Source organism: Manis pentadactyla, chromosome 12, assembly GCF_030020395.1.
Source record: "Manis pentadactyla isolate mManPen7 chromosome 12, mManPen7.hap1, whole genome shotgun sequence".
Classification (NCBI taxonomy): domain Eukaryota; kingdom Metazoa; phylum Chordata; class Mammalia; order Pholidota; family Manidae; genus Manis; species Manis pentadactyla.
In genome coordinates, this window is record NC_080030.1 from 42,584,676 (window position 1) to 42,728,854 (window position 144,179).

The window sequence follows — 144,179 nt, forward strand, 5'->3', positions numbered from 1 at the left end:
AAAAGACCTAATAAACTTCACACCATCCCCAAGTCCTGGCCACCTTAGCAAAAACCTGTCATCACTTAAAAGCTAGTGATCTACATCTCTGTTTTCTCATATGTTAAAAATAGAGCCCAGATCATTTTCCTAACTCCAGTGATATAGGCTGGAGATGGTAAGGAATTTGGTGGTGAGAAGAAATTTGTATTTGCACAAGAATTGTCCCAGAGTAACCAGCAGACCCATTTCCAGAAACACAATAGCAATAGTCACATAGACTTGAAGTTATTGGTTGTGTGTTCAGGTTCCAACTTTTTACTACCTGGGAATCCTGGATTGTGTCCATTTCCTTTTTGTAGATGTTGGACAAGGAGTTTTAACTCTGGTTCTAGTTATTGGTTGGGATTTCAGAGGTCTGCACGACTACCCAAAAAGTGTACATAAAAATCTGTTTGGGGACGTTGGATGCTAGCCAGAGGTTTAATGACATCCTAATTAAAGGGGCCCCTGAAGCCAAAGGTTAAGAATCACTGAAAGAGGTTTTTGTGCATTCACACATAATCCTACATACATTCCAAACTCCCATGATGCTCTGCAGATAGTGTCACAAAGGATGGCTGAGTAGTTAAAAGCAGAAGTTAAATGTGTGATGAGTATCAAAACAGTAGAGAGAAAAGCAATAGAAGTGAATTAAGGTGCAATTACAGAAAGAAAATCCATGGCATTTAGATAGGTTGCATTTTATTTAGATAAATGAAAATTTGCCCCCAAACAAACTGGGAATCCAATATTGTCTCAGATTAATAAGAAACTGCTACTTGAACCTGACACTGAAAGCTAAAACTTCCAGCCCTTGACTATCTGTAGCTGCAAACATCAAAGGAAAATACTGCAACCAAGTATTATCGATGAACAGAGAGAGGTAATTCCTGTACCATTAGCAGGATAACCTGAGGGGAACAGTTTGTATTCCTCAGTCACAGTAAGTGTTGAGAGTTTACAAGATTTGCATTGCTTCCTAATGTACATGGCTCCGCAGTAATGCCAAAAATAGCAAAATTTAGGCACTTGCTCCAACTTCTGCAGTTTACATTTGATTAACAAATTAACAGCAGCTTTAGAATTAAGACACAGAACTATATTTCATGCTACTGTTAATACAGTATTTCTCTTTAATAAAACTATGATGCTTAACAGACATAGACATAGACCTTATATAGAAGGACTCCAAGGCATTTCCAGGTATTAGGACCAAAAGCAGAGCCATGGAGTAACTACCACTGGAAAACCGCATGAACGACCTGGCCACGTGTGGTAAGAGAAGACCAGACACAAATGCAATGCAGTGGCAGGACAGACATCAGACCAACAAAATCTGTTTTGTACTAACGACACAAACCTTTAATGTTGCAGACAGTACATTTCCTTCCTGCCATAGAGAGGCAGTCAGTCAATATTCACAACTATCAGCAACTCCTGACAAGTTGCTGTCACCTCCAATATTGTTTGGTTAATCTTCAGAAACTGACGCCAGCACTTGGATTTTTAAGTCTCAAGTTGGCAGAAGAAAGATATTTGGGTCAGAGGGTTTTTCTTTTAATTTGCAGATTTTAAAGTTTAATAATTAAGCACAGGTGGCTATTTTATCTGAGTATAACTCCTAAAAGGATATCAAATGTTTCCCGACTACAAGGTCAAGCTCATTGTGTTGAGTATCTTTCTAATATAGCTGATTTCATATTGTAGTCAGGTCTGTTTCTATAAGAGAAACTACTTTCCAGTTTCAACAGCTCATTTTCTTTCGGTTAAAAGTAGTCTTTCTAGAATGTTACGCTTTAAAATCATTAACTGGTAGTCAAAACTTAAGTTCTCAAACTGGAGCACTGAATTTGAATGAAATTCAAGCAGTATATATGCCAGGACAGTTCTACATATGAAGAAATGGAATTTTAGGGTACACAGGTGGCTTTTCTTTGCGTGGCAATTGTGTGATAAAGTCCTTTACATATTGGAATGAATCAGCTAGCATTCCGACATTTAAGAGAAACCTCCATGACCATCTGTTAGGCAAGGCATTTTTGCTTTTAAGTCTTAACATTTCTTTCTACAGCTGTTTGTCATTGTTTAAAACCAGAAATACTAACACCGAAAATTGACCTTTTCAGGAAGACACCACAAGATGGTAGCATTGTATCAGGACCGTCAGGTGGAAAAAGCTCCAGGTTTATTTCCGCAGAAGCCTCTGCTGGGACTTCCTCTAACATCAACTCAAAACCATAACCAGGGGAAAGTGGTGACATCCTATAGTATCTACATTAGAAAGCGCTAGCTTATCTGCTTTTAGGACTCAGTAAACATGTCCCAGGCTTCCTAGTATCTAATAAAACCAGCAAATCTAAGTGAAGCAAATATTTTATTTAAATCAGTTGTCAAATCACAGTTTTATCCAAATGAACATAATGCAACATTGTTCTTTAAAGAGCGGGCACAAATACGGCACAGGCACAGGCCAGTAGCTATCAAAATACCTTTTGTAAAGAACCTACTTTTCTCATGCTGTATGTGGATGTGGTCCTGCATATTAAGAGTAGAATCAAAAACTTAAAACAGTCTTTTCTTTTCTCGGTAAGATGAAAAACATTTCACTACTTTGCCTCAGGATTTAAGCACACTCATCTCCAAGCATACCAATTCCGGGGGAAAGACTTCAAGTGAATCAGTTACTGAAAAAAACTTCCTTCCAACCTCCACTGGGCTAGAAAGAAAAATTTCACAGTAAAAATGGAACATTCTGTATGTTTCCCTCCCCACAAAAAAAAAGTTTTTTATTTTTAGCACACGGTGTGTAATAGGGAAGTGAGCAATTTCAAACTAATAGTAAACACAGACCTAATCCTCAGTGAATTTTAAATTAAGAATTGTAGCTTCTGATCAGGAATGTTATTTCTAGGAAGCTGATTTCACAGGTTTTAACTGAGGTGTAAAGCTTCCTGCCCCAGGCTTGGCCATGGCTGCATGCCCCGGTCACAGAGTATGGGATACAAGAGGAGTGGACTACACTTCACATGTCTTTAAACATTAAGAAAAAATATACAATAGATACAGGAGGGTTACTTAAAACATACATATAAATACATAAAGAATGATACTCCAGTTTGAGAAGTAGAACCAGCAAATTGCCAACTCCAGTTCCAGATTAAAACTTTTAAGTATCTCCAATCAGAAACATTACGTGGAACAAGGGAAAATGATAGGGTGGCCACGAAAGGAGGCCACATTAGCTGTAGCTCCTGATGACGCCTCAGGATTGTCAGGGGGTCACTAGAGATGACACCAGCTCATGGGCCTGTTCCTTTCGAGTCTGAAAACCGGGCTGTGCCTCCGCAGCTGTCTGTTCCTTCCACTCCTTGTCTTCACATTCTGGTCTGGCAAATATATAGGTTTAGCTGTAGGAGAAGAAAGAACCAAAAGTAAACAAAATCTCCTGTCCTCCCTCATTTATGTAACAAGAGAGGTTGGTTAAAGTGAGTGGGAGCAACTGATAACCCTGATGCCACAGCTGAACTCTGTCAGAAAGACGGGGAGGGTCTGCGACTGGTCTGCTGTGCCGCCCAGGGCAGTGGCTGCGGGTCCCTTACCCTTGCTCCTCAGGCTCACCATGTGCACTGGGAAATTTTTAAATGCTTGCTACTGATGCTGGGAAATATCTTTTTTTTTTTCTCCCTAGAGAGCTATAAACTACATTTCAAACATCAGCATACACTTTAGACTTCACGTTACAAAAAAAAAAAATTCAGTAAACTAGTTGGTATGGTACTAAGAGAAACATATTTCTTACACCTTTGGACCAAACACGCAAATGTACATTTGTGCACACACACACAGACACACATGCCCCTTTATTTTCTTCAAAAAACAGTCACACTGGAGTAAAATGAAATCATTATTTTCACACCAATAAGACTGAAAGGTATTTCAATATGAGGGGGTTGAAAAATCAAACTAACCTAGCCCTCCTAGTCGGTAATTATTTCCCCAACTGAAAGCTCTGCGTAAAATCCTATTTGAATGCCTGCTTCCCTTATAAAGAATCCGTCACCAAATGGCCTAACAGAGGAAGAAAGTATTTCAGAAGAAGAGCAGGCTCACTTACCAGATGCTTTAGGGCTCTCCAAGGGCCGATGTTGCCGCTTCCCTCTCCGGTTTCTGCGTCTCCTCCTGTGTCTGGGTTGTGAGCTCTTTTCCTGACTCATGATGCACTTTCCCTTCCTGAAGTTCTCCTTCCTGGCCGTCCTCCTCTTTCAGTTTTGGTCCATTTGCATCCAGGGACTCTTTGGTCAGGCCTCCCGAGGCCTCTGCATCTTCCAGGGCTGTGCTGTGGCCCCCGGGGGCATCCAGAGCATCACTTCTCTCACCTTCTGGGGACGCCTCTATTCTTTCTCCTAACCCGGCACCTTTGTTGGCTTCCAGCACACGCTCTGTTCCAGTTGCCTCTTTCTTTGCCTCCAGTGGGAGAACTACCTCTTCAAGCTGCTGGTCATACACACTGGGACTTTCTACCTTCTGGGTCGTGGTCTCTTCTGAAGCATCACCCGCACCTTTGGAAACCTCAGTTGCTTGTTTTGGAGGGGTCGGTACTGACTCCTCTTCGGCTGTGGGGGTCTGTTCTTCGCCCTGGGCAGAGGCTGGAAGTTCACGTTCTTCAATTTTCTGTCCAGCTTCCTGGTGATCAACTTTTATCAGCTGAGCCTGTGTCTGGAAATCAGGGGCTGCTTCTTCTGTACTTTCTAGCTGGTCAACAACTGTCTGAATTACATTTTGTACGAGTTTACTGCTCTCAGTCTCAAGATTCAAAATCTCACTTTCTGCCTTTATATCTTCCTTTCCCGTTTTGCTCACTTTGCCTTCCTGACCACAAGCCTGTGCATCATCTCCACCTGACCTCCAGTTCTGCAACGTGCTTTTCTCTCCTTCCAGGTCGGCACTCACGCCTTTTCCAGGTGGAGCGGGTACTGCTACTGGTGTCGATTCTGCCTGAGATTCAGCCCCTGTGGGCACTGCATCTTCTCCTGTTGGAGCAGAAGTGCCTTCATCTTTTTCAGATTTTTCTTCCAATACTAAGTGTGCATCTTCAGACTCCAAAGGTTCAGCTGTTTCTACAATCTTGACGGTTTCGCTGAAGACCTCCTTCTCCACTGCGACAGCTGTTAGCGTTAGTGATGCCTCAGAGCTTTGAACATGAGTTTCTGTGCATACCACTTCCTCTTCCACTGACCAAGAAGGAGAACCTTCTTCAAAACTGATAACCTCCTTTTCCCCGTCTATGACAGTCACACTGACTGTCTGTACCAGTTGCTTACTGAGCTCCTCAGATACAGTAACAGCCGGTTTTTGCTCCAGTTTCTCTTCACTCATTTGGGTTGGCTTTGCTTCCATTTCTCCCCTTACTACTTGAACTACCCTCTCTCCCTCCACTGGGGTTGGAAGGGATTGAGCATGACTCTGGAGTTCAATATTATCATTCTTTGGAAATTGAGCTTCCTCAGTAATGTCATCTTTAAGGGCAACTTCAGGTGTCTTTTTCTGACTGACTGTTGTTTCTCTGTCCACAGACACCTCCAGGCCTCCATCGAGCACCACATCTTTGGTCTCCTTATCAGCAAATTGGACCATTTCTTGAGTCTTTGAAAGAATGGGTACAGCTTCCACTGATACCTCTGTATCTGTATGATCTGGAACCTCTTCCATTTTTGAATGTTCTTCACTTTCTTCCTGGGATTCAAAGCTGGAAGGTGTTGGAGGCATCTCTTTTGTTATGGGAACTACCTGTGCTTCTGGGACCTGAGGCTGTGTACCAGAGGTGACCTCATTATCTTCATAGATTTCCATGCTCTTGTCTTGCTGTGTTATATTTAGAGCTTCATGGTCAGCTACTGGGGTGCTTCCATTGGTCTCACTGTCTGTAGAGGTTTCAGCACTGTCAGGAGCAGCAGCCTGTTCCAGTATAATCTCTGATTTTACCTCAACCAAGGTTTCAGCTTGACAGGTGGTTCTAAGTTCACTGGACTCTACAGTCTCTGCACCTTGAGGACCTTTCACAATGCTTTCTGGGGTGGCCTGTACAAGCACCTTCTCTCGTATCAAAGTCTCAGTTTTAGTTTCTTGCCCATGGACTTTCAACACTACATCCACCTCTTTCTTCCCATCTAGCATTTGAGAATCCTGTGGTTCCTCCACCTCGACTGGCATTTCTGGCCCTTCCTCCTGCATGGTTTGAATTGTGTCTCCTGGCCCTCTGGTGTCAGGCAGCTGTGATTCTCCTCTGACCTTTTCTGCAACCGCCTCCAGGACCTCTTGGGTTCGTCTCTCTTGGTCTTCTATGTCTGGCACACCGCCTTCTACCTCCTGAACCGGGGTGGCTTCCTCGGTGGTGTCTGGGGAGTCAGTTAACTGGGAAACAGCTGAAACCATGTCGGCGGTCTCTTCAGCAGCAGATGCCTCGGTGGCGTCTGCAGCTGTCACGGCTTCAGAAGTGAGTTCCACCTCACTGACGAGTGTGTCATCACTGGCTTCGTGGTGCTCCAGCAGAGCTTTGGTCACCACAGGGGCTTCATCTGCCAGGACTTCTCTTTCTATTCCCTCCCCAGTGAGCGGTTTGGCTTCATCTTCTACTTGTTCGAGAGGTCCCGTCACTGAAGCCGAGATCCAAGAAGGTGACCGTTCTTCGATACTGGTGACTGCCCTCGTCCCGTCAACGAGGGCCACGGTCACCGCGTGAACCAGACTCTTATTGAGCTCTTCGGACACCTGGACAGCGACTGAGGGCTCAGTCTTCTCCTCACTCTTCTGGGCTTGCTGTGCTTCGATCTTCTCCCTTTCTACGGCATCATACTCAGACAGAGGCACCACAGCTGGGACATCGGAGTCCTCTTCATGGCCTTCCGCTGGTCCTGTATCTTCAGCAGTGGCTTGTTCTTGTTTCCCATCTGACCTTTTCTTTCTTCGACCAGGAATAAATTTCTTAATCGAAACCCAAGACTCTTCTTTCCCGGGCTCAGCATCAGAAGCCGAGTGTTCGACGCCAGGTCCAGTTACAGAGTCTTCGTTTTTCTCTTCCAGTTTTGACTTGGACTTTTTTCTTGCAGTGACTAATCTTTTAAACGACTCCCAGGTGGAGACACCCTCTCCCTCAGAGGGGCTTCCAGCTTGCTCGGGGGAGGAGCTCCCTGGCCCCAGATCCTGCTCTTGGGAGCAGGCAGGGACAGCCTCTGGTCCCGTTTCTTTGTCTTTTCCCACTTCCTCTGGTCTGGGACTGTCTCCTCCCACTGTTTTCAGTCCGCCTTCCTCGTCGGAAGACGACCCTTTCCTGGCTCTCTTCTTGGATGAGCCCACACAGATCAGAGCTTCCCACGAGACAGAGGTGTCAACCTTGCGCTTCGGTTCCTCTGGCTTCTGCTCCTCCCCGTTTCCTTTCACGTCCTCCTGCATTTCAGAGGCCGCACTCTCCGTGGAGGACATGGTGGCACTCTTTACCTTTTCCAACTCGTCTTCTTTGTCACTTTCAGAAAGCCTCCTAACACGTTTCTTGGGCGTCACCATCTTTTTGAAAGATGCCCAGGGAGTGACACCTTCCCTCTTTTTCTCCCCGTCAGAAGTGGTTCCTTCTTCACCCTCCCCATCCTGCTGCGCCTCGGCTGTGCCCTTCTCCAGACACACCGTGTCCTCGGGCTCCTCGGGAGACGAGGCAGAGCTCTCGCCCTTCTGCTCATCTGCGCTATCTGGAGATTCTGCCACAGCCGGCTGCTCCCCCGACTCTTCATCGCCTCCTCCTCCTCTTTTCCCTTTCTGTTTCTTTCCAGAAAGCTTTTTTAAGCCAGTGCTGGTAAAAAGTTTCTTCAAAGGGCTTCCCTGCACCTTAATTCGCTCTTGTGAGGACAGCATTTCCACCTCACTGACCACGCCTTCAGGAAGCGCACACGGGGCCTTCTCGCTGGGACACGGGTCCGCCGGCTCGGTGTGGTCCTCCCCGGGGGCACGCATGGCTGTGGCCTTCACCAGCTCCTCAGCAGCGTCAGCTTTCTGGAGATCGGCGCTGGTTTCTACTGGTTTCTCAGGCGGCGAGGCCTCTACTACTTCTCCCTCGGCCTTCTGCTCCTCTGTTTCCTTCTCTACGGGGCTAACGTGAACTTCTGCAACAATCTCTACTTTCTCATCAAATACTTCTGTGGCTAAAGGGGCAGTTTTCTCTTCAGGAGATCCCTGCCCTTGGTCTTCAGAGGGCAGCTCCACTTTCTCATATTCGGCAGATAATCGAGCATCGCTGGCGCTCTCGGTGACCTGCAGGTGTGGTTGTTCGGGAGCAGCCAGTTTCTCAGAGGCCTCTTCTGGCTTTTCATTTTCTTCCATGTCTACTTTTTCCGGCTCTTGTTCTTTCTTCTTCTCCGAAGCCTCCAGCTCATCCTCCTTGGGCTTCCTGAAACTGGTCTTCTTCCGCCAGCCAGCCCAACCTTGGGTGAAGAATTTTTTGAAGGGTGACGCTGTTTCACTGGCCACTGGACTGGCTGGAGAGTCTGGAGCTTTGGTTGGTTCTTTTTCCTGTGTTTCTTCCCCTTCTTCTTTACCTTCCTCTGTTGTTTGACTGCACTCAGCTTGAAGAGAAATGTCTGCGTTGCACTGCTCAAGTTTCAAAGTCTCTTCAGGTTTCTCTGTAGACTGTTTAAATTCACTCTCTTTAGGTGCCACTTCTTCACTCTCCCGGCTGGGCTCCTGGTGGTCACCAGCCCCATCAGACCCTCCTGCTCCTTCACCTTCATCTTTTTTGACAGTGAGCAACTGGACGGCATCAGACTTCTCGGTCTTATCCTTTTTCACAGTGAATTTAAAGCCAACAAACTTGAACACCTTCTTAAATCCAACATCATTAGTCTGGGACTCAGTAGGCTGTGTAAGCTCCTCTATGTTGCTTCCTGAACACGGAATCTGTTCAATTATTTCAGGCATTTCGTCCTGCCCGTCCTTCATGATGTCTTGAACAAGCGCTGAGTTAGCAGCCATTTCTTTATCTGAGTCTCTTTCATTCACATCGTCAGACTCTCTTTGTCCAACTATTAGCAGAAACACAGGAATGGGAGAGGGGAAGAAAGAAGATGATTACAAATCAAGAAAATCAATTATTTTAAAAACATGACCCATTAATCTTTTCCATGTCAGGCAATTCCAGGATAGTGTAAGGATCTTATCAGTATTTGTAAATCCTCATAGATTAGGCAGCATCTACTTCTTTTAAATGACCTTTAAAAAGTCAGGTTCAAAGGTACTGCTCTGATAGTTCTATTCCCTGTAAAGGGAAAGTTAACAAACTCATCAAAAAATTAGTTATAGATAACTTGCTATAGCATCACTAAGAGTGAGTCGACCAGATGGTGTATGTTCTAAGGCAATACAAAATGGAATCACACATCACACCCATTATCTAGGATCCATCAAGTTATGGATGTAACTTCCACTTTTTAGGAAATACAGGGTTAGATAAATTTGCTGAGTAACAACACACAAATAAGTACCTAGACAAATCTAATGAAGGGGCTTTCTGTGTGATAATGTCTCTTCAACAAGTCCCATAAAGGGATCAGAGCTCCTTGGGGAAATTCCATGCTATGTCAGGGAAAGTACAGGAACATGTCATCACGACAGAAAGGAGGTGCTCACAAGCAGAAGGGACATATCAAAAGGACACAAGGGCCAGCTTGAGGGGCTCCCACTGGTCAAAGTTAGAATCATAAAAAAAAACAATACTGACAGTGAATGGTTACAAGACGCTGAATAAAAAAAGAATCCATGAATCAAGAGTAATACTGAAAAAATAAGTGTACTTCTTTATGAAGAACATGCCAATCAATAAATTTAGATAAAAATTCCACTTTGATCCTTAGAGTCATTCTCTTTAGAATTTTAGAATTCTACTCCATCAAGATTTACATATTGCTGTAAGACTGTATATCAATGATCCATCAACAACAACAAAAAGATTCACATTATTACTTACTAAGGACAAGAGTTAATAAACATCATTGTCTCCTATAGGCAATTATCTAAGCTCTTTCCAGACCTTGGTAAGCGGCTGTTCAGCCTTGAAAATGTCTCTAACATGAATTTGTGTCCTTCATTGAGTACAATTCATGTAAATGAAAAAATACAGTAGACTTTCTTTTGCAGTTATTTGGGGAGGGGAATGCCATGTTTTAGTTAATTCGGCTTCCTTGGCAAAGCCTAGCTGGCTGTTTGTCATCACATTCAGAAAATCACTCTATTTTACAAACACCATTGTGGTAACTCATTCAAAGATCAGGAAATGCTAAAACCACTGGATGAAAGTAAGGTCGTAAGGAAACCTAGTTTTAGAGTATCAACACACAGACTACTTCATTTCAAAAGGAAAAACTCTCTTTACCATGGAGAAATCTGGCCAGCAGTGCCTTCACCAACGATCAAACTGAACATGCCCAATAATGGAATAAGATTTTCATCAAGCCTCCTGATGTGAGGCACTGAGGCCAATGAATCACCTCAACAGTATTCCAGTAAAAAATGTGGACCAGAATGTAATTGCGAGGAAACAATCAGACAAGTCCACACTGAAGGCCATTCTGTGAAGCAACTAGCCTAGCCTGGCCTGAAATGTCAATGTCACAAAGGACAGAAATCAAACAAAAACACAAGTGAGTTGTCCGCAAGTAATTCCCAAACAGTTTAAGGAGACAGACGGAGGGAGTGAGGGGCGGAAGAGAAAGGGGAGGGGTGGCGGGAGGAAGTGGTAAAATAGCAGTAAGTGGTGAATTAGGTCAAGTGTGTATGTTCATTTATTATATTTTCTGTAGTTTTGAAACTTTAAAAATCCTTGGGGTTTTAAAAAGCAAGCCCATGTGATTTAATACTGGGATGGGTACTTTGCTAAATTAAGAAACTTAAGAAATATAAACCACTAGAGATGCCAGGCAAGGTCCTGGATTGGATAACTCATTAGGGCAAACCAGCTAAAGGAAGTTTTTGGCTCTTCTTGAGAAAATGTGACTATGATTTGGGATTAGGCGAGATGAATTTTTACCAAAAGGAAAGGGTAAAAAATTTGACTGTTACCAAATGGTATATATAGTATAATCTCATTATGGTTTTGAAACATCTCTCTCATACACACACTCCCCCACATATGGTATATGGGGGGATGGAAATGTGTTATATTTTAGTTTTGCCCGTCTAAATTTTCTGATTTTCCATATTGGCCATGGATTGCTTTCTCTAATAAATAAAAAAGGTCAATTAAAATAGAGACAAAAATGTTCTTAATAAAATTGGAATATGCTTAATGCCCACAGCATAAACTGAAGCTTAAAATTATACCAATATTTAGAACATAGCAATAAACATTTGAAATAACAGAAATGTTTGGAAAAACAGAAAACGCTTCCCCAAATCTGTCAATTCCTTCAATGTACATAACTTTATTTGCTCATGAAAATTATTTTATTCTTTATGTGAAATATTACAAATCTTATTTCTACAAATTGCCATTGTACTTACCTATCGGGTTTTATTTTGAAACTGAAGAAAGTTTACTGAAAAAGCGACCACAGTGCTACCAAGTGATGACTGTGTGTGAAGCACTGCTGCCCTGTGCTATGCTATAAATTACACCTGAACTCCATTTTTTCCCTTGCTTTTTCTTTTCAAACATTACCAGATTTTTGGGTATTTGTAACTGAAGCCTGTGGATTATCTGGGCTTCTTACTGTGGAGAGTAAGTAGGAGGAGGAGGCATTCGAATCCCACACACATGCCACAGTGTGGACAGGGCCTCTGCTTGGTGACAGTGCCGTACCTGTCCCAGCCCTTCTCTGTAAGAGCTTTGGGAACCAGCCAATTCTCATTTATTCTGATATCAGCACTAAGGCAGCATTAAAGAAAACAAAGAAACTGAAAACCTGAACATTTTAGAGGAGTTGTGAAAAACCAAGAATTATCTCATTTTTTGATCTGAAGAGTACTTCCTAAAGGATTTTCCTTTCCTTTAAAAAAAAAAAACAAACTATGAAATACACTGTTGTGCCCCGTTTCCTTGAGTCCCCCGTGTGGAGCCAGTCACCAGCCTCAGTCGCGAGATGTAAGAGCAAAACAGGTCTTTATTGCTAGTTCGAACTAGGGTCTCAGTGGCCCGTCAGAACACAGGACTCCGTCTGAGACCCTGAACAAAGTTCCCTTCTTGCTTTTATACTTTTGGAACAGTTAGGGGTTTTTCAAGGGGGGTGGTTTATTGTGACCTTAGCTGATTGTTTAACCTAAACAGGGTCAGGGTCTTTTATACTTTTGGAACAGTTAGGGGTTTTTCAAGGGGGGGTGGTTTATTGTGACCTTAGCTGATTGTTTAACCTAAACAGGGTCAGGGTCTTGTTGCACAGGTTGCTGGGCATGGTTTCTGGAATGGGCATGGCTTGAGCGGGAACTTCTTACTCAAGATGGAGGACACAGAACAAAATGGAGGCAGGGGTCCCACAACACATGTGACCAACTTTAGACTTTTATCAATAATAAAAAAATAATCACCACCCACGTTAAACATGGAGGCAAACATTGCAAGGGAAAGAAAAATTCAGATATACATGATCAGACTGTCCAGAGTATTGTACCCTGACATCGCAAGTCAGGAGAGAGGATACTCTCCCAGAAATCTTCTGAGGTTGCTCTTTTAGTTTTTTAGAGCATGTGTATACCTCCTGAAATGAGAAGAAAATGGTAGAGGTTTCCATTTGTACTGATTATAATCTGCCTATGTTTTAACCTAAGGATTTCCTTACATTAAGTGCATCCCCATTAAATGAGTTTCTTCTTAAAAATTTCTCCAATTATAAAACTATACTCACAAGAGAACTTTCTGCCAACACACTTATAACGCAACACGAGAGGTGACTTTTTAAAAAGGTGGCTATCATTGGAAATACCCACCCCAAGGGGAAATACAAACCCCCAAAATGAACTCCATTAGTTTTACTAGTAATAAACACAACAGAAATTAAATTTCCTGCCAACAAGCATGAGGTAAAAACACTCATGAACCTTTCTAGAATTTATTACAAAATATAGACTTTCTGCTAATATAGTGAGAGAAAATGAGTATTATACACATCACTTCCCATCCTATTTTCCATTCATGATCCTAAATGTTTCAACTTGAAACACTTTTTCTTAAATTCTGGGATGATTGGGATGTTTACAGTCAAAACTAGAGAGATAAAGATGAACATCTGCAAACTGGCAAAACAAAAGAGCAATGGATGGTTCTGGTATAGTTTAGCAATGCTCCGATGTTTTCTTATGTAGACTGGCATGTGAGACAGGAACCGTGGGCTTAAGACAGAGTAGGGCGAGGGCCTTTGGAAAAAAACGAAGCAAGATAATCAATCCATGGTGGGATTTGCTTCGGCCTGCTTGCGGGGCCCAGCTTGTTTTTCTGACTTTACCCAGGTGCTGCTTTTCTTCCTCCAGCCCTAAACAAATGTTGCAACCTGGGCAAGGTAACAAGCAAGTCCAAAACAACATAGTAAAAACAGGAAGGATCCATCTTGAAAATAGGATTACACTTAAAAACAAAACAAAACCAAGTTTGTTAAAAAGTAACTTTCTTAACATACTCTTTCACAAACAGACAATAACTCGGCCCACCTTGGGAGCAAAGCAGGCAGTCTTAAGTGATATGCCCCCAGACCAGGAAGGAAGCTGCTGCCCTGGGAGGAAATCAGAGCAGTCAATTTCTTGTAAATCACCAGGAAGACTAATAAGAAACTTAATGTCTCTTAAAAGATAAACATTTTGGGACCACTTAGCAGGTGTACATCACTAGCCCATTGTCTCTCAACCACCTATAAAACACCTAGACAACAAACACACCACCCTGGGGCTTCTCTTGTTCCCCTCCTGGCCTGAGCCAGGAGCTCTGTTCTCTCGGTTTATCTCTAATCTTGAGTGTTTGTGAACTTCATTCTTCAACTCTGTGAACAAGAACCCCAGCATCATAGGGGCTGAACATATGGTTTTAAGTATATAGGATCCCAGGAAAATTTTAAGCCCTCACTTGTTAACAGGTTTGTAGTCTCTTTTAACGTAAGTAATTCTAGGAGATTGTCAGAACAATCCCTGTTGGTCCAAATGATGCCTTTGTGCTTTGTGCAAATCTGGACAACTGACCTCAGCCCTGATTACTGCTTCAGTTGCCTTTGGCACCTTGCCCGACCTGTACAAACCTTACACGGAGGTCCTAATTCCTAAAATACAGCTTTGATCACATCACCAACCTGTCAAATATCCCTAATGGCTGCAAGAGCTGAAGAATAGTCTTTTCTAAACTACCCCAGCAGGCAGCGAAGACTGGGGACAACATAAAAGCTAACTTCGACTGTACCTTTGCACACTATAGGTAGGTATCCTGCCCCAAACAACACGCGATCAAGCAGCTATCCACTCAGAGGCTTGGAAACATGTTGAAACCTCGATCCTATTTTTCTGCCTCATTTCTTATTACTCGTTGCCACCCAACAAGCAAGGCTGGCTCCATCCTGAACCACATGGCCATACTGCTCACCTCCAGGGTAACTTTCTGGCCTATGCTAAATACAAGTATCTGAGGCCTGTATCATTGTCTATCCTCCTCCCGCCCACCTCCTAGGCAAAGGCCTTGCCAGCTGACTCCAGCCTGCAAAATCTCGATTCTGACCTTTCAAGGTATTGTCTTCCAGGCCGTGTCCTTTTCGAAGCAGCACCGTGCATCCCGGGGCATCCCCAGCACTGGGGGTGTTTTCAAATCCCTCGGTTACACCACAGCTTTTAGAGCAGAGGGTCTGGGCACATGCCCCATAGGCTCCAGGTGCTGCGGGGGCTCCAATCTGAGCCGGGCCGGGTCACACCTCTCCGCGTGCTTGCACGTTAGCAGCTTGGTCAGAGCCGAGGCAAGCAGGCAGGATGGAAGCCCACACACCCACGCCCGAACGAACGTCCTAATGGAAAGGCCTGCCAGCGCCTCTCACAGCAAAGGCTGCTCCACCAGGGTGTGGCGCGGCAGGGGCAGCCCTACAGAAGCCCCAGAGGCCCAGGCTTCTGCTCCCAGGAGCCCCATCGCTGAATGGCGACTGGCGGCCGGCAGCCCGTAGCGCCGCTGATGAGGGCGCCCCCTGGGTACCAGCGCGCGAGTCACAGTGTCTACAGCCTCCTCGTCGGATGGCGATCGGAGTACTTTGGCCCGACAAGCCTGTGAGGAAAGCCCCCAGAGGACCCTCAGCCGTCACTCCAACGGGGTCTCTCTTCAAACCCAAGCACACTCGAGCCCGAGAACCAGTCTGGCGAACTGCCTGCCAAACTGCTGCTGAGCCTCCCTGCTGCTGGGTTCTGGTACTGCTCCCCTCTTACCTGCACCGTTAAGCGGTCAACCCCAAACCCACACTCCACTGCAATGGCCGAAGGCATAGGAGGAACCTGCACAGGGGTTCGTTTGGTTATAAGAGCTTTAATTTCTTCCCATTAGAACAAGAACTGGAAACCTCACACATAAAGTTGTTATATCAGGCAGTTGTGCTCCTTGGTATTTAACTGAACAACTTGAAAACATGCCCACCGAAAAACCTGCACATGGCTGTTGATGGAAGCTTTACTCATAACTGTGAAGACCTGGGAGTAACTGAGATGTTCTTCATCTCATGAACAAATCAATAAGCCGTATACTTCTAGAAGATGAAATATTATTCAGCGCTAAAAATAAATGAGTTGGGAAGCCATGAAAAGACTTGGAGGAACATTACGTGCACACCACTGAGTCAAAGAAGCCCATCTGACAAGGATACATACTGTCTGACTCCAACTATCCGACATTCTGGAAAAGGCAAAACTGCTGACAGTAAAAGGATCAGTGCTGCCAGCAGTGGTGGGGGAGGGAAGCATGAAGAGGCAGGGCACAGAGGAGTTTTAGGGTAGAAAAACTATTCTGTATGAGGCTATAATGGTGGATACACATCATTACACATTTGCTCAAACCCATGGACTGTGTAATTTACACTGGGGACTTTGGGTGACAATAATGTGTCAATGTAGTTCCATCGATTGTGTTAAGTGTACCACTCTGGGGTGTGAGATGTTGACAGTGGGAGAATCTATGCATGTGTAGGCCAGGCAGCCTATAGGAACTCTCTGTACTTTCCACTCATTTTTGCTGTGAATGTAAAACTGCTCCAAAAAATAAAGTCTGTTTTTAAAAACTGGTCATGACTTGGGCAGTGTCATACAGATATGTGGCATCTCTGGTGGCCAAAGGCTGGCGGGGCAGCACTCACAGACAATGCATTCAATAGGTGCAAAATACAAATGCCCACTTAAAAAAAATTCCATCTACCTTTAAAGTTTTATTTTCCATAAATCATTATTTTTCATTTTCCATAAATGCTTATTTTTATTAAAATTATTATTTTCCATAAATCATTATTAACTTTTTTAACTTTTAAATGCCACTTATGAAAAGAAAAAGTATTTAGGCATGTCGACTCCTGCACTTAGATGGAAAAATTGCTGTCTGATATGGGTAGCAATTTAAATTCTATTTCAGTGTACAGAAGCACTTTTTTGTGGTTATAGTCATGTTTTTTAAGAAAAGAAAGAACACATATATCCTACCCACCCACTCACAGATAGTGATTCAAAAGATCACCTGACCATCACTTTACAACCATCAAGGTAAAGACTGGCTAAAGCCAACAACAAATGGATGCTAAATGGGGATGTCAGGAGGACTAAGAGGCAGGAAATTTGCAGACTTAATAGCTGAAATGGTGGGGAAAACCTCATCATACAGTGGAGAAATTGGGCAAGAATTTAACATCAACCCATTAGGGACAGATAGACGCTGAGAAGGACACGGTATCATGTATGGCTAAGAATGCACAACCTAAACTGAATTAAGAGAACACAAACACAAAATAAGGAATGTGGTGGAAATGGGGAGAGGAGAACTACATGCTTCAAACATGTCAACATCTTACAAGACACAGGCTGCAGAAATGTTCCAGATTAAAATAAACTAAAGAATATGGCATGTGGTGCCTGACCCATGGATGGATCTTGTAATGCAAGGCAGAAGTGCTTTAAAAAAAAAAAAGAGGCATTATCAGATTAACTGACAAAACAAACAAGGATGGGAGCTTATATAAAGAATATTCTAATAGTATAAATATATGACATTGATAAACTATACTCTGGTTATGAAAGGGAATATCTCTACTCTTAGAAAATGCACACTGAATGACACTCATGAGAGAAATTAAAAGACATGAATAAATGGAAATCTTTCCCATGCTCATGGATAGGAAGAATGAATACTGTCAAAATGCCATCCCATCCAAAGCAATGTATGGATTCAGTTCAATCCCTATCAAAATATGAATGGCATTTTTCAATAGGAACTTGTATTCTGGCATTTTGTGGAACCACAAAAGACCCCAAAGCAATTCTGAGAAAGAACAACAAAGCTGGGGGAACTATGCTCCGTGACTTCAACCTGTATTACAAAGCTACAGTAATCAAAACAGTATGGTATTGACACAAGAACAGAGCCATAGATCAATGGAACAGCATGGAAAATAAGCCCATGCACATATGGTCCATTAATGTACACTAAAGGAGCCATGAATATACAGTGGGGAAAAGAAAAGACAGCTTCAATAACTCAATAATTGGTGTTGGGAAAACTGGACAGCTACATGTAAGAAAATGAAACTGTATTACTAACTCCATACACCAAAGTACACTCAAAATGGACCCAAGACCTACACGTAAGACACGAAACCATAATGCTCTTAGAAGAAAACATAGGCAAAAATCTCTCGAACACAGCATTAACTATTTTTTCCTGGACACATCTCCTCAGGTAAGGGAAACAAAATAAAAAATAAAAAAGCTTTTGTACAGCAAAGGACACCATCAGCAGACTAAAAAGGCAACCTATACAGACTATATTTGTAAATGATTTATCTGATGAGGGGTTAACATCCAAAATATGTAAAGAGTTCATACACCTCAACAACAACAAAAAAACAAATAACCCCATTAAAAATGGACAGAGGACCTGAACAGATGTTTCTCCAAAGAAATACAGATGGCCACAGACACGTGAAAGGATGCTCCACATCACTGATCATCAGGGAAATGCGTATCAAAACCACAAGGAGATATCACCTCATACCAGTTAGAACTGCAGTTACCCAAAAGACAAAAAATAACAAGTGTTAGACGAGGATGTGGAGAAAAGGAAATCCTCCTACACAGTTGATGGGAATGGCAATTGGTGCAGCCACTGCAGAAAGCAGTATGGAGATTCCTCAAAAAGCTAAAAATAAAAATACCATTTGACCCAGTAATGCCATTTCTAGGAATGTACCCGAAGAAAACAATCCCTGATTAGAAAAGATACGTGCACTCCTGGGTTCATTGCTGCATTATTTACAACAGCCAAGATATGGAAGCAACCAAAATGTCTACCAGCAGTTCAATGGATAAAGAAGATGTGGTACATATACACAATGGATTATTCAGCCATAAAAAAGAAAGAAATCCTGTCATTTGCAACATCATGGATGGGCCTAGAAGGTATTTTTTTCTATTTGTGCCTTTTTTTTTAACTAAGGTATCATAGATACACAATCTTTACGAAGGTTTTTACACCACTTACCCATATTATCGAGTTGCCCCCCACACCCCATTGAGTCACTGTCCATCAGCATAGTAAGATGCTATAGAGTTACTTCTTGTCTTCAGAGGGCATTATTCTAAGTGAAATATAAAAACAAAGCAATACAAAATGAACAAAATAGCAGTAGACTCATAGATACTGAGAAGTGACTGGTGGTTACCATCTGGGAGAGGTTGGGGTGGGTGGCTGGGGAGGGTGAGGGGGATAAAAGGGCACAAAAATTCTCAATCATAAATTGGTCACAGGGATGGTAGTGCACGGAGAATATAGCTAATGATTCTGTAACAGCTTCCTGTGTTTATAGATAGTAACTGCACTAGGGGGGGGATGAGGGTTTAATATAGGGGTAACATTTGAGCCACTGTGTTGTATACTTGAAGCCAATATAAGATTGTATATCAATGATACTTCAATAAAAAATAAAGAAAGAAAATACACACTTAAGTATTTAGAGTTAAAGTACCGTGATGTATCTAACCTACCCTCAAACGGTTCCTAAAATGTCGTATCTCATGCCTATGGAAAAAATAATAGGAACTTGTATGCTGGATTTTGTTTTTGTTTTCCAACATAGAGAGACAGCAAAAGAATAAATAATGAAGTAAAATGTTAACAACGAGTGAATCTGGGTAAAGGGTATGTGGATGTTCCCTGTACTATATTTTAAGTTCAAAGTTATTTTAAAACATTACCCAGAAAATAAACAAGTGCAATAACTAATAGAACTATAGAAAACAACAAAAAATGGAGAGGGTGATGATCCACCCTACCTACCTGACTTTAGGGGACACTGGAGCTTTCCCCCACATCACACCATAAATGTTACCAATTATTAAATAATAGAAACACTACTCTTTCCCTACCCCACAAAGGGAGAGAATTCATTGACGAGTTAAAGAGAAGTTCTGGAGACAAAACAAGTGTCTGTAAAATTCAGCTGCACCCCTTCCTGACATCCTGGGCACAGGCATCCTGATGTTTCTGTTCTAAGTGTCCTTCCCTGTCACATGGGTGACCTTCAGTACTTCCTGCAAAGGCTAGTTAGGAGGATGAAGTATCAGCTGATCATCAGTAATAATAAAATAAAAACTCTAAACTGTTTTTTTGCTTGTTTTCTTCAAAACAGAACAACTTCTTGGTGTTTTTAACCACTTTTAACCAATTCCAAAAGCAATCCATCTATATAAATTGTAGAAGATTCTGTATCTTAAAATATGGGAAATTGGGAAAGACATCCATAAAGACAACGTCCAGATTTACTCAATAGTCTTCAACACTATGACACAATGGCTACACCATTTATTTTTATGTCCCCCTACTGTTATAGACAATTCGTGTGGGTCCAGTTTGTCACTATCACACTATGTTAACACACGACGTATGTCAAATCATCGTTGAAGCCTCTGAACAAGTTTTTGAACTGAAGAGGGCAGTGTTGAACAGTTTTCTGCTCTCTGGAACTGGAAGCCTAGCTAACTTTCCTAGATCTTCAGGACCACAAGATGCTGTGGAAATTCCCTAATACATAAAAGTTTAGGTACCCATTCAAATTCCATGAAGTTGAATGCCCCTTACTGGCACCTATTTTTGCCTCCTTGCCTTCCAAAATAATCAGTTCAAGGGGGCACAGACATCCTGCATTAGTTGCCTCTCTTCTTCCTTGTACCATGTAGCACTGCAGACCATTCTGGACTAAGTGCGGGTCAAACGTGGCTGCTGGCCCTTCTGTCTGTTGAACTGCCTTGTTCACTTTCCCTGCTCCACACAGTACAGCAAAATCACCCCAAACTTCCCAAGTTCGGGATGAGAGGATAGATGCTCTGTCAAGCCCATCATCATTACCATCCACGTTCTACTTCCCAGCTAGCAGAATCCCTTTTTAAAAGGTATTTTTATGTGCTGTCTGAATGCTGGTCTGAATGAGTTAAAAAGATGATAGCTTGGTAAGCCAACAGAGAGGCTGTTACATTATTAACAGAACAGCCTGAAAGTGGGGTGGCAGGGAGCAGAGGACCACCCCAGCAGTGAAGGGAGCAGGTGAGTGACAGGAGACTGGTAATAATATATTCCCAGGCAAAAAATAGACCCATGTTCCCCTGTTTAGACTTAGCAGAGTAGAATCCATTCACGACCACATCATAAGCATTGTAGTGGCTTCAAAATTTCCTCTGCCATAATTTTCAACATCAGCTCCCTACAAGATTGTTATTTGCCTTAGATTTGTCAGACTGGATAGGAAGAGAGACATCAAAAGGCTTGATCATCTAAACATTGCTGATTTGGGGATACACTTTCATGACACCCAAAAAGTCCTTCCCTAGAAACATCTGGTTTTAGAGTGGGCCTCCGAATTAACCAGGCATTTTCAAGAACACTGAAAATTATTCAGCAAGTCTCTCTGATGCTTCTAAAGTCCAAATGGTACTCTTTGTTCACTGATGTCCTGATTCTGCTAGAAAGCCCATATTCTCGCCAGGCATCAAAGATGGCAAAACAATTTGTAAGGAAGCTGGCCAGTGTATCAACTGTAAAAACTTCTAGAAGTCAAGTTGGCAGAAACTTCCACCTAATTTATACCATCCTGCTAGTCCCTGGGCCTCTCCCCATCCCACAGCCACTTAGAAGGGCTGGAGAAGGCTACAGTCCTTGCACAGATCCACAAGCCCACTGGTACCACGCCCAACACAGTCCTGCCCGGTGCGTGATCTGGTCAGCATGTATTCCCCACTGGCCGGTAGAGAAAGCAGTATGGCACAAGTCTTGCTTCTCTAATGAACATTACCATATAATTCAATTCCCTTTTGCTGGGAGAAGACTGTAATCATATGTCTGTGTGAGAGTGTCAATGTACTGAAAACAGTACTTGGAAACTAAAATGATTTTTAAAATGAACTTACAAGGCTCTTTCACTTAATTTTCTGAATATGCCCTGGAAAGAGGATCCTTAGGGTGAATGTATAGCATGTAAGATGAAGTATATAAAGGCTAGACACAGATGAAACTAACTAGTACAGCTTCTGGAAGCTGTTTTACAAAAGAACACAGCAAAGACTTTGGGTAAGCTCTGTCTTTAAGTTTTTCTAACATAAACGAAAAGTATCCTTAAAAAGTATGGAAAGTGAAATGGAGAAGAAAAATGACACTCAGTGGTATGTATTTCCTGGAGTGAACACCTGTAACTGTATTTTGACTTTAAGTATAAGCTACCCTCATAACTATATTATAGAAAAAATTATAACATATTTCATAATAATCTCCTATGTGTTTTTAAATATTTTAACAGCTTTGTCATAACAAGGCCTTCGAGGGTTAAAACACACCAACCACCTACAGACTGGAATTATTACTAAAGTCCAAAAAATGTGAAAACGTGATATATTGTGTCTTTAATGGTGTCTCAAGAAACTGAAAGTTGCGGTCATTTCATGTGTGGAAATCCCACTTTGGCAGAGACTTGGGAAAGCTCTCCCCATTTAGCTGTTATTTTCCATGAAACTACATTTACCTCTAAATAAATGTCTATGAAATTTATCAGCAAAGATCTAGAACGTGTTGAAGCAAATACGCATTTTCCCTGTAAAAATATCATACTCCCCCCACCTCCCAAGTTTCAAAGCATCCATGATCCCAGAAAGACTAAAAGCTACTGTTGGGGACCCTGCTCCCCCCACCAGAAACCCAGCTGCCAAGCTCTGTGTGCAGTGATGACCTGTTATGGGTCCAAAAGCTGAAGGGGTGCCTTTCTTTTCTCACTCTTCCAGATTCTTAAGAAATTAAGAGATAAAAGCGTAACTTGTTTTCTTTCCTTTCAGAGGTTTAAAAGAAAAAAAGACTTTTAAGGACTATGTCACATTATATAGTACAAAATGTTGATGTTTTTACCCAAACTTAGCTAAGACACAATGGCTATCATTTATGTAAGAGAAAAAGGGCTAGACTGCAAAAGATTCAACACCGACAGCCTAAGTGTACTCTACCCGGTGCTCTCCATTCCCCAGGCATGTCAGGACTGCTGGCTGCAGCAGCTGGAGCTGGTTAACTTTCCCCCATGATTTGCAGCCTTGTCCTGGAATTTCTCCAGGAATTCTCTGCATTCTAAATCCATCCTTATATTCCACACACCCAACTCCCCTTGTTCAAAGGCTTATTAACCACAAAACCTCCAAGGGGAGATGTTTAGCTGGGATTACACCTCAGAAACAGGAGTATACAGGTGATGGTCATCAGTGGCTCTGACCTTGAGAATCATGTTCAGCGGTCCCTTATACATCTGGGAATGTATACAGTATTGGCACCTTAAACCAATATTAACCTCCTTTACACAATGGGGAAGTGGTCCTTTACAAGGTCCTCTACACCTGTGCTTCTCAAGTAGCTGTGCAACACCAACAGAAACTGAGTTTTCCTGATTAAAGGCGGGTAAACAGCCACCGTATGCTGGGTTATTGTAGGGAATAATGCTAATGACCACACAGAGTAGGCACTCAAAGTGGTAGGTTTTGCTCTAGCAGTTGTGAGGGTATGAATTTCACATCTCTCAAGTCTCTTGACAACTAACCTGCCTCCATGGAAGATAGAAGCAGCCATGCGGAGGGTATTTTTTTTTTTAATCTTGCAAAATGATTTGCATAAAGTGTGTTACAAATGATCTAGAACTTGCATGAACATTGAAGGAGTCTTTGGTCCCTAGTCTATCTACTTCAGAGATCAAGAGTGATGTTGCCTAATTCCTCATGATAATCCAGTTTATCAATATAATATGTGAGAAATGGAGAAAATGGAAAAGGTATTTTCCCACTTGAAGAATTATTTTTTCTTCCTGGCACACCAATGACATGGGGTGGGGAAGAGGCCACCTTTCATCACCATTGTGTCAAATCACATACTTTGTAATTTTTTTGGTTTTTTCCCGTTTTTTTTTTTTGTATCAGTATACAACCACATGAGCAACATTGTGGTTTCTAGGATTCCCCTGATTATCAAGTCCCCCCGCCACATACCCCATTACAGTCACTGTCCATCAGCGTGGTAAGATGCTACAGAGTCACTACTTGTCTTCTCTGTGTTGTACTGCCTTCCCTGTGCCCCCCCCCATGTAATGTGTGCTAATCGTAATGCCCCCTTTTTCCTCCTTATCCCTCCCTTCCCACCCACCCTCCCCAGTCCCTTTCCCTTTGGCAACTGTTACTCCATTCTTGGATTCTGTGAGTCTGCTGTTGTTTTGTTCCTTCAGTTTTTTTTATTATCATACATTTTTTTTGGTATCATTAATCTACAATTACATGAGGAACATTATGTTTACTAGACACCCCCATCACCAATCCCCCCCGACATACCCCATTACAGTCTCTGTCCATCAGCGTAGTAAGATGCTATAGAGTCACTACTTGTCTTCTCTGTGTTGTACAGCCCTCCCCATCCCCCCATTATACATGCTAATCATAATGCCCTCTTTCTTTTTTCCCCCCCCTTATCCCTCCCTTCCCACCCATCCTCCCCAGTCCCTTTCTCTTTGGTAACTGTTAGTCTGTTCTTGGGTTCTGTGTGTCTGCTGCTGTTTTGTTCCTTCAGTTTTTTCTTTGTTCTTATACTCCACATATGAGTGAAACCATTTGATACTTGTCTTTCTCTGCCTGCCTTATTTCACTGGGCAGAATACCCTCTAGCTCCATCCATGTTGTTGCAAACGGTAGGATGTTTTCTTTTTGCGGCTGAATATTATTCCATTTGTGTTTATGTACCACCTCTTCTTTATCCATTCATCTACTGATGGGCACTTAGGTTGCTTCCATTTCTTGGCTATTGTAAATAGTGCTGTGATAAACATAGGGGTACATATGTCTTTTTGAAACTGGGCTCCTGCATTCTTAGGGTAAATTCCTAGGAGTGGAATTCCTGGGTTAAATGGAATTTCTATTTTTTGTTTTTTGAGGAACCTCCATACTGCTTTCCACAATGGTTTAACTTTTACTTTCCCAACAGCACTGTAGGAGGATTCCCCTTTCTCCACATCCTTGCCAGCACTTGTTCCTAGTCTTTTCTAAATTGGCCATCCTAACTGGTGTGAGGTGACATCTCATTGTGGTTTTAATTTGCATTTCCCTAATAATTAGCGATGTGGAGCATCTTTTCATGTGCCTGTTGGCCATCTGAATTTCTTCTTTGGAGAAGTGTCTGTTCACATCTTCTGCCCATTTTTTAATCAGGTTATTTGCTTTTTGGGTGTTGAGGCATGTGAGTTCTTTATATATTTTGAAAGTTAACCCCTTGTCAGATATGTCATTTACAAATATATTCTCCCATATACTTCCTAGTTTTTAAGCCAAGTCATTGCCCATGTGATGTGAGGGAAAAACTTCAAGAACGACAACAGTATGTGAATAATCATTTCATGATTCACCTTCATTTCAGGCGTTTGCGTATACAGGGTCAGGGGAAATGAGAGTTCTGTGATGGCTCGTCCCCCTACTTTCAGAAAGGAAAGCTCACTGCTGAGTAATTCCACAAAAATGTCATCAGTCCCATTCCCTTCCTGTAACTGTGAACTTTAAATGCTCCTTGCATCACTAGTACTACAGAGAACTAGAATAATTCTTTCACATAATTAATATGATTAATCTAATATTTAATTAATCCTTGATGCCAATTTTAAAAGGCTTCATTGCTGTACAAGATTCTGACCAACTATTTAAAGACTATAGCTTTGTAAATCTTCTCTATCACGATAACTTGCAAAGGAAACAAAAATGGCAAACTCCCTTTTACCTTTCACTTCCTCCCCTACAAAATGTTTTATTTCCTGTTCAGTTTTTGGAGTTAAGATTTTTCTGTGTGGTTTCTTATTACCAGGAAAAAGTAGCACATTTTACCACATTCTCATGTGCACAGTGTAACAAAACTCAGAATGCAACAAATCCAACTACTTAAGTTGCTTTAAAAATCAGTCTTTCCAACTGTTTGCGTTCATTCCATTGGGATTATCTGAACCAATTTTTAAAAGCCCTCAAGTACCCCAGGTTTGTTAGGACCACCTTCCTTTCCCATAAGAAACAGAGCATGCAGTAAACTAATCAAATAGTAAACATAAGGTTTTACTATAACAAAAAGCACCCAAAAAAAAACCCTTATGGTCAGAGAACTCCCACCCCAGCCACGACACCCCATGACCCACATTCCCAGGTGGCCTCTCTCAAGGTTGGGCATTTGTTACATTTCACTCAGAAAAACTAGTGACCTGGAAAAAATGGAGAATTTTGTGTTAAGTTTTTAATTTCATACAGTCTATTTAGTAATAGTTCCTAGGTCTCGTGTAAATTTTCATGCAAGGTAAATGGTAGAAAGGCCAGTGAGTTAACTTGGGGAAGGAATTTTAAGGAAATCTCGAAGTAAACAAGCTAATCTATAGGAAGTAAGCAATATTTTTAGCTTTGCTACACTTTGGCACTGATTTAAAATTCTAAAGGAGGACAAGGCTTTGCAGAAGCAATTGTATCAAGAAAAAAATTTTAAGTTCTAGAAATTCTATACTTTGTTTTTAAGAAAAACGTAGATTTGGCAAGCAATGGTCTCCAATATTTAGAGAAGAGCTAGTCTTATAAATCTAAATTAGCAATGGAATTTTACTACTTTCTTGAGGAGGGCAGGCAGAGAGATGGAGAAAATAGGTTTCCTACAGAGCTAGGCTATAGTACAATTGCATGCAATGATCCGATACCAAGTGAGAACTATAAATGCATTCTACAAATTTGATATATATATCTTATTTGCCAGCGGTATTAAATATAATTTATACTCAGTCAGATTTTTAGAAAGGAATCTCAGGAAACACGTTTTTACTACCCATTTTGCCTAAATGCTGCTGCCTGCTACCCGATCTCATAGTACTATGGCTTTATTAAAAACCACCACTTAAACCAGACCTAACCTTGTAGCGCCCCTGTCAAGTGTACCTTCATTGAAAGTTCCTGATAAACAAGTCAAAATGCTGAATACTGCAATTTCTCAAAAACAGGCATATAGTTTTTTAGGACTACAGGGAGTGATTAAGTTAAGCTTTCCCAGCCTGTTTTCAAGTTCACCCCAATCTAACATGTTATCTATTCAGTTGGTGCTGTCGTTCCTCTGTCCCCAGGGGGGAAAAGGGTACCGGTACCACCCCTAACAAAATATATTCAAGGCCTCCCCCTGAGCACAGTCAGGAAGATTCCTGCACAGGCAAAAGTTTGCTCATCATACTGAGCCAGAGAGAACGCTGTTCTGATCAAAGCGTCAGCACACTGAGAGCAATAAACGCCAGTCTCCAGCCACTGACCCGGAGGGCTCCCCCGCAAACGCCTGTCGGAGGGAAGAAAGCATTTGCTCCACCTGCCACCGAGGGAGAGCCCCGAGACTTGGCTTCTGCCTTACCTGTGATGGTAACGATCCCCAGCATATTTTAGTAGCGCGCCTCCGGAACAGAAGAGCAGGGGGTTTCCTGCCCTCCTTTGGCAGTTGGCTGAAGCAGCAGAGGGTCTTGCCAACCCCGTGCCTTCCTGCTGTGATCAGAAAGAACTAAGCGCCAAGCCGCCCTTAGAGGACGAGGGAAAACTAAAACTTGCCTTGCAAGCTGCAAGCAAAAAGCGGGGAGAGGATGCATTTCGGCAGCTAATTATAGGAGGACCTCCCCTACGCCCCCATCCGGGCAGGCGAGCTGGGGGTCTGGTCCCGCCCCCGACGCGCTCAGGGACTTGGCACCGCGCTCCGGTCATGTGTTTCATTTTGCAGGAGAGGAGCCCTCCCTGTAGCTGGTCTCTGTTAGTGGTCAGTAAAGCTCTGGAGAGAGACCCAGGGAGGGTTTAAAAGTTGCTGAGATAAATAAGACCCAGAGCCAGCAGCATTTTATCTAAACGGTTACTTCATTCCTGGCACCGATTTACTTCTATCTCAGTTTTTAATACTCCTTAAAGCAAATCACCGAAGAGATATTAAATTCTACTGCCATTTTTTAACGCTGTATTCTCTATCTTTACGTAGGCTTAAAGGCTGATGAGGTGCAAAAGACTGTTCCCTTTTTAGCACCTATAGTATTTTATATATTAACCCTCTGCTTCTGACACACACACAGGAGTAGCACTGATCTGAGGATTAGCAACTCTTAGTCCTGTTAAACACCTGAACACTTTGAGAAGGGCTGTTCCGGGGCAGCCTTTGTGTCATCAATACTTGATCAAGGCAACTTTTTTAAAAGCCCAAATACTTGAGCATTAGATCTGTATTTTTTTAGTGGTTGAAATTAAGCTACATTTTTTTTATCAAACCATGCCACATTCCAATATATAAAAACTATCGCAGCTCTAATAGACAAGCACATGACATGGAAATCATTAGGAGTCTATGTTAAAAACTCACAAAATTTCAGGCAGCCCTAAATTTTTAAAACCTTTTTCCCCGTAACTTCAGAATTGTTCTATGTAAGGGCAGAAGAAGGTGATAAATGAGTCTTTCGGTTTTGACACACTCCTTTGTATCTCAACAGGTCCTCTAGGCCCCCTGGGGTTTGTTTCCTTTCCATCCTTCCCCCTATTTATCACTTCCTGTCTTGCCTCTCTGATCCCAATTAGCCGAGACTCTTTCCCTAAGCAAATAAAAGTAAGGTTTTACTATTGTTCCTCTCGTAACACCGTGAAGACCAGATCTTGTTCATTACTGCCTAGGAGGCAGGGAGGGCCCGGGGTGGACCACAGTGGCCAGAGTAAGGAGAAGGGCTGAGGGTATCAGAAAAAGGAGCACAAATACGAGTCCTGCTGGCTGGCAAGGCTCGGAGTTGTTCCTCCTGGCCACCAGGGGGCGCTGGGGACCATACTGAAGCCCAGACTGAGCGAAGTTAAGGCGGCATCGTTGCAGCAATCCAACCTTGTCACAATAATCAGCCTCATCCTCTCCACAGACCGGATTTCCCTCATACTCAGGCAAACACCCAGCCTAGTCTGGTCCTAAGTCCACGCGGGAATACGGAATGATGCACCTTGTCCTGATGCCTGCGAGCTGACTCCCAGAGCAAGCCACTTGGCTTCCTAACCTTTTATCTTCCCTGGAGAAGTCTTAACTTTGGTTCACAAATTGCTTCAGTTGTAATGAGCGCCTGGTGTGCATGCAATGCTGCTGATGTAATGATCCTGCTGCAGTCCACACAGCTAAGGGGTTGGGGCAGCTCTGCATTCCTCTCCTGCCCTGAACCTGGGCCCCCAGCCCCAGCCCTGGTTGTGCAGATGATGATCAGAGACTCTGGAGGCAGCACCGGTGGTCTATGTGAAATGAGTGACCTATAGCTTTCCCAAATGGGTGTATCAGCACAGACACTGTGTCCCTAGGCAGCGCTCGCGCTCTTGCGGAGTTGTCCCAGGAGCATAGGCGACCTCGGGATTCTGAGGTGTCAACTGGGCATCGTTTCTCAGCACCAGCTGTTGGAAACAGCACACGGCTATCACCTGGTTCTGCCTCTGCAATATACATGCTCCACTCACTCATGGGTGCATCCGCTGATTCTGACCTTGCTTAGCTACGCTGCCAGCTCCTCTACTTCCTCTAAGTCCAAATTCTAACAGGACAAGCAACAGCTGCTCCACTGAGCTGGACAGGAAGAAACTTCACTAGTTAGTTACAAATTTAAAGCCTAAAGCAATATTTTAAAAGGTAAATATATTACTGTTCAGTTTTGTCCCTTAAACTTCTTTCTTCCTTTCTATGACACTGGTAAAGAACACTAACATGTCTGATTTGATGTTCTTAAAGAGGCAGTTCAAACCACAAGGCAGAACAAGAGATCAGGTGGCAAGTTGTTGATTCTTAGCAGACAGTTCTCCTTTGATCTCCACCTCTAAGAGGAATCAAGGGCAGGGGATGTGGCGCAGCTGCCTGGTAGGCCTCTGTATGTCTGGGTTTACAAAGAGAAGTCATCAATCAGTGTAAGAGCAGGACTAAAGATCAGACCGAAGGTCAGTGCACAATGCAGGGAATTTTCTTTTGTTACTATTTCTATTCCCCTTTTGTTTTTGTTAAATCATAATTTTAGAGATCATCACCCAAAGCAAAAACAATGGCAAATGTTTGCCTTATCATAAATAAGTGGATGACAGAAAAAGTGTTTCCCCAACCTTAATAGTTCATGCAACAAATATTTACCAAGTTTGTGCTCTGATAACTGTGCTAAGCACCCAGGGATACAATTAGATACTGTCCTTGGTCTCAGGGAGCTGTATTGGATGGCAAGACACACCTGGAGACGGAGGCAGGCACACTCCAGTTTAGCTCACTTCAGATGATACCTGAGCTAGCCTCAGGAAGGACAGGGTGTGTGAAGGGGCAGCCCTATCTGGGGCGCAGAGGAAGGCAGCCCCTGCGGAGGGAGCAATGTGGGCAAAGGGCAAGAAGACCAAGACATTTAGGGAATCATGACACTTCCCTAATAGTTCTTGGCAACTAAAACCTCACAGTCTACTTGAGAAAACCAGGGGAGGGGAAGGAAGGGACGGAGATGATTACTGACATCAAGCCAGAAACACTATGTTTGAGGCCAGATTACAAAAAGTTATGGATGACATCTTAAGAACTTTCTAACAAACTACACAATTTAAAAATAGGCAAAGGATTTGAGTAGGCATTTCTCTAAAGTAAATACACAAATGGCCAATGAGTACAAAGAGATACTGAACATTACTAGCCACTAGGAAAATACAAATCAAAATTACAATGAGGTGCCAATTCACACTCACTAGGATGGCTATAATCAAGAAGACAAACAGTAACAAGGAATGGAGAGATCAGAACCTTCGTATGTTGTTAGTGGGAACGTAAAATGGTGCAGCTGCTCTGTGAAGCAATCTGGCAGTTCTTCCAAATGCTAAACATGGATTTACATATGACCCAGTAATTCTACTACTAGATATATACCAAGAGAAATGAAAACCTACAACCACACAGAAACTTGTGTGGGAATATAGATAGCATCATTATTCTTAATAACCAAAAAGTAGGGGCAACCCACATGTCCATCAACCAATGCATGGATAAATAAAATTTGGTGTATCTGTACAATAGAATGTTATTCGGTAATAAAAAGGAATGATTTATACATGCTGTAACATGGATGAACACTGAAAAAAATCTACCAAGTGAAAGAAGCTGGGCACAAAAGAGCACATACTGACATATTGTTTAATTCCACCTACATGAAATGTCTGGAATATGCAAATCTATACAGACATAGAGTAGACTAGTGGTGACCTAGAACCAGAATGCTGGGGAGAGGGGGAGGGACCTCTAATAGGTATGGAGCTTCTTTCTAAGGGATGAAAAGGTTCTAAACTGACTGTGGTGACTGATGGCTGTACAAATCTGCAAATATACCAAAAACAATGGGAACGTATACTTCAAATGGATCAATTGCATGGTATGTGAATTTTATCACCTTAAAACTTTTTTTTTTTTTAATAATTTTTGTATTAGTTCTGAAGGCTTCAAGGAATCATTGGAGGTTTTGGAGCAGACTGACACACAATGTGAACCGTAATTTAGAAAAGGTAACTGGGCAGTCATAACATGGAGGAAGAAACTCTAGAAATGGAACAGATGGAAACCGTGGTGACCAGGGTGAGGAAGGAGTCCAAAGTCATATCATGCGCCTACTGCAAGATGCCCGAGGCACAAAGAGAAGGCAGCGGAAGCCTGGCAAATCTCTTGAGATCATCCAAATCAAAGGATGTGACATCAGAAAGGTCTGGAACTCTAAGGAAGAGGAATCTGGAAAAGCACCCTGAGAACGGACAGAGATCAGAGGCAATCGAGGAGAAAGTGCATTCAGAAACCAAATGTGGACAGGATGGAAAGATGGAAATAGCGGTCAACGGTGTGACACGTCACAAACCGGTGACACAGGACGAGAACTGAAGCAGCCTCACAGTCCGAGAGACCAAGACCAACAGGCAAATAAGTACAATAAAGGAATTATTTATTCTCTGTGCTGAAAGGGGTCAATACACCAGAACGGGCATCCATCCTAGGCTCATTAATTTCTTCCAGGGAAGCTTGAGTATTAACCCCAAATAAGAGCATCAGAGAACTGGAGAAATGGGCTCACACACCCAAGCGAGCCCTCGCCATCTCCTCGGATTCCTTTTCAACCTGGCATTTCACTTGGAGGAAAATAAACCAAAATCCAGTAAGGTCTGTAACCTCTGGCTGGAAATGGTCAGGTGAAATCTAAGGGGGCACCGTAATGCCACTGTTACTCCTTTAAAATGGCGCAAGATCATCTTTTTACAGCATCCTGGATAACCATGAAAGAGAAGATTAATGTATAGACACTGAATCTAAATAACATAATCAAGTTACATACAAGATGGGCAGGTTTTCCTGGGATCAGCATGTTTTCAGGTCTCTGCCCCACGATACGAACACAGACAAATATCGGCTAATTGAATTTTATGGTCCAGTTGAAATGCATGTTTATACAGACATGGTTATTTCAATGCAAAATCCTCAAGACAAATGTGAAAAATAGCTCTTCAAAGGGGCTGTTGTAATACAATAAAAAAGTGAAAGGGGGATTTAAGATCACTTAAGACAATTTTTTTAAAAGAGGGGAAATAAAATATTTAAAAACTCAATCCAAATAATAAAAGCAATATAAAATAAGTGTTATTTCTCCCTTATTGAGTCCACATATTGTTTTATTCTTTGATTTGGCAATTCTATTTTTATGAAACATACCAAACTAGAGAGGTACAGATTTATGTATGAGCATGTTTACTGCTTGGATTGTACACTACTTAAAGGACCTAAGTGTTCCAACAGCAGAAAAAAGAAATATTTAACCCTTCATTGGAATACCTGGCAAAAACATGCTTGAAGCAGATAATGAAAAGGAAAATGCCTACATTGATAATATAAATCTACACACCTTTGTTCAGGGAGAAAGTGGAATATAAATTATATTTTCTGTAATTCCAATTTTGCTTTTTAAAATGCATATATACTTGAGGCTGAAGTAGAAAAAGAGCCCAGAAATAAAATAACAGAAGCTAACCACAGTGGAATTAAGGGCAATTTGTCTCAGTATTTTCTTAACCTTTCAAAAATCTTCAACAACTTTCCGCTTCTTTTACGGTTTGAATGTGAGCACATTCAACACCTGGCTCTGGGTTGTACGATGTGGTTCAGCACTGCCAGACCTTGAAATTTAGAATACTACCTCTGATTACCTTTCAAAAATGCAAAGTGGTCTAAATCATGATCTTCAAGTCTCCAATCACTGAAACATACAAATTAGCAAGCAAAGCAGACTAAAGTTAAAGTGTAATCTTTAAAAAATTACAAAATAAGAAAGAACTTGCTTCTCTATCAAATCTGGTCAGTACATGAATAGGAACCAATTCTTTCCTGGTTGACATGTTCAAACACTCTATTCATCTGAAAACTGACCACCCCTGTCTTTAGTATAATCAAAAGAGAACTTCATAGTCTGAAAAGCTAGCTAGTTCTGGCTCTTCTGTTAGCTATGTGGCCAGGGGCAAAATATTTAAGTGCCTGGGTTTCAAATGATGGGATAACACATATGTATCATAGTAATGTTATTCTGAGGTACAAGTGAAGGTTAACACTAGTGCTTTCTAGAAGCAGAATAGATGTGCGCTATTATGCGCACTTTACACCATGCATTTGTCAACAGAGGCAATACTGCCTCCAGTGGGATGAAAACTGGTTCATGAAGAGGAAGCTCTGTGTGCATGAAGCACAGAGATTATATGGTACATAAACTGATATACAGTGTATGTTATTAAAATTTTACAGGGATGTGACATTAGAAAAATGTTTAAGAAGACTCCTTACAGAGATAACAATGAAAAAGGCTGAGGAATACCGCTTGAAGTATCAGTTAAGTCTCATTTTAAAGATTCCTTTGAAAACGACCTCTGGAAAAGTAAGAATGCCCCTCCATCATTGATTTTCAGAAACGCATCCTGATAATAGAAGCATTATCTAGCGCCAGAAGTAATTAACCGGAGCCATCTCTCCTCGTAACCAAAAGGAGTGGGATGGAGGGGCAAGCTGAACAAGGCTCAGAATAATGCTACCTCCGTACCCAATACCCACCGGCACCCCACAGCTCTTGCCCTGAATTACAGTGTTGGCCCCCAAGCAACGCACACAGGCGACCTTGAGTTTTCTAGGACCCATATTGAAAAGAATAAAAAGAAGTGAGGTTAATTTTAATGTAATTTTATTTCACCCAATATTCTATAACATTATGTCAGCATGTACTCAATAGGAAGAAATATTATACATTTTTTATACTGAGTCTTTGAAACTCAGTATGTATTTTATACAAAGAGCACATCTCAGAAACAGGATTAGCTCCATTTCGAGGGCTCAACAGCCACATATGGCCAGCAAATAGCTCTGCAACAATAAACACAACTGAATATTGCCCCCTTCCAGCTAACTTCTTTCCCAGTGACAATTCTCTCTCTGCTTTAATCTCTTTGCCTCCCAGACAGAAATTACCAAGACATCCAATCACAGGACTGCCCTCATTTCTTCAATGCCCCATTTAGAGTGGGCGCCTTCGTTTCTCCCAACTCTTCTCAGAATTATCCAGCATAAGCCCATATCCTGTATTAAGGCCTTCCCATCTCCGCATTACTGAGCTCTCCTGCAGGGAACACCCTCCTGCCTGACATAAACCTTACTTGGTTTTATTTACAGGTGGGTTCCTGGTGGTTTCTAAGTGGCGAGGAATTAAATGCGCTTTGACAGATTTCATTATTACAACTGCCTTTTACATTGTCTCTTAATTTGAGTTAATATATTTGAATCTATTGTTTTTCCCACCAACTTTTACTGCAATCGTACACAAGGGTAAAGTGCTTAAAATTAAAATGATCAGTGTGTTACTTAAGCGGTCAAGTATATTTAGATGGGCTTCAAAAATACATACAAAGCAAAAATTGACACAGAAGAATTAAATATACTTAATCTGTAGTCACAGGAATTACAATTGATGTGGAAAGACAGCTTTTTCTACAGATATAGTGTGATAAGTAGAAGTGTACAATTTTCTTTTTTTTTTTAGTCCAAGTAAAATTTACTAGCTAGGCAAAGACTAAATTCTGGGTGGCAGCCCATCTAACTTATACGCCTGCAGAAAACACACTCCTGGCTCACCAAAATTTAATACTTAAATTCCAGGGTCAGAGAAAGACAGAAAAAAGACAAGAAATTTGCAGTGGCAACTGGCTTGACTGCTCTGGGAAAGCTGCATCCTGGGAGGGCAGTGAGGACAGTAACGCAATTTATGCCACAGAAATCCCCAAGAGCCTCAGTGGGCCTACAGCAGGAAGACGGGCTGAAAGACTCCAGATGTGGATGAATGGGTCAATAAGATATGGTATATACACACAATGGGCTATCACTCAGCCTTAAAAGGGAAGGAAATCCTATCATAGACCACAAAGTGGATGAACCTTAAGGAGAGACATTATTAAGCAAAACAAGCCAGTCACAAAGACATACGTTCATACATGGCTTCACTTACGTGAGGTACCTGGAGGGGTCAAATTCATAGACAGAGAGTAGGAGGGTGGCTGCCAGGGGCTGGGGGGAGGAGGAAATGGGGAGCTGTTACTGGAGGGGTACAGGTTCACCACTGCAAGGTGAGGCTCTGAAGAGGGATGGTGGTCAAGGCTACACAATGTAAATGTACTCGCTGCTACTCATCCGTGTACTTAAAAATGGTTGAGACGGCACATTTTGTGTTGTGTGTATTTTATTCAAGTTTTAAAAATGTGTTTTAAAACAAGACCCTCTAAGTGCCCCTTCCCACACTATGTACGGCCAGGCACTGTTCACTCACCGGTCCCAGGAGATAAGAGGTTTATATCCTAAACGCATGTCCAGACTTGGGGGGTGCGGATCACTGGAGGAGGCAGGCACCCCTGCCCCCCGAGGGCACCATCATGGAAAGCAAGTGGTGTTTACACACCCCACTCCCAGACTTCCCCCTCACTAGCCTTCAGAACAAAGCCTGAGCACTCCAGGAAAGAAGAGTCCTCTTAGGGGAATACAACCAGTCCAAGAAAAGAGATTTTAAGACCAAGCAGATCACCCTCAAGGCGTGGCAACCAATGACCCAGGACACATAGCTTTCAACCAATTTTTAAATAAGACAAACCAGCCCCCAAATCAGTCACGTAATGAAAACATCTAATACGAAAGGCAAAGAAGTAACATGGAAGAGACAGAGAAGCTCTGCAGAGAAATGAACTTTTAAAGAAATCCTCAGGGAGATAAAAGATATTGTAGCCAAGAAAAAACAGGATGCTTTAAAAGGGGGTATTTAGAACAAAGAAAAACCAGTTTTTAGAAATTAAAAATAGAATTAATAAAATGAAATCTAGTCTTGAGGTCTTAAGGATGTTTTCCCAGAAAATAGAGCCAAGTACTACAGAGAAAAAAAAGGGGGGGGGGTGTGGGGGGGTGGCAGGGGGAGATCTTAATTAGAGCAATTCTAGAAGGTCTAAAATCTTAATAGTAATTCCAAAAGAGAACAGAGAAAAAGATGGGAATGGAAGAAATAATTTCCCAGAAGTGAAGGACATGCATTTCTAACCTGAAAGACCTCATGAGAACCCAGCATGTTGAATAAATGGATCCACATGGAGGCTCATCAGTATGAGATCTTCAGAAGACTAAGGACAGAGGCCTTAAGAGCCAGCGAGGGAGTAAGAATCAGAATAGCATCCAATTCCGAAGTAATACATTTATCAAGTGACACTGATAGAATCCAAATGTGAACAGAGCAGAAATTAATGCACCTGGGGAATGTTTAGGGACAAGAGTTGACAAGCATGAGGAGAATGTTGCACTTTTGCAAAAAATTCATTCACTTAGCTTAGAGGGGGGAGCACAGAGCTTGAAGGGAATCTTGGGGGCTTTGCAGGAGGTCGTTGAGGTGCAAACCCTGGTCCCGCTCTAAGGCCATTCATTCTGTTGGAAACTATGAATCGTCCATTTTATTTATAACATACAATACATCAGAAAATGGAAGTTCTTGTATTCTTCCCTCTACCCACTGTGCTGTGTAAGGCTGTGTGCTTTTATAATCATGATGAATACAACACCAAAAGGGGGACTGACAATCCCACCATTAGAAACACCTATCAGCACATATTGGTATTTTCTTTATTTTATCTGACTTTGATTCATGTATCCCCTCTAATCAATGTACTTATCCCCTCTGATCAATTCTTTGGTATATAATACTTGGTGTCAGGCAGACTAAGTTGCTCTCGCATTTTAAAGAGTTTGAGAATAAACTACCCTTTAGAAAGGTTGGAAATATTAACACTGAAGCCCAGTTATGCTTGGCAAGCTTCCATCAAGTACATTCATATTTGAGATACATACATACATGTCCTGGCATTTTGCTTTTAATGTGAGGCAGCTTATTTGCGCTGGACATATGTGTCTAGAGAAGAAAAGATTAAATAAAGAAAGACAAGAAAAATGTTTTCAAATATATAGAGGCCTACCATGTGGAAAAAGGAGGTGACATTGTTCCATGCAGCTCCAGAAGGCAGCACTGAAACAGAGGAAATAAGCTGGAAGGAGGCCTATTTTCCCCCAGGGGAATAACTGGCTTCCATGTAGGGAGATATTCCCCAAACCTTCTAGTATTTAGGCAGAAGAGCCCCCTGCATGCGGTAGGAGCCGGGTGCAGACAGCCTCAAAGTTCCCTTTCACTAAGGGAGAATTCTGAATGATCCCAAACCTGATTTTCCAGTTGGTCAGTCACGAAAGCAAGATATGATGGGCTGGATCTTGTCTCCTCCAAATTCATGTTGAACCTCTAACCCCAAGCACATCAAAATGTAACTCTATTTGGAGGCAGAATTTTTAAAGAAGTGATTAAGTAAAACTGAGACCTTCAGGGTGGCCAGAGCATCCTAGTGAAGGGGATTATGACAGAGAGACAGCAGAGATGGGCAGGCAGAGGGAAGGGCATGTGAGCGCACTGAGGGAACATGGCTATATGCAGGCCAAGCTCAGGCATCAGAGACACGAAACCTGATGATAACGAACTGCTGTTGCTCAGGTCACCCACTTGGTGGTAGCTTGTTATGGCAGCCCTAGCAAACTAATACAGCAGGACAATCACCTTGTGTTCGGTGTCAGTCTAAATACCACACATCCATGTTAAGATATGTTAAAGCAACCAGTTCATTCAATTAATTAAATCTGTCACACACTGCTTTTCACCAAAAATAACTAATGCACGCATTGTTTAACAGTGGGCCAGAGGAGGTCTACTTGATCCTTCCACTGTGCTGACACTAACTATAAAAGCACTTTGCAAAATTCAAAGTATGGTATATTCAGGAATAAGAATCAACGGATAGGCTAAAAAATTGCAGAATTTAAGCCCAGAGAATATATCTTCTGGAAATTGTCAGAGCATCCTTTTATGTCATATAGGGAAATTGTGCTCTAGAACTCATCATTGCCAGAGCCATTTGGGGGCTGTTGTATCAGGTAAACTGGGAGCTGTTTTAAGGATGAGTCACTTTTTGAGAAAACACCAAAAGGATTTTCATTCCATAGTATAATGGCTAAAATAATTAATGTTTCTGCTAGTGCCTTAGTCATAATTAGAGAACCATTATGAGGGATCACCTCCATCCCTCCAAGAGAAAGGGTCTCAATCTTTGTATACTATATGTTATGTGGCCAAGTCTTTAGGCCATCTCACCTACACTCCTCCTTAAGCGGGCCAGAGTATCAACCCTCTTCAAAGAGTGCACAGAAGTAACCTTAATATTATAGCCATTTAGAAGTAAGTCTTTGCAGTAATTGAAGATTGACTGACAATCTTTAGGGCAAGTAGATATTAACCAACATCTTTCACCCATTCTGGGCGATACCAAACCTTTACATAATTCTGATCTTCTCCCATATAGGGGGAGAGATATGCTACCTCGTAGCCTTATGGAGCTACTTATCCTTCTTGCATACCTGAATGATTACATATCAAGACAGTCTTGAAAAAATTTTCCCCTCTTTAATTTTTGTTCATTAAACTACAACTTCAAATCTAGAAGATGGCTTTTAGGATGAAACTAAAAAGAAAAAGCATGCAAGTGTTTTTGTAGAAAGGCCTCATGAAATTGCCCAAGGTCACCTGAATGTCTTCAGTGGCTAATCCATCATTTGGTTTTTTAATGCTTATCTGACTAGCAATACTGATGTTACTCAGTCATAGAATTTCAGAGATGGATGAGGATGCTCATTTTACAGAGGAAAACCTGATGCTTATGAGACGAAGGGATGTGTTCAATGCAAGGTCACACAGAAACACAGTGATTAAAGCAGCCTTACTCATGTGTTGGTCCTCTATAAGGAACTGATCATGAAGAAGGAGGGTGAATCGAAGTCTTACCCCCTCCGCTCGCCCTCCTCGCCTTTTCTCATGGTAGAAGGGAAAAATCAAGGGTTGTTACACTGTTAGACTTGACTGTAGTTCAGAGGAAAGAAGTGTCTTCTCTATACAGCTTGGTTGTTAATTACTAAAAAATAAACCTGTTTCTTTACAGATGAAAATAGTAGAGAATTTGTACAGAAATTTGTCAACGACAATGAGTAATTTCAGAGAGGCACACGAAGAGCACAGCTGTGGGACAGAGGAATGGATTAAAACCAGTTCCCAGAAACTGCCTACTCCAGTACTTCTGCCCAAGTTCAAGGCCTATGTTGTGAGTGCTCTCCCTGGCTTTCAGATCATTACAAAACAGGATACAGCTGGAGAAAATGTCATACAGAAATACTGCATTTGAAATACGAAAGTGCGGGGGAGGGGCGTCCTCTCTTTGTTGAGAACTCATATTTGATAGCATTACTGGGAGGTCAGGGTCTGATTTCATGCTTCCAGGCAACACCGGAGTAACAGTAAGCACCTGGAAGACCCCAGCATCGTGCTCGGACAAGCACCTAGCTTTGTTAGTGCTCGTGAAACCAAGGAACTGGAGTGGGGGGCGTAAATCTAAAAAGCTGCAGCATTTACACAGGAAATGCATTCTGTAAAGTGGGAAGATAACACGTCCCCCTCTCCCATGAGTAAAAATGTAATACTGTTAACTCTAACTTAAATGGTGACTTCATTTATTCCAATATTTTCTGAGCGCTTACCACGTCAGACACTGTTCTATACTCGTGGGGTTCAGCACTGAATGACACAGAACCCCTTCCCTAGTCCCAAGAAATCTCTGCTGGCTTATATATATATATATATTAACGTATTCTTATCTTTTGGCAGAGGTGGAGTTAAGAGGCAGGCACCTCGAACTCCAGATGTTGGCAACTGATGTGGAAAAAAATAAAGGAGGGATAGGGGATGGTAATTTAGGCGACAGGCATGTTTTATGAGAATACTAACAAGGTACCAATTACATCATAAAGTGCAACAGAAAAGGGATTAATCATAAAAACAATTCTTCTCTGAGTCAAGAAAGCCTCTCGCAGAAAAACAAGTCTATTTGAGGGGTGAGGGTGGGGAGTGGCAATCTTTACAAAAACCTAGAGCTGTTCTCAGGGTCCTCACTGTCCAGATAAAAGTCATTATATGGTCCAAAAGCAAAGAACTACTTGTAACTCCAGGACAGATTGTCTGTAAGGTCACAAGATCCACAGGGAGGGGTGTGATCACTTGGCAGTCACCATTTGGCCTTTCCATATCCCAAAGGCACTTAAGACACTAGGAGCTGGAGGGTTCAAACAGCAAATTTAATAAAAGCAAAGACAGTGACTTGATGCACAATAGAAAAATGAAATTCTCCAGTGTTGCAAATTAAGCTTTAGACAACTGAGCAATGGATCCGCCATTTTTGTTACTGTATCTGGGGGTAAAATACCCAGATGCAGAAAAGTGGAATCCTGCGAAATGCAAGAAATACATTCTCTAAAATATTTCTGCTTTTGAGTGACAACATTTTGGGGTTTTTTTGGTCCCTCTTGGGGCTGAGGGCATGTTTTCCAGGATTGCCTCCAGGATCAGGGCAGTTGTAACAGTGGTGGGCCACGTGCACGGTACCCTAGGCAGCCTTCTCACCGGTCTGCTTAGCAAAACAAAGCCTGTTCGTCTGTTTGTCTGGCTGATACTTTTCATGCAGTTGGCCCCAAAGTGTCAAATGCCAAGGGCAGAGCCCCCATGTGCTGCTCCAGTGTTGCTGGTGTTAAATGTCCTCACTCTGGGTATGCAAATAGCACAAGCACATGTGAACAAAAATTAAAAAGCCGAGTAGAGGACCACCATTGTTTGTTCACACAAATGTGTCTTGTGAAGACGGAGAAAACATGCATTCACATCCTTTAAAATGTTTGCTGTGTGTACTCTGCGGAAAGGCAAATCTCAAAAAGTAACAGAAATAACTATTTGTAAAGGACAAATGCAAACATATTAAAGACCTCAGACATTCCCGTGATTATAGGTATATGGCAATGAGCTCACCAGGCATGTTATTTAACAAATTATGTTATTATCAAAACAAAGAATGTCTTGAGTTTTTTTATTTTGTAATACTGTGTTTTCCCATCTGTTTGGGAAGAAAATAATCTGCCCAACAGACACCAAGATTGAATTAAAAAAAAAAAATCTAAAGGTTCTAATGTGCAAAAGTTTTAAATCTAAAACTGGACCGCAACCAAAATAAAATGTTTTAAAAATCATCCCTGCTCAAGCATTTAACTCATGAAAAACCATAGTATGGAACAGACTATAGAACAAATGACAGTTTGGGGTTGAGTGGGGAGGGTCTTTCTTTCTTTCTTTCTTTCTTTTTTTTTTTACTTGCAGCAGAAGCATATCTTCCATAAAATGAATGGCAATTGTGCAACCCCCATGAATGCTAGGAATCGCACAGTGTGACAGAACTTGGTAGAGGCAAAAGACTGCACTTCTATATAAGCAGTTTCGATATATGACAAACCACCTAAAAAGAATACAGCATAAAGGGACTAAATCCCCAACTGAGAATTACTGTGAACTTTATTTTTTCACTTTTATTTTTTCTCATGCCTGATTCTGGACTCTCTAAGAAATGGCCCCCAGAATTGTACTCTTCAAGTTCCAAACATATGTGTGTATACATTTATATATATCTGTCCCTGCTGCACAGTTTAGAAAATATTTAGTAGACAATTCCCTTTGTTATCATTTTTAAAAGTTTACAAGGGAACAGGATTCCACTTTCATTATACGAAGAGGATCAGGTTCCGACGCACCAGTATTTCTGGTTTCAGGAAGAGAGCAAGCAAGTCGAGGTAGAAAATATTTTCACTTCTGGCTTTGTCTAAATATTGCCTGCCACTTTAAAATTTTAAAAAACACCCCCACACACATGACCCTTGTTCACAGTTTTCTCGCATCAACTGACCCGTCTACAGCAGGACCAAATTCCACTGCTGACCAGTCCTCCTAGGGACCAAGATGGGTTGGATCTGTTCTTGGCAATTGAACAGAAAAAGAAACCAAGGCCCCCCAGATCCTACAATTAATGTTCCATACCAAACTGTGCTTTTGTTTACATTACAGGAAGCCTTCCACATAGAATCAATTTCTGTGTATAACCATCGGCTATCACTGATGTCAAAAGGAAAGCATGAGAAAAATATTTAATACTTTTAACAGAAAGACTCTGGATTCACACTGCCAGGCAGACAAAATGGGGGAAGAAAAAACACAGAAGCACAGCAAGCAGCCTCAGAGACCCTCATAAACCAAAAGGAGTAACAGTTCTGCCTAAAACAATACAATCTCATCCTACAGGCAGGGCCTGCGGAAATGCCTCTGCAGGTGGCCTCTGGGCCACACAAGGTCCTTTCCTAGGCGACAAGGCCTCTTCAGGATCTCCTGAAGGACAAAGTACATTAATTATCTTCCTGCAAAAGGCATTTGATATTTGCTCAGATCCCCCAAGGCCATGGTCGGAAGCCAGGGTCGGCTCAGGTAAACAACAGAATAATCACAGAGTGGAGACAGAAATGCTGCCTATAAAAATCAGTGTTTACCCACATGGCTGAAATGGGAAAGAAATCACGTCTAGACTAAAGGAAGATAGCCTGGAGACCTGACGTAAAGTGCCACGGAGTAAGGATTTTTATGCCATCCGGGATAATTTGGAAACATGGGTTGCTGCTGCCTGTCTGTGCTGCTCCTCGCCTTCTTGTATTGATCAGATCATACCTATCAGATAAGCCCGGGTGGCAGAGCTCAGTGAGCCCACACTGCCTACTAAGTGCTTTCTAAACCCTACTCTGCTTTCAGTGCCCTATTACCTGGCCCATTTTCTCTTCTGGGTCTTCATTCTACTCTTTGCTGCTTCTGGTGGGGGATATGCCTCATACACAAACAGCCTGGCGGTCGAGAGCGGGGGCTTGGGACTCTGTTAACCTGGGTCTGAATCTGAAGTACGATTATTAGCTACCTTGTCGGGACACTGTGACAGCTGAAGACCACACACACTGCTTCAGGATACACACTAAGCTTGCGCTGCCTGGTATTATTCTGCTCACTTTGGCTGGTGTCCCTTGTCTCAAAAAACCTAAACCAACCTCCCTCAGTGCCCAGATCTCACCCCACCCTCTAACCTCAAATGATCGCCCCGCCAGATCTCTGAGCAGCTCTCATCTCCTGGGAAATTCATTAGATTACCACCTCATTGCCTTCTTAATCTTATTTGTATCTTATGAATGCTTCCATTGACTAGTTTATTGTCTCCCCAGTGGAAAAGCACCATAAAGAGCGGGCCATTTCTTCACATTCTTCACCTTCCCTGATGCACTGAGCACTGTGGCTCCATCACAGAAGGCTCCAAAACTGTGATGGCTTGATTTGATTCAAAGCTGCCATAGAAGGGCAAAGCGTGGGGCTCTGGAATCGGAGTTAAAGCCATTCCAATTATTTTGATGGAAATTACTTGAAACTTTCACACTAGGTCATGCAAATCCTCCTTCTGTGAGGCTGTATATATTTTTAACTTTATATCATGCCTGTGGTGTTCTATAAAGACCAGTATTCCCACCAACTTCAAAAGCAGATCCCTGCTTGAAGTCGCTCCGCAGGGCACGGAACAAGAAGAGAAACAGGTTCCACATGTTAGAAGCGTCTCATCTATCCGAGGCAAGGGCCAGCCTCCTTTCACTTGTCTTATTCACATTACACGTGAGAGTCAGTTGACTGTATGCCAAATGGTCATTTTATATGTCTTCAATAGTGGTTATTAAATTATTCTTTCATTTATGATTAAACAGAAGGATAAGACAAGAACTCAAGAAGAGAAGAAGGTTCTCCCTCAGCATGTGGCCCTTTATAAGACAACCACTGGGCAAGGTGCTTGACTCTGACCGTGTGGTTCCCACTGCCCCACATGGGCTGACATCAAACCAGGGATAGTGTCATGAAAGATTCACTTTCCCATAACCCTCCCCTCTAGGATCTCTAGGCTCATATGCAACGTATCATAGTTTGGGCAAAGAGAGGTGTGCACTTGAAATGTACTCTACCAGAAAAATCTGTTTAGGGGCAGCAGGCTACTCTCTAGAGAGAGAGATACTCTTAAAGCAGCCACAACTCTCCAGTGTTTCCAATAGGAATCCATATTCAGCACTAGACAAGGAGTTGGGACAAGGAAACAACAAAATTAAGTCCCATATGAGGATGCTTAAGAAGAAGGAAATATGACTTCACTTCCTATATTCAAGTACTAGTATGACTTCCTATAAGCAGAGGATAGGGGTTATCCAACCAGTCAGATAAATACTTCCTATTGTAACTCATCAACTGCTGTTGTCAACATCATCCAACCGCAGGTAGGATGACAGTACATGTTCTGCCCAGGCCTGCTTATATTGTTCTCTGAGGAGTTGTTGCAAGTGTTGTTCGACCTCCAGCCCACTTACGCCCAGAGCCTGGAAAGGCAGCTTACCATCTGTGCCAATGACTTCTTCCTCATTGTCATTCAGGGGCTCCTCCTGGAGGCTGAGTTCTCCTTGCTCGGGTAAACCACTGGCAGTGGACAGCTGGCCGTTCTTCTGAAGGAGCTATGGGGAAGACAAAACCACGTAAACTTATTTCAACCTTCGTAACTAACCAATTTAGAAATAACACTGTATCAAGAATATAAATCAGTTAGAGGAAAATACAGAAAAATGGAGGGTCAATGACAATAAAGATTTAAGTGTTTTATTAGTCTGAATGATCCAGCTTAAAAACGGTACAAGGGGCTGTTTCAAGCAGACAGGGTTTTGTATCTGGGTAAAAATGCACACCATTTCTTTATTCATTCCCTCTTCATTCATTCAATCACCTGAAAACCATACCAGATATACACATCACCAATCCAGGTCTATTTTGAGATATAACAACGCATAACTTAGGAGTGGTCCCAGCCACCATGAGCTTACAAACTACTACGGAAGATAGGCTTTTAAAAATTAATTCTTTTTTTTTTTTTTACTTTCAAATAACATTTCCTTGTGATTAGATGCAGGTTATGCATATTTGACCTGAATCTAGCTAAGTGATAATACGTCTTCTCTGGGAAGACAGCAGACATTTAAATAAGTAATTACTAAGCTGCAGCTATGGAAACTCATGAAGGAGGAAATACATAGGGTGAATGACAATGAACACAGGGCTCTAATCCTGGGGCAAAGGGAGGGCTTCTCTGAGGGAAGTACAGGTAACGCTGGGATCTAAATTCCCAGAGAGGCATGTGAGAAAGGGGAAGCAGAGAAGACAGGCAAGTTAGAAGACCCCACAGTTCTAAGGCCAGTGTATCCAGACACGGGTGAATAAAGAAGAGATACATTATGCTTTTATGAGTCATTGTTTTTTCCATAAAAAGGTTACTAGAATGGCCATTGACAATCTTGCCCCTAGGATAACTTGTGCAGCTGATGTCATAATCCGTTTCAAACAACAGCAGACAAATAGACATGCCCTTGCACCATTTTTTTTTGTATTTATCTGCTTTTTATTTTTATTTTTACTTTTTTCCTTTTTTTAAAAAATTTTTTCTATTTTGTTATCATTAATCTACAATTACATGAGGAACATTATGTTTACTAGACTCCCCTGATCACCAAGTTCCCCCCACAAACCCCATTACAGTCACTGTCCATCAGTGTAGTGAGATGCTGCCTTGCACCATTTTTTTTTAATTCCAAGAATATAGGTATAAAGTTTTAAGCCCAATAAAAACTGCGAAATAACCATTAGGAACCTAAAGATTTCAGCGATTCTTTATAATTCATATACATTACTCATTTGTATTAAACCAACTTCAACAGGTACTGTTATTTCCATTTTACAGAGGAGGACCCTGAGATTTAAAGGGATCACAGAGGGTGGCGTTGGCTGGCCACAGGTCCCACAGCTCAGAAATGGAGGCAGCATGACCAAAGCCCAGGACTCACCACCAACTACACTTCAGGGTCTTTCCCTAACACTTCACACTGTTGAAAGACCTGTTACTATGCAGAATGACGAGACACCTTCAGGAGTGTTCCATACCAGCTTCTCCAAAGAAGTTTCAAAGCTCGACACTCCATCTGGCATCATTCCGCGCTGTATGCACTGGCCAAACCACTGACTTTGATCAGATCCTCAGAGAGACAGCAGGTTCAAGACAGTCACCAGAAGCCGTGAATTGCGGAAAATAAATGATTTCACCTGGCTGTTCCCTGCTCTCAGCAAACCTGTCCTTCAACTGCATGAGCTCCTCCTGAAATAATAGCCCTGCACTTCAATACTTACACTACAGATGGAATAGTCGGCTTCCAAATGCCCATGTGGAGTCCATTTATTAGGCAGAATACTCAGATTACATTTCCACTGAGAGTCTTCTCTTACCAAAATGTGAAAGATGAGAGTTTTAAATGAAACAAAGACAGAAAGCAGGGGGACGAGGAAGGTCTCCACAATGACCATCAGCAAAAATGTCAGCGCTTCAGAGTATTTTAACTAAAAACTGCTGGTTATTTTCTAGGTTAGATTTGGTTAAAAATGTGAAGAAGAGTCAGGGGCAGAAGACAGAAAACCCATCATTGTGGGCTATATGGTAACCCAGTGAATCTTAGCCCTAAAAACGTTTGACATATGCCCCATGATATGGCCAACTACGTGGGGAGCATGAGGAGTACCTGATCTAATACCTCAATTTCAATGCAGTGACATCAGTCAATAGTACCCCTTGTCTAGGAACCAGAACTCGAACGCTTTATAGAGTTTAGAGTTCTACAGTTTTTATACTTCTTGAAAGATTTCTCGTAATTCTTTGTGATTTGTCAAATCCAAGATATCTTTAGCCAGAGCCAAAATGAGTATCTTTCAACAAGAAGGATCTATAAGGCACAAGGACAAATTTTCATCTACTCTAAGCAATATTACACATACACAATGAAGCACATTAGCTGAAATAAACTGGATCTTAAAAACTAAGATCACCCACTAGTCCTCCTTATGCCCAAAGTGTGGTAAGAAAATTATGGATTTGTGATTCCCGGTTACCACAGGGCAACTATCTCTCCTGGCACTCGATGAATTAACTTTGGTGACACACAATTTATGACAGGGACCTTACTGAAATTGAGTTTTCAGCCTGTTTTATTATATGCGTAGCTTGGATGCATTAAGTGTACCCAATCTTTAACCCAAGGGGTGGTGGTCGCAAGTGAGCATTCAGAGCCCATGACACACCAATGCTCCTCACAAAAGCTGGGCCTCGTTCCTAGCCACACTCAGACATTTCCACCATTCTGTGTTTCACTTAGAGATGCCTTTCACAAAATCTCAAGTGTTCTCATAGATGGATAATCCACTTTTTCCCATGCCAAAACAAGCATTTCTGTTTTCCTTTTCCTTCTTCCCCACCTACTGAAATAATGCATACTATTGTGAAGGGGTTAAGTGCCCCTGAGAGTCATCGATAAGTTAAAGTCGTCTCAAATTATAAGAAACCCAAGCCTAGAGTTTCTTAACATTTAAGCCCTTTCTGTCTTTTCTATGTGTACTTATATGCACAAAAGCGCTTTTTTAAAAGGAAACAAAAATGAAGAATACATGCTTTTTTATAATCTGTTTCATACACTACGGGTGTATTTCTTTATCAATAGACATGTATCTGGCTCGTCCTCAGTCATTCTCTCTTCACTGTAACTCAAACACCTACAGAAGACAAGGATTTAATGCTCAGATGGACCTTGACAGAATGACACGACTTTGTGACGCAGGGGATGGGAATTTTGGAGCCAGGTGACATGCGGCCCATCCAACTCAGTACTAGCATTTAAGTTTCCAAACAAAAAAGAAGGCTATTTCTGTTCCATTCTTTCCTCTGAAGCTTCCTCACATAGCTTTACCCTCCATCCTGTACTTACTTCCACGAATGCAGTTATGTCTGAGATGGGAGCAGGACTTGAAAGACATGCCCTTGCATTTAAACATAGTAAACACCAGAAAACCTATTTTCCCACTGGATTTGTGCTTCAAAAAGCAGGAACGCCTCCTTTGAGCAAATCAAAACCCCAAGTGTTTTCAGGCTTATCATATCCTTCGAGTGGGTCAGCCAGAGTTTATTCCCGTTAAGTATTACCACATTACAACTAAACAAGCTTAAAAAAGAAAAAGAAAAAACTCAGATGCTTCCAGCAACAGTGTTTTCCTCTCATTCCTGTAAGAACAATTGAAACTATCCAAAATGGTAACCAAGGCATTGCAGAAAGATCTACCAGACTTCTCCATTCCCTTCCTTCTCCTTAGGATTGCCCACGACTTGCTCCGAAATCCTTAGCAGAATAGCACTAGGAGTATCAAGTTTTTGAATGAATGTGTGAAGCAATGAACAAAACAGATGCGCTGCTGACAGGCATCAGGATGTTGGGGTACAGGGGATGAACCTGCCTTAGTAACTCTTCCCACAGCAGCAATGTTCCAGACTCCATATTCTCACTGGATGACCAGCACATATGGGATCAGCCCCAGGATCCTGCAACCCACATGGTAGAGGAGGCCCCGGCCAGTGCAATTCATCCCAACCTTTGTGGCAAACCGCAAGAACTATAAACTGGCTGCAACCAGGAAGGAACCAGAAGTACATCAATATAACACAGATACACATACAGATGATCAGAATGAAAAAGGTTATCTGGAGGAGTTTAAAAGCCCACAACAAAACTTGTAAAGACAACTCTAATCTGTTTTTCTTCATTCTAATAGTAAGCATTTTGAAAGCAAACCTTTTAAAATCTCAAACAGAAGAAAAGAGAAATCAGAATATAAATCAGTAAGCAACATCCTTAGAGAGCAACTTGGAAATAGCTATAAACATTTTAAAATGTGCACGCTTCCTAGCTCCACCATGCCATTCTATAGATACGGCTTTATGTCTTATGCAAGCGTGCATACAATGCTGTACAAAACACAATGGTTTATAAAAGCAAGAACCTTATGTGGACATCAGTAGAGAGGAACAATTAGAAGAGGAGACAGTCATATAATAGCATCGAAAGGAATGAAATCCTAAACACACCAATATGGGTAGATGTCCTCGGCTTAAGTGGAAAAAAGCAAGTTGTCTGATTCCTTTGTGAGTTTGAAACAAAAATAACCCATTTAAAGAGAGGGAGGGAAGAGGGAGGAAAGGGCTCCCCCCAGTGTTTGTTTAAGCATTAAAAAAAACACTCTGGATGACATACCAAATCTTTAGCAATTGCTACCTCTGGAATTTTTGTTGTTTGGTTTTACCCTTTGAGAGGAGTTAGGTGAAAAGACATGGTTTTCTTCTTTTTATTGAGGTATAATTCACTTTTATTGGGGTATAATTCACTTATGACATTATATTAGGAAACGGTTTTCTTTTTATTCACTTTACCATTATAAAGGTGAAAATACACTGAACCCTATAACATCCATATTCCTAGGCTATAGCATGCTAACAACCTGGATTCCCACCAGGATTCATAAATCTTTTCAGACCATCTAAGCCAATAGACTAAACTGCTCGCATGGAGCTTTAACTCCTCTGTTCGCATCATCTCCAGATATGATCAGTATATTATTGTCCTCAGCCAAGCGGTTAATCAAAAATATTGACCAGACAGAGACAAGAATATCACAGTTGTACAGCAGGCTACTAGGGGCTCCCGATATAATGATACATGTATTATGTACCCATTTCACAAACATGTGATTATTATATATTTGCTAATTTAATCCTCCCCACTAAGGAAGGAAGCTACTATCACCACCCCTGCTTGTACAGCCCAGGAAGCAGAAGTCAGGGAAGTACGGCAGCCAAAGGACGCAGCCAGGATATGGTGAAGCTGGAACAGAGGGCAAAAGGTACAGTGCAAATGAATGATCTGCCTCAGGTCTGAGTTTCTTAAGAGCAGAGTTCCTAACTTAGGAAACAACCGGCAACCCATTTCACAGAAATGGCCCAGGCCAGAAAATACAAGTCTAAGTTGTCATCATGACAATACGAACCAGCCAGGTTATGTTTATGCTTAAAATTTTCTCTCTGATTGAGGAGTTCATTTACAGAACATTAACAGAATTATGGGTCTCAAAAGGTTCCCTTTTGTTTTTAAGAAAATAACCATTTTTATTTCACACTAAGCAGAAGGTTCTGCACAACTCAAATCTAAGTGGAAAGCTTTGTAAAAATCCGAGGCTGAACATGGTATGCTTTAATTAATTAAATGAAATCAATTCAATTCTTACAGTTAAAGTTGCTGCAAAAGACAAGCAAACTCAGTGAAATTAACATAAGAAACGATTCTAAATACTAAAATTTGGGGGGTGGCTATAGCATATCTTGTAGGCATTAAAAATGGTACCCACAAAGTATATGTGCTAGTGTGGAGATGTGTTTTATGTTGTTATATTTTTTTAAAAAAGCAAACTAAACAATAATATACAGATACATATATATGCATATATATACACACACACACACACACATAATTACTACAAAAATTTAAATATATATATAAAATACCAACCATATTGCCAAGTTGTTAATATAACAATATATACCAAATTATCACTGAAGGAACTGTGAATATTTGATATCCTTTATTTTTCTACTTTACTGTGTTCTGCTCTTAATTAACATGATCACTTTTACAACTGGGTGGTGTAGAAGCTCTTCTTTTACAAATTATTTTGTTTTCATTGTTTATTTTTATTATGGGCAAGAGACGGCTCAGAAAATTTTGCTTTACAGTGAAGCACTTTAGTTTTAATTTCCACCAGCCACATAGATTGTCATGGGAAAACAGAATTGCCTTAAGACAGAAACTTAACAGTGAAATCGTATTTCAGGAGATTTTTCATGCAAATTAACTCACATTCCCTCAACTCTGGATGGCATGGGGGGCTCAGAAACATGTGCAGAAACTGGTTATCTGGAGCAAAATTCAATACTCCATTGTATCAATCAGACACAATGCCTCCTTTTAAATTTCTGATTGTTTTTACTTGAGACTTCTATTTAGTCTAGGTAAAAATTTGTTGAATCAGTTTATTGTTTCCAAAAAATAACTCTTATTTCTTTTAAATCTCTATTTGATTGCCTCTAAGCAATACTTTTTCCTTCTGCTAATTTTGAGTTAAGCCTGTTCTTCTTTTTCAAGTGTCTTGAGATGTAAAGAGGGGCATGAGATGTAAAGATGTAAGATGTAAAGATCTTATACAAAGATCTAAATGCAGGAGAACCACTGGAGTTTTTTCTTTTTTCTTTTTTTTTTAACCATAAAAGGTATGGGGAAACAGCAGACAGAGCCTAGCACAGCTCCCATAGCCATGGAACCTCATCTCTGAGCTCATTTTCTAATAATACCATCTCTGTTTTTAAGACAGTTTGAAATTCAAATGCAACAATATTTGGGAAAGTTCTTTCTATCAACTTACAAGCATTCAGAAGCCATTCTATGAATCTTAGTCCACCTGATCAGATTAAGGCATATGTTCTACTCAAGCATTTTTCCAGACCTTGTATCACACTAAGGTTACCTTTTAAAAGTTGTCCCATTTTGTGTTGAGGACGGTTTCAAAGGAGGTAGCATTAGACAAGATGACAAGAAATCCAACAAAATGACACACAGCTCTGCAAGGGACCATCTTAGCACACCCGATCACTCTCACGCTTGAATAGGGTTGCAACTAAAGACACAGGCTCACTAATGCAGGAAAAAGGCCACGGCCTTGGAACCGACTTGATCACAGAAAGGAGAACACAATGGCCGAAGAGGTGCTGTCTTTCCTACCTGGGGTTCCGGGCTGGTTTGAGCCTCGGGTATCAGAGGCAAGTTGTCCTGCTGCAGGAAAGGGACTGTAAATGGCACCACACATAACACACCCAGAGGTGCATGGTAGGTAGGAATCCCGTGCATCAACGCCGCTTCAACAGTTGACCGTTTTTAGGCTGATAAAACTCAATAGCCATAGCTCTAAACAGTATATTCACTCTAGTATCAAACTAGTCCAAACAGCCAACACCTGGACACAGGTGAAAATACTTCATTCCCCCTTTCATTTAAACACAGGCACACAGAGAATTTTCCATTGTATTTTTGCATTTCTAGTAATAGGCTGAAAATAGGGTGGAGGCTAAATGCAGAAACTGATGTCTCCATCAGTAACCCACAGTTAAAAGAATTTTAGATGGGCAACAGCCCTAATTTTTGTGAGCAACTTGGATTGAATGCTTTAATCCCCCCATGCCTTCCCTACACAGCCAGCTTTCCAATGAGTCAGCCTTAGGATGCTGTGTGTTAGCATGAGACCGCTCTGACCCAAGGACGGTCTACCTCTGAGATACAGAAATACAACTTTATAAAAACATCAGTGTTAAAATAATTTAAAAGTTTTTAAGATTCTAAAAAATTATTGTTAACTCCCTGAGGTCTGTCAATAATGTTATTTCACAAAGTGTGTTATTTATAAATCCTTCAACTTTTAAAGACATATAAAGACAGATCTACAGGTGATGTATCTTGTATTTGTTTTAGAGTAAGGAAAAATTTTTAAATAAAATTGGGAAAATGTTGATTACACTTGAGGCTGGGTGATGGGTACATTATTATTGTTAGTGTATTATTCTCTACTTTTATTTATTTTTTGAAATTTCCCAGAACTAAAAGGAAAAATACATTTTCTTCAGTGACACTTCTCACAGAATTAAGCTTTTTGGTACAGTCAATAAAATCTGTAGAGTCAAGAAAACTTCAATACAGTCAACCAAATTTCAAAATCTTTAAGGTTTAAATGGTAATAATTTTTATCCCTGGGTAATGAACTAATTTCTAATTGCTCAAGGTAGATAGTAAGCAATGCTAAGACAATCTGAGGCATATATATTATATATATTCCATGAACTTAAACAAGACTTAAAGCAATCCACAAAAGAAAATTATGAGATCTTTTAACCCACAAAACTTTTCAGAGAGAAAATGCAGCTGCAATTGTTTCTCAAGTTTCAGAGGTATTCCCAAACACGGGGCCAAAAGATCTTCAAACCACATGAAATTGAGACCCAGCTCTGGAATGAGTCTAGTTAGCCTCTAAAAATAATAAGTCTTTATCTTCGAGAAATTGACCTGTACAGATCTCTTTTCATCCCAGTTTTCCTCCTGTAAGTCTCCATGACCAGCATTTTTCAAAGTGGATTCCAAGGAGAATACCAATGATATACAAATACCAATAATATACCAGACAGTATCTCACAAGGGTTCTGGGCTCAAATCATCTTGGGAAATGCTTGTCCAGACAAAGTTAAGCAGATTTACTTAGACTTAGGTACTCTTTAATCTGCACTCTGAACCTCTAAGGAGAAAAATCATCATAGCATTTTCTAAAATGACATCCACAAAACCCCTTTTTCAGCCACATCTGTTAACATCCCCCTTAACTCAAGACACCAAGATAAATGCGGTATGTTTTAACACACAGCATTTCAGTCAAATATTCCCTCACTTTAAAAAGTTATAGTTGTTTTTTTAAAAAGTATTAAAACTCCCGGGTTCTCTGGGAAAGTATGTGAAAGAAAACAAAGCTCTCAATCTGGTGAGGTGGGAGATCAACCAGGCTGATTTCAGGCAAGGGGAATTTATAAGATCTCTGCTTGAGATGAAGGAAATAAAAAGTACCACCTACCAACTACAGCATTTCACAGTGTGAAGACGGCCTATCAGAACCTCATTACATGCAAGCCTGCCTTACAAGGCAGCTCCCCAACATGTAGGCCCATCCTGTCCCTCCATCAGTGAGAAGCTTGATGAACACAACTGAGGAAGCGTGTGATGCCAGGCCAGGCCTCGGCCACCACGAGCATCCTCCTCTGTGTATAAACTGCACAGGAGTTGCAGGACAGGAGGCATCCCTGGTGGCCTCCGGCCCAAAATGAAGCCCCTCCTGGGGTGGTGGTCCTAACACTTCTGGTTAAGAATCACTGCTTGACATCATGGAGTCAGAAAATAACTTGAAGGGTTTAGCTTGAAGAACTGTATTTTCCCCCCAGCTTGCCTTAACCCAAGAAAACACAATCCTATTTACATTATGTTGCATCAATGATAAAATTCATCTAACACAGATCTTATTCTAGTGAACCATAAATAAACTGGGGGCTCAGGTGGGGGAAAGACTAAGTAACCCAGCAATGCAAAAGGTTCTTTGTCAAGGACAAGGACAAGCCACACTCTGATGTAACTTACTCTCTTCCTAAGCTTCAAAGCAACACTGAAGTTCCATGTTTAGCAGACAAGTAAGTGAGCACCTAACATCTGTTCCTTAGTTGCTTGGCTGTGGGCCAAGTGCGAAGAGACTCTACAAGACCTTGTCCAGTTAAACACCTCAGGATACAGACCCCTAAAGCCTGTATTCCAGTATCATGACATACATCATGAATGTCTAAGACAAGCAAATTTTCCCCTTTCTGAATTATTGCAAATGTATGGGGCAAATCAACTGCCATCTTATCTTCATACGCCTCCACAGATCCCCAAAACCAAGCAAGCAAAATATTACCGTGAAGAGCATAATGAAAATGAGCAGCCTGAAAAGTAAGACTGCTGTTCTGAAACATTTCTGACCAATTCTCATGCCTAGTTCCGCCAGTCCCCGCACAGCAAGTTCAAGTTCACAGTCGGTTCATCCGTGGTAGATGCAGAAGTCAAGATCCCAATTCACCACCTCGTATTCATGTAATTACTCTCCTGGTAAGTGGCTGCTTCTTTCAAAGGGATCTGCATTTGGTAGTAGAGTAACTACATCACATGCTTGCTTAGGAATTTAATAACATAAAGTGTTTTGAAATCTACTGCAGGCCACAGAAAGGTAAACAGTTTCTGAGCCTGACAGATACACAGTTTTGACAAAGGAAGAAACAGCAGCATCTCAAAGTTTTGATTTTAAGGTTCAAAAACTTTTAGATGCTCATATTACTTCTTCCAATCAAAACTGTCCCTAAAAAATGAGCAACAGAAACTTCATCATGGAGGGAGTCAGTTATGAAAAATAGTGCCCAAACTACTCACAATAACCAGTCTGTTGCAAGTTCCTTTCCCATCCTGGTAAGTTTGTTTATTTGTCTGTTTGCACAAATTGCCACCTCTTGCAGGTTCTATGTAACGTTGATGACTACAATATAGGGAGATGGAAACAGAAACAGACCCCAAACTTTACCCCAAACAGGAAACATTATTTAATTAGGAAGATAACTTGAGATCACCATAAAGTTAAATGGCATAATCAACATGCAAATTTTGTGGCTATACTGCTTTTGAATGACATTAAAATGACAGTCGCTGATTTGAAAGAAAAAAAGCCAGTTAGAATTTATCAATCACTCTGTTGCTACTTCAATTCTAAATCTGTACTTTGATTGAAAAAGAAAATGAACAATGCAAAATTGCTTCTTATTTTTATAGAATAACTTAATTTGCAAAGATGGCCCATCTAAGATAATGTGATTTAACCAAGAGTCACCAGTTGCTATCCTGTAATGTTCTACTCCAAATATTTCTAGCACAATAACTGAAAAAGTAAGCTACAGAATAGAAAAGCAGCAAATTGCTAATCCACAAAGAGCCGTGCTGTGTTTGCTAAAGAGCATCTCTTGCTTCCTAGGCTGAATTCTAAACTGCTTTTCAATTGATTAAATGTCTGCTTCACATCTGCTTCTTTCTAAAGTCTGCCAAGCGGGGGTTCCCACTGCCAGAACCTTTCTTGCCTGGAGCTTTTAGGACGGAAGGCACTCAGCAAAGATGGAGGGGAAGGGGCCAGCCAATAGCCAGAGAAAGCTATGTTAAGCCATCCCAGGGGACTTCTAGAAATGCCTCCTTCTATGTGAAAAAACTAAAGAAAGTTTCCTGTACACCATGGCATGGATTATTTAATAAAGTTATTAAACATTTAACTTTGATAATGGACTTGAAGATGCCATTTTGGAGAATCCATTTAGGGTTTGTGGATGGTTAATAGCAGACTTGAAATGATAAAGTGTAATGGGTTTCTCTGACGTGTGTGCTTAGCTCTGTACTCACCGGATTTCAAACGGCTACTGCATACCAAAGTAAAAGTGACATCAATTCAGTCCTGCAGCAACTTGAGCACAACTGGTGTTTATCAGTTAAGTCTGGCTGGAGTAAAACAAGGACTGCCCAGGCCCACTGATTCATAGAAGGCAGGAGATGGCAGGACCCATCCCTTCACTGGCAAAAATGCAACAAAGCTTCCCCAGGCCCAGCATAGCACAGTGCAGTCAACAGAGCGCCTTTAACAATTCGACAACCCGGTGGGGTTGGGAGTGGGGAGCGGGCGAATCCCAGCTCAGCCTCCTTATCAGTCCTAAGACATCTAAGCTCATGTCTCATCCTCAAAGCCCCCATTTCTTCACCTATAAAGTGGGGATAATACTCGGCAGAGTTGTGACCACATCACAACTCAGTTAAATCAGAATCTGGGAAAGGGAGCCAGTATCAGTAGTTTCTAAAGCTGTGCAGGTGATTCCAAAGGGCAGTCACTGTCCCAGGGGCAGGATATCGACCAAAGGAACTGAACAACTGGAGAATGGGGACCCTAGGCTCAGGCGTTTGTAGCCTACGGAAACCAGCTCTCAGAAGGAGAATGCAGGTAAGTTTATAGGAGGCGAGTTTACACTCACAGGACAGGAGTTTCTATGCAGGTGAGTTTACCCGAGAGACCTAACAGGGGAAGTCCTAAGGCAGGGGAGGAGAGCGGAGGTGGTTTGCGGGGTGAAGTCTGGAGTCAGCAGTGAGGGGAAGAGAAAAGGAAGGTGGCATCTGGCAGACGGACAGTGAGGAGCCCTGACTGAACTAGGGTTAGACCCAATGTGTGTGGCTTGAGAGCTGGGGGCACACTCCGCAGGTGGATGTGGAAGCAGAGAAGGGATTCGAGTGGGGGCTGGGCGAGGGACGCAGTGGAAGGAACGGGATGCCAGGGAGCCCTGCTTCTCCGTGTGTCCGGCCCGCCCGGCCCAAGCCTTGGCTCATCTCAGGGTCCAGCTGGCGCCGTGCCCTGTGCAGAGGGCTTCCACCCTGCGGTCTTCACCAGGTGCTCAGCAGATGGCATTCTGGCCTCCCAGCCACTGCCTGGTGTCCCTGACACCCAAATGGCTCCCTGAACTCACTGGAGGAAAATGCCCTAATGCTAGGTCCTATAAGCATCAATAGGCACCAAAACAAACCTTCCATAAAAACAGTGACTCTTCTAAGAGGTTTATATTGGTCAAGACATCTCTTCAACCTCAGTGTAAGCTTCCAAACCATCTTATTCAGAGGCCTCTTCCTAAGCCAGGGCTTCTGGACCAATGAAAGTATATTAAAGCAAAACAAAACCAAAACGGATGCAAACCCTAAACATGTTAGTCATCATAAATAATAAAGAGTCACGACCAGGTTACACAACAGAAGTCTCTGCAAGGTAAGCATCCCTCAGCCTTTGCTTTGAATGACCCAACAGTCAAGCCTATTACTGAAACCTTGCAGGGCAAAGTGACCTCGGGGATGTCCCCACTGTCCCCCTCTTACAAAATTAACCCAGTCACAGTATCCATATTCAAGAAAGTCACATATACAAAAACCAAGAAAAAACAGCCCTGGTTTTTCCTTCCTCTAGGAAAATCCAGGTTGGCTGAGACTGTGTTAAGTAAATCATCCTAAGAGAGACAGCACCTAAATAGAAAAATGGCAGCTCAGGTGTCTTTTTTTTCACGTTTCCCTGGTTTTAAAAAATTACTCACTAAATGTATAAGCTATAAGTTAGTGTACATACAACAACTTTCTCATCAGGATCTAGCTTTATGTGATTGAAGGAAAGGGGAAGATGTTTTTAGAAAGTAGACATTGTACAAAAGCCCTGTGAAGACCATAGCTGGTTGGCTGGCTGGTTTTTGCTACCAAACCCATTCCCTCATATTTCTGCTTCTGACGCACACAGCGGTCAGAAATTCACTAATACATTAAATAAATACTCGAGAAAGCATTACCTAATTAACAACATTCACAGCTGGCCAAGGGCCATGTTATATTTGCAGGGAACTTAAAGCTGTATAATCATCTCTCTCAGCATTCAGGGTAGAGAACATTGCCTTGAATCTTTTAATCTGTACTCAAAGAGAAGAAAAATGTCCTATAATGTGTGGTAAGAAAAATCCTCCAGAAAAACACAAGCCTAAGAGAGGAAAGCATTCTCGGTAAGTACTTAATTATTTGCATGTCGGGATCTTACACAAGTGCATTTTCCATTAAAAAAGGAATCCATTAACCTAATTTATAAATCATAAGTTATACCTGTCAAAATAGCTTTTAGAGCTACCAGCTATTACAGAGAACTTCTAGTAATGCCACTAATACCTTAATTTTTAGCTTTATCAGCAATACCATGGAACGCAGAGTGGGTCTCATTCCATACTTAACACATGCTCAAGGAATCCTGTCCTGATTTACAAGGCAGAAGGCATTAATTTGGGAGAAACTCCCTCTATCTCCCAAGTGCAGAAGTGCTTACTTCTGAATGGAGGTTGTGTGGGGTGGGGGTGGGAGCAGTGAGGGGCAATTCAGATGCATCTCAGTCCCAACAAAAATATCAATTAAATATTTCAGGAGATCTCTGTAATCCTGAGAATTACCAACATCAGATTAGCACTTCATTTAATTTAGCACCTATTGTTTGAAGTCAATTTGAATAACAGTGCTTGTGATCCTTTAACCTAGTGAAAATGTATTTTCCTCCTCCCCCATCTAGTGGGCTCTGCCACCCCAACAACTGTGGGATCTTGATCAAGCCAACAGTAGCAGCTCTGTTCTTGTTTGTTTTGTTCCATAAAATGTAAGCCCTGAACTCTCTTGAGCTCTGAGCTCTAACCTTCTTTCAATCAGATCGTATTTTTGACTCTTAGCCAAGAGGAGCAAATTACTCTGTTTTGATACCTATATAGACAAGAGTAGAAAGTGGCTTGTTTTGTCCATAAGTGCTTCAAAAATACTAATGGGCATCTAAATGGAGATGGCTGATTCCTTAACCACCTGGCAAAGGGCATGTAAGTGAAGTAAATGATTCAGGGGAGTACAGACTTTAATTGCTAGGGAAATATTCAATCCTCCCATTTCAGTGAGTAGAACGGGACTGCTTCTTCTAGTTTCTTCAGAATACAAGCCAACACCCAGTCCAGCCAGGGCCAGTGGTTCCTCATGAGGCTGGGTGGGTTTCTGGGCAGTGCCTCCTCCATGCTGCTCTTGATCTTAAACCTTGAGAGCAAGGGAGGAAAAAACTGTATATCAGAACATAGAGCTGGGCACAGGTCCCTGCTGACTTTATTTGAAACCAGAACAAAATCCTTTCAGCCTGCTGCTAATCCTAAAGCAAGTTTGCTTCTTCAGGGAAAAGGGCTGCCTGCTGATGGGATCAATTACCGCCACCACCACCCCACCCCACCCCCGCTCAAAAGTGCTGTTACCTTCATCTTTCTGAAAGTACGGCCTCCAGAAGATGACCCTACTGTAGGTGTGAATGATTACAGAGGCCCTGCTACCTCTGGGCCAAGTGCTGACTTATAGGCAACGATTTTTGCTTTAAATTCACAGCATACAAAAATGACCCTGGAAACTGGAAAATACAATCAGCTTTATTAATTATATGGACTGTACACATGATTTCCCCTTCCCCTGCACTCACCCAAATTGTAAAACTGTAATACTTGGAATATTTTTTTCTATGGTCTTTACATAATCTAACTCCCTTTTATTTATTTTTTTTTTGCATGAAACTGATTTTCCTTCTCAACAAGAATAGGTTACAACTGGAAAACTTACTGCAAAAAGAACTTTGTTCTAATACCCATTTGTCTCAGACTTGCAGATGATTTTCCTAAAAAACATCCTCTTTTCATCTTTTCCTTTAACTCTCCGTTGAGGATTGTAAGCTCTCGAATCATCAGTAAGACACAGAAAACGAAACACAGTTTTTCTTTGATGTGTACAATAACCTTCCAGCCAGGAAAAAAAAAAATAACAAAAACCAGAAAAACAGCTCAATGGCAAAGGCAATAATGTGAATCCCTGCCAAGGCAGAAAAATATGATTTGGTATATAAATAACGGGGAAAATGGTTCTGAGACTGAAAAGTCTTTGTATCAAGTTGGTTAGCAAATGCACTATAAAACTGTTTCCAGTTACTGCCTCTGGAGAGGAGACAGTATGTGCTTTAATATCTAAGCTTTTACGATGAAATTAGTCTTACTTGATCCCAATAAACTCTCCACTGCTGCTTTATAATTTATAAATTACATTCTTCACCAAATTGTCTCACACAAAGCATGCTTAAAATAACAAGAATTTTGCAACCTAGACCTCTATACACCCACATTGCTTCTTGCATGTCCTTCATTTTAAGTTCACTCCCCAAAGTCTGTGTTTTAGTTAGCTTGAGCTGCTAGAACAAAATGCCACAGACGGAGTGGTTTAAACAACAGACATTGATTTCTCACAGCTCTGGAGGCTGGGGAGTCCAAGATCAAGAAGCCAGCCAATCTGATTTCAGGTGAGGGCCTGCTTCTTAGCTTTTAGATGGCTACCTTCTCCTGGCAAGTTCAGAGGGAGAGGAAAGAGGGAGAAGGGGCAGGAGCACTCTTGGGTGTCTCTTCATATAAGGCCATAAACCCTTCCACTCAGGGCCCCCACTCTTTGACTTCATTTAACCTTAATTACCTCTTTCTTGCCTTGACCTCAAGCATGGTCACACTGGGGGTTAGGATTTCCATGTGTGAATTGTGGGAGGGGGTACAATTTGTCCATAGCAAGGGAGTAATCACTAGAAGGGGCAACAAGGGAGGCTTCTGGGGCTCCGGAAATGTTCTCCAAACTGACCCAGGACCTCTTCACACGCATGTGTTCCTTTCCTTATAGAAAGGAACCCATCAAACTATACAAGATCTCTGTGCTTTACTGGATGGAAGTTACCCCCTCTCAAAAGTGCTGTAAGCAAACACACCTAAAACCCCGGAACCATCAGTCTGGCTGGGAAGAGGGCAATGGAATGAAGGAGGCCAAGACTGGAGGCAGGGAGGCTGCCAGCTCAACCAATTCAGAGCTAGAACCAGGGATGGGACCTTCGGGACAGGAAGAATCAACCTGAAATATACAGAGCGAGCCAACAGGATCTGCCAAGGAATGACTCCAGATCTGAGGCTTGGTTACATCAGAGACAGTGTATCTGAGTTTAGGAAAAACTCATCCCTGTTCATCGCTTTAACCCTGGAGTTTTCTCTCTCTCCTGAATTCTTATATTCTCTCTCTCGGTCTTTACACTGAATTGTCTCTGCTCTCTCATTCTCTGAGCCAGAATCCCTCGTCTTGACAAGGGACCCTAGCTGCATGGTTCCTGAATCTCTAGGTGCCCGTTTCCTTATTAGCAGGAAGAGGATTTACAAGTTCCTGTTTATATACAAAGTGCTCAGGGCAGTGCTGACACATGGTAAGTGCTCAGTCAGTGTAGCTGTTAGTATTACAAAGAACAAATGTTGGCTTTGGGTACCCTTTCCCTCCATTTTGCTGGCCAACAGGTTGGCCATATCTGATACCACTCCTTTCTAGAAAGGGACTAACTTCCTAAGTGAAAGAGCCTAGAAATTTGGAGTCCATCTTGGGTTTTTCTGTTTCTCATTCATCCCCACAGTCATGGGCCATCAAATCTCATCATTTCTTATGCTTTCAAAGCTGTCTACATCCACTTCTTGATTTCTGCCTAGCTCAGGCTTCAATATTTCACATTTCATTTGATGCAATATCCTAAGAGCAGACCTCCCTGCCGCTGTTTCGCTCTCCAGCTCTCAATCTGCAGTGCTATCTCCTTTAGTCCTGAAGCCTGACCCCCAACCATGGACTCCATGAGACCCAGCAGCCTCCCTAGAGCCTCCACTGGCCATCATCCTCCAGTGCCCTCTTTCCTAAAAGCTCGATCATGGGCTAGCTAGTCAAGACGGAATCCTCAACGTTCTCCAGCAGGCACCTCTGAATTTTTAAACAACACAGATGCAGGCTATGCTGAGGAAGGCCAGCGAGGGCTAAGCCAAGATCAAACCTCTCAACTCCATGAGGGTGGGGACGGCATCCCTCTTATACACCCAGCACCTTACACCTTATATGCTTTAAGCAAATAATCATTCCTGAATTCAAGTTTGACTAGCCTGAACCCCGAGAGAAGTAAGATAAGCTGGAGGTAGACAGCAGGGAGCAGACCCAAGTCAACAGACAAGAGGCATCAGGCAAAAAGCCACTGCGTCTAAGAATCCCTCTGAGCACTGTCAGGAGACCCAGCCAGAGAGCTCCTCCCTTTAGAGTCGCATTCTGGCCCTCCTCTGGCCCTTCCCTTTCCTACAGGAACCAGGAGCACACAGCCATTAGAACCCAACATCCCACATGTCCCGGGACCCAGGTTTAGGGAGCTCCCAGGCCAGAGGGCCAGCCCCAGGGCATGTGTTATGGTGGAGGCTGAGCTTTACAGGGGGCTGGACCATCCCACGCATGTGCTGGAGGCCCCTCAGGGTGGAGGAGTGGCCAGGAGTGGGAAGGGCACAGGCTGGAGGCTGGAGCTTCCTGCATCACCACCCTCTGGCATGGAAGGTCTAGGGCCACGAATTCTATGCTCACATCTGCCTTTCTGGGTCATTATGTTTAATTGAGAAAAATAAGAAATACATGCCATTTAACAGTTTATTAGACTGATTAATAGTTTTTAAATATTCTGATGTGTAGTATTTCGGTCTTCACTGGTATTCTTGCCCTTGGCCCTGCAAATGTTCGGGGTGAGCCTATGAGACCCAAATCTGGGTTATGACCAGTCCAAGGACTGAAGGGAAAACTCTGCGCGCTCCATGAGGGTAAGCCCAGGGCAGGGTGGTGAAAAGGGCAGTCCCTGGAGCCAGCCCTCCAGGATGCCCACCCAGCCTCCACTGACTGGAGCTGTGTGACCTTAGGCAAGCTGCTTCACCAGTCAGCCTCCACCTCAGTTTCCTCATCTGTAAAATGGGGTTAAGAGTACCTACACCTCATAACGTTGTCGGAAGGATTACCAGAGTTAGTATCTGTGAAGTACCTGAAATAATTCCTGGAACATAGTAAGCACTACATGAGTGTTTGTCAAAGAAACAAGCATGTGTGGAGGCAAGAAAGGGACCACAGGAAATTGGGTCCCAACCCTATACAGAATGCTTTACCTGCCAAGACCCAAGACTTAAAGTCCTACGGTATTACCAGGACACGAAGGCTTCAGTCGGGACTGGGGGCTCTGCCTGGAAACCCAATCCTTGTGGTGTAGAAAATATCTACGGGAAGTCACTTCCAGCTACTCCAGTAAAAAATAATTTGGAAGAAATTGCTAGTTAAGAAACTGGTATAGATGTGAAAATATAAACTATGAGTTTTGAAACATATAATTCCCCAATAGATAAAGTGGGCAAATAAATACTGTTGATAACATGCAATTAAAACAGTGGATCAATACATGGAAATACATTTAACTGTTCTAACAAACTAAAGAAATGCAAAATCTAAAGCAAACTTAAGGTACCATCCTTCACTTGCCAGAGTAAACTCTATCAATACCACATTTCATGGGGCAGTGAACTCTGAACACATCTTTGTTCCCAGCTGCATCAAAATTAGCATGATTTGTGAAAGCATACCCTTAACCTTCTATCCAATTTGTAAAGGAAGGTTCACAAGTTAACCCACTTATCTTAGGTAAGTGGCAGACTGGGTGTTCAAAACCAAGTCTTGACTACAAACAGAAGCTCTGTCTACCTTGTCAGGAAGCCTGGAAGTTTATCCTACAGAAATAACAAGAAGGAGGGCACACAGAAACTATGTCACTCCCTGCAGAATGGAAATAAGCTGTCAATGGGTTAACCGGCAAATACGAAGAATGGCTTAGTTAACTGTAATACATTTTTTAAATGACATGGAAACGTAAGGAATTCCATAAGTGAAAACAAAATGGGAGTGTTTCAAGCTAACCGCAACAAAAAATCAATAAGCTTATGAATTCACAGAGTATGAATTAAATATTACCGAACTGAACAAACATACATTAAAAATTCCTATGCCAAAATCAGCGGTGGGGTTCTCAGTATTTTATAAAGCATCTAATATTATTCTAGTTTTGAAGAGAGATACAGTAAAGTTATGAAACATTAGAGCACAGAGAGTTCCTCTTGAAGATCATCTAGAACAGTTCATCTGGTATACTGCTGAGGACCAAGCCCTGAAAGAATGCTCTGTTCAAGGTCACAGACCTTGTTCAGAATGGAAACCACACTATAAAACATTACCAGCTTCCAGTCCACTGTTCTCATCTCCCTATATTTACTTTAAAAATAAAAGATAACATTTTAATAAGATAATAACATGGAATACAATCTTTCAAAACACTAGAACAATAACAAATGTCTATCTAAGAATTAGAATAAGATTCTGGGTGTGGACACTCTAGGCCACTGGAATAGTGTAAATGGTATGACACACGAGGTCTGTTGTTCTCAATTTCAAATCCACCGTGACTGTTTGCTTAAAAATTCATTCCAGGAATTTTAGAAAATAAGAGTGAGGTTACGTTTTTCGATGAAGAACGCTTTTTAAAAACTCATTGTCCTAAGCTAAGTCAAGAACTATTTACTCTTTAATAATGGCAGTGCCGATAACATCACTACAGACAGAAAGTGATCTCCAACACAACAGCGTTCAAAGAATAAGCTTTTCCAAAACCTGGAGTCTTTGATAGCAATAAACTGCACTTGGATTCTCCTTCATTGTGTCTATCCCTATTCCTACATTATAGACCCAAAGATTACTTAAACATAGAAATTAACACGGAATTAATTCATGAACTTTTCAAATACTATCTGAAGTGATATATTCTTATCATTGTAGATTTCAAATAAAATCTGAAAAGAGATGGGACAATTCTACTAACCCCCTTCCACAGTAGCAAGAGAAATGTTTCTTCCCCTAGAAGCAACACAAACCTATTAGCTATTCCCTAAGAATCTGAAAAGGAAGGCTTAACGTGTCTCACGTGTTTCAGTGATTAATGCTTTATTTATACGAGGAAAACACATAGGCAACCAATATGGTTGAATAAATTCTTACAAAATCCACGTTACTCCTAAAATCTGTTCCTATATATATTCTTATTAGCATTTAAAATGCCTTTTATATTTGTTCAAAAAGAACAGAAGGGAAAAGCTATAAGTAGGATTTACAGCCTTGTTAAAACTTAGTATACCAAAGAAAATGGTTAAATTGGAGGCAGTAGTCTACTTGCAAGTTTAAGCCTTCATTTTAAGTAAGCTGATTATTTTTAAGACTTAAACTCATTCAGTAAATATCTACTGAAAGTCTATTATTTAACAAGCATCAAATTCCAAGTTAAAAGAGTTTAACAGGTATTGTTTCAAATTATTTCCGTTCTACAAAGTTCCCCCATTGTAAACACCTAGACCCTTAGAAACAATATGTCGTGCAGGAGTCCTCTTTCCATCCCTTTTGCATTTTAAAAACTCTTCTCAAAGAGGATTAGATCCAGAAAATAAGTTTTGTCTATATGGGTGTGGTTATCATGCAGTACTGCATCCCCAAAAGATAAAAATCAGGCTTTCTTTTAAATTAAAGGCATACATATTGCTTAGTGAAGCAATGCAACATTCACAACTGACACTCATTTCTTGCAGCCCCATCGATTAATAATCATGCTCAGACATTTGCTCAGCAAGCATCTCTATCTTCCCTGATGGAAATCTGCAGCCCCAGCATACAGAACCCACCTTTAGAGCTGCAGAAGTAATTACCCCTAGGAAGGGATGGATTCATTTTCTTCTGTATCTTCAAGACTTTTTTAAGTCGCTGTATTTGTTTTTAGGTTTTTTTACTTATTATTAACTGATCACGAACAAGATTTGTTTTGAATTGCTTAAATTGAGTATGTGCCCATGGAATTGCCCACAATGAAGATTTCCACCTCAAAACTGCCAAGAAAAAAGTCATTCATTCCCTATCAATCCATAAAGAATGATTTTTTTAAAGGACAAATTCCCTTGTATTCTTCTTACTAAATAGAAAAATCAATACAAGAGGAAAAGACATCAACGGGCTATCTAAATCTTTCATAAAAGCATATGACTTTATATGCTTTTTGCAATCAGTAACTTCCTAGGGGCAAAGGGCAAAATAAATGGTAAATAAGTTAGTAAGTTTTTCCAAATCTTGGGTCTCCTGTATTGTGCTCCTGCAGCCACTCCCAGCCCGGCTGGCTTCCCTTTGTGTGCGACTCAGGGAGGCTCTGTCCACAGGGAGATGAGTGGCAGCGTCTGCAGAGACAGGAGGGAACTGTAACCCTTCGGCGTCCCCAACAGCTGACAAAGCTGTTTCCACAGCCATCCTTTCTCAGTTCCACAAGGCCCTCAGCGAAAAAAGAAATATGCAATCCAATGTATGGGCACCTATTAATGTCTTAATCACTTTTAAACAGAAAACAAACACTTGGAGAAGGGAAAAGGACATACTCAACCCCTTTTTGGCTCTACTAAGAAGCCTTTGCCACAATGACTCTACCCCCAGGACACCATGCTATTAAAGTTAACTTTCATAGTTTTAGTTTTGCTACATTTAAATTTTGTTCAAGAACTTGGAAGGAAAAAAAAAATACAAGATGTACTGTTCTGCACTGAAAATTGTATTTCAAGGTCTCTTTTGGCTCAAAACTACTGTCACTGGGTTTATACACAAAATTTCTGTCTCATCAATTTACTAACCAACAATTGTTAAGCCAGGACAAACAAAAGGTCAGCAAAGTCATCTATTAAATCGTGTTCAATCTAATTATTTTTTACTAGCTATTTTCTTCCTGCAGAGATGAATGCTAAACAATTAAACAAAACCAGTCTAGATGTCCAGATAATTAGAAGTTTTCCAAGTCAACGAGTGAGTCTATTGGTTTAATCTGAATAAAGTATTCAACAAAAGTAAGAATAGAAACAGCCCTTCTGCAGCCCCACACTGCAGTGCAAAATACGAATGCACAACTTTGGCTGGTAGAAAATGATCTGTAGGTGGTTTCTGTTGAGGCAGATGGCAGAAAAGTAATTCTATAAAATCTTACTTCTTCCAGTACTAGTGTTATAGTGTAAGATTTGTTTTTAACATTCAGATTACTGAATCAATATAAAATGTGTAAAGTATTCCAATTTTAAAAAGCTGTTAATGTTTCATTAAAGTGTCTTCTACAACAAAATGTGAACTTTGGAACCAAGATGTCTCATATAATTGGATTTCTAAGAGAAGGTCTCATTCAAGCCGTTCTGTATTATCACCTTCTTGCAGGGTAGAACCATTATTCACAAGTGTATTCTTCAACAAGATTTTTCCCTGGTCTAGGTGTAAAATGAACGTGCATTCTGAAAGGGTTCCTCTGAGGCCTGAATAGCCGGAATGCAAATCACAATGGAAGCCTCAAACTTCCCGTGAGGGACACCATCCAGCTCCAGCTTCTAAAGCCTCTGGCATTTCAAATGTTTTCCAGACACAGCAGGCTAAACGCAAGGAAAAAGACAGGTATCCTGGTTGCAGAGCACAAAGCAGTGGTTAGGAATACGCCCAGCACCGTCAGCTGACTGCATATGGGTCAAACAAGCTTGGGAGAACTGGCTTAGAAACCTCACCTCCATTTTCACACCATTGTCTCTAAGAACCTGGGTCTGTTTTCTAATGCTTTCAATGTTAGAACTTATCTACTTAATTGTGAAATGGCACAAAGTCACAAACATTCTTTTTTCTCAGAACAAAGGAGATGAGGGTTGTGTTAAGTTGTAGCTTCTACTTTTTTTCCTGCTCCTTTTTAATCTCTCTACAATTTCTAATTTCTATATTTATAATACTTAAAGACCTGACCTGGTCAGAGATAGAACTTTGTTCTGCCTTATCGTGTAATTTACAACTTCCTTCAGGAAAAACAATGAGCATTTCTGACAAAATATTTCTGATATGCTTTAATCAAATTAAGATTATTCTAGTGAACTACTTCCCTGACACGACACCCCATCCCTCCACTTCCTCCACCACCACCACTCGCGAAGAGGGGGTCCTCAAGAACTGAGGGCCATCATCCTAGTTTCATTCATTTAACCTGTCTAAAAATAATGATCTAACCATTCCCTTGTGAAATGCCCCTTTCAACAGGAGTCTTTGAACTAGCCTGCTAGTTTTTTTCTTAAGGCAAGTTTGAAATAAAAATTCGAATTATGCTTACAACCTTTTTGTTGAAAAAAAAAATTTTTGCCTTAGGTGGAAAACAAAGGGAGAAAAGAGTAAAAAGGAACAGCTCTTGCATACAGAAAAGTACCAAATGTAGAAATGCAGACAGAATGACGGATATATGAGAACGCCACCTTTTTGCAACCCACAATGTGATTCAGGCCAGGATCACTGATAGACGCAAAAACATTGGCAAAAGAATAATCAGCATCAAACTATCACATTACCCCACAGGGAAAGCATATTTTTCTAGGGAACAGGTCTGGGAGGAGACCTTAATCAAATTGTCGAACTCAGTATCACCTACAATGTGGCAACCAGGAGTTATAGGACTCCTGGTGTGATATCATAGTAAGAACCCAGTATCAGGTAGGTGTGTTCTTGCTAAAAATGTTTCACACTGGATCTAATCATGGAAAAACAAATAAGACAAATCAATCCACTTCACAAGAAAATGGCCTGGGCTTTCCATAAAAATATAAACAAGTTTCCAGGAATATTCTAGTTCAAGAGACTACAAAAAACAGAACTGAATGTAATTTGGGAACCTTGATTATTAGATCCTGGATCCAATTTTTCTTAATGCAGGTATAAAACACATTTAAGGAATAAGGGGCAGTTTGAAATGGTTTCTACACTAGATAACATTATTAAGCTAATGTGAAATTTCTCGAGTGTGATAATGGTAGTGCAGTTACATAGACAAACATAAGAATGCATTCTTAGGAGACAATGCTAAACTCCTTGGGAGTGAAGTATTTTGATTTCTAAAAGAGTTCAACAGAAAAAAGCCTACAAATAAGAGGGCAGCAAATCTAGCCAAAATGTTAATAGCTGGTGAATCTTACAGAAGAAACTGTTTTGTGTACTTGGTGAGAAACACATTTAACCAACAGAAATTCCCACCACCATCACCCCTTCCCACCATGGAAAAATTTTATTATTCAAGCAACTCTCCCAGATAGAAACAGTGCTTCTTATCTATTAAGTCAGTACTGTAAGAACCATTTTTTCAGAAGCAGAAGAGCATGTACTTTAACTGTCAAGTGTGCACAATGCAAAATGTTCCCATGGATTCATCACAGTGCTTGTGATACACACATTCATTCAGAAGACATCTTTAATTTTCAGCTTTACTCTGCATGTATAAGACAAATACCAGAAATTCAGTTCACTAAAAACAAATCGGATCACCATCATTAGCTATCAGGCAAATAAATGCAAGTCAAAACCACAATGGGATACCAATTTCTACCCAGCAGGATTACTAATCAAAAGGGCAGATAAAAAGTATTGTGGAGATGTGGAGAAACTGGAACCTTCTTACACAGCAGGAGGTAAAGTAGTGCAGCTGCTTTGGAAAAGTCTCATAGTTCCTCATAAAGTTTAACAAAATACACTTAACATATAAGCTAGCAATTCTACTCCTAGGTAAAATACTCAAGAGAAATGAAAACAAATGTCTACACAAAAACGTGTACACTCATGTCCATAGTAGTAGTATTCATAGTAGCCCCAGAGTGGAAAACCCCAATGTCCATCAACTGATACACGGATCAGTAAAATGTAGGATATATCCATACAGTACACTATTATTCGGCAAAAAAAAGAAATGAAGTACTGGTGTATGGATGAAACTTGCAAACTTTACACAGTAAGTGAAAAAAGCCAGACGCAAAATCATCAGATTCCATTTACATGAAATGTCCAGAATAGGCAAATCTTTAGAGATAGAAAGTAGATTAGCTTACAGGAACAGAAATGCAGAGTGATTGCTACAGGTATAGGGTAGCTTTTGAGGATAAACAATCCTGTTCTAAAAATTATCACGATGGTTACACAACTCTGTGAATGTACTAAAAACCAATAATTGTGTATTTTGAATGGCAAATTGTATAGTATGTGAATTGTACCTTAATAAAGCTGTTATTTTAAAAACTTGGAACAAGTAATGATCTTTCAGCAACTGAGACCAGGAAATATCTCAGCGAAAGTTACCCACAGATATCTCCCTGGAATAAATGTGTCTGCTCCCGTGTGTTCATTTCCTATTAATCACAAATAAGATCTGTTGTTTCTTGAGCGACAGTAAAATGTCATGACAAATCAGATTTAAGTGGCATTAATTCCTGAGAGCAACAAAATACATTCTTTAATTATGAAAGCTTGCCAGATGTCTTGGCAAGTTCTTGTGACAGAAATAAGCTTCTTTTCTACTAAACTTGGAAGGGAAGACAGACTAGTACACAAACAAGTCTGAAGTGCCATTGAGAGAAATTCTGCACTAAATGAAAATTTTAGGAAGGACACAGAAAAACAAACAATAAATCTAGAACTCAGGTGACATTCTGGCCTTACCACCCATCCTTGAATGGATTGTTACTGGTAGGCTAAGCATGGCTTTAAAAAGATAGCTAAAATCTAAGGAGAGCCATTTGTAGTGTTTATATTCATAGATCAGCAGAAAACTTACAAATCTCACCTAGTATTGACCATCTTTCATTTGGACTGTGAGGTTAGGCATTAGACATTAAATGTTTCCCACACCTGGTACGGTACTGGGGGCAGTGTCCTCTCAGCATTCTTAACACAATACTCATACTAAACTTTGTATGCCCCAATTTTAATTTTCTTCCCATAATATTAAACCAAGGGCTTGAAAGTTGATCAAACACAAGTCTGTTCCAAAATTGAAACATTGCACAGAATTGGAATTTTCCATATAATAGAGGTATTTGGTTAGATGTCATTATCTACCCTTAGAAGCAAAAAGATCAATACTTACAGATCACACTAAACCTAATTAGACACGTATAGCTGCCAAAGTTTTATTTTTGTTTTAAATACATATTATTTGAGAATATGCCCCATTGTTTTAATAATGGTGACTTGCTCAGTTGTATGAGGGCTCCTGGATCTAGCTTAGTAGCTTAATGAAAAGATAAAATGGGGTCTTGATGGGGGGTGGGGGGTAGCATCCGTCAGGCAGGAAGGTGATGCTCGGTGAAGTGTGTGATGCTCGGTGAAGTGTGTGGGAATCAGAACTAGGGAGGGATAAAGGATGGTCACGCAGCTCTCTCCACTGGCAACGCCTAGACAGAGGTTCAGAGTAGGCAATAGAAGAAGAACCAGTAGCCTGGAGGCCTTACCTTTGAACTGTCTCAGCTACCACTAAGACACCACATCCAACACCTGCAGCGGAACCTGTCACACTAAATTCCTGCCATTATTCCTGTTACTTTTGCCTACGGAAAACCTCACTAGCTAACAGTGAGACCTCACCACCGTGATAACAGCGATGGTGTCTTTTTAGAAATTTAATAGGCCCTAAAAACAGCAATCAAAAATGGTATGTAATGGCTACAGACACAAAATCTGGGCCATTGTTCTATGAGTCTGTAACTTAAGCCTCCAAAATTTGTCACACTTAATGGGGCTGGTACTCCAAAGACCATCCTATTCCAAATAACCCTCCACCAAACCCCACATTCACTCTGCCAGGGTTCAGCGTTTTGTGGACTCCACTGTGACAAGCTGTCTCAAGGACCTGAAAATGTTCATGAGCTCTTTTAGGGACCCAAATATACATTTCTGACTTCAACATAGCAAAATCTAGTGTTAAAATGCAACCAATTGCTAAGGACAGTACTCCAAATGGACACTGACCAGTGCAAACCACACTATAATAATATTTCTAATAATACAGCAGAAGAGTATATTGGAAATGCTCTATTTAACACCCTCTCTCATTCTATATTATAGGGAATACAAAAGCAATTAAAACCCCCAGCCTTTTTCTTCCCCTCCTGCTTATGGATTAGCTCTTTCCTCAGTTCCTTCCTGATGATCTCTCTGCTGGTTCTTCACTAATCTTCAAAGGGGAAAATATTTTTTAAAACTTTGAAAAGTTGAAATGATCTACAAGACTGTCACTCTACCACCTCTTTATTTTCATGTACTCCTTTCAACTTTTAGCTACACACATACACTTCTCATGTAATTGCTTTTGAGGAAGACAGTTCTGCCTATTTTCCCCATTTTGGAACCATAAGCATTTCCCCAAATTGCTACAAATTCTTCTCATGTGTCCTTTAGGAAGAATAATCAGGTATATGTGCCACACATCATTCACTGCACTGATCTTTCAGTATCTTAAAACAAGACCATGATATATACCTGTAATGAACATTTTATGGAACACAGTTTTCCTTCCCTTGTATTAAGTATTTGTTGAATTTCACGAATTAAGAGCCTGGAAACAAACTATGTGAACACTTACGTGGCTCAATGCATTGCCAAACTGCTCTATAATTTTATTTTTTTTAGAAAATGGAAGAACTGATGCATTTCATCAGGGTGTTTTCCCTCCCTTCTACTAAATGCACTCTGTTTCCAGCTGCGCTTCCACAGACCCGGGGCCTTCCTCTGTCCTGTGCTGTGCATGTTGTGTGCTTAAGTCTGCCTACGTGGTGCATGGGGCACTGAAGTCTTTCCTCTTTATCCCAAAACACTGTCACTATACCCAAGTTTGAATGAAAACAGACATAATCCAGCATTGGTTTTCTATTCTAACTTTTTAATCGTTTGCCAATTTGAGATGTCTACCTTCACTTCTTACAAATTGTGAAAATCTTAACTCAGGCAAGGCCAATGAGAGCTGTACAGCAGACAACTCTTACTAGGATGATCAGCCAATCATGCTTATTTAAGTGTATGTCTGACCAGCCTACATTTAAGGAGAGTTTGTTGAATCACTCAATTTTGTCAAATCTCTTTGGTGAAATCCAGAACCACCATTCTCAAAAATCCTACAGTACAAGAAACTGAACAAAAAAAAGAGCAAGAAAGGAAGAACGAAAAAGAGAAATACATTTTATTATCAGGTGGCTTTATTTATAGGGAACCCAAGCTCACTGCTAGTGATCACCCCTTTTCTTCTCCCATATCTGCTGAGTAATCCATTCTAGGCCAGGAAGGATATTATAACCACCACTGACTGTGCTTCCTTCCAATGAGGGAGATTGCCGGGGAATGGATATATTGAGGAGGAGGAATGGCTTTTATATACATATGTACTGGCTTCTGTGGAATGGAATGGCTTATATGTATGTACTCTTAGATCTCTAATAAGCATTATCCTTGAATTTTATAACTTAATTTTAAATTAAATGGTCCTTTCTCTGGAAGGCTAATATACTCGTTTACTTTTTTCTGCTCTATTTTAAATCTAATGGATTGAAGTTAGTTTAGCTAACTGACTTAAAGGGTCATCAGATCCCTACAGTGACTACTTAAGTTCAAATAGCAATAGGAGTTCCCTTCCTACACTTTTAATTTCTAAAGAAAAATTTAGAAGGGGCCAGCTGGATCCTTATGAACGAAAAGTTTTTGATCGGTTAACAATATCACCTGCTTCCAGTTGTTCAAAGATAACGTTTCTTAGTTAAGAATGTTTTAATTACTAAAAACCACTGAAATGTACACTTAAAATGGATGAACTCTGTTATGTGAATTTTATCTCAATAAAGCTGTTGCAGAAAAGAACGCAGTAACTCACATGTACAAATTTAACTTTCTTCCTAAAACATAAGCTTTAAGACAAATTCTATTTTCCTACAGATTTAAGCTTCAGTCTGTATCATCCTCCGCAAATGAGATTTTAAGCTAAATTCATATTTTAACCAGAAATATGGCATGTCTGTGTTACCTAAAAATGTTATCTTAAACACACATTTGTATATCGTACTATCTTGATGTAGAATTTACTAGCAGAAGAATCATCTATAGTTTTTACATTAAATACAGAAATTATTCTTTCATGATATTAGCAAAACTAGTAAATTACTTTAAACATACACCATTACAGGGTTAAGAGGCTTCTGCCTCTTGTCCTCAAGGCATGTCAGCGGTTCATTCAAGCCTCCCTTCGGGACCACATCGTACACCAGCTTTCACCTTGGCACACTTGAGACTGTTGGACCATCCTCCAAGCTGATGTTTTCTCCATTCTCTTCCTCTCTTTCACACAACCTTTTCTGTAGTCCTCTAGTTTTTCTCATAGAGCAAGCCTGCCCCAAGCTGGAGACTGCATGGACAGGGAAGAGACAAGAAGGCATAGGTTTCAGGCAGGTGGGCTCAGCTTGAAGGGGCAGAAGACAATGAGATACAGAGGTATCCCATGTGGGGAGATAGATTGTTTCAGGATTCAACAGTATGTGCATGTAAAGGAAACCCAGACAGTGGACAAGATATCTCAGAAGAGTTGTGTAAGTATCAACAGAGGAAATACAGTATTTTTTTAATGGATGCCTCAAAGCCCAGTTTGCATGGATATGGATGGCTACAGAGTTCTGAGTCAGATGCTAATTCAGGAAATAATTCCTTGCCATTAAGTGACCCAGATTCACAGAGAATCACCTTGTGAGACAGAAAATATAAGTTTAAGAGAAGAAAGGACTCTGAAAAAGTCATATTAACACATTTTTATACATATAAGAAAGAAACCTAAAGGCTGAGAACTTCAGTTAATACCTTTCTTACGCAGGCAAAGAAAATGGGCTTTTAAGCCCAACTCAGAACACTTGTTAAAACCTTAGACTTGTAGTTGTGGAATGTCTCCAATGTTAAAAAAAAAGAATTGCACATGAGGATGTGCATGCCTGTGAATCAGTATTCACCTGTGAGATGCTCATGATAAAGAATGGCTTCAGTGAGATCCTTCCTATAAGCCACAAAACCAAGCCTGCTGTTTTGTGATAAAAATTATAAAAGGCTTTAGAGATTTTCTTTCTGGAGGTGGCAAGAGAAGAAAAATAGAGATTTTTCTAAACTTTAAATTAAATCAGATATCTATTTGTTGAGAATGAAAATACAGTTGACCCTTGAACAACATGGGGGTTAGAGGCGCTGACCCCCAGGAAGTCAAAAACTCACATGTCACTTTTGACTCCCCAAAAACTTAACTACTAATAGCCTATTGACCAGAAGCCTTACTGATAACAAACTCAGTTAATGTGTATTTTGTGTGTCATATGTATTCCCACAATAAAGTAAGCTAAAGAAAATAAAATGTTCTTCAAATGTTGAGAATCTCAAAAAAAATTTCCAATATATGAAAAAAATCCACCTGAGTGTTCCCATGCAGTTCAAATTTCTGTTGTTCAAGGTCAACTGTACCCATAGATCATGCTTGAACCTTTAAGTCAACTGGCCATGTTTCTGCTTCAGAGAGAATTCCAAAATTAAAAACTAACCCAACAATGAAATAAATTTATAGCCATACTAAAATTATGTTTTTATACAAATATGATGAAGATTCAGCCATCCTGCCTAAAGCAATCTAGATTCAATGCAATCCCTATCAAGATACCAATAGCATTCTCCAGCAAACTAGAACAAATAGTTCTAAAATTCATATCTAACCACAAAAGACTCCAAATAGCCAAAGCAATCCTGAGAAAGAAGAACAAAGCTGGGGGGATTTATGCTCCATGACTTCTAGCTCTACTACAAAGCCACAGTAATCAAAACAATTTGGTACTGGCACAAGAACAGACCCATAGATCAATCGAACAGAATAGAGAGCCCTGATATAAACCCAAGCATATGTGGTCAATTCATATATGATAAAGGAGCCATGGATATACAACAGGGAAACGACAGCCTCTTCAACAACTAGTGTTGGGAAAATTGGACAACTACATGTAAGAGAACGAAACTGGATTATTGCCTAACTCCATACAAAAAAGTAAACTTGAAATGGACCAAAGACCTTAATTTAAGTCATGAAACCATAAAACATAGGAAAAAAAGAAACATAGGCAAAAATCTCTTGGATATAAACATGAGTAACTTTTTCTTGTACACATCTCCTTGCGCAAGGGAAACAAAATAAAAAATGAACAAGTGGTAGTACATCAACCAAAAAAGCTTCTGTACAGCAAAGGGTACCATCAGCCAAACAAAAAGGCATCCTACAATATGGGAGAATATATTCATAAATGATTTATCTAATAAGGGGTTAACATCCAAAATACATAAAGAATTCACACACCTCAACACCCAAAAAACAAATAACCTTATTAAAAATGGGTGGAGGATCTGAACACACACTTCTCCAAAGAAGAAATTCAGATGGCCAACAGGCATACAATAAGATGCTCTATATCGCTAATCATCAGAGAAATGCAAATTAAAACCATAATGAGATAGCACCTCACACCAGTTAGGATGGCCACTAACCAAATAAGAAGAAACAACAAATGCTGGCAAGGATGTGGAGAAAGGGAAACCCTCCTATACTGTTGGTGGGAATGTAATTGCTTCAACCATTGTGGAAAGCAGTATGGAGGTTCCTCAAAAAACTAAATATAGAAATACCATTTGACCCAGTAATTCCACTCCTAGGAATTTACCCAAAGAAAACAAGATCCCTGATTCTAAACGACACATGCACCTCTATGTTTACTGTTGCACTATTTCCAATAGCCAAGATATGGAAGCAACCTAAGTGTCCATTAATAGATAAACAGATAAAGAAGATGTGGTACATATACACAATGGAATATTATTGAACCATAAAAAGAAAAGAAATCCTGCCATTTGCAACAATATGGATGGATCTAGACAGTACTATCTATGCTCAGTGAAATAAGCCAGGCAAAGACAAACATCACATGCTTTCACTCATTTGTGGAGTATAACTATCAAGCAAAACAGAATGAACAAAAGAGCAGGAGACTCATAGACACTGAGAAGGGACTAGTGGTTACCAAAGAGAAGGGGTTAAGGGGGGGGGGGTAGAAGGGGATTAAGGGCTTCTATAATTCAAGATCACAGTATAGGCAAGTCACTGGGAAGGCAGTACAGCACTGGAGAGTACAATTAATGACTTACAACATCTTACTACTTTGATAGACAGTGACCGTTGATAGTGGCCACAATGGAGGGGTTATAGTCTTGATAATATGGGTGAATGTTGAAACCACTGTGTTCTTTATGTGAAACCATCATAAGACTATATAGCAATGATACTTTTTAAAATTAAGTTACTATGATATACATTCTAATGAAGGTTTCACATGAAAAACAATGTGGTTACTACATTCACCCATATCATCGAGTCCCCCCCATACCCCATTGCAGTCACTGTTCATCAGTGTAGTAAGATAGCAATGATACTTCGATAAAAAAAATATGATCAAGATTCTATAGTCTGCATTTATCTGAGGATGCTATAGGTGGTGGAAAGCTGACCAGTTATGTACACATTTTGCAGGAGGCCATGCTACTGTGCTGCATGGAGTAGTATTTACAATGAAACAATGGCAATGAAAGACTTCACTTTATTACTACATTTACTGATTTGGCAGAAGAAAAACAGAAGACCACAACTAAACATCTAACAAACCACTGGTTTTTGTCTTTTCCACCACCCTTCAAGATGCAGTGTGGGGAACGAATGATAACGGAATGCATCTGTGCATGACTAGAGGCAGAGGAGGAAAAATCTGGTAATATATAGCCCTACTAGCAGACTGTACCCTCTCAGATTCCAGGGTGCTTTTTCTGCCTATATCCATAAAGCAATTATATAGAGAAAAACGGCTGCAAGCAGGAAGACTAGTCTTTAGACAAACATTACATATACTGCAGAGGATAAATAAATTCGGGAATGAGGAAAAGATCTGAGGAAGAAGAACTAAACCAACAGAAGTTCTGATGGCCTGGACACTGGCAAGGGTGGGCTGGTGACAGTATTCTGCCAAGTGGGGATGCCACCAGAAGAGTCCCCTTTTATAGGAAGAAAAGGCAGTCAAAAAGGACAGAGTATTGTTATTCTTGAGGCAAACTTGTCTAGTACATAAATGTATATGTAGGACTGACCTTGGTGTATGTAATTTAGTGTTAAAACCCTGGGAGAAGATCCAATCCGACATTGCCTTGAGCCATGCTGGGGGGATTTGAGTTTAAAGGGAGGAATTGTGTTTAGAATGGAATGGTTCCACTGGGTACAGGAGGATGGATGACAACCTAGCAGGTCAGGAGGGCAGAGCTAAATGGAAAGAAAGAAGATGGTGATTTTATGGGCCTGGCATTCAGTTATCCCCAAATTAAAGAGAAAAATAAGTGTCATTGATTCTTATTTGCGTCTCAGGACTTGCCTCCAAATGCAGAAAGCTCTTACAGTCTGGCATCAGCTATTTCCAGCCATGATGGGGTGGGAAGGGTGGGGACAGGGTCAGAAATAACTGGCTGACTAACAAAAATGAATCATTTGCCATTTACTTGACAGCAAATACAGTGATACATCCTAAAATACCTAGAAAGGCAGAGTGCATGGTGATCTTCTGGGCCGTACCAAGTCTACTACCCCAGAAATTAATAACAGACATCTCCTTCCCTACAGCCAAGGCCCACTTAGCACTGAAGTGCCTCCCACCCAGTAGCCCCAAGACTGGAGGCTGAGCAAAAACCCAGGGGACACCACCGGTACTCAACTCAAGAGCCAGAGAGTCAAAAACTCCACTTCCTAGTTAAATGTTCACTATGTTGGCTCATTTTTAAAATGGGGATGACACCACTTACCTCACAGGAGCTATGAGCTCTTGGTAAAATAGGAAAAAGGATGTACAAGTGCTCCCCAAACTGCTTGGTACTTAACAGGTGCCCAGACCCAACAACCATTAGCAAGTTGACAATCAGTGAGAGAAGGGATTGTATTTTTTACATTTCTGTGTGTACCTGACCCTTCAGATGTATGCATTTGTCAATTCATTCTCTACAGGTTTCTTGAAATCAACAAGGAAACACTGAAAACAGCTGTGTTACAAGCCCTCAGACATGGTCAGAGATAAAGAACTGGCCCCGCCAGGCCCATCTTTCTCCCACATCATCAATGCTTTGTGTGAGAAGAGCACAGGAAGTTACATTAGAGAAAAAGGTCTATTAAATTTATGTATATAAATTATATATATATATATTGTACAGTATAGTATAAAAACATATTAAACTTATATAAAGTTTAAAAAATAAACACAGTGTTAATAAATGTTTATGAAGATGCGAGAATCAGTACTTTGTGCCTAGATTGAGTTGCTCCTGCTTACATAGCTGAAGTCAACCTTCTAAAAACAGAGTTTATAACTTTCTTAAAAATTTTGCTTATTTACAATCCCAGAATACGGTTATTTGCTTTGATTTGCTTTGATCAGACTCAAGGGAAAAATTAATCAGTGTGTTTCTCAATTTCTTATCCAAAGCCGAAATAAGCCAGCTAGCTGATCAGCTCACAGCTGAGGAATCATAAGCTTTGGGGATTTTTCCTTCTTCATGACCATAAAAAGCAACAATCGGGTGACATTTCTCTTTACTCTTATTTGCCAGAGGAAGAATTTGCAATTCCATTCAAGAAGGCTCCGTTTTGACCTAAGCCTGATCTTCGTTCAAGTTCACATACAGTTACAATACCTCCAGTATTCACTGCAGAAGCTGGGAAGGGTTCGAGGAACACAATAATTTACAGCATTTAACTCCACAGTAGTCCAATTGTCTCTGGCCCCAGAAAATGTGGTTAAGGGAAAGTTTGAAGGCATAACGTGTCCTGCTCTAGGATATTCAGCTCTGCGTACAATTAAGTGCCATAGAAATTGAATCTGTAAATGGTTACTAGGTTTGCTGCAGACTGAAAAATAAAAACTAAATCTGATGTGATTATCTGGATTATTTGAACAATGAAATTAACCCAAAGTGTCCTCGTTCCAAAACATTTTAACGATCTTATTACCTCAGTTTTTTACTTCTTTCTCCTTCCCCCACAAAATATATCAGCAAGTCTAAACATCACTTAACAGATATAAAAAATATGAAATATTTCATCTCAGGATAATCTAAGGCATTTCCCAAATAATATACATTGAAAAGCTGAGACAAACTGCATTATTTTCCCACTGTAACCAGAGTAAGAATCTACATGTGGTTAATTTAGAAATTAGATATAAAAAATACCATCATTTTTATATGAATGAAAAGAAAATCCATTCTCCTCACTTCCCTCCCCCCAAAAAAGAGAACACCATTCCTTAGTATCTCAGAATTATTCTCAGTCTCAGACTAGAAATACAAAGTTGTGTTAAGTCCCTGTCTATATCCTAACAGTTGTAAATTTAGATCCCAATTAATTATTGGCTTCACATTGCTTATCACAAGGAATGTAGAAGTCACACCCTAGTATTCAAAATTCTCCACCAGAGCTTTTCAATCTCTACTCTCACTCCCTCTCCTCTAACCCAGCATTTCTCAGTTGTATTTGGGTAAACATGCACACTGTGTGTCCATTCCTTTTGGAGAGGCATAATTTATAATATTTAAACATAGAGAATCTGACAAGCCCTGCCATTTAAAGAGTCTGCAGCCCAGCTTTCCCTGGACTATTTTTCACTCAATATTTCTCCCAACGTGAGGTTCCCTTATTTAATTATTTAAATTTTTTAATTAACTTTTTCAGTATTTTATTATTTTCTTGTCTCCTTCTCTCAAGCTTCTCCATTCCTCCACAATCCACCACAAATTCCATCTCCTCTTTTAGCTCAGGCTGAGATGACAAATTACCACAGGTCAGATCAGGTGGTTTAAAGAAATACTGATTTCCCACAGTTCTGGAGGCTGAAGTCCCTGATCCAGGTGCTGGCCAGCCTTGCTTGTGGTGAGAGCTCTCTTCAGGTTTGGAGGGGACAGGGGGCAGTCCTCTCATGTGATGGGGAGACAGGAAGCAAGCTCTCTGGTCTCTTCTTACAAGGGCACTAATCCTGTAATGAAGACTCCACCCTCAAGACCTAATTACCTACCTCAAGGCCCCATCTCCTAATATTACACAGTGGACATTGCAGTTCCAATGAACTCTTGGGGGACACAAACACTGACTCCACAGCATCCTCCATGCCACCTTTCCTGGTACCCTAGTGTGTACTCTCTTGCCTTCGGGACCTGTCATATTTGTGCCTCTTGTCCTGTACTCAGCTACAATTCAGGGCAAAAAACGGTTTTCCAGGAGCATGTTACGTCCACAATAGACTGGGGGTGTTGTGGTCATATGCAGCTGGAGGGGACTCAGCTGGAACCCTGCAGGGCTTCACACTAGCAGCAAAGACCACTATTCATTCAAAAGGGGCTCTTTAAGTTTCCTTTTCTTGCTAAATATACTTACAGATAGTCCATTATCACTGCCTATTTACTCTTTACATAATTTCTATTCTAAGATCATGCAGTTAAGAAAACAATACTTAGCAATCACATCCGTGATTTTCCTCATCACTAACCTAGAGCCCTAACGAAATTCTATTTTTGGTGTTGGGAGTACAGGCACAGGTGGGGTGTGTCTGTTACTTTCAGTCCAGCCCTCCTGGAACCTAAGAAGTTAATTCAGCCACCTAATTTGCCTCCGAAGACTAAAGCACTCTGGGTAAGGAATAAGCAGAGATCCTAGGGACTGCTTGAGAAATTTTCTCTGACAAATGTAGTAGTTCAAACCATGACCTACTTCCCCAAATACTTAAGCATTCTTTGCATTCCTTCCTGTCCTGGAGGACTGTTTATCAGGCACAGTTCCAGAACTGACTTGAAATCTCTGTCACTGTTGCAATTCTAGATAACACTGTAGGTCCTCTGGGGTCAACCGACACTCCATATAGGACAAAAACCTTAGTGAGTCTTTAATTAGTTCAAAGGAATAACCGATTTACAATTGAATCACAGCAAAACTATTTTCTGTATGGTAAACAAATCTAAGATTGCCATCTTACTGCATTTAAAGTTAACTTAAACTCTTGAGGGTTTTACAAAGAAAGAAAACAGATGTAAAACTAAAGCCAACTGGGGTTTTTTCCCCCATTACTGTCAACTATTTTTTGTTTAAATTTCATACACTAGCTTTTGTTAGGATTAGAAGAAAGATCAAAATCATCAGGTCTGATTTATTAAACTTCAGTGGTGACATTTCCCACTGCTTTTCAATACCTTATTTTTTATAAAATAGAGAACAAAAATTTCCATTTAAGTATTTAGGTTAACACTATAGGAGTCAGAACCCATGTCTAAATATTGGTTGAATGTGTCATTTATGAAATAGTTAAGAAAATTTCATCATAAGGACTGGCTAATTCTCAGCAGTTTCCTGTAAAATACAACCGCCCCCACACACACACCTCATCAGTTTGTACCACAGTACAGTGTATGTCAATTGTAAATTCAAAGTAGACAGACCACATATAAGGTTGAACTTTGCATAGCATTCAATATATTACTGGTATGGAATAAGATCTAGATATCCAAGGGAAGGATAATTTCAAACAGAAGTTTCTTAAGAGGCAACCTACAAGCAGCTTGTGAAAGCTTAGCGTAAAATTATCACTGAGAACTGAAAATGTAAAAAAAATATTAAAAACCATAAAATATGTCAGCAGTCTTGTTTTATGCATCGTAACAATCTGTATTTTATAGAATAGGAAAACTGTCAAGGACGCAGTAAAGCATGTTCTAAATAAGGATGGTCAATATGAGGGAGTATCAATAGAAAATTGATTGTTGTGGCAGACAAAACCCAGAGCCTATAACGGCTCAACTGAGTAAGAAATCATAGGCTTAGACATGAAGAAAAATAGCAAACCATAAATCATCCCCTGAACAACAATAAAAAAAAAAAAAGAGAGAGATTGGACACTGGAGATGGAAAAAATTACACAGAAGAAATGTCTCCTGTGAAAGTAAACATTCTCCAAGCTACCTCGATTCTTTGCCTAGAAATGGAAGGAACAGGTCAACCAGCAGGCACTTGCTTTTAGGTTCTGGCGGGCCCAGGTGTGCTGGGGGTGAAACAGTCACTGTTGTTTGATGAAGCAGTGATCTAATAGCTTTCAGTCCACTAGCAGCTGTTTTATCCAGTCTTCTGTTAATGCTGACCTTTAGTCCCACCTCCTCCTCAGCAAGGCTACCATCAGCTCTTTGGCTGTTAGCATCTCTCACCCTGTGCAACTTGACCTTCCATCATGCCTCCCATGCCCACTGCCCTGTAAGCCACGATGGCCCCCAATGCCCGTGGTCTCTGCTGATGGAGATGGTTAGAGAAGTGGCACAGATCTCATGGATGTGCTCGATCATCACTTATAGAGTCTACGGCAGATCTCTTTTTTAAAGGTCTCAAATTGTTATTATCAAGTGATGTTCTCCCTTCTGAAGATAATCAGCATAAATCACTGTTTGGCCTGGTTGGTCACACAGCAAATAGACAATCGACCCTGTCAACATGAGGGGGATGATCTTGTCTGACTACAAGAGAAACTAAGGTACTCCCTATTCCGAGTCTTAAAACTGCAGTTATTTTTGACTGTCCCCATGGCCAAGCCTATAGCTTGCATTGAATTCCACTGCCCCCCAACCCCCACTAGTATCTGATATATCACCATATCATGAAAACATTTGCCCCACAACCTCCCTCAGGTACCCCTTCCGTCTCCTGTCCCCCCACTGTCCCACAGATGTCCTCTCTGCCTTGTCTGAGATGGTCTGCCAGGAGTCCATCAGCCACTCATGCAGCACTTCTGCATCTTCATTTTGTTTTTTATCAGAAACTTCCATGGGCTTTCTGCTGGCTGTGCAGCTCTGAAGATGACAGGCTGCAGCTCTGTTTACCATTCTCTTTCCACTCTTCCCTTACAAACAGTCAGCTGTGTACTAATGGCCTTTTATCTGCCTGCATCAACACTTTCAAAATGTTCTTTCTAGAGCAGTTCACTGGGCAATTCACTGAGTAGATGTGTACCAACTAATGGCAATCTTCCACTGTCTATCCAGCTTATTTAAATGATTCTCGAGTATTTCCTCTAGAGGGATCCTACTGCCTTACCTAGATTATGAGGTGCTCAAGAACAGTGCTATGTGAAAACCTAAGGGACAGGCAGCAGCAGACTCACAGTCTCCAAGAAGAGACTTCCGGTTACCAAAGGGAAGGGGGTGAGGTAGGTGGGTGGGGAGGGACGGATAAGGGGATTGAAGGGCATTATGATTAACACACATAATGTAGGGGGTCACGGGGAAGGGAGCATAGCACAGAGAAGACAAGTAGTAACTCTATAGCATCTTACTACACTAATGGACAGTGACTGCAGTGGAGTGGGGGGGACTTAATAATATGGGTGAATGTAGGAACCACAATGTTGCTCATGTGAAACCTTTGTAAGATTGTATATCAATGATACCTTAATTTTTAAAAATGACTTATCTAATAAGGGGTTAACATCCAAAAATAAACAAAATAAAAATTCTCTAGTGTTTAAAAAAAATAAAGAATACTATGTGCTCTTAGGTACCTCCCAATGCATCTAGACCAGTACCTTTCACTTAACTGATTATTTTTAATACATCATGTTACATACCAAGGAAGTAAATTAAGTTTAGAAGATAACATCTGCTTCCCACCTTTTTTGTATTTAGATATCTATAGAAACTTACCACAGCCAGAGAGACCAGGGTAATACCTCAGTTGTAGAATATAAAACTATTGTAAGCCTTAGGATTGCTGTTTTAATTGGTTATACAACATACAATATATACAACATAATTTACTATACAAATAAACACAGCAGAAAAAATTTTTAAGTGAAAAGAAATGTGCATAAACACATTTATGCACATATACAAAAACTTGAGTTTTAACAGGAGAGACTATTTAATCAATGATACTGGAACAGGCAGCCTGTATGGAAAACAAATTTAATCTCTCCCTCCAGACATAAAATAATACATTTCTAGTATACTAAGGAGCTAAATATATAAAGGCGAGGAGAACTTTCTAAATCTTCTAAGGGCTGAGCTCTTAGAGCTCTCTGTTCTTCGTGTTCCTCATTTATAGCACAATTCCTGGATCACAGAAGCCTGTAAAGAGCATTAATGGAATTAAGACTGAATGGTAAATACGTAGTGGGGAAAGCCAGAACCCTATTCTGATCGTCAACGACTTGGTTTAAGATTTCTTCACAGATTTCTAGACCAGCCAACTGAGCCCTCAGCTACTGTCCAGTACCCCAAACAGGGGACATTTTAAATACCTAATGAGGAAAGAGGTTTAAGAGGCAATCAGGTGGAAAACGAAAGAGAATATTGATAAGTAGCTTCTCACTCAGAAAGGATAACAAGGTTGGATTCAACGCCTATTTACCCTGAATATTTAGAAAAGCCTGGGCTAGCTAGCAGCATACTTGTCTTCAATACAGTAAAGGAATGACATTACGTGGGAGAAATATTTACCTTTATTTTCTCCCCAAGATGTGTGGAGGGGATAACCTCCTCTGCCAACCACATCTGCATCCTCCCTCCCACCCATACAAGTTCCACCCTCAGTCAGTCTGCACTGTCTGTCACCTCGGCCTCAAACGCCTCTCCCAGGACCTCGGTCAGCTCCACCCTCTGCACCCCTTCCTAAAACAAGGGTGGCCACAGCAGGCGAATCTGAATACTTGATAAACATTAAGGTACAGAACTGCAGACCGTTCCACTGCTTGGGATTCTGCTTAAAGCATTGAGGATGGAGTCTGTGGGTGTCTTCAGAAAGCTCCCAAGTAGGTTCAGAAACCTGGGAAAACTTAATCTCTCAACACTCCCCAAATTTGCAATGTCTGCATGTAATAAACAGTAGATTGGCCAGTGTGTTGTAGTAATCTCCCCTGCTTATTTTGGCTTATCTCATTTACAAATCAAACATAAAACTGACATTTTACTAAAACTGGGATTAAGGTTAGGCAGAATGAAATACAGGGTCCCTTCCACCCCACTTTATCTTAAACATCAGGAGACACTGTAGGGAAGCCAAAAGCCTTTGAACTTGAATGAATACTTGCATTAAGAGAAGACTAACAGGGTCTGACAAAGACTCTAGTTTCCCGGGCTTTGAACACCTCTACGTGTTTCTGGGAAAACACATTTCTTCCAGTTAACAGAGCCAGGCTGTCATTTGTTATGAGAATGAGAACAGCCCAGGGGAAGGCCTTCAGCCTACTGTGTTCCCAGGAGAGGATTTCTGCGCACCCCCATCCCTGATTCCAACATTTCATGGATCAGAAGTATGAAGAAATTTCTGGCAACTAGATGATTCTTAGATTGTCCCCAGAGGAGAAATGTTAAAATTGATAGCTAAAGTAGGTCATTTTCCAAACAAATAAGGACAGTTTACTAATTTGGGAAGGAGAAGGAATAAATACACCAGCAGTTCCTCAGCGACCTTTTTACTCTTAAACTTGCTTTTCCCTGATTTTGACATTTCTGGGGGGAAAAAAGTCTTTAAAAATTAATTAGTAGTAAAGTAAAGCATAGCCTTTTATGCTCTGAAAGCCAGTCCAGTTCGTGATTGGGTGGCACACAGAAGAAAACATATGGCCCATGTCCATGACAAGGTGCTATGTTTCTTAATTAAAAACCCATCAAGGAAGTTGAGGTGCCAACTCAGGAGCAGATTGGCAAAGATTAGTAAATCTGCGATCCACTGAGGAAAAGACATTGGAGAGAAAGTGCTGATCTCCACTTGCTAGGCTGGGGATGAATCTTTGGCAAGTAAATTTGGAAGGGCTATCAAAAAGTTTAATGCATATAAATCCTGATAGGAAAAGATATTCAAAGCCTTAAGAGGCAGAATATATGAGGTACGATCTTATTTGATACAAGGAAAAGATGAGGCTGCCTTTATTTATATACTTGGGCATGCATGAAGTTTTTCTAAGAATATACAAAAAACCACAAACACTGGTTTCAAACTACTGTCAACACTGAGTATTGCAGAGGGGGGAGGAAGAGAAGACTAACTTTTTGCCAGACCCCACAAATTACAGCTCTCAACCATTTAACATTTTTTAGAAAAATAAACAGTAAATGAATCCTCTTAGGAAATGATTTTAAATAAAAGTCATTTTACTAAGAGTGAAGAAATATTTTTTATCTTATAAAGCCTTTATAACTCACAAATGATGTCAGATCTACAGTGAGTTTTCAGGAAATTTATGTATAAGTACACATAAATTCATAGTAAGAAACAAGAAGGTATGTATAACTTAATTACAGATTATTACTGCTTCCCCCCAATCCTTTTTAGGTGCACTGATGAACAGGAAACTGAAGGAAGATGGCAGGTAAGAAACCCTGCCCTTACGTTCTCTGATAAGGTACTAATTTGCAGGAAAAAGTCCCACATCTAAATCACTAAGTCAAATAACTGTAATTACAGATTTTTTCAAGAACTCATTGAAAATAAACTTACACATTTATACAATACAGTGCTTTTCCTTTCCAAATCCAGTTTTCATATATTTCCATTATGTTATTTGAAAATGAAATCTTTTAAACTATTTTTAGACTATACAAGAACTGAGATTTGGGTTCAAGGTCATTTAGTTTTGTTTTCTTCATGAGATAAAAAGGGCTGATACATTTGTTTCAGTACACTAAGAGCTGTGAATTCTAATTTCCCACACTTCATGGATGAATAGAGCACATAGAATTCTAGAGGCCAAGGATAAGCACCATTTAGCTTGATTTCTTTCTTTGGTATTCTATGATACTGAATTTCTTTTAAAGCTGGTGATGAAAAAAAGAAAACTTCATAGTTCCTTTTAAAGCATTTTTCCCCTTTTATTCATTAAGCTTATTCATGTAACCAAACTAGAAAAATCCTTAAAATATCAGTTTAAAGCTATCAAGACACAGATTAATTGACCAACATGAATTCAAAAGGATGTACATTTAAGGCCTGGTTCTCATAGAGAGAAGAATTTCAAGCAGAAAATCTCCAATGATCTCCCATCTACTAACCTAAAAGGCTATAATGGATCAAAGGGAAGGCGCTACAATCCCCACAGGCTATCTCTACCCTAAGACCATCTGCAACCACATCTCCAACTTTTGGGCTGTGCTCTAATCAGAAAGTAGTAAGTACCTCTTATAATCTACAGAAAGTCCATAGGAATACAAGTAGCAATCAACACAATAATACCATCTAGTAACAAACATAATGGTCTCCTAATCATCTTAAATGCTTGTCCTTTTAGTGTAAAACTGGTGACATAATCGCAAATAAGGTCATTTCCTGCTCCATTTCCATTTTGTAAACAAAGAGAGCAAGTGGCAGACAGCATTTGCCCTCGGGCTGGGAGAGGAGTTATGGAGTGCAACTGGCCAACTCCTTTTAAGGCACAAACAGCAAAGACATCCTTAAATCCAATCAGATAATGGATCCCTCTATCTGAGAACATCTTTCCTAGGTCTTGGTGATTCACAGCTTTTAACCAAATGGAACCACAGCCTGAAGGATGAAGAGTCCATACCTCATACCCGCCGGCAGGGGCCTCACACTGTTGCAAACCACCACTGCTTCATTTCCAGCTCCAAGGCATTGATTGAGTGGAAAATACAGAAAGACTAATCTAGAGGATTATGATTATCCAGATTTAGCCTGGAGCTTGGTTTCAGAAATAAAGATTTGCCAGTGGCACACAACTAAATTTGTCAGTAGTCACCCCACCCTGCACTGCCACCTGAATGAAACTCAAACACAATTTTTTTAAAGGACAATTGAGGAATAAATCTGAGGCTTTTTTACCACCTGTGCTCAGGAAGTCTGTTATTCCTGGCCCTGCAGTGGCCAAAATGGCCACATCTCAAAATTAAACCTCGCAAATAACTGTTCGAGCCATTTCCCTCTAGAATTTAAAATAAAAAGATTGTAAAGATTGGAAGATAGGACTCCTTCCATCTTACTGAAGTAAAATACATCCCAGATAAAATCAGGACTTCTGCCTCAGTGCAGGTTAAGTGATAGGCTTGAGTAATCAAGTTTGTTTTTATCTCTATTTGACCTGATAATCCAATTAGTGTGATGTCTTTTGAGGTGTGGGCACTTAGTAACTGATAACTAAAATTAGCAGAAAAGGAAAGTAAACTGGATTGCTACATAAGTGGTATGCATATGATATAAATATCATTTAGATGGAAAAAAATCTGCTAACAGTCTGATTAATGATCAGCATTCTCAGGTGGGGTATTAGTCTAAACCTCGCCATTGTCCACAGATGCAATCAAGAAAGCTCAAGATGTAATTCATAACTAATTCAATGTATGAAGTGGTCTCACTTGGGCCATTTACATTTACACTACATGTGTCTATTTAAGATCAAAAGCAATTCGAAATTACAATGCTAACATGCCTTTCTATTTCTAGAGAAACAGAAATGAAGAATCCCAAATCTGAATTTTTCGCCAAAAGCTTCACTTGTTCTGTTAATAACCAAGCAGACTGGATTTAGTCACTATCTGACACACCATGCAGATCATGAGAAGGTCAAAAGGTTAAATTGTAGTAAAAGTAGTTGGGCCAAGGTATTCCCCAACTTGACAGTTTCCAGTGAAAATCAGGGAACTAGTATCATCCTGCCAGGCAGCCACGACACACGTGGGGGAACACCTGTAATGAGCCAAAATGGATGTGGTCCCTACCCTTACAGAGCATTCAGAACAGCCAGGAGAACACTTACCGGTCATGTCACTAAACCACAAATGCACCAACTACTGGGAAGAAGGGTTCTGGTGGTATGGGAGCCTAAGATGGGACTATTCAGACATCAGGGAGCAGAGTTTAACAGGGCAAAGGAGGAAGGCAAGAGCTGTCTGTGTGCTGAGTCATTCTTAATTAAGGAGTCCTTTTTGAAAGGGCAGCTCTTCAAAACCCGAGTAATAATTTTTTCTAGCTGAAATGAAAAACTACACATTTTCCAAGGTTGCATGTAAGTGTATTGATTCATCTCCAAATTGATAACTGGGCAGTATGCCAGAAAGTTCAATGATATTCCAGACGTCATCTAAGTAAATTTTTAAAGGAGGTCGTTTGGCTCTTTCAAGATAGAAAAGGGAAAAGGCTGAGATTATGGAAGGATACAGAGAAGAGGATGCAAGACACATCTTGAAATGAACAAATACAAGTTTATTAAAAAGAGGTTAAGCCAGAGACGGCTAAGATTCCTCAAGGGAGGAACAACCTAAGACAGGCACAGTCGCAGGGGGGCCATCGGGTGAGAAATTGGGGATCAACAGAGGTGAGGCTTAGAACCTCACCCCCTGTCCCCGTTTTGAGAGAAATCTGCATCCGTGGATGTTTTATTGCCCTTGTCTAGCTTGGATTAACACATAGTCTACAGGCACACACCTGATCATCTACATTTGCTCTCTTACAACACTAAACTATGTTTTCTACCTTTATCTTGTATCTACCTACCACTTCAGCATTTTATTAAAAATAATAATAATAAAGGGAGAAATGTGGGATCCACATACAAATCAAGTATAAAAATCAAACGAATATTCATATTTTTAACTGATTGTTTATAGTTCATAATGCGTGATCAAAACCGAAAGTTTCTGTGATGACTGCCCTTGTACTGTTCACCATGTAAGAACTTATTCACTATGTAAGAATTTGTTCACCATGTAAGAACTTGTTCGTTACGCTTCAGAAGACTGGAGACTGAGGAGAATTAGGCTTGGGGTGGATTAATGATTGTGCATTGAGCATTGACTCCCCTATACAGAATTTTATTGTTGTTAACAACCATTTGATCAATAAATATGAGAGATGCCCTCTCAAAAAAAAAAAAAGAAAGAAAGAGGTTAAAAGCACAGCACTTCAGTGTGAATTATTAAGACCTGAGTGCAGTAAAAGGCAAGGAAAAACATGTCCCGGATTTCAAGCTTTTTTTTTAATTTTTTATGACTGGACTCTAAGTGCTGGTTATGCAGCCATTTTGAAAGTAGTTGGCATCAAAAAGTGATGTACGGCTAAGTATAGACCTCCAGAGGTCTGTCTATCTTGTACATTCCTTAGACTCAACACTTAACCACCTCTTCTAGGGACCACGGGTTTTCCATGTACTTCTAAGTTGAAGACTGAAGGCAAACTAGTTAAGGACAGTCTCTCTCAGCCCAAACTAGACCAGGACAGCTCAAGAGATCACAGCAATGAGGTCACAGTTCTGTAGAATTTACCTAGATTTCCATTTGTTTTTCACACTAAAAACATCTATACATCCCAAGATAACTCTTACTAAAGGACCTCACAATACTCCATATCCTCAAATTCAACACATGGGCTTTTTTTTTAATATTAAATGTGGCTATCCACCATCTTCCTATAAGGGAGGTGGTGATGCCTTGCTGACGAACACACATGCTGGAAAATAGATAAAAAACCCAACGACGGGAACAAGTTGGTCTTGGCAGCTGCAGTGGTCAAGAAAAAATATTTCAGCCTTGAAGACTAAAGACTATAAAATGCAAGATTTCTGGGAGGCTCAGCACTGCCTCCATAGACCAGAGTACTGGGAAGGCTCGCTTCCGCCTCTGACAGCATCCTTGAAGAACTTCTAACTACTCCATAATTTGTTTACCCAACTGAGTCGACAGGCAATGAAAAGGAAGACGCCTTGTCTGGGAGACCTGTCATGCCTTTTGGAAATGTAGCGTCTGCCCAGGTTTCCTTTGACTCCGAGCGAGCTACACCCTCGGAGTGTATCTGCATCACGAAGGCGGTGTCTCTGCTCGAGCCGTAGGCGTAGAACTGGGTACCAAACCAGGTCGCTCCAGGCACAGCTGGTACCACGGTTGCCACGCGGCGGGAAACCACGGGTTGCCGGTTCGCCTGGCTGCAACGCGAGTCATGGCCCAACAGCTGATTTTCCGCATCCGGAAGAAAGGGGGGCCCGGCGACCAGACGCTCGGCTGGGGGGCCAATTCCCCACCCACTGCCCTACGCACCTCTGCGCCTCGGGCTGGGTCGCTCTCACGAAGAGTGCGGCGAAAGGCTCGCTGAGCGGTGGGCAGGGACGGATTTTATTACTGCGGATGGCGCAGTCGCCTCCCCTGACGCCCCGCGGGGAGGATGCAAACCCGCCGCACTCTCACTAGACCCTGAAACGCCTAGAAGGAGGGGTTCGCGCTCCGAGTTTGCAGATGGGCTGGACCGGCCGGGAAGTTCTCGCAGGCGGAAATCGGAGGGTCCCTCGCCCCCACCCCCGCCTCGCGCGTTCCCCGGCAGGTGGCCCGGCGCGCCCCTACCTTGGTCTGGGGGTCCGCGGCGGCGATGGCCGGGTCCCCCGGCGTGCCGGGCGCCGCCTCCGTCGCAGGGCCGCCGGCGATGGGCTGGGGCTCGGCCGGCGTCCCGCTCCCCGCCTCCGGCTGCTCCGGGCTGCGCTGCTCGGTGGAGTTCCCCGCGCCCATGGCTGCTCTGCGCTTCTCCCGCGCCCAGCCGCCGGGTCACGTCTTCCCAAACCGCAGGGACTAGGGGCAGAGCGAGAACCGCGCGCCCGCGAGGTCCCGAGAGCGCCCTCCGCCCCCACGCTGCTCCTCCGAACGCGCCCGGACTGCGAATGAAGGAAACGCGCTCGCGGCAAACTCCTTAAAGAAAAAAAAAAAAAAAAAAAGAGCCACCTCTTTGCCGCCGCCTCCTCCTCCCCCCCCTTGTTTTCTCTCTCGCTCCATCACATGAGCGCAGCCCCGGACACGCCCTGCAGCAGCATCTCCCCCCAGGCTGCTAGGACCGGAGGCCGGGGCGCAGCCCCAGCCGCGAGCCGCGGTCCCGGCCGGCCACCCCCCCCCCCCGATCCCCGGGGCGCCTCCTGTTAAGAACTGGGGGCAAGAGCTGGGAAACGACCCAGGCTTGCAGAAGGTGAAGGGAGAGCGAGAAAGGAGGGCAGAAAGCCCCCCGGGGAGATTGAATTAGCAGGCGTTTACTAAATGATTGTTACCCAAGGTAGGGCTCCTGCGGCAGCTGACTGTGAACTGGCCCAGAAGCGGGCCCAAATCCCCGTTTGCTCTCCTGCAGATTGCGTTTGCCTCTAAGCGTACGTTCCTGCCTCCTTCCCATTAGCAGGAAAAAGGCAAACGCTCCTTGGCTCCTCCGGAGTCTGACCATATTAGGATACCTCACGTGGCGGGAGCAGGGAACCGAGAGGTTAACGCAGTCAGGCCATAGACGTTCCTATCATTCGAACAAGTGATGTCAGCCGGTGTCTTCAGCAACACTAGCTACCCGCCTTCCCTGGGGACTTTGGAAATTGAGACTCCTACTGGAAATGTGCCTGTCCTTTGATGGCCTGATGCTGGACCTTCAGGCCACTTCTCCCTCCCGCCATGCTGAAAACATGATGACATAGATCTGTTAATTTGCAATCAGTATTTTTCCATAGGTAAAGGCTTTAAATAATCAGAGGAGCTTGCTTTTTTTCCCCTTCGTACTCTTGAATATAATACTTGTTATAGGAGTAGAGCAGGCAGTCAATAAATATTCAAGCTAAATTAAAATTTTAACTGAATTGTTTGGCACATAAGCATGAAGGTGGTACGACTGTAAGGAAAATTATTCTGGCTTTAACTGGCAACTAAATGCCTTAGTTTTCAGAAATAATTGGAGTCATTGTTAAAAATGAAGAAACTTTTGGAATATTGACAGATAATAGATAAATATTCCACACCCGGGTTCAGTACGATTTAGTAGAGGATGTAAGCTGTGGTTCAGCACTAGGCTATTTTGTGCCTGATTAATTGCATGTACTAGAGTTGCAGACTTGGGAATTATAGGCTAGTTATCGAGCATAAAATTTTTCTGAATTTATCATTTTTATCAGAAGGAGTACATACAGGCCACTTCCTCTGGAATGTATCCTTTAAGAAGCAGATTTGCAAAACAGCTGTTTTTCAGAATTCTGAAGCAATTTACCTTCTTAGATTTAAATTTTGACTAGTAAATGTTAAGAATACTTATTCTGTACCAGGCACTGTCCAAAGTGCATTGCATGTATAATCACATTTAATCCTTACAATAACCCAGTAACATGGATCTATTACTCTCACTGTGGGGAAAGTAGGCCCAGAGAAATTAAAAATCAGGTGCTCAACTTATGGGAAAAACCATGACTTTTAGGAAAAAGAAATGCGTCCTTAGAATAGATGGAAGATTTGGTTGTGTTGTGACAGTATATGTTTAGGTGTGGCATGGAGACTTCTCATCTTAGGTGGTAAGTCAGCCTTCTCTGGTTGCTCCTCTAGTGGGGGAGATTCATGATAACTGAATTCTTCTGAGTTATTTTGGGAGGCTCTGTTTTTAGGCAGATAAATTTCAGCAACTCATACCCTTTGCTTAAAATAATTTTTATGCTACAGTTGTGTATTGTGGACCCTTTCACCATCTCTGACCCATTATTTTGATGAGCTACTTATTAATGATTTCAGAATAAAAAAATAAAAAACAGCAATAGACTCAAAGACCCTGAGAAGTGACTGCGGGAGGAGTTGGGAGGGTGAGCAAAATAGGTGAAGGGGATGAAGAGGCACAAAATCTCAGTCATAATATAAATTAGTCTTGGAGATGAAAGTACAGCATAGAGAATATAGTCAATAATTCTATAACATCTTTCTATGTTGACAGGTAGTAACTACACTAGTTAGGGTGAACATTTAGTAACATGGAAAAATTATCCAATCATTTTGTCGTATGCTTGAAACTAATATAATGTTGTAAATCAACTATACTTCAATTAAAAAAAAATCTCATGCTCTAGGTTTCACAGCTGGTTAATGAAGAGCAAGGAGTCTTCCCAAACCAAGCCAGCGCACATTTCACTCCTTTTCTATAAGAAGCTTCGAGTATGTTCTCTCTTCTCAGGGATATTAGTGAAAAGTGGTGGTTAGACCTCACCTAGAATGTTAACAGCTAAAAACACTGTTAAAGCCTGTATGAGAATGATTAATGCCAGCCCATCTTACAATGTATCAGTAAGTAGTACAAATACTGTCAAAATGTCCCATTCTGTGAGATTATATTTATTCAATGCTTGGGAAATTCTTAACAAAACTTTTCACACGTCCTAGCCTTACATCTTCAGAAAAGATTGCAAGGTCAAAGATTTCAAGGCAGCACAACCCACATGCTGAGGAAGACATTGCCAGTGCCTGCCTAGATTAGCAACTACTTGCTTTATGTTTATTTTCCAGGCTATGAAAATGCTCATATTCTTATTTTTTAAAGAAAATCTTATTTTAAGAAATGTGCACATCCCAGTACTCCCTAATCCAGCTGAAACAGCTCCATGGTAAGGAGGCATTAAGAATAACAGACTCTTTTCTAGATTCACACAAGCACACACATAACTACCTTAGGTTTCTGAGCTGACCAAAGAATCTTTTCCATCTTACTTGTAAACTGGAGAGTTATTCTTTGTTGGGTTATTTTTGTTAAGAAGGGTGGTCATGTTACTTATTACTCCTAGCAAGATGTCTCAGCCCTTTGGATATGCTACTTAGTGCTTCAGAACATTAAATTTCATTCATTCATTCAATCATTCATTCATTCATTCATCACATACTCATCAACTGCCTGTTACATGCAAGCCCAGAGTTACTATGCATCTCACTCAAGGCTGTAAGTCAAGTCACCAAGGTTTTCTTTTCTAGGATTCTGGAGACACCTTCCGAATTGCTTGGATTAAGGTCAGGGCCAGAGAGGAAGGCAGCTGTTCTCACTTTTCCACTTCTAAGGCTGTCAGTTACCCGGTTTCCCACCAGCAGCCTTTTCTCCTCCAACAGCAGGACGCAGGTGTCCTAGCGCATCTTCTCCCATGGGGCGCTTCGTGGTAGAGTCATTTCCCTGAGAGAGTCAATGCTCTCATAAAAAACAGTTTTAAGATTTCTCAAAAACAAATAAACCATGCCAGTAGAACAGGCTAAGCTTGTATGTGTTATGCTTGCTTCTCTGGAAAGACAGGTCATAAGAAATTCACCCATTAAATTTAAAGTCATAGCTAGGACTCTTGTACATACACGAAAATATTTTCAGTTACATTTTTAAATGAATTCACCAATGTGAAACGTTTTACAAATGAGTTAATACACTCCCTCAAAAGAGCGATAATAATTACAATGATTAAACAGAATTTAAAATCTACACTCTGCCACACAGATGCATTCTCTAGCTGGCAGCGCTTTACCCTTGAAACTACCACTTATTACTTCTGTTTTCCCTAAATAAAAAGCCTCCTTTTTTCTGAACCAATTACTTGCATCGAGATATCTAAGTCATGAAAGAACCCAGGTCCTACTCTCCTCTCTTGCATTTGCTAAATATAAACTAGAAAACTAGAGAAATTAACAATTTTATTCAATTATGAGTAACTAATAATCCAAATTTCATATGGAAACTACAGGAAAAGCATCAATATATAGATATTCAAGTACAATTCTTTTAACTTTTAAGGAATTTATTGCTTTGGGGTTAAGTATAAAGCCAGCTAGTTGTATATCAGTTTCACTTCCTGGATTTAAGATTGGCTGCTGACTTAAATCTAAGATTATGCTGAAGTAACAAAGGAGGCAGGAGGAGTTAATCCTTTCATTTATAGAGACAGTATTTTTTTATTTACATTTTTTCAGTCTCTATAGAAGCAATTTATAGAAGCAATTATTTACAGAGAACTAATTTGACATAGCTGCCATCAGTTTGTTCAAGATATGTCTAAATACTAAATACAAACGAATGAATGAGTGTAATTGAAATGCAGTCACCAGTAAACCAGTAGTTTTGGTTCCTCATTTTTCTAGAGTTGGGCTGCTCTCCACCCAGTTATGACTGGAATCAAGATACAGTAAATGATTCGTCTAACATGGAGAAAGAATTTCTCGGGACACATTTTTAGAGGGTACCTAAGGGTATCTGGAAGATTTCTACACTCCAGGACAGATCAAGTTACCATGATCCTCACAACTTCAAATCCCTAATTCTATAAAGAATCCTGTAAGTATACATTTAAAAAATATTTTTTAACACAGTGATTCAACCAACTTTTATTGAGCTAAGTGCCAGGCACAATGCTTGGGACTTTTCAATGCTAGAAACTTCAGTTTCGTAAGTCGACATTGCCTACTCCAAAAAAGACAGTATAGAGATATATTATAAATAATTGAGAGATTTTTATGTTCCTCTATTAACTTGAACCCCTTTGAGAAATTTTAGTCTTGGATCTGCTGTATTTTGTTTTTGACATAAAAATATACTTTATTATTTTTTGCACGTGATTAAGAACCCAATAAAAAGACCAGTGCTTGATCTGAAGAATAACTAAAGTCACGTACAGGAGACATTTTATGACTTTCCTAAATATTCAATAGTGAACATGCATTGGGTTTTTCTCTGTAGTGAGAAATTTAGGCATATGTGCATGACATACACATGTATATATTCTCCCATTAAAATCCAGAGACATGCATGTATGTATTTATCCCATTTTACAGTGTTCCCATCAAAATCTCAGTTTATGACCAGATGAGAATCTGTACTCTCAGGAATTGGACTCAATGCTATCAGCTGCCTTTTTTTTTTTTTTTTTAATGACCTCATATCATTCCTAAATGCAGTATCTATAGGAGGGGTAGCTGTGATAAATCAGAATAAAAGACAGAAAAGCAATAGTGAAACTAGTCACACTGCTCTTTCCTTCACTCTTCCAACACGTTATTTCATTACAGCTTCACTGGGAGCACGAAAAAGTACTTAGAAAATATGCCAAAATTCCACTTACTTGTGCTAATAAATGGGTGAAAACATTGAAAAGTGAAATAATGATTTGGCTATGTTGTTTTGAATATTATTGTGCTCTTGAGAATTATATGCAAGAAATTTTGAGTAAAATATTTGAGTTTTACTTTCTATGGGAGATTTTGAAACACTGATTATTTTCAAGTGTGAAATTATGGGTATCTTCCTGAGCAAAAATTATGGGTTTCTGAAAATAATATCCAGTAGTGACTGCAGTATCCAGTATTTCAAGCAAAACTTCACAGCACAAATTCTGTAACTTGGAGGTCACCAACAAACAGTCCCTTAGCGTATTTTTTGACAGCTTTATTGAGGTATAACAGGCATAGAGGGAACGACACACATTTAAAGTACAGAATTTGATGACTTTTGACATATGCATACGTCCTCAAAAGCATTGCCACAATCAAGGTAATGGGTATAATCATATACTAAACGCTCTCCTTGTACCCTTATAATCCCTCTGTCTAGGCCCTCTTCATCCTACCCTGCCTTTCCAGGCAGCCACTGATCTGCCTTCTGTCGCTGTAGATTAGTTTACATTTTCTAGAATTATATAGAAATTAATAGAAATGGAATAATCTACTACACACTTTTCTTCATCTAGCTTCTTTTAATCAGCATAATTGTACAGCAATGCATCCATAATTACATTGAATTTTTGCATTTAACAAAGTCATAGGTGATTTTTATTTTAAAAAATGTTTTTGCTTACATGATTTTCCTAAATATTCAATAGTGAACATGCATTGGGTTTTTCTCTGTATTGAGAAATTTAGGCATATGTGCATGATATATGCATGTATATATTCTCCCATTAAAATCCAGAGAATAAAAACTCAACTGGCTTTTAAGTCTAAATCAGAGAAGAAAGAAAATCTACTCTGTACATAAGTCTGTATTCACTTTACAGGTTTTTCCTAGTTCATATCCTTATTCAAATCAGTAGTTGAGGATTTACAAAACAAAATGGTTATTTTGTTATCTTTACATAATACTAATTTGACTGGGAATGATGCATTTTTGTCCCACTCTAATTTCTCAGTTTAGGAAGAAATATTCTGGAAATTATAGACATGTACCCTAAATGTTGTTTTGCAGTGTAAAATGATGTTTTAAGAAGTGTATCTTAAGTTTATATCCATGATCCAGATCAAAGCCTGTGAAATTGTAAAAATTATGACAATTGCATAATTGTTACACTTTCCGCTATTGATACTCATTTTTGCATTTATTTGTTAGATAGCTAAAAAACTTATAAAACTATACTGACAATATCATCTCAACTTTGAAAGGATAAATGCTGAAAAAATATATATAGTATGTATAAAATATATATATAGCACATATGTGTATATGTCTACAAAAAGACTCAAATGTTACAATTCTTTCTAGATGATAGCATTTAAAATGATTTTTCCCTTTCATTATGTATGCATGTTTTTTCCCAAAATTTTCTACACTGAATATGTATTACTCTTGCCAACAGAATAAAAAGAAAGTTAGAATTTTTGTAATTACCCAAAGAGGACTAAAACTTGAAAGGTGTAAGTTCCTACAGTATATTATGATAAACCTGTCCACTCTATTCACAGTATGAATGATCAATTGCATTAAGTTTTTTTTTTTTTTTCACTTCAGTTCTTTATTGTTGCTCGGAAGGTCGGGAGAAGGTGAGTGAGAAGAAGCAACAGCCGGAGGGAGCGAGTGAGAGGAAGAATGAGAGGAGAGAGAGAGAGAGAGAGAGTCTGCATTAAGTTTTATAAAGAAGTAACAAGAGACTTCAACCACTGAACAGTATTCTCAAATTTGGCTGTAAAATGGAATTACCCAGGAATTTTAACAATTACTAATGCCTGCGTCCCAACCCCCGAGATGCTGATTTAATGGGTCTAGGGTGCAGCTTGGGTATTGGTGTTGTAAAAAGCTCACTGGGTGATACTCACGTTCGGCGGAGGTTGAGAACCTCTGCCCTACGGCCTTCAGATTGAACAGACTTTCTTGATGCTGCCTTGGCTTCCTGATGGGAGTTAACCGTCAACCAAATAAGGATATGGGAGAAAAGCAATTTCCTTTCAGCAGTTTTGTTTAATGGTATTATGGGAGGAGGAAGTCTACATGCTTTGGAATCCTCATAATTACATATATTCAATCTGGTCCTTCCAAGGAACTCAATCCACCCAGAAGGGGTCTAACATAGGGCCTTAGAGCATAATGAATTTTCTTTTACAGTGTGAGTATTTTATAGTAAGACTATATATTTTTAAAAATCATGTCAAAGAAGATGGTTATTCCAGTATATAATTACAGGTAAATATAAAATTATCTATGTGAAATTACATCTACTTTACCATATCATTAGGCAGAAAACCATTAGGTTATTAAATACTGAATATTTATTCATAAATATTGAATTTAATCACTATGGAAAATAACTAGTCAGCCAAAGCCCACATGCCTTTAGTCATGAAAATAATCAGAGTATGAACTGATAAACATCTTAACCAGGAATAAATTGAAAAAAGGAAGAAAAGTTGATCTAACATTTCTTTAGCATTCCTTTAAATTGAGTTGCTAAATGCTTCTAAACTAAATGTAAAACAATTTTATACCAGTCTCAGTAAACTCACACATTTATGAACCACTGATTTTTCATAAAGGTGCAAAAGCAATCCAGTGGCAGAAAGACAGCCTTTTCAACAAAGGATACTGGAACAGTTGGATATCCATAGGCAAAAAAATTAAACTTAACTTAAATCTCAAACCTTATTTAAAAAAAAGAACTCAAAAATGGATCATGGGCTTAAATATAAAACATAAAACTATAAAAACACATAGAAAAAAACAGGAGAAATTCTTAGGAATCTAAGACTAGGTAGAGTTTTTAGACTTGACACGAAAAGCACGATCTATAAGAGGAAAAACTAATGAATTGGACTTCATCACAATTTTAAAAATTTCTCCGTGGAAGACTCAGTTAAGAGAATAAAAAGACAAGCTACAGACTGGAAGAAAATATTTGCAAACACATATCCAATAAAGGACTAGTAATCATGATATGTAAGGAATTCTCAAAATTCAACAGTTAAAAAGCAAGGAATTCAATTAGAAAATGGGCAAAGAACTCGAGAAGACATTGCACTCAACAACAAATAGAAACAAACTACTGATGCATGCAGCAACCTGGACAAATCTCCAGAGAATTGTGCTGAAAGAAAACTGTCAATCCCCAGAAGTTAGGTACTGTAGATTTCATTTATATAATATTTTTGGAATGACCAAATTACAGAAATGGAGAAGAGATTGGTGGTAGTCCAGGGTTAAGGAAGGCGAGGTGGAGAAGGGAGTGTGTATGGCTAGAAGGGGGCAAGAGGGATCCTTGTGGGTTGGGAATGTGCTGTACCTTGACTGTATCAATGTCAGTATCTTGACCATCACAGGTACTATAGTTTTGCAAGATGTAACCATTGGGCAGAACTGGATGAAGGTTACATGGGATCTTTCTGTATTATTTCTTTCAATTGCATGTGAATCTACAGTCTACAATTTCTTTTAAAAAAGGTTTAATTTTAAAAAAAGAAGAAAAAACTGTATTCTTAGATGGACTAAAAGACCCAAACATCTGATTTTATTCTTTTTACTGTCGCAAGTCTCCATCATTTTTGACATAACCTTTTAAAACAAAAATTAAGTCTAATTATAAGTCAACAGAGTTTTAATAAGTTGGTATTTTGTTTTGCTTCTAAGCTTTTTAACTCTGAAACAATCAGACTTAATAAAACACAGAAACAATAGATTTCCTGACCCTGCCCTGCTGTGTAAATACACTCTTTTAACTCCTTGTCTTCATCTTGCTGGTTAAAGTGGTGAAACCACCTGTAATCATCCTGGCTAATATCATTTGAAAATTTTGCCTTTGAAGGACCTTAAAGGAACCAGGTCAAACAAGAAATGAAGCTAGAGAAGCAGTCACAGTGAGATCAGCTAAATTCCTCAACAACAGTTTCTGCAGAGTTCCCTCCCTTTTCTGCCTCTCTCATCACCAATGTTTAGCATGGCTTTAGCTAGCAAAATACGTACTGGAACCCAGAACATCATATCAGATACCAGATAAAGAAAGAAAAAATGTGAGATAAAGAAAGAATGGGAGGGGGCACTTTGGTGTTTAAAATGTTAATTTCCTAGGGTAAATTTAACTTGAACAAAACTGAGCATGTTTATATTTTCTGAATTTAGAAAAAAAATCCCTATCATTCCTTGGGCTATGTTTAATAACAACTATGATATATTTGCTTGCCTATAAATATTTGCAATATTCTAGGATTCTCCAAGATTAACAAATGTTATAATCATATTTTTTAAAAGCTCTGATAATGATAAAGCTCTCAGCCAGCACATAGTAGCCACCAATATCAGAAACAGATTTTTAAGCAAAGACTCAGACCCCGGCAATGGAGTCAGATGTACCCCAACAATGTCCACAGGAGAGGAGATTTTATTTCCTTCATTTCACTATATTCAGATAAAATGTTTTTTTCATAATTTGGATATGCAGAGAAAAATTCTATTTAGCCCCTCTTCAAAATAACAGTATGCCTAACTTTGGGCGCTCACCATCCTCTTGCACTTGCAAAGGGCTGGCTGGACAACCTGCCAAGTGCAGCAAGAAATAGGAAAACTTCTATTTATATGTATTTTATCTCATTCTATCTGAATTATTAATTTGAGTATATGATATGTTGTACCTAACTCATTGCTGCTATAGCAATGTAGATAGATATAAATATGTATAAAATTGATGGAGTATACAATCAAAAAGGCTGGGAATCACTTTGTTAAAAGCAAAGAAAATCAGTCTTTTTCAATCAAATCCATAGAAAGTGCTTTGTGCTGTATAACCAGAAATTCAGAACAGCCATTAGTGGCTATTAATTCATTCACACCTCACACAGCTCCTCAAAGATGGAATCACATTTTACATGTTTTTCTTTCCCCATGACCTTGCATAGTTCTTGAAAGTGTAAGAGAATTGTTAATGAAGGGTAAACTGTACTGTGAAATGAGCTGAGAGGAAGGGAGAGCTGTTCTTAAGTTAGTTTACCTGGATTTCAGTTGTGCTCAGCCACTTGGTAGCTGGGTGACTTCAGGCAAGTTAATTAACCTCTCTGTGCATTGGTTTGCTCAACTGTATGTTGAGAATAATAGCAATACCTTCCTCAAAAGGTCATGGGGAATAATTTTGAGGATACATTTAAAGGGCTGAGAACAGTGCCCAGCACATAGGAAATATGCCAAATAGGATTTCTTCCTTTCCAGGGTAGTGGTCTCTAGCGTTTTTGACTTTATACTTCATCAATTAAAAGAAAAGAGAGAGCAAGTATTCAGCTTCAATATATGTATGTATTATTTAAATATTCTTATTTATAATAATTTTTCCATTAATCCACACCTTTGGGCATTAGTACTACAAAGCAAAATGCTATGTGCTCTTTCACCAGGACTGGACTGCATGCCTGATAGAGTATGGCAGAAGTGATGCTATTGCGTCCGAGATTAGATTATAAAAAGACCTCAGCTTCCATCTTGGATGTAAAGACTCTCTCCCTCTCTCTAGTTGATTCTCTCTCCCTCTCTCTCTCCTCTCATCTCTCACTGAGGAAAGCAGGCCCTCATCCTGTGGGCAGCCCAGTGGAGATGTCCTTGCAGTGAGGGCCTGAGCCCTCCGCTGAGAGCCAGCCGAGAACGGATGCCTACTGACAGCCACGCCTGGGAGCTGGGGACTGGATTCTTCAGCTCCAAATGAACCTAGAGAGGATTACAACCCTGGCAGGAGAGACCCTGAGCCAGAACCACTTAGTGAAGCCATTTCTGCCTTCCTGACCCTCAGAAACTGTGGGAAATAATAAATATTTGTTCTTTTAAAGTGTTAAAAAAAATGTATGTGTTTGTGTTTAAAGGACAAATCAACTATATTTGAATTGGCAAGCCCAAGCTTGCCAAACATCTTGCCATTTTCAGATGTTTATAAAAGAAGGAGGTGGTACATGGTGTGGGGGATCATGGGGAAAACAGTGTAGCACAGAGAAGGAACATAGTGAATCTGTGGCATCTTACTACACTGATGGACAGTGACTGCACTGGGGTATGGGTGGGGACTTGATAATATGGGTAAATGTAGTAACCACATGGTTTTTTCATGTGAAACCTTCATAAGAGTGTGTATCAATAATACCTTAATAAATAATTTTTTTAAAAAAAGAAGGAGGTGGTAGATTCTTACAATTTTTATCAAATGCATACTCCCAGTGGTCACTAGACCTGTCTGCGTTGAGGCCTCAGGGTTTCTCAGGTCACAGTCTGGCAGCAGCCACACGGCAGGGCTGCTGTGCTGTTTCATTTCCCAGTGAGATCTGGATGGAACTCTCAGAGGCAGATGTATGACTAGGAAATGAGCTCATTCAATGGCAGGCAGAGTCACAGAACCATATCACAACAAAGATGTTGCTGCCCAGAGGGCCTGAGCACAGCCCACGGAGGGGGGATCAGCCATGATAATCCTGTGTGCAAATAAAAACACAGGGGGTGCTCAATTCAAAGCAATTTAAATAGGACTGTAGATCTAAGGGCCTTTTTCTTATACTCATGGGAGGCTTGAGAGGCTCAGAATCTTAAAAGATGACACTAAAGCAATACCTATTTTCAGACCTAGCAGTGGAGTGGCAAATTCATGTAAACTTAAATACTGAACTTTAATGTGGAATGAATAGCCTTAGATCTGAAAGAGTTTCCCAGGAGGTACAGGAGGCATTTGGAACAGAACCAGGAAAGGTAAATAAAGTAAAGTGGAAGGGCTGATGTCCCAAGGGAGGCCAAGCAGAAGCCGACAGTTCATTCCCTAGACACAGAACTGCAAAGTCTTTAAATGCAGCGACTAAAATCAATGTTTGTAAAAGACACAATAGGTTGGCTTGAAGAAGATAACAATAGGTCTCTCAGATCTACGTGGACATTTGCAACCCAGTAAGAATTTGAGGAGCTGAATTTTTAGAACCTCAGGGGTCCATCTTTAGTGCTTTAAATCATCTCTGGCTTTTAAATGTGAAATTTCAATCACATTCAGCTTCAATTTAACAAAGACAATGACTCTAGGATATGATCTGTTTCGGCACTGTGATTTTTTAACCCAAGGTGGCTCCCTTTTTTATTCTCATAGCAAAATTAAATAATAGATCTCTTATGTTAAACTGTTATCTTTTAATTTGTGTTTTTGTCTCACATCATTCTTGCATCCTATATCCGCAGTAGATAGCCTGTTGAAGACACTGCTGTCTCTGCTGTCCTCTGTGAGTGGCCTGTGGAGTGTCCTGGTCACCTGTCCCCAGTAGGAGGCTCTGCCTCTGTGTGTGGGTCCAGGTAGCATCTTCCAAGTGGGGACAGTCGTATACTGCAAAAGAATCACTTTGGGTTTTCCGGTTTGTTTGCTTTTTTGGACCCAAAGCAGAGCATCTCCTGTCTTCCACTGAGATTCCATTGATTCCCCCATTCAGCCATCTGGGCACCTTTGTCTTTCCTCAGTATCCTAGCCAATGGGTACCACACAGGCTCCTGTGTGAACACTGGGCTAATGCCACTCCAGGCACTCCACAGAGAGCACCTTGTCCCCTGTCCCCAGCATATCTTAATTCTCTTCCTCTGTTAATGTTTTCTTTCAGACAAACGTTTAAATCTATTTTAGTTTTAAAAATAAGCAGCCACCAAATTTTGCTCAGTGCCTTTAGGCACTGCCTTTTTGCACAGTCCAGTTTCTTGGAAGAGCTGTCTATCTAGAAGCTGGTCTTCACCTTACCCTCCATCATTCCTCAACTGGCTGCCATCTGGTGTCTGTCTGCACCACTCTAGCAGCTACAGTCTGCTCTTCCTGGTCACTATCAGAGAACATGCCACCACCTCTATCTTTGTTTTCATCCTACAACTTGACATTGTGGACCACTCCGCTTGGAAAGATTTCTTCTGCTGCTCCCCCAGCTTGACCTTTTACTCAGGCCCCTGCCCTTTGGTCTTCTGCAGATCTATGCTGTACTTGTCACTCTCCTTCAGCGTGGCTGCTTCTCAAGACCCGTCCTAGGCCCTCTCCTATCCTTTTCTTGCCTTGTCTCATACTCTAGCTCCTTCCTGAGGGACCTCAGCCCATCCACCGCTTTAGTAGCCGCCTGTCTGCCAAAGGGGTTTTAAGGTGTCCATTAGCCCAGTCCTTTTCTGTGATCCAGAGCAGACTATCCAAATGCCCTTTTTGTATAGTACTCCCCAAATGAACGTACCTCCCTTTCCTAAAAATTTACTCTTTCTCTTGTATTTCCTATCTTGCTAGTCAATCAAATTAGAAAGCTGTAAGGTCATGCCAAGTCCCACCATGTCCCTCATCTCCTCATCCAGTAGCCACGCTCGATTAATTCTGCCTCTTAAAAGTTTCCAGGGGGGTGGATTAATGATTGTGCATTGAGCATTGACTCCCCTATACAGAATTTTATTGTCGTTAACAACCATTTGATCAATAAATATGAGAGATGCCCTCACAAAAAAAAAAAAAAAAGGACAGACTTCCAATGGTAAAATAAATAAGTAACCGGGATGTAATGTATAGCATAAGGAATATAGTCAAGATATTGTAACAGCTTGGTAGGGTGATAGCTGGAACCTAGAATTATGTATATAAATGTTTTATCACTGTGTTGTACACTTGAAATTAATGTAATGTAATACTGTGCGTCAACTACCCTTCAATAAAAAATAATTATCAAAAAAAAAAAAAAAGTTTCCAGGGCATGTGCCCCTCCATCCACTTTGCTGCAGACCCTGATCATTTAGGTCCTTGCTATTCTCCCTTATTATGGTGGCCTAACTTATATCTTCAGCACAGTTTGACATCTGTATGTTTGTACAAGTTAGCTTTAATCTATATTCTAGGAGTGGCTCATTGACATTCAAATGACCTTGATCATAATACTACTAAGTCTTAAAAAGGAATGAAATTCCAACACACGCCACATGGATGAACCTTGAAAACATTATGCTAAGGGAAACAAGCCAGACGCCAAAGGACAAATACTGTATAATTCAACTGACATGAGGTCCCCAGTGTAGTAAAATTTATAAGAGACAGGAAGTAGAAGGGTGGTCCCCCGGGGCTGGTGGAGGGATAAGGGGAGTTAGGGTTTAATGGGAGCAAAATTTTGGTTTAGGATGATGAAAAAATTCCAGAAATGGAGAGTGGGGATGGTTGTCCACCACTGTGAATCTATTTACTGCCACTGAATGGTTAAAATAGTCTCTTACCATATTGTATTTATATATTTTACCCTAATTTGTAAAAGGGAAAAAAAAAAGCCTAATCAGGAGTCCATCCCCAAAAGGCACTTCAAATAGCTCAAGCTGCACTGGAGGGTTTATTGATTAGAGTAAGGGATGTTGAGATCATTTTTCATTGGTAAATGAGGTGATCAAGGCAAGTGGCTGTTAAAAAAGAATAATACAGGCACTTGCCCTACTGCATGAGTGAATGTAAGTACTGGGGGAACCCCATAACCTAACACCTTCAGAGTGGCTCCTTAGATCTAGAAATTCTAAAAATCAGCTGTTGCCATGGATCTTTCCCAGCCTCCAAAGGGCAGAGACTAGGACTTCACCTTTACCGCCCTCTCATAATGCTTTGTGTAACTCTCTTCCTGCCTGCTTGCTCCTATGAGTCTGTGCCTATTTTAGAACTCTGGCCAGGCCACTTTCACCGTGACATACAACCTGAAGTGAGCTGTGGGGCAGACAGGTAGCTCTCAGCTGCCTCCAATCCTTGGAGGCGCTGAATTCCTCCAGAAATTTTCCCAAGATGCAAATCAGCTCATGGCAATCTCTCACCCAAAATCCTTCAGTGGATTCCTTCTCTCTCTCACTCTCCTTCTTGTATATTGACATCCTAGGGCCTAACCTGGCACACAGGCCTTTCCAGATCTGCCTTCTTTTCCCTTGTCTTCCCCACCTTCCTTCTCAATCCCATTAAGCCCAACTCTGACCTCAGCATACCAACCCTCGAGCCTGCCCGTGCTTTTCCCACTTCATACTTCTCTGCACATGCCTTTTATTCTGCTCAAAAGGGGTTCCTCCCCATACACTTTGGCTTTTGCTTCAGGGGCACAGCTGGGTCAGGGACACCAGGTCCTGGTCTGGTATGACAGCATCTTGCCCGGGATTTTACCTTTTCTCATAATACTTTCAGCATCAGTAAAATTGCCCAATTTGCATAGAGAGATGAATTAGACACAACAGTGAGAAACAGAGGCAACTGCTCATCCTTGAAGAGGGAAAGTGGGACCCAGGGGACAAATGCCTTTGTTCCTGGGATCTGGGAATTAGTTGGAAAGCTCTTTGGCAGATAGTTGAGTCTTGGCCATGCCATATGGGTCTGCAGAACTATCCTCTCCTGGGGGGTGAGCCCCCCCACAGCCACACTTGAAGAACTGGAGGGCTGGGGGTGGGGGGCGGGAAGAAGGAATGCCCCATGCTTCCCAGGGCTGGCTGCTTGGGGCAGCCTGATCTCTCGCCTTTGGGAAGAACTGGTTTAGCAATCTGGCATCTTGAAGTCAAATTAAGTAATTTGACAATTCAATTTCATTTAATTGATCATCAAGAAGGGATTTTTTAAAGCTGAAATAGATTTTAATAATTTCTTGAACAGGAGCACATGTAACCTAAAAAGGGAAAAAAAAAGAAGGTAAGTTACCTAAAATGAAAACACACAGATGGCTTGCCAGGGACATGTTAATAAACTGGAACAATAAACAAAAGCTAACGTTCATATGACATCTCCTTGGGTAAGTTCTGGAAAAGCATTTTGTTGTAGATTCTTCATTTGCTTGTGCTCTAACCTGAGGCTCTTAGGGACTTGATAAAACAGAAATGTGAATAAACTACACTTCAGAATTTTAATTTAATAATAACAGAAAGGCCCAGAATAGAGCCTTGAAGAAGTCCATACTAATATTCTTACAGGACTTGTGCTTGAGCTGATTTCCAGTGAGAAGCCAGGGGACTTTGTGCTACAAAGCTGCACGTGAGAACAAGAGGAGTCTTATCTGATCAACAACTACGCTGAGCAGCGGCATCCTCACCTGATCCTCCGGAAGCACTACCTGTGGGCTGCAAGCTGATTTGCCAAAGACACAGAAAGGCACAGAGCAGAAGAGTCTCTGGAAAAGGTGTAATCAGATTGCAAGGCTGGCTGGACTCCTTGGCAAAGGAGGGTGGAGGGGGCACCAGGCAGGGAAAACTCATTGAGGACAAGGGCAGCATGCAGGGACCGGCAAAAAATAAACTTGAACTCAGTCTCCATTGCAGTTAAGTGTCAGCCACTGAAAAGCAACTTAAAACAGAAGGCTGCTGCCTCATCTGCTAATGCCTTCAGGCCCTTAAGACCAAGCCCCACTGTGTAACTATTCTTAGCCATGGGTTTCTCCCATCCAATCTGGAGTGGAAATTAAAAGACTCTTCTACCTATAATAAAAGGATATCCCGTCCCCCTTAATTTCAGATTTTTGCTTTTTTGCTTTTTTGCTCTTAGCCTCTGTTAGTGTATGTTCTGGACATAATAAAATATGGCTAATGCATGCAAGCAAAAGATTGTGATGAGTTAGCAGGCATTGAGATTAATAAGACTAACAGAGGGTAAATGGATGTCAAAATGGGCTTTCTTTGTTTTAGATAGTCTGAACTCCTCCTTTTCTCATCAATGATCCTAAGTTAGCCATGCATTTTTTTGTTGTTGTTAAAGCCTCTCCAGTTCAAACTGGGTAAAGCGTGCTTTCTTTCAAATTGTATACAGAAATGGGGACTCACACTACGAACATCTACAAGATTTCACTCTGTGGTTTCAATGACTATAAATGCTTCCTTTAAATTAGTGTAATTTCTAAATCCAAATGTTTTGAAGCCAACAGGAATGCTTACCCTTGGGTAAATCAGCTATGGCTCCAACAACCTTGTTTTGTGCTTCCAGTTGGGGAAGGAATTCTTTCTTCATCAGTGACACTGTCTGGGTTGTGTTGTTACGAGAACAGTGATGTGGATTCATGACATTCTCTGGGATCCTCCTTGTCAGGTGAGGGGTGTCTCTTTAAGACTGGCTGGAGGACAGAGGGGAATTGCGTGTGAGAGTGGCCGGTTCTGCAGGTTGGCTGGACTGGGCAGGGAGTGTAGACTGTGGCTGGGGAGGTCTGGAGGTGCCACCTTGGGTCAGGAACACAGCTTTTGTCTGTCAGACAGACCCCACTGTGTGACCTTGCAGGAATTGCTTACCATCTCTAAGTCTTCACTTTCTGTTTTCTCATATGTGAAGTAGGGATATAAAACCTAATCTACACAAGATGGTTAAAAGCATTCTGTGAGATAAATGATGCTGAGCCAAGAGATAAATATGAGCGATTGCTATGGTTCTACACTAGCTCCAGCACTTTCTGGCTGGAAGGATGCGCAAGGCTGCCGAAGGATGCGCAAGGCTGCCGAAAGCTGGTTCCTTGTTTACAAAATGGGACAGTTTATATCCACGTCCTGGGATTACTGCGAGAATGAGAGGGCAGAATGATGTATGTGTGAGTGCCTGGCACATAGCATATGGTCAGTGGGTCTTAGGGCCTCCTTCTCATTCCTAACCCCTTCGTGGACTCAGAGTTAGATGGAAATCTGACTGCTCACTGTTTAGATTTATCTGGGGGTAGGTAGCCATTGTATGTGGAGTCCCATAGAAGGACTAGCCATGGAAGAATTTAAAACGGCATTGTCTCATTCCCTTATAATGTTTTTGGCCATATTTATGAGGTTGGAACATCATTTATTCATTCGTTCCTCAAACTGTTATAGTCTACTCCCAGGCCTTGATTTACACGCTGCAAATATAGAGATAAATCACAGCACCTGCCTCCTGGGAGTTTGCAGCCTCGGGGTTGCAGGCTGAGCCCAGCAGGGGGATGGAGTGAAGCATGAGACACTGACTGACCACACGGACATCAGGAGGAGGGAGGCAGAAAGGCAGCCACCAAGGGGTGGGCATGGGCAAAGGCAGCAGGGAGCGAGAGCCCGGCACAGGGGGCTTTGCGCTGCTCGGCACGACTGGAGCGCGCAGTGTGTGTTCTGGGGACACTTGGTGGGGAGGGCTGGGTACGGTGTTATGAAGGTGGCCCCAGAGGCGAACTCGTGCTAGATCATGACAGATTTAATAAGGCACTAGGACATTTTCAGATGGCCTTGAGGGAGCCATTGAAGTGTTTTGGTTTTTTCTGCATCTGTAAGATTTATTACACATATACTCCATTAAATTAAATTTAGAAACAAGTAAGATTTTCACTATATTAATTTGTAAAAAAATTATCATACCCCAAACTGACCATTTTGGGGGGGTGTATTACTATGAATTTCAACACACGTACAGTGTCGTGTAACAATCACGATACAGAATGGTTCTGTCACACCACCCCAAGTCCCCTCAGCTACCCTTTTGTAATAACACCTTTCCCCCATCTGAACCATGAACAAGTGCTCATCGGTTCTCCATCACCATAGTTTTATCTTTTTGAAGCTGTGTATAAATGGAATCTTATATGTAAGCTTTTGCACTGTCTTCTTTCATTTAGCCCAAGGTCCTGGAGATTCCTCCACGCTGTTGTATGTATCAGTACTTTTTCCTGTTTATTGAATAGTGTTCCATTGTTCAGACACACCAAAGTGTGTTTATCCGTCCTCCACAGGTGAAGGCCATTCCATTGAAGGGTTTCTTCAGCTGTCAGAAGAAGAGATGAGAAGAGAGCTGGACTGAGGAGAGGAGGAGGAGGAGGACGTCTCTTTCAGGAAACTAAGACAGTAACCATGAGGCCAGAATAAAGGGGAGCAGGCAGAGAGGTTTCCAGAAGGGAAAATGGACAGGACGTGAATGGCTAATTGGGTATGAGCTGGACGAAGAAAGAAAAGTCCAGAATGAAATTTAGATTTCTGTTTTGGAAGACAAGCGGGATTATAAAACAGAATTCAGAAAAAGGTGTGTGATGCAAATCATGTCAGAGGGCCAGATTTGACCTCCCTTCACGGCAGGATGACAATATGTGAAGCACCTAGCACACAGCAGAGGCTCAGTAAAGGACAGATAATTGGGAATCTCATGTGTTCCAGGCACTGGGCTCATGCTACAGACATAAAGACAGAAAAGACACAATCACAAGCTCTACAGAATCAGATCTGTAAGCAGATCATTTTAATAGGACTGGGAGAAGTGCTAAGCTGGAGCTATGCACTGACCATTTCCAAAGTACACAGGGAGGATCCTTAGCTCAGCCTGGTTATCAGAAATGGCTTCCTGGAGGAAGAGGTAGCTTAAGGCTTGATGCAAAATACGCCCTTTGAGGAAAACACTGTTCTCCAGATATAACTGTTGCCAGACAATCCAATCCAAGGAGATCTCCCTGTGAGCTAGGTGAGACTTCAACCCGGGACAGGGTTCTTGACTGATTGAGAAAGAACTTATGAGCAGTTTGAGCAGGGACAAGCAATGAGTAGTTTAAGAAGGCAAAAGTACACCCTCAAGGAAGCAGTGCGGGCTGCTCCAGAGGTGGGCAGCAGGGTAATTTAGTAAGCAGAGTACACACTGGAGGAGGGAGTGAGGGCGTGCTCCAGTGATGAGCAGCATGGGGTGGTCAGGCTGGGTGGTCTTACAGCTGGAGTTTAAGCAGGGGGTGGCATATTTATCAGGATAGGCGGGTTTTGCTCAGAGTAGGAAGGGGATTTCTGGGAAATAAGGTGATGCCCTCTTGTTGGCCTTAGATTATCTGCCTGGGAACCGTCATGGTGCAAAGGGGTGTGATTTTTGTAGTGAGCTAGTGAGCATATAAGGCATTTTGAGTTGAAGTCAGCATTAGCTGGTTCCATGTTGGAAGCAGCCAGTTTGGGCAGGTCTGTTATCTATCTCCTCCTTCCCCACATCCCACAGGAACTGTTTACACAGAATGCTAAGAGTGGAAACCAGAATCTAGATGAATGTAAACACCAGCCAAAGTCCCCAACCCCTCCGTGCTGTCTACCTACTATCACAGAACCATTTATAATGTAAATATTATATATATCCAATTAGTGGCAACAGCTGAACTCTTTTGCATGTTAGTCTTCATTAGGCAGCCAGTTCATTGAAAGCAAAGAAAGAGGCTGGGGAAGTCTGGGACGAAAACCCTCCGTGTAGGGGCCGGGGTTGCTGTGTTACCTGATTTAGGAAAGATGACTGAGCAGCTAGAGTCACCTAGGAGGTTTTTAGAAATTCAAGGTACTGAGGCTTACCACAGACCAAACTCAGAGGCTCTCTGGGTGTGAGCTGTGAAAAAACAAAACAAAACAGAAAACAACTCCCCAGATGATTCTAATGTGAAGTCAGCGAAGACCCGAGATTATCAGAATAGACTGGCAGCAGAGCCTGGGAATCCTGAACGTCACCTACTTCACTTTTTGCCACAGACATAGTCCAAATCTTTACCCTCACAAATGCCAGCCATTGGCTCTAGGGAAACTGAGTGCATGGATGACTCAGCCCAGCTCATCCTTATTCTTGAAAAATCAACTCCAAGAACAGGCTCTGCTGACTAGGGGTTAGTTGCCTTTAATAGCCAAAAAACCCCTACCACACCCAAAAAAAACATAAAAGCATGAGTGTTATAAAACAGCAAAATTAGCTGCAATTTTTTGAGTTCTTACTACATCCCAGTTTTGCATATACATAAAAATTCTCATCTTTCTAACAACTCAGGGAGGTAATTGTGAAATCGGCCCATTGTTCCTTGTTCAAGGTTGTGTATCTCCCAGTGACTGAGCCATCAGATTCAAAATTTCATAATTTCCATTACATCAAACAAATGACCTTGAAAGATCTGTAATGAGGACAAGAGTTACCAGTCAGAAAAATGCCAAGGGAGCCAGTAAGAAAATGGAATATGACAATTAAGTGCATAATAAATCGGGTAGGGGAGATCAAGAAAAATAAACAAATGAAGTAGGAGTGAATGAGCAGAATTTAGGGCAAGCATTTGCTGGTGAAAGAGGCTGAAACATCTGAGGGCGTCTTTCGTGAATATCATGAAATAGGTCCGGCATTCCCTGACCTGTATTTTATGTGTGTGCAAGTGCTGATAGTTATTCCTGAACACTCTTAAACCTACCCTACTTCCTGAGTTTTCTGACCCAGGAAAATAGGTCTAAAGAGACTGTGTCTGTCGTCTCCAGCTGGCCTAGTTGTCCATCAAATCCAGCCTTTGTCCTTGCTGCAGCCTCTCTGCCTCGCCTCTGAGAGCAGCTCCCATCCTGTCTCGGACTGTCTGAGGCTGAGGGCTGACAGCTGAATCCAAGAACCAGAGACACAGACCTTGACCTTAATAGCACATTGACCTACAAAGTACATCAATTAGTACACAAGGAAGAGATAGAAGAAAAAAGAGCACAAGAGAGGGCAAAGGACTGTCAAAGAAGGAATAAAAGGACTGAGAGCTGAGCAGGCTGACCAAAGAAGTCTGGATCAATGATAACAGGGCCAGGAGACAGCTTTAAACCAGGCTGTGAAGAGGATCGTGGAAATTGGGTTCACAGCCACTTCTTTTTTTTTCTTTTTCCAACTAGGGCCAAAACAAAGGAGTTAAATATAGTCTGGAATTCTGGTTAGACATAAACAAGAACTTTCAGGGAGTAAGGTGTGTTTAATAAAGGAAAGGTTTATAAACAAGGCTGTATGTAAGTCACCCATCCTGGATAATGCTGAGGCATAATTATTTTTCTTAACCACCAACTATATACATGACATAGTCTCAGACACCAACTATATACATAGCCATATACTGGGCACATCAAATCTGTTCATTATTTCATTTTATCTTTTGAGACATTCCCAAGGGGAATATTTTACCCATGTTTTACAGAAAAGTAAACTGAGGTTCCATGATATTGAGGGACTTTCTGGGGATACATGTAGTGAGTGACATGGCTGGGTTTAGACAAAGTTATCTTTGACCCCAGAACTGATGCTCTTGCCACCATTTCAGCAGGAACCATGGCCCTGAATTAGTTCCAGACTAGGGGATGACCAAATCCACCAGGGGCCGTCCCCACCCTGCCTTATCTTAGGGCTGGGGTGGAGGAAAGAGGAAGGAGAGAGGAACTTAAGAGTGATCTCACAAGAGGCAAGTCCCCTGATATTGCCCCCAGCAAAAGGCAAGGAAAACCTTCATTTATTTCCTTCAGGGTAAATGCTTTTAGATTTGAATAGCTGATGTTAGCACGGCATCTTATACTTTACAAGTACTATCCTGAGCTGTTTTCTGGAGCTGTTTCCACACTCTGGGAGAGAGAAGAGCGAGGCTCTGAAAAACAGTCCAGGGCTCTTGCCCTACTCCATGAGGACAACACTGAGTAGGGGGAGCAAAGCTCCCACCCAGGTTCCAAATGCAAGGAAAAGGATGTCAGCCAAAATGGCAAAGAAAAGACCTCTAAAACTTCTCTCCTCCATAAATGTATCAAGAAAACTGGCCTATGTTCTAGTGTCCCATTTTAATGCCCATAATCTTGAACAGAGTTCTTTAAGAATGACTAAACATGAAATGAAAGGACACTAGACAGGATCTCGAATCCAGGAGGAGGAATAAAGGGCACTGGTAACAACATAGGTTAAAAAACTACTTTACATAGGTAACTACATATGTGAAAGTTACAACACAACTTTATTTTTCGTTTGTAACAATTTATTTCTACTACATGATTTAAAGGAGAATATATACAACAATAATTATAAATCTGTGTTGATGGGTACACAGCATATAAAAATGTAACGTGTATGACAATAATAGCACAAAGGAGCAGGAGGCGAGGGTTCTATATAGGAGCAATTTTTAAAATATGACTGAAACTAAGTTGGTGTCAATCTAAACTAAATTGTTGTAAATTAGTGTGTTAATTTTAATCTCCAGGGCAACCACTAAGAAAGTACCTAAGAATATTAGTAAAACAAAAAGCTAGGGAGTTGAGATGGTACACTAGAAATTATCTAACACACAAGAAGGTGGTACTGGAAGAATAGAGGAACAAAAACATATAAGGCGTAGAAAACAAACAGCAAAATTACACACATATATCCTTTTTTTTTTTTTTTTGTAGATAATTATTTTTTATTGAAGGGTAGTTGACACACAGTATTACATTACATTAGTTTCACGTGTACACATATATCCTATTTTTATCAGTAATTATATTACATGTAAATGGATTAAACACTCAAATTTTAAAAATTAATTTTGACAGTGTTAAAAAGAAACAGACCAAAATGGAGTCCCTTGTGTTAAGCCACACCAAGACTTAATATCAAACTTAATCATCCTGGAATTTCCTGATTAGCCTTAGTGAGGTTATCTGCCTAAGATCTCCTGCTTTTCCCCTTAAGGGAAAGTGACTTGGCCTGGAACAATACTTTCTTTTCTTTTGCAAATAATGTCCTTGCCTCCCCCTCCCCCCTATAAAAACCTCCCATTCTGTACAACTCCTCAGAGCTCCCTCTACCTGCTACATGGGTTGTTGCCCAATTAATGAATCATTTAACAAGGCCAATTAGACCTTCAAATTTACTCAATTGACATTTTGTTCTTTAACATCAGAATGGACTTAAAAAAGCAGATTTATAATACAACATTTGCTGTCTACAGGAGACACAGTTCAGATTCAAAGACACATGCAGGTTGAAAGTAAACATCTGAAAAAAGATAAACCACAAAAATAATAACCAAAAAAGAACTGGACAGACTATACTAATATCAGATAAAAATACACTTAAAGACAAAAATACATTAATAGAGACAAAGAAAGACATCCATCAAGAAGATAAAACAATTATAAACTGTTATGGTCTGAATTGCATACCCCACAAAATGTGTATTTTAAAGATCTAACACCCAATACCTCAGACTATTTGGAGATAGGGTCTTCAAAGAGATAACTAAGTTAAAATAAGATCTTTAGAGTATGTTCCAATGCTACTTGACTGGTTTCCTTATAAGAAAAGGAGATTAGGATGCATGGAGAAATATGAGTGGTGCACAGAGAGAAAAACCATATGAGGAGGCAGAAGAGGGTGGCCATCTGCAAGCAAGGACAAAAGACTCAGAAGAAACCAACCCTGCTGGCACCTTGATCTTGGACTTCCAACACCCAGAACTGTGAAAAAATTAATTTCTGTTATTTAAACCACCCAGTCTGTTATTTTCGTAAGGCAACCCTAGCAAAGTGAACATATATGCTCTTAATAATAGGTCCCAAAATGAAGCAAAACCTGACAGAAATGAAGGGAGAAATAGACAATTAGAACTAGCAAACAGACTTTAGAATACGTCACCCAACAGCAAAATAATATATATTCTTCTCAGGTGGACATGGAACAGTCTCTATGATAGGCCATATGTTAGGCTGTAAAACAAGTCTTAAAAAACTTAAAAGGACTGCAGTCATACAAAATATATTCTTTGACTAGAATGGAATGAAATTAGAAATCAATAACGGAAAGGAATTTGGGATACCCATACATATGTGGAGATTAAACAACATGCTCCTAAATAACCAATTAATAAAAGAAAAAACCATAAGGGAAATTAGAAAATATTTTGAGATGAATGAAAATGAAAATATAACAAAACTTAGGGGATACAGCTAAGGCACTGACCAGAAGGAAATCTATAGCTTAAATATATAGCCTATATTAACAAAGAAAAATTATTTCAAATCAATAATCTAAACTTCCACCTTAAGACACTGGAAAAAGAAGAGCAAACTAAATATAAAGCAAGCAGAAGGAAAGATGTAACAAAGATTATCAGGGAAATAAGTGATATACAAAATAGAAAAAAAAACAGAGAAAAATCAACAAAACTGAAAGTTTATCTTTGAAAAGATCAACAAAATGGACAAAATTTTAGCTAGACTGATAAAGAAAAAAAGGAAATTTCAAATTACTCAAATAAGGAGTGGAAAAAGAAACATTACAGCAGACATTACAGAAATAAAAACGATTATAAGGGAGTATTTTGAACAACTGTACACCAGCAAATCAGGCAATCTATATGCAATGGACAAATTTCTAGAAAGACACCTATTATCTACCTGATTCCAGAAGAAATAGAAAATCAGGATAGAACTAAAACAAAGAGATTGAATTACTAGTTAAAAAATCAGAATTTCCCACAAGATGTCCAAGACCAAAGCCAAGAAAAAGAAGTAATGAACCCATGATAGACTAAAGGAAAATGAGGTAGATTTCCAAGACCTCAATTATTCCAATCTTCCTTTTCTCTAAAAAAAAATACAAAATTTGCCATCGACCATTTTTTAAGTGCACAGTTCAGTAGCAAGGATATTCACATTGTTGTGAAACAAATCTCTAGAAATTTTTCATCTTGTACCATAAACATTAAATAACTCCTGCTCCCCCACCCCCCAACCCCTGGCAGCCACCATTATACTTTCTGTTTCTACGAATTTAACTACTTAGGACACCTCAGATGAGTGGAAACGTACAGTAGATGTATTTCTGTGATTGAGTTATTTCGTTTAGCATAATGTCCTCCAGGTTCATCCATGCTGTGGCAAGTGATAGGATTTCCTTTTTTTAAGGCTGAATGATATCTCACTGTATGTATACACTACATTTTGTTTATTCATTCATCCATCAGTGGACACTTGGGTTGCTTCCTCCCCTTGGCTATCGTGAATGGTGCTACTTTGAACATGAGTGTCCAAATATCTCTTTGAGATCCTGCTTTCAATTCTTTTGAATATCAACCCAGAAGTAGGTTTGTTGGGTCCTATGGTACTTCTGTTTTTAATTTTTTTTAGGAAATCCCATACTTTTTCCATAGGATTTGTACCATTTTCTAATCCCACCAATGGCACATAGGGTTCCAATTTCTCTATGTCCTGTTAACACTTGTTCTTTTCTTTTCTTTTTTTTTTGATAGTAGCCTCTCTAACAAGTGTGAAGTGATATCTCATTGTGATTTTGATTTGCATTCTCTGATAATTACTAATCTTGAGCATCTTTTCATACATTTGTTGGTCATTTATATTATTATGTTTGGAAAAAATGTCCATTCAAGTCCTTTGCCTATTTTTAAATCAGTTTTTTTCATTTTTGTTGTTATTCTTGTTGTTGAGTTGTAGGAATCCTTTATATATTCTGGATATTAACCCCTTATCAGTTCTATGTTTTGCAAATATTTTCTCCTATTCCATAGGTTGCCTTTTTACTCTGTGGATTGCATCCTTTGATGCACAAATGTTTTAAAATTTGGTATAGTTCCATTTTTCCAAGCTTATTTTTAAAGCTGAGTTTCCACCCCATGGACCCTCATGTGCCACACACCATTCAGTGATCTCAAAATTGAGTATGCATCAGGATCTCCTTGTAGGCTTGTTATGCCCTAGATTGCAGGATTTTTGATTTGCAGAGGTTTTGATTCAGTAGATCTGGGGTGGGGCTTGAGGACTGACATATCTAACAAATTCTCAGGTAATGCCCATGCTGGCCATCTTGGGACCACACCTTGAGAACTGCTGCTCTAGTCAAACTCATAAGTTTTTAGAAATTATTGCCTGTCTCCATGCCTCTGCTCATGCTGCCTTCTATGCCTAGAGTGCCCTTAATCCACATACCTCCTCTGTGAACTTTCACTGAACCCTCAAGCTTGAGTGAATCTCTCTCCTTCTGAGATTCTATGTCACTTTATATTTATTTTGTCCCTTTACTCTCCATTGTACTCACCTATGTACCAGTCATATCCTCTACTAGTATGAGAAACTTTTTGATGTCAGTCTTTATGTGGCCGCACAGTGCCTAGCACAGTACCACACTTGTACTAGGCATGCAGTGGGTATTTGTTAAATGAATGAAAAAATAAGGAAATGTTCAGTGAATAAAAAGATAACAGCATTAGGGGAAAATAAGAATAAGAAACATAGGAAAAGACAGAGGATAGATGTAGTGGAATAAAGTGGAGTGGGTGGAGGGAAAATTCTTTCCAAAGGGAATTTTGTTTTGCCAACTAAACGGAAAGCAAAAATAGATCAGGTCTTCCCAGCTGTTCGGTGTTTCTGCTTTCTTGCAGCTGTGCTATAATTCTTTCTCTTTTTAACACTGAAATTGCCAATCACCATGCCAGTAGAGCCCTTGTGATTTAGAAAAAAAGAAAGAGAAAGAAAAATATTAATGATTTTAATTCCCAAACAGGGAATAAAGTGTGGAGGGGTACAATGTTCTGGCATGTAGACTGGAAATCTACGCTGGCTGTGCTTTTCATCTCATGAAAGACCGAGACACCTCTCCCCATGGAGAATTAGACAGGTGCCACTGTGATGTGAAACACAAATATTGAGGAAACCAGTCTGAAATCTAGAATTAGTCCTCTATGAACCAAATTTTAAACCAGTATTTATAAAATGATCCTGCTATATTGTTCTTTATTGCATGTATGGTCCCACGTTCTCTGGCAGATGGGACTGGGCATGATTTTTAACTTTTGCTTCTTAGTTTATTACGATAACTTTCATTTAAAGCTAGCACTACGCAATAGGGTATTTTCTTTGCCATGCTTTGCCCTCTGGACTGGCAGAGAGCTTTGCTGGTGCATTTTAAAAAGGCTGTGTCACCCGAGCATGCAGCCTCATTGCAAACACTATGAACCCAGGAAAGGAAACCACAAAGAGCCCAAGAGTTTCTGCTGGATCATGTGGCCTGAGTACACTTTGCAAGTTTTTGTAATTTTTATTCCCATGGTAGCAGTATACTTCAGGCCAGGGTTGCTATCCTGGAATTGTTCTGTTCAACTGATGCCATTTCCATTTTTGTTTGCTTGCTGTTTGGACACGAGAAGCAGATCCTTATGTGTTATGCAGTCATTTCTGTTCCCAGGTGCACTGCCAGAACATTCTAACCATTGGATGTGTGTTGTTCTTTAATAGTTCATAGAAAATCGGGAGAATCTTAAGAGCTGGCCTCAAATATGTATTAGGCCCTCATTAGATCTTCATCTTTTAAAATCATTTCTCCATGGTGTGGTTGCACCTGGAAGAGGTGGAAATCAGTCACTCGATCAGGAGCCTCAGATTCTATGAAATTAGACATGCCCAGAAATTAATAATTTTTTTTCATCTTTTCTCTGAATGATATCTCAGCAGCACATTATCTCCTGCTACTAGGAGATAATCAAGAGTAAGAATTTGGAAACTTTCTAAATGACTTTACACAAGATCTTAAAATAGATTCTTTACATGTGTATGCAGGTTCATCTCTAAAAGAAATTCTGAGGAAAAAGATGAGGCTATCTAGGTGTGTCTGTGTGGCAAAGTGGGGCAAATTTTTTCCCCTAGTTGGTGCCTCGGGGAGATTAAAATGTAGGTATAACTGTAAATGAAATTTAACCCAAATGCTGAAAATCTTGGAGGAAATTGGGTACATCAAATATGATGTTTGATAATGTATTGCATCAAATATACATGATGATAGAATCGGTTTTATTGTCAAATGAATGAACTACTTTGATGTTCAACCCAGGGAAAGCTAAAGGTCACACTAAGTTGGGATATCAGTCACCCCATTTCTGTGAGGATTTCCAGTACGTGATGGCCATGTTTAACCATAAATTGGACAGAGATGCTGAAATGCATTCTAATAAGACGGAATAGAAGTAAAACTGAGGAAGGAAGATGACTTTTAGTACCAATAATTTTTTCTTTTCCTTTTAAAAGTTATTGTATTTTAACACTTTGGAAAATGAGAGCCATAACTACACATACAAACATGGATTTTTTTTTAAATCTGCCCAGTACCAAGTCTCCTGGAAATTTCTCCATCCATCACTTCAAACCTACAATTCTTGTAGAATTAGCCGTCTTGTGCGGGCTGACCTGCTGTCTATGGCTGATTAAATGAAAGGCAATACCAGTGATTCCCTTTGCTGGGCCGTAGGCACCTGATTCCAGGGATGACAGTCAGTATTCACAAGCAGTGCATGCTGGCCGAGCAGAAGCTTTGATTGACAAAAGGGACTACAGGGCATCCCTCTTCCAAGGCAGATGTTGGAAAGTGATTTGGAGATGCCATATTTTCCGCATGGAGACAACACCAGTTTTAGGGACTATGAATGACGCCAGTGGTAGGATGCAGGGAAAGAGATTCCTGAAAATGTTAAACTGGTCACAGTTGTTCCAATGGGCCAGCTGGATTCTTGCTCTTCTACAGCTCAACCCTTCCTTGGGATCTGGGCACAAATAAATTGTAGTTATGGCCTAAATTACTTCAGATTCAGTGTTTTTCCCACCTCTATAACAGAGCCCTATTATTCAATATTAAAAAACTATATTTTTACTTACATACTGCCTTTCAATCTTGCTAACAATTATGCATATTTCTTAGAGTTGTAACTAGCAGAGTCTTATAATTTATATTTTGTTTTCTTATTTAATACTGTATTATTAATTTTTAATTAATTATAAAATTTCAGTGTATTTTATACATTAAATATCTTAAATTATGTATTAATGATAGTCAGTAAAAATACTGTATTTAGTATAATACATGGCCAGACATGCTGTCACCCTGTCTTCAGGGTAATCATTTTAATGTTTGTATAATATTCCATCTCACTGCTGTGACAAGTTAAGAGTTATCCTTTACTGCATGCTCCTTTTGTTTCAAGGACTGTGTGTATTTTATATGTATTCCTCATAACAACCAGAGAGGACATATTGCCTCCAGCATCATGACATGAGAACTGACTTAGAGAGGCCCTGTTACTCACTCAAAATCACATAGAAAGGGATAGACTAAGTCTTGGTCTGTCCAGCTGCAAAGCCATCCCGTCTTTACCACACAACCTGGCTCTTAACAGCCATGACGTATTAGTCCACTTGGGCTGCCATAACAGAATATCACAGATCGGGTGGGCCTGAACAACAGAAATTTATTTTCTCATTGTTCTGGAGGCCACTTGTCTAAGATCAAGATGTCAGCTGGTTGGGTTTCCTCTGAGGCCTCTCCACGGCTTGCAGACGGCCACCTTCCCTCCGGCCCTCACAGGCTCTTTTCTCTGCGTGAGCCTCCCTGGTGTCTCTCTGTGTGTCTGATCTCTTCTTCTCATAAGGACATTAGTCATATTGGATTAGAGCCCACCCAAATGACTTCATTTTAACTTAATTACCTTTCAAAAGGCTCTATCTCCACAGAAAGCCACATTCTTAGGTACTGGGGGTTAGGGCTACAACATACGAATTTTAGGGGGGGCACAATTCAGCTCATAAGACATGATTTACTGTAGCAATTCCACGCTTGGCTAATATTTACCTTTATTCCTGGATTTTGGATGATTTGGATTGAGTTAGATGTTTGGCATTTAACTTTACTTCTGATGACTTCAAAATTTCCTATTTTCATCTGCAAAGAGCATTTAATCTAAAGATATGCACCTTGTGTCAGATTGTTGGATTCTATTTTATGTTATCCTGTTGGGTCTAGTTAGTCTCTCTTTATTAATTTACTAAACACATATTTATTGAACAGATGGCATGTATTAAATATGATATCTAGTGTAAATGTGAAGAAATATAATATCCTGTGGATAACAAGGTGAATCAACCGTAGATCTTGTCTGAAGCTTTCAGCCTATAGAGGAGAGTGGGTAAAATTGTAACATTTCCAGAGTATGGTTTTAGTGTATTTGCATATTCTCAGGGGTGGAGAGAAGTTCATCTCCATGTCAATGGGTAATTACTGGGCAACTGAGGGCGTGTCTGAACCTGAGAGATTAAGGGGAGGGGCTGGCTTGCTTGCTTGCTGGTTTCTTCAGGAGCAGAGGAGAGAGACGGCCCTGGACTGCAGTTAGTAAGCAATAAACTGGTTTTAAACTTTATTTCTCCCTTCGACTGATTTCGGTTTTTAGAGGTATTTCGCCTCAGGATTTCCTCTCCCCGGACTTACAGGGGTCCACGGTTTACTGAGGCCCTTTTCCTGGCTTGCAGATGGCAGTCTTCTCACTGTGTCCTCCCACGTTGGAGACAGAGAGAGAAAACAAGCTTTTTTGTTGAGAGAAAAAAAATCTCCTTGAGACTGTAAGGGCACTAATCCCATCCATAAAGGCTCCACTTTCTTGACTTAATCTCCTTCCAAAAGCCTCACCTCCTAATATATCACATTGGGGGTTAGAATTTCAACATGTGAATTTGGGAAGAACAAACATTCAGTCCATAAAATGGGTTGAATTGTATTCTGCCCTCCTACCCCCCAAAAAGAATTATGTTGAAGTTCTAATGCCCAGCGCTTTAGAATGTGAACTTATTTGGAAATTGGGTCATTGAAATTCTAAGTAATTAGGATATAATAATTATTTGAGAGGAGAGTGGCCCCTAATCCTCTATGACTGGTGTCCTTGTAAGAAAGCAGCCATGGGAAGACACAGAGACACAGGGAAACAGCCGTGTGAAGATGGAGGCGGAGATTGTAATGATGCATCCAAAAGCCAAGGAACACCAAGGGTTGCTGAGAACCACTGGAAGCCGGAAGAGGCAAGGAAGGATTTGTCCTTGGAGCCTTCGGAGAAAACATGCTTCTGACAGCACTCTGATCTTGGCCTTCTGGCATCCAGAACTATCTATCAAATTATAGATTTCTATTGTTTGAAGCCACGCAGAAACTAATAATATCATTTTAAAAATATATCCTTTATGGATATATGACTACTTTTCTTGTTCAGGCTTTGTCTAAGTTAAGCACTGATGTATCTTTGGAGAAACGAATGCATTAAGAAGTATTTTTCTCAGTGGGTAGTCCATTTTTAAAATGCAAAGGAATGTTAACACCCACCATAGCTTAAATCAAAGCTCGCTGATTTGAAGTAAATTCCTGAAATAACCTGTGGTTATGCAAAATGATGGACATTTAGGGATATTCATTGCACCATTGCTTACAATAGCAAAAGACAGGCAATAACCTAAATGTGCATCAATAGGGGAATTTGTCAGATTTTTTATGGTTTTATATCTACTCACCTATTAAAAAGTATGATTTTGCTTATGTGTGAGAAAAGCAGCAAACCTTTATGTATACTTTGTTATCATGCATATAAAAAAAGAAAGAAAAATTATACAGACACATAGAGTGAAAGAAAAATCTCTTAAAGTAGAAGAAAATGGTAACAGTGTAATACATCTGGGGAGAAGAAACTTCTGATCTTTAAATAAATACATACATACATACATAAATAAATGCAATTTAAAAGCTGAGTGAGTGTGTGGAAGTGTATACATTTAAGTTTATTCAACTGTACCGTGATGTTAGGTGGCATTTCACTGGATTTTCCTATTGTCCTGGTCTACGGGGGATATTCTGTGATGAAAAATCAGAGGGAAGCCAAAAAGTAAACAAAAGAAAAGAGATAACCATCACAATGTGTCCTTTAGTGTAAAGTTTTTAAACATTTAACAAGCCAAACAGACAGACCACTTGTTATGTGAACTTTTTAACAGGCGTATAACACACGCAAAAAAGCGCACTAATCATCTAAGTAAACACACCCTTGTAAACGCCACCCAGATCAAGATATGGAACCTTTCCGGCACTCCCAGAGGCCCTCTTGTGCCTTTTCTCCATCTTTCCCCCCAACAAAGACAACCACTGTTCTGACCTCTGTCAGTGGAATAGAGTTCTGCCTGGTGTGGAACTTTGTGTACATGGAACCGCTCAGTCTGTCTCCATCCACGCTCTATACTCCAGCCACGCTGTGAGAAGTGCCGCCAAACACCATTCTCGGGGCTGTACACAACCTTCGTTCTCTCACTGCTCTACACTCCCCTCGCTGGCCCAGGCCAGTTTACTCATCTATCCTATTAACGACCACATGGGGTAGTTCCACTTTGGGGCTCTTACCAAATAACATGGCTCTGAACATCATTGCACACATTGTCTGGTGCACAGACACACACACTTCTGCTGAGTATTGTATTAGCTTTCTATTGCTGCTGCGACAAAGCACCACAAAGTTCTCAGCTTAGGACACCACTAATTTGTTATCTCCCAGGTCCATAGGCCGGAAGTCTGCCATGGGTCTGACCAGACTGAATTGAGAAGTCAGCAGAACTGCATTCCTTTCTAGAGGCTCCAAAGGAGGATCCATTATCTGCTCATTCAGGTTCTTGGCCAAGTTCTGTTTCTTGGAGTTGTAGAACTGGGTCCTCATTTTCTTGCTGCTTTCAGCTCAGGGCCATTCCTAGCTTCTAGAGGCCTCCGTGTTCCTTGGTTCTTGACTCTGTCTTTCTCCATCTTGAAAGTTGGCCACAGTGGCTTTGAATTGTTCTGCTGCTACCTGTCTCCGACTGTACCTTCATTATGGCATCTTTCTGACCACAGCAGGAGAGGGTCTTGGCTCTTAAGGATTGATGGGGTTAGACTGGACCCACCTGTTTAATCCAGGCTAATTTTCTCCACCTCAAGGTCTGTAACCTTACTACATCCACAGTGTACCCTTTCACCATGTAAGTAACATAGTCACAGGTTCCCAAAATTAGGACACGGACATTTTTGGGGAAGCAGAATGGTCTTTATTCCACGTACCACAGGTATATACCTGGGAGTGTTTGGTCCTAAATTGTGCATAAATTCAACCACAGCATACACTGCCAACATTTTACAAAATATACCAATTAACACTACCATTGGCAGTGTGAGAATCCACATGCTTGCCAGTTCCCAGTATTGGTAGCTTTGATCAATGTTAGTTTATCTGCTGGGCATGTAGTTGTAAATAAATGTAGGTTTAATTTGCATTTTCTTGGTGACTGACCATGAACACTTTTTCATATGTTTATTGGCCATTTGTATTACATCTTTTGTGAAATGCCTGTTCAAGTCTTTTGCCCATTTAAAAAATTATATTGAAAGCAGACCATTTTGAATTGTGAAAACATTCACCAGAGTGGGATTTTTCCATCTGAACATGTTAAAATACAAATACCTAGAAAGAAAATAGATAACTCTGATGAATTTAGCAAAGGATACATGCCTAATTGGCAGGCATTTACTGGCAGTAAAGGAAGAAAATGAGCTAAGTTATGAGGTTATTTTCTTATCTTTATTCCTTTAAATAAAGGGATAAACAAATAATGAAATCAATAACAACAACTCACATCTGTATAGTGCTTTAGGATTTACAAAATGCTTTCCAATCCATTTTCTCATTCTGCTTTCATTAGAAGGTACAAATGAAATGTTGCTTGCTAGTCCTGTTTTCATACCATATATTACTTTCACCAAATGCAGAAATCAAGGCAAAAGGCATATATTAAAAATAATTGTAGTTGGGCTAATCAGTAGCATAATTTGTGAATTTGATAATTTTTCTTCTTTGCTCACAATTATCTTTAATTTGGTGATAAACATGATGTATGCTTTCAGAATGTTTAACAAGTCCTCCATCTCATGATGCTGAAAGACACTGGCTTCTGGTAGTTGCTGTTTAAATCAGGAGGAGAACGTAAATTCACAGAAGCTTGGTGATTGGAAATGTGTCTGTTGCAGAGGGGAGCAAACCTCAATTGTTGAGAGCTGCAGAAAGATACAGATCAAGCGGACATTCTTCAAGAAGTAGATCACAAATAACCTTTCTATATTACAGATGCCTTTTAGCATTCCTTCCAGACTGGACACTAATTAAATTAGCCTTCTTTACTCTGATGCTTTAACAAAGAATTGTACTTCTTGTTTGATACACATCTTTCCCAGGTCTAAATGTGTGTGTCTGGGCGTGGCGGCCAGGGGGTACTAATGTCTATGTGTATGTGTGAAATGAGAGAAACTGTTGGAGAGAAGCAATGAACATGCATTAAAATTCTTGGGCTAAATGGTATCTGGATTTTTTTTCCTTCTTGACATTTTAAATACCACTCTGCTATAAAAATATATGACCTCTTTCCCATCAAATTTACAACCTTAAAAGATAAGCCAGGCAAATGTGAGATAAAAATGAAAAACATAAATCTAATGACTTTTTTCTTTATATAGCCATCTCAAAATGAGAATTACATCTCATAAGGAGTGAATATTCTCCTTTCAAGTATAGTAAAACTATAAAAGATGGAAGGTTTTACTTGCAAATGTGGTGCCTATATCAACCATGTGAGATTTATCTTCTTAAACCACCACCTTACCCCAATACAGATTATTGCCTAGTTGTTTATTTTCATACTTCTATTGCTATCACATTATTGCATTGGGCCTCATGGTATCACTTGGCATGTACTTGCCCTTTTCCTGTTATCCATGCTGCTCAGGGTCCATTCAGGTGTCCATACCTCCCCCACACAGCTCGCAAGCTTCCTACAAGCTGACAGCCCTCCTGATTCTAGGAAGGACATGTGGCCAAGGCCCAAACTCATCAATATGATTCCATCCTTGACCAGGGTTGGACACACGTCCCAGTGTTGCAAACGGTTTGCTGCGGGCTCTTGGGAATGAGGCTGCTCCATTCTCCCAAGACAGCTACCAGAGGAGACTCAATCCCTTTCCTTCTGTTTGAATGAGGAACCCTGTGGACTTGGAATGGAAGGACGAAGCTCATAACACAGAGTGCAGGTGAGAGGGTGGATGACATGGGACATCAAGGATATCACTGGAGACTGAAATAAATGAACTCTCTTGAGCTGAACTCAAAACACATCTCCTTTATGGCACTAGGCAATTTGAAATGAGTTCTCTTTTACGACTGAGCATATCTTGACTGGTATATTGTTTTAAAAATATAATGTACTCAGAAGCAATTTTTTGTGTAGTAAGGTCTATAGATTGGGAGACAATTGCCATTGAAAAAATAGTTTGTTGCTCGCAATTCCCAAGGGGAGGTAGGGGGAGGCCCACCACCCCAGAGAGTCCACATGGGGAAGCACCGGGGCTGGGTGGGAGCAGCAGGGGTGGGAGGGCTTGGGCAGGAGCCGTTACTGTGGTTTCTGTGGGAAGATAGGGCAAGGCAGGGTAGGAAGGTTTAGGATTGACTAGTTTGAATAATTTCAGGGGGCTCTGGGGCAAAGGGGCTGTCCCTAGTTGTCTTTATCTGGCCCTGGGGTGATGAGGGCAGATGGATAATGGTTCTGAGTATGAGAGCCCGATAAAGGGGATGTGGGAGGTGAACTCTGATTTGGTCTGTTTCTATTTTAAAAATACACTCCTGGGTGAGGTGTCTACTCCCTCTAGGAACTGTATCAGCCTGAAGGGAAGTTCCTTCAGGGTCACAAGGCCCCAGAGGTCAAAGCATCCCAATACAGAATATAGAAGACATGGTTATATATATATAATTACTAAAAAGTTTAATAAAGGCACCTAAGAGATTATATTTTTACTATTAATATTGCAAAAGGAATAGGAAATAACTAAAGTTGATTTCTCACAATACCACCCCAAATTTTCTAACAAAAAATATATATATTGTTTGTGTATGAGCTTCATGGAGGGAAGCATGCTGGACTGCCAGACTCTTCCTAGAGTAGTTAATTACTTGGGCCAGGTTATGTTCATCTTATTAAAGATGTCTCTGATGATCTTTCGTGTTCTCCTTTATTCATTCAACAATGTTTTCGGAGCCCTTAGTTTGAGCGAGGTCCTGTTGGGCACTGGAGACGGCAGGGACTGTGAAAAGGTCCCTCTGTCTTACCACTTATCTTCTAGAAGTGGTGGGGAGAGACTATAAAAAAGTAATGGAACAATTTATATAAGACAATTTTATATAGTGGTAAGTGCTAAGAAAATAAATAGGGTGGAGAGATAATACGCACAACAGGTCCTCTCATCTCACTTCCTTCTTGGAAATATTCTGGATATATCTTATCTCATGCTTAGGACTCCAAGGGCTTCTAAATTAAAATGCAGTTGCTTGTGCCCCTCTACTTGCACCCCACTGCCCCACATGCTGAGGGGTGTCCCACCCTGTGTCTACTGTCAAAATGAAGGCACTTCACCTACATCACTGAGGCTCTTTCTTCTGCTCTATCTCATAAATTTAATCCAGCCATTGCTTCCTGTGTGTCTGATCTGGACAGACACTGGGTCTTCCGTCCCATCCTAGGTCTGTATGTCTTGGCATTTGTCCAATAAGGCTCGAGCATCACTGCCCTCCTGCACAGGTAACCAGTGGGTTGCAGAGCCTTGGTGCAAGGTCACCTCCGATTCACGAGTCTCTTGGTGGGACTCATTTGTCTGTGTCCTTGGCTTTGGCTGGGCCCTGGTTTAGAGTCTGTCCTAGTCCATTCAGGCTGTTGTAATAGAACACCATAGGCTGGGTGGCTTATAAACAACAGAAATTGATTTCTCACAGTTATGGGAGTGGGCAAGTCTGAGATCAAGGCACCGGCCGATTGGTGTCCGGTGAGAGCTCGCTCCCTGGTTCACAGACGGCCGTCTTCTCACTGTGTCCTCATGCGCCAGAGGGGGAGGAAACTTTTATCCCAATTAATGAGGGCTCTGAAGTCATACTCTACTCACCTGCAAATACTACCGTGCTGGGGATAAGACTTCAACAAGTGAATTTTGACGGGCACAGGCATTCTGTCTATTGCAGAACCACTTCAGAAGGTTGAGGGTTCTGGTAAACAAGCTTCTACAGAGGACAGATTTATCTACTGAGAGGGCAGGTTTTAGTGATTTAGAGTCATATGGAAGACTTGGCTGAGAACGTGCTGCCCACATCATTCAGCAGCAAGCATTGCATTTTCTGTAAGTATATGAGAAATCCAAGAGTGATGTGTTTCATCAGTGCCCTTGTTGACAACAGTGAGTGTTGCAAACTAAATTATGTCCCTCCATCCCCAATTCATATGCTGAAGTCCTAACTGCAGTTGTCTCAGAGGTGATTGTATTTGTGGATAAGGCCCTTAACGGAGTGATTAAATTAAAATGAGGTCACATGGGTGGGACCTAATCCAATATGATTGTTGTCCTTGTAAGAAGAGTAATTGACACCAGGGGCATGTGTGACAGAGGCACGGCCACTTGAAGAGGCAGCAAGAGGATGGCCACCTGTCAGCCAAGGGCTTCCGAGGAAGCCAGCTTTGCCAGCATGTTGATTGTGGACTTCTAGTCTGCAGAACTGTGAGAAAATAACTATCCGTTGTCTAAGCCAGCTGCTTTGTTACGGTGGCCCTGTAAACTGACCCTGTGGGGAAGAAGGGGGTGCCTGCCAGCACATTTCTTGCCAACATGGATGTTCTCTTCCCTTCAGCCTATTCTGTCCATTCATGCAGACTTTGTTTGCATCCTGACTTTTCTCTTTGCTGCTCTAAAATTTGAACACTATTTGAACACATGTCCTTTCTACTGACAATAGCATCTCACTTTTCCTTTAAACAACCACCCTTCTGAAACACTCAACCCACGCAGTTTGGGCAGGACTGATGCTCCCTAAGCCCTTCTGCCGCATGCACCTGTAAGTCCAGGGAGAGGAAATCCCAGGGTAAAATACCTCTAAAACCTAAATCAGTCAAAGGGAGAAATAAAGTTTAAAGTCCGTTTATTGCTTACAATCTAGTCTGGGCTGTTTCTCTCTCCTGTTCCAGCAGAAGCTAACCAACCCTACCCTTAACCTCTCAGGTTCAGATAAACCCTCTGTTGCCCAGGTAATTACCCACTGATATGGAGATGACTGCTCTGCACCCCTGAGTCATGCCTATTGATACGCAGATGCACAAAACCATACTTCTCTCCACCCCTGAGGATACACTAAAGCCAGATGAGATATTCTGGAAAGATTACAATTTTATCCACACACCCCAGATGTGGGAACATGAGAAGGTCTTCCTAAGCAGAGACACAGGGAGTCGTGTAGCTGAGGACTTCCCTGCAGCCCCAAGGAAAGAGATATTCTCCATCCTGGCTGTGAAATTGATAGGCTATAGAGCCACAGCCTTCACACACTACTACTTACCTTCTGAAATGCAGTGAGCTCAGAAAAGCAGAGCTGAGACTGCAGCCTATAACATCATTTGGTCTTGATCCAGGCTTCCCTGAACTTAATTCTTCCCTTTTTAATTACATGATCCAACCACCAGCTCCCTCCCCGCCTACTTTTTTTTTTTTTTTAAAGCAGGGTTAGATTGAGTTTCTATAACTTGTAGCTAAAAAAGTTCTAACTTGCAGACTAAACTGGATTCATTCCTTAATGCCCAGCTCACACTTCCTCCACTTCATCAAACCTTTAATCATGAAAGGTGAGGCTTTGAACCTTATTTTGCTTGTCTACAATGTTAAAACAGGGCTAAAACCTGCCTTTCAGTGTTGAGAGAATTCCAGAGATGACTTGTGTTGGACCCCCAGCACATTATGGGTTTCATTCAGTCTTTTCTTTCATCTGCAGCAAGTGATAATGGATTGGGGTTGGTTCAAGGGCAAAACAAAGGATGATTCAAAATATAATTACAACGTTAACATGAGAAATATCTAGGTTTGCACATATGACTGAATAAGTAGCATCTTTTGGAAGGTTTCCTCTGCAGGGACTTGCAAATAGCAACTGTAACTTAAGTATTCAAAAAAATTCTAGGCACAGTCCCTTTGTCTTTGCATCTCCCTCTTCCAGAACATCAACAAATCATTCTCTGGGTAACTTTCAGAAAGCTGCCTAGGTTATTGCAGCTTGACTACAGGATACTCTTGGTCCCAAATGTCAGAAGATAATAGGATCAACCCTTGGGCAGAAAATTGTCTGCTACCCTGAACATTTCTCTAAAGGAGCCAATAGATTTTTTGCTTAATTCATAGTAAGTCAGGTTTCTGATGTTTGCAGCTGGAAAAATCTACTACACAGAGATTATAAATGATTTTTTTTTTCCTTGCCAAGCAAATTTCTTCTGTATTTTCAGGCAGGGCTATGTGCATCAAATGTGAGCCTGTCCTCACAAGCTTGTCTCAGATCAGGAGGAAGCCAAAAGTTTCTCATATATAAAAGAAGAAGGAACTACTCACAAGAATAATATTTCGACTTTGACTCAGCCAGGGGCAAAATCATTTATATAGATAAATGCTGCATCTACGACCTGTAATACTCTGTGGCATTCCTTCCAGCAATGCATGCCTCTGCTTTCCTTTAAACATCGTCTAAAAACTCACGTAATTTGGCACGAGGCTCTATGAAAGCTCTTTCCATGCCATCTCTTTTAAATTCACCTCTGAGTACCGTCCCTATTTCCTATGCAGAACCATCCACACTTGTGACCAGGCTCCTTTAGATTCTTTCCATCCTTTGTTTCCACTGCTACAATTTAACTGCGTCTTCCTGCCGCATTTCCTCCTCAGCAAAGCTAAGGGGGCCTTCTTAGTAGGAAGATTCTGGTGTGGAGTTAAACAAATCTTTTCCTTTAAAAAAAGTAATCAGCCCCTGAACCCTTTGCTTTTGTAATTGCCCTTCTCCTACCCCCTGTGACTATATAGTGTGCTTGTCAATTACAAAGCCCAGGATGTGACTTGTGCTGGTCAGTGTTCCACATTCTTTAAGACAGGTAAGAGTGGAGATGGCGGGCGTGTCCCGCTAAATCACTTTGAGGGACTGAAGTAGATGCGGGAGGAGAGAAGATCTCTCCCTTCCCTACTTCGATTGCAGCCTGGGGGGATCAGAGACTGAACACACCAGTGGCCATCTTTGCCACCGAGCCTGAGGATCAAACAACAGAGAAGAAAGTGGCCTGAAAGGGGGGAGATGAGAACCCGGTAAGAGATCCAAGCTGGGTCTTCTCATAAATGGAGACAAAGGCTTGATCTCCGACCCTGAGGCTTTATTCATATTAAGTGTCTAATGTTTACAACTGGAAAAGTCTAATATGTAAGATTTACAAGTAATCTTTTTTCCCCTCTCTCTTTGTCAAGCACATCTCTTCTGTATTTTACAGAGTCTCCATCCTCAAACATGATCCTGTATAGTTCTGGGCACTCACATGTTAGATATCCATGGGCAGTACCATAGATTTCTTCACGTCAAAACAACAGGACTATATGTATTTTTAAAGTCTTTTTGAAAGGTTTTAAGTTTTTCCTGTGCAATATCTTGCCATTCTGTTTTGATTGTGAGCTCCTGGATCAATCAATGCATACGCATTTTATCTTTTTGGTGTCCCCGGACTACCCAGAATATTGGAGGTATGTTATTTCTTACCCAAAGCCCTGAGGGCCATTTGTGTTTGGGAATATTCTGACACAGAGCATCAAACTCTCCAGTGGGGCCTCAGGAAGTTCCCTGTTGAAAAACAAGGAGATATTTGCACATGACATGAATCGTAAGACAATTGGTGTAAATGAAGACTGAGCAGCCCCATGTCTTCTTGGGGCAAGGTTTGCTACCAAATGAATTTTAAAATATTTTTGTGCTTTGGAACTTTCTGGATTTTCGGATTGTGGATCAGGTTTGTGTCCCTGTTACAGGTTGAGTTCATTCTTCTCAGTCCTTGTCCCCACCGCAACAAAGAACTGAAACGCAGAGATGCAGTAGCCAAGCAGAGCAGAAGTTTTATTTGAATGCACTCCGAGGGAGGGGCAGGCTAGAGTCAAGGCTGACCAAGGGCTCGACCTGTTAGGTGGGAGGCTTTTATACTGCATTCTGGCCAGGAGGTGCCTCTTTGATTGGCAAGGCGGGGTTCTTTGATTGAGGGTCCACCTGCATGGCCATCCCTCTCAGTGCGCATGTCCTTTTCTTATTGCCGAGGGGTGTTTTGGGCAGTTCATAGTTTTGTTTGATTGCACCCTCACTGGGATCCGGTTGGGACTGGTTCGGCCGGGTCCCAGCAGGCAAAGAAGTTACCTCCCTGCAAAGCCTTTGTTGTCATCCCGTGGGACTCCCCACCTGGGCAGTTTGGGCCGGTTTTCCTTGAAATTTATCTTCCCCTTCCCGCCCGGCTGCTCATGTCTACCTTTCCACCTAACATCCCAGTGCTCTGTCCTGTGTCATCCTTCTTGGAGCAGTGACTGTTGTATTGTAGGTGACAGCAAGAAGTCTATCCTGGGGGTCACTTTATATTTTACCAAAAATGCAGTGTCAGTATTGACAGACAGATGTTTGGAGTAATTGTATTATATACACACACTCACAGACATACATATGGGCAAAAACATAATGGAAGCTAGGAAACACCGCTCTCCTGTTACCTGTGGAGGAAAGTTTAGCTGTTAAGAAATTGTTGCAATTTTATTTTCTAGTTGTTTTTTACAAATAATTTTCCTAACCCAATCTGTTATCATGATACCACGATAAGTGCTCTTCTAGTGTTTAAAGTGTTAAGTTTTAGCATATCCAAAATACCCAAATGACCAGGGAATTGCGATTTGCCTGGCAAAGTCAGGTTTTATCTCTTTCCAGAAGCAGCACTATTTTAGGAGAGAAAGCTCTGTTCTAGCTCAAGGGATCCACAGAATGAGGCAGATGTTCATGGACATGCATATGTGTTAGGCATTTACACCCAGCAACTCCATGGCAGTAAATCAGCACCCCTGCTCTCGCTGCAACCAGAGGAAGAGGAACGGCCTGCTTCCCTACCTTCTCCCCCATGCACCAGAATCTGTGAACAGATTCCCTTCAGCAAAAACAGGAGCTCTAAGAGTGGAGGCTGAAGGTTTCACGCTCATCTGGAAGCTGAACCAAGCTGAAAGCAAAGTGATAGATGCTAAGTCCAGTTTGGGGAGTGTCCTGGGAGCTGGGAGTATACAAATCCCCACCGAGGGAATAAGGAAGGAAACCAGCCCTGCCCAGAAGATGATCTCTCAATGGGTGGGTCGCCTTGACCATTAAACCAAAAAATAAATGGAACCACTTCTAGATATGTGCCCCCAAAGAACTGAATGCAGGGTTTCAAACAGATACTTGTACCCCATGCTTCACAGCAGCGCCTGTTACAATAGCCAAAAGGTGGAAGCAACCCAAGTGCCAACAGGTGAATGGATAAACAGACGGTGGTATGTACGTCCAATGGAATACTATCCAGCCATACAAAGGAATGAAATTCTGATGCAGCTACATTCATGGTTGAACCTCAAAATCATGCTACATGAAATAAGCCAAACACAAAAGGAGGAGTGTTATATGATTCCACTTACAAGAGGTACCTAAAATAGGCACATTAATAATAGTGGGAAGTAGAGAATACCAGAAACTGGGAGGAGAGAAATGGGGAATTATTGTTTAATGGAAACAGAGTTTCTATCTGAATGATCGAAAAGTTCTGGAGATGGATGGTGGTGATGGCTGCACAACACTGTGAATATACTTCATGTCACTGAATTGTATGGCTAAATATAGTTAAGATGGTAAATTTTATGTTATGTATATCTTACCACAATCAAAGGCAAAACAAAATAAAGGAAATAAATACTCAAAACTTTTTTAAAAAGGGCCGTGAAGTTCCTAAGTCTATCACAGGGCTGCTGCCCAAAGAATGCTAGTTTCTCTTCCTCCTCTCTGGCTTCCTCTTTTCCCACTCTCCCAAGTCACACACATTTCCCACACTCTAATACTCTGGGACACTCCATAAACTTAATTTCAACTTACTTCAGAGAAAGCTGTTTTTCATCCTTGAAAGAGGTTGCATAGGAATTGCAAGACCTCTTTCCAGCAGCTTCCTTTCTGTTTCAGGGAGTATCCATTTCTCCCTCTCCACTAGGTCAGTCCTATCAGTAGACCGACAAGCACTCCACTATTAAAAGTAACCTACCAAACAAAACTCCTTGAGCCTGTACTCCCCTCCAAATGCCCCAATTCTTAACTCTTGCTCTTTTTCATGGCAAACATTCTTCAGAATTGCCTCTATTGTGTCTATTCAACTCTGTCTTCAGCCACTGCCATCTGGCCTCTGTCCCCACCACATAACTGAAATGACTGGTATCAAGGTTACCAGTGATCCCCATTTGCCCAAACCAGGGATCAGCCCTCATCTCCCTTGGCCTCACGGTGGCATTTAGTGGTGGGCCACATCCTCCTGGAACGCCGTCTGCTCTTGGATGCTTGGCACCACTCCTGGCTTTTCTGCTGCTATACTGACGGCTCCTTCACCAGCTTCTCCTCTGGGTTCTGAAGTTTGAAGCTCTTCTTCTGCTTTATATTTTTGCCCTCAATGATCTCATCCTATCTCATGGCTCTAAATGCCATTCATATGCTGATGACTTCCAAATTTGTATCTCTAGTTTTGACCTGTCTCTTGAACATCGGACTCATAAATTCAGTAGCTTGCTGCATGTCTCCAAGATTGATAGGCATCTCACATTTAAGACGTCTAAAGTAGAACTTTTTATGCATCTTAATCTTTCTGCTCACAAACATGCTCTTCCTTCAACCTCCCTGTTTTAGTAAATGTTATCACCATTCATCAGGTGCACAAACTAAAAATCTACAGATACGAATCTGCTTAAAATCCCTTAGTAGTTTCTTGTTGTAGTAAAAATATATGACACATTCTAGATAAAAATCTATTAGGCTGATGTACTAGGCCTTGACCGCCTGTGACATCACTTGGCACACCCTTACCTGATCTCGGTGTGCCCTGGGGGGTCTTCTTTCTGCTCCCAGGGCACACTGAAATCCTGTGTTTGTGCCAGCTATTTCCCCTGCCTGAAGCCCTCCCCCAAATGTCTGTCCAGCTGATTCTTGTTGTTTAAGCCACTGCTCAAATGGTATCTGCTTAGAGAGGACTTGCTTTACTTCCACTCCAAAATAATGCTTCTCGGACCTACTCGGATTGCATCACCCTCTTGCATTTCCTTAGAATCCATCATTATTTGCAATTATCTTGTGTATTATTTGTTTTGTTTTTAAAATTTTGTTTTCTCTATAAATCAAGTATAAAAATCAAACGAATATTCATATCTGACCTGATTGTTTGTAGTTCATAATGCGTGATCAAAACTGAAAGTTTCTGTGATGACTGTCCTTGTACTATTCACCATGTAAGAACTTATTCACTATGTAAGAATTTGTTCACCATGTAAGAACTTGTTCGTTGTGCTTCAGAAGATCGGAGACTGATGAGAATTAGGCTTAGGGTGGATTAATGATTGTGCATTGAGTCCCCTGTACAGAATTTTATTGTTGTTAACTGTTAACAACCATTTGATCAATAAATATGAGAGATGCCCTCTCAAAAAAAAAAAAAATTTTGTTTTCTCCAATTAGAATGTCCTGCCCCCCGTGACTAGAACAAGCCTGGAACTTGGTAGGTGCCTAATAAAAATCTGTAAATGAATAAGTAATTCTCTCTTTTAAGAAAGGGATAGCTCATTATCCTAGGCTTTCAATAACCTGGCAGTGTGCAGACCCCAAGTCTATGTTGGATTCAGCAGCCAAATCAAGCAGTGCCTTAGGATCTTGGAGGGGCAGAACTACAATAGATGGAATATGCATTAATACCTACACAACGGCCTTTAAGTTTATGCGCACTTTCCCTTGGTGAAGTGGAGCGGGCAGGGCCAATGGTCTGCTGAACCCGTGTGTCTGTAATGCTCCCTCTAATGAAACATCTGTAGAATTCCTCAGATGCTCTGCCTGCTGGCTGGTGTCTCTGAATTTGAAATCGTCTTGTCTGGTTGCATCTCATCAACCTATTTAGAAGGTGGTATGGTAAACCCCCTCAGGATTGGCTTGGAAATGTTTTTCTTTCAAGGCGACTTTAATACAGTCTTACTTGGTGAAATTGGGAGGGAGAGACATCGAAAATAAAGAGTAAATACCAGAATCTGAAATAAGGCCCTGGAAAAGATTGATTATGTCTGCCTGGGTCCTGCCAAATAGGAGAGAGGAGATAAATCCCTCTTTAGGCTGAATGTAGGAGGGTAACTGGCAGTCGTTGGTAAGTGTGGCAGCATACTTAGGACTCCCACTTGGACAATGATGATTTTTCTAGTCTAGGATTCATTGAAGCTATGCCAGGGAACCACGCCTGTCCTATAGACCTAGAAATTCATGGCAGGTAGTCATGAAATTATTGAGTACTGACCAGGTGCAGGCACTGGGCTAAACGCCTGTGCATGTTGTCGCATTTGACCTTTACTGCAGTCCTACGGGACAAAACCACTGGCTTCCACATTGCAGCTGACGAGGCCGAGGCATAGAGAGATAAATAACTTACCCAAGGCCATGTAGGCATGAGGAGCAGCCTTTCCATGAACCCCTTGTCCATGAACCCAGGTTAGGACTCCTTACCTGATGACTGTGGGTGTCCTGTGAACACCATAAAATTGTATGTGAAAAATTTTACCTTAAGCAAATATTTCTAGAGAGAGGATCTACAATCCTTGTCAAATTTTCTAAAGGATGGTGACCTCAAAAGACTAAGAACCACCAAGATAGGGGCAGAGAAGAAAGAACAAAGGATTCTAATAAAAAAGATTGTAATTATATAATATATAACCCCCTGTTTTGGGGGGGTCCCATTTAGTCTAATACTTATCTACTCATGAAGAAAAAAGACTATTTCGAGCTTTAATTTTTTCAATGTGTGCAAGAACAAAGGAACACAATTGGTATGTTGCAGATGCTTTTTAAAATTATTATCTTCCCTCCCCCAAGAAGCAATATCCACCCTAAACTCTTCTCAAAGGTGGCAAGTTCAGTCCTCTGCTCCCCTCAGAAGCCTGAGTCACAGTATTTCTTTTCCCTTTGGTGTCCAAATGGAACAATGTGCACAGCTCTGTTTCCCTCAGAATAAAAGCGTAAGATGTGTGAAATCTCCTCGAAGAGGAGCATTTCTTAAATATACATCACCTGCCAGGCTCTGCTTTGACTGAGGCCACAAATGTGTGGAATGCAGTTCTTGATTCCAGGGATTAATGCTTGAGTAGGGGAAACAGAGATATAAGTGCAAAATTTCTTTAATTTGTAAACTGTTCTATAAATCAATATAAAAGACTAATTTTCCAGTGAAAAGATGGCAGAGGGTATTAAGAGGCCACAGAAAAGGAGATGCCCATGATCCTTAACCATGAAACTATGCTTTACCTAATTTATAACAGAAGACCCACAAAGTAAAACAGAAAGGAGATTGCATTGCTAACCTACACAACTGGCAAGGGTAAAAAAATCTGGCAACTACTGTGTTGGCAAGGGATTAAGAAAAAGACACTATCACATACATGTATTACTGGTGGGACTGTGTTACAACATTAATGGAAAACAGTTTGATGGCATTAATCCAAATTTAAAACCAATGAGACAGAAGAGCCATGGAAAGAGCTCCCAAAGCTTGAACAATCTGAGCAACAAAATAAGTAAAATAGTTTTGGATTATAATGTAATATAAATATCCACTGGTCCACATTGATGTAAATAAATGAATAAACAAGGAATTAGGAAGAGGAGAACCATGCCCTGTGCAGAAGAATAACAAAACCATTTACATAGAAACCCTGCCCCCAAGGAGATGGGAGGGCCATAACCCCCAGCATCTCAAGTGTTGGCTGCATACAATGATTTCCTTCCGAGGGACAGTATGGAAAGGAGAGGGAGTAACTCAGAGGAACCTAACACATACCACAGCAGCTAGGTGGTCAAAGCCAACATCAACAGTGGTAAGTTATGTTGAAAGTATGTACCCTTGACATGATGTGATAAAAATGGCACTTGACTTTTTCTTCCAAAAAAACACATACCCCCAGTCTAGATATCAGAAAAACATCAAATCCCAATAGAGGAAAGTTCTACAAAATACCTAACTTATACTTCCTAGGGAGAGCTAATGAGTCAAAGGGACAAAAAGAGTTGGCCAGAGACAAATAATAGGATCAGTGGGTGACACTGAGGCCCAGCTGAGATGGGCAACTATACGTTTCCAATGACGGCAATCTGTGTGCTTTTTTCTCAAAGTAGCCTGTTGTAAGAGCAGAGAAGACAGACAGGTTGAATTGATCCTGGATTTGTGCCGAGAGTAGAGTAGAAGGGCCACAGGGTCTGGGAGTTGAGGGACAGAGAGCAGTAAAGGGACATGGTAGCCAGGAAGGGAGGCAGCAAGACCAGAAGGGGCTTTGGGGGTAGTGGGGCAAGGGGCTGGGAAGCTGGAGTTCTGGATTTGTTTGAAGGGTGTCGTAGAGAGAGGGCAGAGTGAAATTCTGCTTAAAGCATGGGCTCTCGAATTGCGATATTTGAGGGCCATGCCACAATAATCGGTGGTGCATTCACATAAGCAAATGTTAAGTAGTTCTTTTTTTTTTTTGTAGATAATTATTTTTTATTGAAGGGTAGTTACACACAGTATTACATTACATTAGTTTCAGGTGTACAACACAGTGATTCAACATTTATATACATGATAATTCTAGGTACCAGCTATCACCATACCAAGTTGTTACAATATTTTGACTATATTCCTTATGCTATACATTACATCCTGGTTACTTATTTATTTTACAATTGGAAGTGTGTACTATTTTTTTTGTTGTTGTTGTGAGGGCATCTCTCATATTTATTGATCAAATGGTTGTTAACAATAAAATTCTGTATAGGGGAGTCAATGCTCAATGCACAATCATTAATCCACCCCAAGCCTAATTTTCGTCAGTCTCCCATCTTCTGAAGCATAACGAACAAGTTCTTACATGGAGTACAAATTCTTACATGGTGAATAAGTTACATGGTGAACAGTACAAGGGCAGTCATCACAGAAACTTTTGGTTTTGCTCATGCATTATGAATTATAAACAGTCAGTTCAAATATGAATAGGCATTTGATTTTTATACTTGATTTATATGTGGATACCACATTTCTCTCTTTATTATTATTATTTTTAATAAAATGCTGAAGTGGTAGGTAGATACAAGATAAAGGTGGAAAACATAGTTTAGTGTTGTAAGAGAGCAAATGTAGATGATCAGGTGTGTGCCTGTAGACTATGTGTTAATCCAAGCTAGACAAGGGCAATAAAACATCCACGTATGCAGAAGATTTCTCTCAGAAAAGGGGGGGTGAGGTTCTAAGCCTCACCTCTGTTGATCCCCAATTTCTCACCTGATGACCCCCCTGCGACTGTGCCTGTCTTAGGTTGTTCCTCCCTTGAGGAATCTTACCCGTCTCTGGCTAACCAGTCATCTTCCGGGGCCATACAGGGAAATGAAAAGTTGGTAAGTGAGTGAGAAGCCTTATTGTTTGAAAAGGTTAGCTTTTTACTTCTTTGCATATTTATGCCCTGTGGCTTCTATGCCCAGCATTTGTCTTGAGGTGTCTTTACCACTTAGAGGAATTATGATACTCGGTAAATTTGATATGAGGCACGAATCCTATTTAAGTTGTAATTAGGAAGGAAGAAGAAAAGCTATAGAAGTAGCAGGCGGAAGAAAACATGGGAAGATTGATTATTTCTTTGACATATCTTCTTGTAGAGTAACTTCAGCATGTATAGGTTTTAAACTACTAATTAAATTGCGCACACACATTAACATAATAGGAGTATAGTTACATAACCTAAGCATACCTGTAATTACCAGCCTTCTCCAGTGAAACCAAGAAAACCAGTTAGGCACCTTAGGCATTTGTGAAAACTTATCTATGATATGGTGGATATTGTCCAACTGAGCTTGAACAGTCTTGAGAGAAATCAGACAAATTAAAACAACCCATTCCTGGGGACTGTTCACATCCCATATGCTCTTTTAACAGTAAATAGTCTGTAGTTGTAAGATTTTGGAGCGCTCCAATTTGCACTTCTCCTAATTCTTGTTTGAGTTCCAACAGTGTAGATCCAGTCAAATTTGTTGTTTTACTGTATGCACAGGCCAGCTTAGATATCTCCTTCTTCATTCCCATGGCAAGTCCAGGAACTGGTTGGATGAGTGCATCTACAGCTGTAGCAGTGCGTGGATCTTTGTTGGGGTTTTTTGATGATCATCTTCTGGCATGAGTCTTCCAGAGAGTGCAGATGTTGGAAGTTCTCTTTCATATCATATCTTAGTTCATTTTCAGGATAGCCCAATTAGGCTTTGATCCTCTGTATAAACACAAACAGACCCTTTGCCTACACTTTTATATGCCCTTTATACCCTTGTGTATGACTCATTGGAGGTCTCCACAGAGGAACTACCTTTTTTTTTTTTTTTTGGTATCATTAATGTACACTTACATGACGAATATTATGTTTACTAGGCTCTCTCCTATACCAGGTCCCCCCTATAAACCCCTTTACAGTCACTGTCCATCAGCATAGCAAAATGTTGTAGAATCACTACTTTCCTTCTCTGTGTTGTACAGCCCTCCCTTTTCTCCTACCCCCCCATGCATGCTAATCTTAATACCCCCCTACTTCTCCCCCCACCTTATCCCTCCCTACCCACCCATCCTCCCCAGTCCCTTTCCCTTTGGTACCTGTTAGTCCATTCTTGAGTTGTGTGATTCTGCTGCTATTTTGTTCCTTCAGTTTTTCCTTTGTTCTTATATTCCACAGATAAGTGAAATCATTTGGTATTTCTCTTTCTCCGCTTGGCTTGTTTCACTGAGCATAATACCCTCCAGCTCCATCCATGTTGCTGCAAATGGTTGGATTTGCCCTTTTCTTATGGCTGAGTAGTGTTCCATTGTGTATTTGTACCACATCTTCTTTATCCATTCATCTATCGATGGACATTTAGGTTGCTTCCAATTCTTGGCTATTGTAAATAGTGCTGCGATAAACATAAGGGTGCACTGATCTTTCTCATACTTGATTGCTGCATTCTTAGGGTAAATTCCTAGGAGTGCAATTCCTGGGTCAAATGGTATGTTTGTTTTGAG

At 40.8% G+C, this 144,179-nt stretch overlaps 1 protein-coding gene across 2 annotated transcripts; it reads right to left on the minus strand.

The window, feature by feature from the left end:
* Positions 1 to 2,376: 2,376 nt before the first annotated feature.
* Positions 2,377 to 93,887, minus strand: AKAP12 (A-kinase anchoring protein 12). Of its 2 annotated transcripts, XM_036910800.2 has the most exons (5): positions 93,493 to 93,887; positions 92,804 to 93,142; positions 44,767 to 44,881; positions 4,136 to 9,086; positions 2,377 to 3,428 (listed from the first exon to the last, which is right to left on the minus strand). In XM_036910800.2, the coding sequence occupies exons 2-4, from the start codon at positions 92,963 to 92,965 to the stop codon at positions 4,144 to 4,146; spliced, it is 5,220 nt and encodes a 1,739-aa protein (XP_036766695.2). In that variant the 5' UTR covers positions 92,966 to 93,142; positions 93,493 to 93,887; the 3' UTR covers positions 2,377 to 3,428; positions 4,136 to 4,143. The 2 variants fall into 2 exon arrangements, with proteins under 2 accessions (XP_036766695.2, XP_036766696.2); XM_036910801.2 differs by lacking the exons at positions 44,767 to 44,881; positions 92,804 to 93,142; positions 93,493 to 93,887 and adding an exon at positions 27,164 to 27,400.
* Positions 93,888 to 144,179: the final 50,292 nt, after the last annotated feature.

Excerpts from the sequence above, each read along its gene's own strand:
- AKAP12 (XM_036910800.2), bottom strand. The coding sequence starts at position 92,965 with ATGGGCGCGGGGAACTCCACCGAGCAGCGCAGCCCGGAGCAGCCGGAG. Across the intron at positions 44,882-92,803 it reads CCGCGGACCCCCAGACCAAG|CTCCTTCAGAAGAACGGCCA; the intron begins GTAGGGGCGCGC and ends TCTTCCCCATAG. Across the intron at positions 9,087-44,766 it reads AGAAGTCATTGGCACAGATG|TTGGACAAAGAGAGTCTGAC; the intron begins GTAAGCTGCCTT and ends TTCTGCTAATAG.